We start from the raw sequence: 144,179 nt of genomic DNA on the forward strand, positions 1-144,179 counted from the left end.
TGTAACCTCATATGCTTGGATTTTACGACAGAAAAGAAGTTAAGTGTTTACGAACTGAAGTGGAAAATTGGTGTGTGTTCAGTTTAATTTTTATTGTACTATATTACCATGTGGTGGTTTGAGAATAAAAAAATTAAATACTTCAATCAAAGTCAAAATAGTCCACTCTGTTCTGCAGAGAGTGATTGATTCTTGGTGAACCTCTTCAGGTGGGCCAACAGCCATTCCAGTCAGCCTTCAGAGGTCAAGAAAGGAGAACCTAGGTTTCTTTTCTTTTTAGTATGACAATATTTGGATGAGAAAGAAGAGACCAAGGGATGATTGTTCTGTCCCAAACTGTTTGAGTTTTACATGTCAGTGCCAGGCATGTGAACTGTCATAGGAAAGAAAACTGGTTTTGAGCCTGCACCTGTGAGAGGCAGTCTTTCACCGTATTTGGACGTGTGCTACCCCATCACAGGCTCCACTGCTGAAGATCCAGCTGCTCCTTAGTAAGATGCATCCCATCTAGCTCAGCCTTTCACCACTTCATAAGTCCTTTTGAGCCTTATGAGCGTTAAAGCAGGTCTCATACTGATAACAAAGGTTAAGGCAATCATCTCTTTCCTTTTGAAGATAAGGACTTGAAAACTGCCTTTACAGTGTCCCTCTTCAGTGCCACACAAAGGTTTCTTCAGCATGCGATTTTTCTTGGTTTAAACAGCATTTATCAAATGGAAACACATGTATACAGTAGGTAAGTAAATGTTTGCTGCAGTTTGAAGAGCTTGCTTCCCTTTTGTTTTGATGCTGGTATTCCTCAACAGAAGTACTTTTAAAATATACGTAGGAATAGAAACATGATAAAGGAGCTTAATCATTTCAGCTCCCATTGAACCACAAAACAAATGAATTCTTAATCATACTGCTTTATGCTTACTCATAGTCCCTACTGAGAAAATGAGTGAACAGCCTGTATTTGGACAGTGCTGTTGTATTACTAATTACTGTTTATGTGTATTGAGATTGTAAATTCCCTTTAGGAATAGCTTTTTAAAAATGAGGAAAATCGAAGTAAATCTTCAAGGAGAGTGAACTTGATCCCAACTGACTTTGGCACATTAACTTAAACTTTGCAAACCACCTGTGTTTGACAAAAGTTTGGGTTTTTTTAATGTGATGTGTAACTGTTCAAGAGTGTTTCCCACAATTTGCGGGAACACTTCTGATACTATGCTTTTGTTCTTCTCTGACTTTTCCCTTTAGCACGTTGTTCTCTTCTTTTCTCTCCCTCCGAACCACGAGTTATTTTTAAAACTTCACCAGCAGCACCAAGCTCCAGTTAAAATATAAGGAGTAAACCAAGTAAATAACAAAGATAAATAATTTTGTATGTATTAAATATGAGGGACTGGATCCTCAGATCTCATTTTTCAACAGATTAAGCTCCACTGAAATGAACTACAGTGTTTTAAATTATTAGCATATGTATGATTTAACAATGAGTCTTAATCATCTTTTCATTATTCGCCTCAAGTAATGGTTGAATGCTACTTTGTAAATGCCGCAAAGTTAGCAGTGTCTACTGCTTTTTGGACCCTTTGTCTCTAATCCACCTTGCTCCAAACCTTGGTCTTCCTTGCAAGCTCTGGAAAATCCTATCTTGTACAGTTAGAAAGAAAATCAAGAGTAATTTGAAGGAAGATGGATTATACTAATTTTGCCCCAACAGGTAAAGAGTCAGCCTAATCTATTTAAGATGGTAGAATTTTTTCCAGCATGCCAATTTTAGTACATTTTTATGTACTAAAATCAAAGGAGCCCTAACACTGCTTAAGGACTGCAGGAAATTAGTATTCCTTTAGCAGAATTTATTTCTGCATTGTGTTAAGGTGAAAAATGGAAAGGGCTATAAAATTTTTTCTGGTACAATTTAGAAGTCAGCCAATAGTCACATCTACTTAATACCACTTTTGAGCTCCTTAGTCAGTTTTAATTTAGTCAAAGGTATAATTTGGTTAGCATTTGCTTGAGGTGGGGGTATCTGACTGAACGCAGCTGAGTTGCACAGGACTATACAGCTTTCTCCACTTATATCAAACTACATAGCTGTCTACTCTTATGTTACTCTGATTATGAAGTATGATAAAGCTGGAGACTGAACCTGAATAACAACCAATACAGTGAACAAAATCCTGTTCTGTAAATGTAGCCACATTCACAGAAAAAAAAAAAAACAAACACAAAACCAGAAGACAATTTAACAGTTTTTTGAAATTATCATTCAGAAATTTGATTTAAACTACATCAGTGAAATAACTCTTCTCCCATTATAATCTCAGAATCCATGGGAAAAAGGTAGTTCCATGTTATTGCCGTACTGGTAAAGATAGATAAATGTAGATAAAACTTACATGAAAACCAATAAAGTAACTTGCCTTTTTTGTTGCCTTGTACATACACGCATACAAAATCTACAAACTGTACTCTTAATTTATTTGCCAAGGTGCATTGGGTAACAGCAGAGTGAGTCAGGCAGGACAAACTTTAGGAATCCATTTTTAACAGGAAAGTCTAATGTAGTAGTGCATATTGCTCTAGATACATATTGTCAGCTTAGTGAAAAAGACAAAGGAAACTTTGTGTTCCTGTGGAAAGGAACACAAAGTATTTCAGAATCTCACCATGCACATTTGAGATGTATCTATTTTGGATCATTTATATTCTGAGGTAGCCTCTGATTGTTTCTGTTCCTTGATTTTCTACTGTCTGTAGTTCCTAGTGATTTGAATCTTAAGTCAAATGAATCTTCAAGCCACTATTCTGTACTGCCTGAAAAATTAAGGCAAATGTTACTTAGATTGTGAAAGAGCCATTTATTTCTTCCTGACGTGATAGCACCAGCCTTTACAATGGCAATGCTCTTCCATGTTTCCCATGCGGCTCCCTCTGCTGCTCCTTTGTGTTTTAGGGAATTCAGTGTTATAGAACTTGCAACAAACAGAAACCTGTGAAAGTGTTTTGTGGTGTGTGGGTTTTGGTTTTTTTTTAAACAATGAGGGTTGTCAAACACTAGAATAGGTCACCTGAATATGTTTATGGAGTCTTCATCCAAAAACTTGAGTAGACATGGCTTTGAGCAACCTGCACTACGTGACCTTGCTCTCTCAGCAGGTGATGGGACAAGATGATCTGCAGAGGTGCTTTCCAGCCCCAGCCATCCCCTGATTCTGTGGGTGAATTGGGTAATTATAGGTCACCCATCCTGCATGCTAGCTCTAGCCAAAATAATCTGAATACTGATAGAGGATTCCAGAAAGCGTTAAAAGATGAGAATATAATTGGTGCCAGTGTAGCTTTCTGCCAGCAATCGAGTTGCAGAGACATAGAATACATTTTAATGGAAAGGCGTCACTACAAAAAAGAATTAGTTGGAGACCCCTACCCATGGCCCTGAGAAAATTAAAACAAATTTTCTTGTATTAAATGAACTAAGCTTTTATACCTCACAAGTATTAATAGAAAGGCTTTCTTCAGTAAAGCAGAAGAAAATTTTAGGAAGCTGTGACAGGTTGATATCTGGTTCTTGGAGTATAACCACATCTATAACAATGCAGTCTCTTCCACTGGGAGTGTAGTGTTGAGGCTGACTAGCTGTTTCTGCACTCCCACAGAAACCTCTGTTCACTATTGGCAAATTTTGTTTTATTGAGCAGGGAGGCCCAGCATTTCCCAAGCTGGCCTGTTGTTCTGACTTGCTGCCAGCTTCTTATTTCCCTAACTTATCTCAGGGCACCAGAAGTTGTCTCACCCTGCTCCTTACATTGCTAACCAATCCTACTGCTGTCCCTTGCACTGTGACATCACACAGTACTTTTTTTTTTTTTTCTTCAGCTTACAGAAAGTAACATAAAGAACTAAACTGACCAATTCAATTATAAGAAAATTACCTGACTTCCTTACTCAAAATGTACAAAACTTAAGTAGCTTCTCATTTTGTCATACCCCTCGAATACTTTCACACCATGCCTCCTTTCCTACTCCTCGTTTTAACCCTTGCTACTCAGAGGAAGGAAGAACCACATAGTTGGGTTGTTACCTGTAGTCAGTCTTTAAGAGCAATAAAGAAGATGAAAGTGTCTGTCCTAATGTACATACTGGGTAAGCAGAAGATTGATATTAATTTGTCTTTCCCTGCAAGATTTTAATGCCAATCTTCTTTTCCTCCTGCTTGTTATACTACCAGCACTGTCTGGTTTTAAGATAAACATTGAGATGGGATAAGGAAGAGAGATGAGAACATGTTCCGTGTAGAATAACTTACACTTAGGCTGAAGAAAGTAATAAGATCATGTCCAGACAGTTTCCTAAAGACATGAGACCAGACTCATACAGCTTAAAGTTCATTATATCTAGAGTGTCTTATTGGATTTTATAATAATTTAAGACAATAATCAATCTATAGTTGATACTGTGAGAAATTTTATTTTTATTACAGTTTCTCAATTTTAAAGTACAGCAACATCAAAATAAAATAAACTGCTACACAGAAATATTTTGAAATGGTTTTAACTTGAAAATAGGTTAAAATCTATATTGGAACAAACAACTCTAAAACTCTATGTTATAGTACTCCTGTGAACACCATCTGGTTAGGAGTAGATTGTACTAAATACCGTAAACATACTGTCACAAATCAAAATTAGAAAATAAAGAGAAATGTGATACCAAAATAACATATATTGATGCACACATAGAAGTAAGTAGAAAATAAAGCTACTGATATTCTTTGCAATTCAGAAAAATATTCTTTTCAATTCAGGAAAAGATATAATCATTAATAGCTCAGCAAGGATTTGTGTTCTTCGTGTACTGTAGTGCAAAATTAAACCTAGAATTATATTGCAGAAAGAATAAGCTGAAAACTTGCGACTGGACAAGGGGTAATGGTTTTTAAACTAAAAAAGTGTAGATTTAGTCTAGATACAAGGAAGAAATTTTTTACAAGGAGAGTGGTGAAACACTGGAATAGGCTGCCCAGAGAGGTGGTAGAAGCACCACCCCGGGAAACATTCACGAGTTTGAATGGGGCTCTGACCAGCCTGCTCTAGCTAAAGATGTCCCTGCTCATTGCAGGGGGGGTGGACTAGATGACCTTTAAAAGGTCCCTTCCAACCCAAATTATTCTGTGATTCTATGAATTAAAGTAGGAAATTTTTGTATAAAAGAGGAGTGCTTCGTTCAGGTTATTTTTTATATCCATAACACACTACCCTTGTCTCAGAAACAATTTGGTTAGAGAAAATGTAAAGGTTGGGAAAAACAAATAACTTGCATATAAAGAGACTGAAAAGCCTATGATAATTTACCTTAGAAAGGAGATAATTAATAAGAATGATATTAAAGTAAATAAAATAGTGAAAACTCTATCCAGGAGTTTGTTTTACAAAACCAGAAATGAGTTTAACTAAAGGTATTCAACTTAAAATTAAGACAAGTACACAATTTTATTCATATTACTGTGTTTCGGTCGCAGAACACCTCGGCACCTATATTTGAGGAGATTCAGAGAGACAGCGTTTTCTACTGAAACCAAAACTATCAATTCCTATTATAACTAATCAGAGGAAAGGTTATTAAAGCTCCTGCTTCAGAGCTGAAGGGTGTCCATGGAAAATAGAAACCTGGATGTGATCTGAGTGTTGGATTACTCTACATTTGCGTAGCCATGGGCTTTAACATTTTATCCAAATCTTCTAGTTATGGTCACTGCTAGAAACAGGATACAGGATTTCTGCATCTCTTGCCTTGTTCCACATGCCATTTCCTAGGTTCCTCTATGACTCTGTGAGCCAATTTGGCTAAGTGACGAAAAAGAGAAAGAGGGGAGGTGCCTTGTAGCAATCATTATCAATTTACAGATAGAGTGCTGGTGCCTACATTCTCTGAGAAGATAGAACAATTAGCCCAGGAAGAGCATCTTGTTAGTGTGGCTAGTGTTTTTTGGGACCTGAATCCCAGCATCAAGTTTTCCTGGTGAGTGTCGCCCAGGCAATGCACAGCTGCGTAGTCAGCATATAGCCAAGACAAGAGCACACTAATGATAACTTAGAGCATCAGCCACCACCCACGTTCTCCCAAAACCCCTTGCATGTACACACCATGCCTCCATCTCTTTCTGACTTTTGATGCTCTGCTTTATTTACATGGTCTCCACACTTATTTTTTTTTTTCCCCACTCTGATGGAGTCTAACAGAGTTGTCTTAAATCTGCAGGATTTCTGCCCAGGTAAGTGAACCAATTCACAGGAAAAGGCAGCTTTGCACATTCAAAACCTTTGTTCACCCTCAGAATAAACTTATCAGAGAAAATCTTCCAAGATCTTTTTGGGGAAAAAAGAGGAGATTTCATCTATGACTTTGAGTATTGTAATAAGGATGAAAAAGTTTCATTTTTGAAAAATGTTAACTCAGACAGGAACTCTTAAAATCCATACACAAAACTTTTCTTAATGGTAATCATAATGGCCATTATAATGAGTCATAAAGCAAAACATATACATTGAGCAAAGGAAAATTTTTCTCATTTCTAGTGACATTTATATAAAATGTTATATTATCTTCCTAATCTATAGTAAGTACTGCTCTACAATTTCATGAGACATTCAGCTGTGTCTTCCTAAAACTCTTTTTAAGACTGTTTTGTAGCTTTAAGAATTTTGCTTCTGGGTCAACTCTACCCTAGCATATTACACTGTCATGGAAACTACAACTAGAGATCCTAGTGCACATCTCCTGTGCATTTTCTTTGGGGGGGGGGGGGGGGGGAGGGTTGGAGAATCTAAAATTTTATTAAACATTAACAGTACCACTGTTTCAATATCTTTCATGGAAATGTAATTAACTTCTGGGACAATACAAATAAATATTATCGTAATTTTCCCGGAAGGAAGCAAGCTACTTCACCTCTGAACCTTTTTCCCCCTGTTTTAGTTCCTAGCAAATCTCAAGAATACCACATCTTGTGATCTTCCATTTACTCCCTAAAGTAAATTTTTGAAGTTGGCCTCAGGGCTGTTTCTATACATGCTTACAGAGTGGCTTTAAGTAGTAAAAATAGTTAAATGTGATGTTGGGAGTTCTTTTCCTCAATATTACTATGCAAAAGTGCTCATGTCTGAACATAGTCAGATCCACCTTGGTTGGATTCAGCAGGAAAACTTTCTTCCTGGAAATGACGGACAATATGGGAGAAAACAAACAATTCTCCCCATTTCCAAACACCCTGGATAGACTACCTGTATTTCTTCTGTGTCTGCTGTGAACACAACCTGGCAATTGACCTTTCAGACTGAATGGGTGTCACCACAGTTCCTGTGATTCTTTCAGTTTAAAAATTCTTTAAGTTCTCTGAAATTAAAAGGAAACTTTTTAACTGTAAAACATAGAACAATGTGTGTTCCAAAGTACCACATAGTACAAAGATTACCTTTCTATTCTTTTTATCCTGGTTAGTTACAGACTTGTATAATGGAGTTGTTATGTAAACTTGTCAAAGATCTATACTTTGTGCTTAAGAGAAATATTGGTATTTAAATATTCCTTTGTATAAAAAATAAGGCTTCAATCAAAATAAACAATAAAAGGTCTATAATGTTGTTTTTACCAAAATAAGTAAAGGTTTTACCATTCAGTTCTGTGGGACTAGGCTTTCATCCAACTACTACGAATCCACATATCCTGGAACCCAAAAGAAATATTTGCCTAAATCCCTGTATACAGAATTTCACTTAAGCAATATTTATTTTATAAACTCAGTTAATTCTTTTTTTTGGACTGCATTTATATCTAACTAGCAGTGTACAGGAGGTCTGCAATTCAATCACAAAACAGGTTTCTCATCTATCACATTGATTAAAAAGCCCATGTCTACATGACTGGTACCCATTTATGGAAACTCAAGCATCCTTCTGTGATGCAGTTTAATAGGGAGATTGTATCACTGCCTGTCTTGCTGAAGTCATATTAGATGTTGTCTATCCTCTTCCTGCTTCTCCAATCTCTGTAACACATAAAGAATTTCTTATAGGAAATAAATATTCTATTAAACTAAAATTTTTAGTGTGAAGTAATGGCTTGTAGCAGGAAAGATAGTCAGCATCTTCATATCAGCCAGACTACAGATCAAGATTGTTAAATAGGAATTTATCTTGTGATGAAGCAGAAAGAAAATGTACATAATTTTCAAACCCCATAAACAAGTAATTTCAGCCAAGCTTTTTGATTCAGACATGTAGTGATTTTTAGTTTCTGTCAGAGAATTGTGTGTAGCTGGATTAATTATTTCAGCATTGTAATATTCAGATTGGTTATCTAATGTCTGAAATTCCTATTTAATAATAAAAGCTAATATTTAGGTTTGATTTAAAATTGTGTAATTCTATCTTAATAGGTCTTGTTAATGTCAATCTTAACATATACTTTGCCTGGTAAGAACAAGCAAATGATGATTTCATCGTATATCCAAATATTACATCATATACAAAATAGTCTGAATAAGAACAATTAAATATTAAAAAATAATATGTTTTAGGATTCTTTCCCTGTAATTTCTCAGAGGGAATAACTGATAAAATACTTTTTCTCACAAATAATTGTTCATTTTAAAGTGTATAGTCTTAAACGTGTATAGCATGTTAGAAAAACTGTGAAAATAGGACTCTAAACAGAAGTAAATGCAAAACAAAAATCAAAATACTATAGGAAAAAAAAAATTCCTGTGATTAGCATGTGCAGGTTTTAAATTGTCAACATCATCTGTCAGTCAGCTACCTGTCTATAACATCTGTACCTATCTTGGTGCTGACCCTGCTGTCACTGAAATTGACTTTGGTTTGGTCTTAACATTTTAAAAAGTTGCCAGTCATGGTCTTTACAGTCCAAACTCAAGCTTAGTCCTCAACATTCTGGAGAAAATGAACTGTATATGACAAAGCAAACAAAAAAAGTGTAGGTTTGGGGTTTTTTAGTTGTTTTATTCATAAACACAAAGAATAACAAAATAACTCAGTTGTTGGCCTTGCCAATTATTTTTATTTTTTCTTTGGCTTTATCTTGGGAAGGAGATGTAAACATCAATATAGTCAGGTACGAACTGTTGAACTATGTTATGATATAGAAAAGCCTGACTATGTTGAGCATATATGTTAGATTTTGTAGTGTATTTACACAGCACGTATATCTTTCCAAGATCCTTTTTCTTTCATTTCTAAAGATCTAGATTCCTAATACTGTAACTTAGTTCAATAAAGATACGTTAACTTACATAGCTAAAACCTTTATCACTATGTATTCCCTTTAGGCCATGTCATGAACTGAGTAACATTTAATCATTTTTGGAACAGTGAAATGCAAAATCGTTGTACCAAATACTGCAGAGAAACTGTGTTTGAAAACAATTAATCACCTGTTGACCCACAGAGTAACAAAACGATGTTTTTGTTACTAGAAGCAATTTCTTATATGGTAGTGTGTTAAAATCTCTAAATTGTAGACTGTAGGAAAAGGAACTTTATGAATTTCCTTACTAATTCCCTTCCCAGTCATTCTGTTGCAGGAATGATCTGCCAAGGCCATCTTCCAACACTGCCAGTCCAAGGATATGCATATAGCCTACATCGCTACCTGCAAGCTGGAAGACTCAAAGGACCAGCAACACCCACAGCTCTGTGTAAAGTGGAGATTAATAGGTCTATTTCGTATATCAGCAGTACCATCTAATAACAAACTACATTCTCATATGTATAGTGGGTAAGTCTTACATATTTAGAGGAGTGACAAATAAATGAGTACCACCAATGAATTCAGTGTTGGAGGCTGCCCCTCTCCTATCTCTCAGTGTTTTCATGCAGATGCTACCACTGCTTAGCAATATAACCCTCCAAGCTTTAACCTTCTCAGGGACTGAGATTACTTCAATTAAGGTCCTCTCAAAATGCAACTTCTCTCCTCATCTTCTCCCTCTTTGTGTCTTGGACACTTGCTTCTACCTCAGCTCTGGGTAGCAGTCACCCTGTGTAGTCTTGATCTTCTGCATGATGGGAATTAACACATTTGCTGAAGCTATAAAGCATTTCATGGGTCTTGCGGTGAGCTCTTTTCGAACCACATTCTTTCCTCGTACAGATAACATACAGTCTTGGAGCTACCACATTTTAATTGCAGTTTCCTTGTTAGTATATTGGTGAGTGAGAGACTAAAATGATGATTTTTTTTTTTTTTTTAATAGAAACAATGTCTCATTACTAAAGTATTGAAAAGGTTCATGCTATAATATTACTGCCTTCTCTCAGGGATAGTACTTTGCTACATAATGTATAAAGAAGTAATGGAAAGCCATGAGAGAGTCTCACTGACTCACTGACACCATGGGTTTTATGAGATTATCTCTGCTGTTGACTTGTCCACATAGCCCTTTTTGGGCTGTGGGGCCTACGTACAGGTTGTGTGCATAAAGGCACCAAACAAGACCAGAAAGCGAGCACCAGTCTGGCCTGGGTTAGTCTATGCAGTTCTGTGTAGTTAGCATTATCACTAGACATTTGTAGTGGATGTCAAAAAGCTCTTTCCAGATCAGTCCTGCTATAAAGGAAAATTCTCAGCTGTTTAAATCTTGCGTTTACTAAACAGCGCAGACATAGCAGCACAGAGCTCTTTATTGTTTGATTTATTAATGCAGGAAATAGCTATATCCCAGCTCCTGTGGTGGAGTTTCTGGTTGATGCATTTGACCATACTACGTATGATGGGCTGCAGGACCTCATGAGTTCTTTTGGAAGGTATTGACTTAGTTACAACTGGGATTTCAGCTTAGATTTTACAAATTTGTCAATACTTAGTCTCAAATTATTGAAAAAAAAGAAACTTCTCTCACCTAGAAATTCTTTCTATCACATGGAAAAAAAAATATTTTTTTAAAATTTTTAAATGCAATATGAAGTTGCTTTGAAATCTTCCTATAAGCCTAGGGAGAATTCATACACGATTCTTTTAAAATTAAAGAGTAAATACATGCAGCTACTTAGAAGACTTTTATTCCCATTAAAAGCCTGTATTTAATGCAGAAAAAAATATCTGGAAAAAAACAAACAAACAAACAAAAGTAAAATCCATGTCTGTTACAAATTTCCACAGGGGAAGGTTATAAAGTGTATCTGGTACATTCGCTTGTATAGTAACGATTAGCCAAAGACAAGAAAAAGTGGAGCATGTCCTGAACTTTATTTCCTTCTCCTTACCACTAAATAGTTTATCTTCTGCCACGGGATTATTTTGTAGATAGATTTTCCCTGTAAATAGTCCATTAATGCCTAGTATTTTAGATGGAATTAATGTTTCTCTCCTTACTACAGAATAATCTCTATCTGGAAGTGATAGGCAAAAGCAGATATGCTTATATTTGTCACGTATATGACATTACTTGCAAAGATTAACACAGGCACAAGTATGTTGCTGCTTTGTTTGTTTTTTTTTGGCCCAAAATTAAATATACTCAATCTAGACTTTAATGATGAGAAAATTACATTCTTATTGTTGGAAAATGCAGCTGAGGGTAAAATTAATCAGGGATATACAGAATGATACCATTAGCTTTGTAATGAAGTTCTAGCAAAAAACACATAAAACCAGCAATTGTAGTAAAGTATAGTAAATTTTCTATTGAATATGTGAAACTATAAACAGAATTATTTAATGAAATATTTTAGGGTTTGGTTCCTTTACTGAACATGAAATTTTCTTATACTCATTCAAAAAGTCTTAACATTTTAATAGTCATATGGTATACTCTTTTCTGTTTTCTGTTTGTTTGTTTTTTTTTTTTTTTTTCCCACCACCAGAACAGTACTAAGGTATACTCTGCCATTATGATATGAGTGAGTGTAATCTCAAACAGGAAAACTATCATAATCTTTTAATAGAAGATTCAGTTTAACATCTGCCCAGATACATATCAGTCTACTAAAAATTTAGAGGAAATTTGTTAATCCTGCAGACAATTTCTTTCCCTTGGATGCTGGTTATTTATTTCTGTGCTGTATTAAAAAAAAACTAAAATTGTTGGCAAGTAGAACTTGCTTGTTTTATTCAACATTATGTGTGTGCTGAAGCACGTCTACTTTCTTAGCTCCCTCGGTTGTCACAAATTCTATCTCATTCATGTAGTCCCAGAGCTTCAGTATGGGAAATCAATGTTAAACAGATACACTTTACACAATGGACTTATCAGTGCCAAGATTTACTAGGTCTTTTTCTACTTTTGAAATGAAGTCTAGAATTCTGTAGATAGCCTTTTTGTACAGGAGATGATGTTTAATAAATGAAACAAATTCTATTCTTAAAGCAGCCCCACAGAGAATTAGCAAAAGGTACGTATCAGTTTAACTTGTTAGAAGTCGATATCATTTATGTTTAGTAAAATCTTTTCCATTGACCACAGAGGAAGACACCAACACTCTTGAAGGACAGAGACTCATGACAGCTGAAAACACAGAATACCGAACTGTACTTTGCCCATTTGGTTACCTGGCATGGTTATGAAACTAATGTACAAGGCATGTACGTGTGAACATCAAGCATCCCTGTCATAGTTAAACTACATGATTTATATAGGCCAAACTCCTCCCTCCTCCTTGCAAATATGCAAGCTCCTGCTTTCCAGGAGCAGGACTGCTCTGAAACTAACATAAAAAATAAATGAAAAGTGAAGCCAGGATTATGTAAATGAGTTCATGTGAAATGTCAGCAAGTACATAACATTGTCCATACCCACCTAATTTTCCTTCATTCTGGGAATCTGCTCTGGTGAGACCCCACCCGAAGGACTGCGTCCAGCTCTGGAGTCCTCAGTACAAGAAAGACATGGACCTGTTGGAGCAAGTCCAGAGGAGGACCATGAATATGATCAGAGAGCTGGAATACCTCTCTTATGACAAAAAGCTGAGAGACTTGGGATTGTTCAACATAGAAAAGAGAAGGCTTAGGAGAGACCTTATTGCAGCATTTCAGTACTTAAAGGGGTCTTATAGAAACGGAGACAGAATTTCCAGTAGGGTCTATTGTGATAGGAAAAGGGATAATGGTTTTAAACTAAAAGAGGGAAGATTCACTAGGTATAAGGACGAAATTTTTTATTTGAAGAATGGAACAGGTTTTCCAGAGAGGTGGTCGGTGCCCCATCCCTGGAAACGTTCAAGGTCAGGTTGGATGGGGCTATGAGCGATCTAATCTTGTTGAAGATCATGAAGAATCATAGAGTGGTTTGGGTTGGAAGGGACCTTAAAGACCATCTAGTTCCAACCACCTTGTCGTGGGCTGGGACGCCTTCCACCCACTCAAGCATGTCCGTGTCTTTCTAAAGCTGGGGGCCCCAAAGCTGAATGCAGTTCTCCAAGAGGGATCTCCAAGAGCAGACAAGAGGGGGAGAGTCACCTCTCTTGACCTGTTGGCCATACTTCTCTTGATGCAGCCCAGGATGCAATTGGCTTTCTGGGCTGCAAGTGCACCCTGCTGGCTCATACTCAGTTTTTCATCCACCAGCACCCCCAAATCCTTCTCCACAGGGCTGCTCTCAATCCACTCATCGTCCAGCCTGTATTTGTGCTTGGGATTGCCCCGACCCAGCTGCAGGACCTTGCACTCGTCTTGTTGAACTTCATGAGGTTTGCACAGGCCCACCTCTCCAGCCTGTCAAGGTCCCTCTGGGTGGCCTCCCTTTCCTCCAGTGTGTTGATCGCACCACACTGCTTGGTGTCATCGGCAAACTTGCTGAGGGTGCACTCCATCCCACTGTCCATGTTGCCAACAAAGATTTTAACCAGCCCTGGTCCCAATACTGACCCCTGAGGAGCGGCATTCATCACTGGTCTCCACTCAGACACCAAGTCGTTGAACGCAACTCTTTGAGTGTGATGATCCACCCAATTCCTTATCCACCAAGTGGTCCATCTGTCAAAGCCATGTCTCTCCAATTTAGAGACAAGGATGTGCAGGAGTGCCAAATGCTTTGCACAAGTCCAGGTAGATGAGGTTAGTTGCTCTTCCCTTATCCACCAACACTGTAATCCCATCGTAGAGGACACCAAATTTGCCGGGCACAATTTGCCCTTAGTGAAGACATGCTGGCTGTCACTAATCACCTCCTTATTTTCCATGTACCCTAGCACAGTTTCCAGGAGGCTCTGCTCCATGATCTTGCCGAGCAGAGGTGGGACAGACTGGTATGCACTTCCCTGGGTCTTCCTTCTTTCCCTTTTTAAAAATGGGGGTTATATTTCCTCTTTTTCAGTCAGCAGGAACTTTTCCAGACTGCCACGACTTTTCAACTAGGATGGATAGCGGCTTGGCCACTTCATCCGTCAGTTCCCTCAGGACCTGCAGATACATCTCATCAAGTCCCATGGACTTGTGCACATTCAGCTTCCTTCGATGGTCTAGAGCCTGGCCTTCTCCTACAGTGGGTGGTTCTTCCTTCTCCCAGTCCCTGACTTTGCCATCTGCAGCTTGGGTGGTGTGGCTGGAGCACTTGCTGGTGAAGACTGAGGAGAAAAAATTTGTTGAGTCACAGAATTGCAGAGTGGTTGGAGTTGGAAGGGACTTCTGGAGATCATCCAGTCCAACTTCCCTGCTAAAGCAAGTTCACCTAGAGCAGGTCTCACATAACCTCTTCCAGGTGGGTTTTTAATATCTCCAGGGCCATACCCTCCCTGCAGACTCCACAGACTCCACAGCCTCCCTGGGCAGCCTGTTCCAGTGCTCTGTCACCCTTAATGTAAAGAGGTTTTTCCTTATGTTGATGTGGAACTTCTGTGCTCCAGTTTGTGCCTCTTGCCCCTTAACCTGTTGCTGGCCCCCATCCTCTTCAAATCTGCCCTTTAGATGTTTATAAGCGTTGATAAGGTTCCCTCTTAGTCTTCTCTTGTCCAGGCTAAAGAGCCCCAGGTCTCTCAGCCTTTCTTCATAGGAGAGGTGCTCCAGCCCCCTCATCATCTTAGTAGCCCTCCGTTGGACTCTCTCCAGTAGTTCCCTGTCCCTCTTGAACTGGGGGGCCCAGAACTTGATACAGTACTCCAGATGTGGCCTCACCAGGGCAGAGTAGAGGAGTAGAAGAACCTTCCTTGACCTGACGACCACACTCTTCTTAATGCAACCCAGGATACCATTGGTGTTCTTGGTGACAAGGACACATTGCTGGCTTGCGGTCAACTTGTTTTCTACCACAACTCCCAGGTCCTTCTCCACAGATCTGCTCTCCAGCAGATCAACCCCCAGCCTGTACTGGCGCATGGGGTTATTCCTCCCCAAGTGGAGGACCCGATACTTGCACTTATTGAACCTCATTAGGTTCCTCTTCACCCAACTTTCCAGCCTGTCCAGGTCTCACTGAATGGCAGCACAGCCTTCTGGTGTATCAGCCACTCCTCCCAGTTTAGTATCGTCAGCAAACTGCTGAGGGTGCACTCTGTCCATTCATCCTGGTTGTTGATGAATATGTTGAACAAGACCAGACCCAGCACTGACCCCTGGGGAACACCACTAGTCACAGGCCTCCAACTAGACTCAGCACCACTGATCACAACTCTCTGAGATCTGTCCTTCAGCCAGCTCTCAATCCACCTCATTGTCCATTCCTTTATCCCACACTTCCTAAGCTTACCTATGAGGATGTTGTGGGAGACAGTGTCAAAAGCTTTGCTAAAGTTGAGGTAGACAACAACCACTGCTTTCCCCTTGTCCACCCAGCCAGTCATGCCATCATAGAAGGCTATCAGGTCGGTCAGGCATGATTTCGCCTTGGTGAAACCATGCTGACTACCCCTGATAATCCTCTTTTCCTCCATCTGTGTAGAGATAAGAGGCAGAAGGAGCTGTTCTATCACCTTTCCAGGGATGGAGTTGAGGCTAACTGGCCTGTAGTTACCTGGATTGTCCTTCTTTCCCTTTTTGAAGACTGGAGCGACATTGGCTTTTCGAAGACTGGAGTGACACTCCCTCAGTCTTCTCTATGTCTCTGGTAACCAGGTCTCCCATTTCCTTTTGGAGAGGACTAGTCTTCCTTTTGTCACTGTCATGGTTTGAGTCCATCCAGCTGGCAACACCATGCAGCTGCTCACTCAACCGTACCCTGTCCCCTGAGGGATGGGGAGGAGAAAATACAACATAAATGCTTGAGGATTGAGACAATGGACAAGGAGGGCTCACTCACCAGTTATGGTCATGGGCAAAAGACAGACTCATCATGGGGATAACAACATCAACTTAATACAAATAACCACCACTATCAAGGAAAATGAGAGATACAATCAGGTCTTAACACACTTTCCCCCCAACCCCTCCAGTTTTCTTAGGCTCAGCTCTGCTACCTCTTCCCCCCCAGTAATGCAGGGGACAGAGAATGAATGTTACAGGTGTCTCTGCTGCTCCTTCGTCCTCAGGGAGAGAGGCCCTCGCAGCCCTCCCCTGCCCCACCGCGGGGTCCCTCTCCCGGCAGACATTCCTCCTCCCGCTGCCCCAACGCGAGTCCTTCCCGCGGGGCCGCAGGTCCCCAGAATCCCCCAGCGCGGGTCCCTCCCGGGGCTGCCTCCCTCCAACCAACGGGCGGCTCCAGTGCTGGTTGCCTCAGGGCCATGGTCTGCTTTGGGACTGGTCCCCTGCTCTGGCCTGGGGTCCTCTGCAGGCTGCAAGGAAACATCTGGGCCACCTCTGATTTCCGTGCTTTTCAGGGGGTCAGCCCACAATCTCAATATGGGCTGCAGGGGAATCTCTGCTCTGGCACAGCTCCCCCTCTCCTTCCTCACTGACCTGGGTGTCTGCAGGGCTGTTTCTCTTACATCTGCCTTCTCTCTTCTGCTAACCAATAGAGACAGACAAACAAAAAACTAAATCAACAGGTTCTTTCACTCAGATCACAGAGGAGCCATTAGTCTGACCTTGGCCAGAGGCGGGTCTGAAATTGGAGCTGGGGAGCTTCTCGAAGCCTCTTACAGAAGCCACTTTTGTGCCCCCCTCCCGCGCTACCAAAACTCCTACCAAAACCCTGCCAGACACCAAACCACCACAGTCACCAATGTACCTATACAAGTTTTTCTTCTTGGCCTTGACATTCCTGGACAGATATAAGTCTAAGAGGGCTTTGGCTTCCCTAACCTGATCCCTGGCTGCTTGGACAATTTCTCTGTATTCCTCCCAGGCTGTCTGTCCTTGCTCCCACCCTCTGTAGGCTTCCTTTTTGTGTTTGAGTTTGTCCAGGAGCTCCTTGTTCCTCCATGAAGGCCTCTTGGAGTTTCTGCCTGACTTCCTCTTTGTTGGGATGCATCGCTCCTGAGCTTGGAGGAGGTGATCCTTGAATATTAATCATCTCTCTTAGGCCTCTCTTCCCTCCAGGGCTGCATCCCATAGTACTCTACCAAAAGTTCCCTGAAAAGGTCTAAGTCTGCTCTCCTGAAGTTTAGAATAGTGAGCTTGCTGTGCACCCTCCTTGCTGACCTAAGGATCTTGAACTCCACCATTTCATGGTCACTGCAGCCAAGGCTGCCCTTAGCTTCACACTCCCTACTATCCCCTCCTTGTTGGTGAGAACAAGGTCCAGCATAGCACCCCTCCTCGTTGGCTCCTTTATCACTTGGAGAAGGAAGTTATCATCAATGCATTCCCAGAACATCCTGGATTGCTTATGCCCTGCTGTGTTTTCCCTCCAGTAGAGATCAGGTTTGTTGAAGTCCTTCATGAGGATTGGGGGTTGTGAATGTGAGGCTGCTCCTATCCTAGAAGGCTTCATCCTCTCTGTCTTCCTGGTCGAGTAGCCTGTAGCAGACCCTTACTATAACGTCTTCTATCCCTGCCCTCTTTTTAATCCTGACCCATAAACTCTTGGTTGACTAAGGGTCTAAGATGTCCCTGCTCGTTGCAGGGCAGGTTCGACTACATGACCTTTAAAGATCCCTTCCAACCCAAACTATTCTATGATTCTATGACTCTTGCAAATCCCCCCACCCTTCCCCAAAAATGAAAACCAATATCAAAACCTGTTATAAGCCAAAGAAAGTAAGTCTGTGGAAAGCAATAATGAGAATCTATTAAACTTCCTTTTTCCTTGAATCTTAGACATTTTATCCTGTATTTAATATTTATTTTATTTCTAGGATAAGGAAAAATAAAATCTTTATAGGGAAAGGCCATAAAATTTATGGATGAATAAACATTACTAGAAAGACACTGGAAGTAAACTGAGAGCTTAGTATACCAATAGAGGGACTAATAAACAAACAAAAAAATTGCATCTTCCAACGTAAGATTAAAGTAAGAATTGCCAAGTGGCAGATTGAGTTAAATCATGGAAGAAAGTTAACAGAAAAAATAAAAATATTTTATTTGAATAAAAAGCAGCGACTGTAATACATCAGTTGGAGTCAATAAAGATAGAAATATGGCTGAAAACGAATATTAGTAGTTTATCTCAGTTTTTTAATAAGGAGATTCATGATGTTACAGAACACAGGCAGGAAGGGACTGGAAGAGGTCCCCTACCTAATCCAAAATAAGATCAGCAACAAATACATCTGGGTGATTGTTGACATGTAATCGTCCAGCCTTTTATAAGAAAAAAACCAAGCAAACAGAAAAGTCTCCATGATGGCAGAGATTCCATGACCTTTTAATAAAACTCTTTAACAACTCCTACAACAACACTGCTTTTTTTGATGTGTTTTTAGCCAATTATTTCATCCCTTATCTCCAGTACATGGGAGAACAATTTATTTACATTTTTGACCTCTTGCTACACGAAGTGTTCATAACAGTCATATATTTTAGATCTATGAAGGCTTTTATCATGTATCCTTCCAGTTTTTCTTTTGCTGGCTTATCTTCCCAATTCTTTTTTTCTTTTATTAAAGTTCATCCTAGCATCTCCTTGCAATTCTCAGCGAAGTGCTCTTTGAAATGATGCACATCATTCTTGCTGAGAATGCTTAAAATTGAACCCATAAGTCGGGCTGCACATGCTTCCAGCATTCTCTAGATATTTGCAAGAGCTCTATTGCAATTCACATTCTGGGCCTCAAAGGTAGTGCATATGCCCTTTACACATGGCTCGTCAACATGCCTCTCTTTCCCCCCTCTCTATTTTGAGAAAATCATGCCTTTCTTTCCTAATATTCCTGACACATGCATTTTAGCCTGATAAGCAATAGTTTTGATTCCCTTATCCCCATTGTGTTACTGTTCTATACAGAAGTGCAGGAAGGATAGAGATTGAGAATGAGGCCATTACTATATTTGAGGGAAAGCTTGAAATGAAAAGAGCTAAAAATGGTTCAAATCCTTGGCTCTGGCTAATCTTTACAGAATTTTGAAAAAAAAGGAATGCCTGAAGCAGAGATTCTGTAACAAGAACTGACTGTAAAGGATAGCATCTTACTAGTGGAGACTAGATGTGTATGGTCCAGAAAGAAAAAAGAACAGCTTAGGCAACAGAGATCCATAAATCTGACATCAAACATGCATAGTTAAACAAACAAATTCTGGTGGATGATGTTAGACCTAGAGGTGAACTGGAAATAGGAAAAAAGGCAAAAAGACTAATTATAGCTGCTTAAAATAACAATACCATTTGGGCTGAAAGTGTCCTGCCAGTTGCAACTTTATTAATATGGTGGAACAGTATGACCACATGTAAATTTTTTAAAGCACATAATTTTAAAAAAAAAAAAAAAGCACAGTTAATTTTATAAATATTACTCAAAAAAAAATAGAAAAATTAACTCAGATGAAAATTGAACTCAGTGTACATGGATACTGTATAAGTAAGGTTAAATTAGCTGCTGTCACTCTCAAAATTGAATGTAATGAGAATACATTATTAATATGCAAGCTCTTCAGAAATTTATTCAGCATTTTTGCTTTTAAATTTTTCAAAATCTTCCTTATGTATGGAGAAAATGCAATCATCTCATGAAAGTAAATGCAAAGGGAAGAAAAAATTACTATTACCCTGGTTAATTGTCTTTCTCTAACTGTGATATTTGTTAGAGGTACATATAAGCATCTTTCTGCACTGCACAAATGTTGGGTTGTTTGATTTGTGTAAGTCATTATTGCCTTCTTCATCCTCCCATGCTCTTAAGAGCAAAACTGCTTTATTCCTTTTATGGTGATTGACTTCAATTTCCTACTTGTAAACACTCAGCCAGTACAGTGAAGACTCAGTCTGTGACACTTGTCAAGTTTGCTGTCTTAGTATATTAAATACACTGTTATTTCTTTTAATTTTTAACCTTGGAGGATGTTTAAATCACAGATAGTCTCATGCAGACATAACTCTGTTTTGCAAGATCTGATCACACGCTTATCAAAGTGAAAAAGTAAGAAAATCTATTCCTAAAATAATAAAATCGATAAACTGAGAGTGTTCCACAAAAGATGGCAGGAAAAATATACTGTGAATTTTTTAGTACTTGTCAGAAAGTGCATCAAGGCTGCCAGTCATTAGAAAATTAATCATAATGGAGAAGATCTTAAACCAAGGTAAAGTTTGACAAGACTAGCACAGTCATGAGTGTGTAAGTCTCACAAAATCAGAATATTTTTAAATATGAAATGTATCCTACTTACCTATATGAGAAAAAAAAAATAGGAGGACAGAGTTGATTACAATTTCTACTAGCTAAGTATCTATACTCATACTTTTTTCTTGGACATGAAATTTACGATTTTGCTTTATAGGACTATCTGAGTGAGCTTGCAAATTCATGCTTTTCAGCCAACTATACTACTTTCTTATGAAATCCACTTCTATTCTTTGAACAACATTTCTTATTTCTACTTCAGTAACTTCTTGAAAGCCATACAGTATGACTGTTACATAGAGAAAGCTGAATAAATACAAAATAAAGACAGGGTGGCCATTTTACATAGCTTCTCAGCATCATGAGTGATGCAAGAGTAATCAGACGATTCTGTCTTCACAGGCCATAGCTTCCTTCAGCTTCTAAATGTAGTTGATGCAATAGACTAATTCAACGAGCAAGCAATTCAGATTTGCTTGAAATGAAGAACAATCTATTTAAAATTTACTTTGATTCAAACAAACGACTCCACAAATTTATCTGGAGAAGGCCACGGTATGCATGTTTTCTTAATTTGCAGATGACACCGAAGTGGGGGAACAGTCAGTATGCTGGAGGGCAGGGCTGTCATCCAGAGGATAGAAGAGTAGGCCCGCATGACCTCATGAAATTCAACACAGAAAAATACTGTGTCAGGGAGAGAACTCCTATAACAGCACAGACTGGGGATGTGTGGGCCAAAGAGTAGGTCTGCCTTGGGGTGGTGGCAGGCAGTGCATTGAATTTATGCTCATGGTGTGCTCTGGCAGCAATGGTGCCCAACAGCTCCTGGGCGTGTGGATAGGGGCCTACCTCACTGATCAAGGAAAGAGATTATCTCCCTCTATGTAGCAGCCATTGGACTATGTGTAGATACTGCAGCCAATTTTGGGCCTCTAACAGAGGAAAGACAAGGACAAACTGGAGCTACCTCAGCAGAGGGCCCCCAAGGTAGCTGGGGCTGGAGCACTTGTCCTTCCAGACTGATTATCTTCTAGTCCTATGAGGAGACATAGGGGGGAAAAATAGAAGTTCAAGGAGAGCTTTGAGGTATAAATTGATTGAAAGGAGTAACATCAAATAATTATTCTGGTCTTGTAGCCCTCCCCAGACATCTGCTATAAGCCAGTATCTGACATAGCTCTTATGTTAGGTTATTACTGTTTACAGAAGCGGTAAACATATATAAGCTGACACACTTTATAAAGCCTTCTCGTCATACAAATTAAAAAACATGGAGAAAATATAAAATAAAATTATATTTAGGAATTAAATCTTTCATTAAAAATAATACACTCTCTCTGTTTATCCCTTGCTTTCTTTTCTGGTTATTTGACTGTCAGAAGATAATCTGTTGCATGTTTAAGTCTACTTCTGTAGGATTTCACCTCATTGTTCCACCTTTCCTGTGAATTAAGGTGAATGTTAATTTAGTTTGCAGTCACTGTCAGATTGTGATCCGTAGCACAACCTAACTGCATAATAATCCACATTTCCTGTTCTCTTTTGTTTATCATCTGGGAAAAAAACTAAGCAAACTCAAAAACCATGCAAGATCTGCCTACCAAATCTTAATTTGCTGACATGTCCTTTTAACCTTTGTGGTGGTCCAGACCTCCCCCCTCCTTGGGCTGCACTGTGATGTCAGCATCAGCCATTGTGTTCTTGCTTAATTACAAAATGCAGTGGGCTGGGGCAACCTGGTACTTTCTGATGTTGCCTAAGGAAGCAATGAGTTGAAGCAAATCGTACCCTCCCATCCTGGGTATGAGCACAGTGAGCTGGAGTGATTAGGCACTCCCTAACTGCACCTGGAACTCCTGCTGCCTGAGAAAGGTACCCACAGCTCCTCCTGCCTGGATCATCATCTGCTTTGAAGAGTGCCAAGATTGCCTGACAAGAATAACGTCTACAATGAAATAGTGCTGACTGAAGTCAATCATCTTGTGACCCTATAAATACAAACGATTAGTGAGGCCCCTTGGAACTCTCTGTGATTGCATCAAGTGGTGTTTCAGTGTCTCCCCCCTCGCTGGGATGCCTCTCAGAACAGAATCTTGACCATCTGCTGGTAAGGCCAATGAAGGGAAAGACCGTCCACTTGTAAAAACTGATGAAGGGAAATGTGAGTAATTCACTATAATTAGATTTTGTAAAATCTTAAAGATCATTTGGAACTGAAAATTTACTGTAACCTGCAGAAAAGGAAACATCTCAGTCATAGGATAACCTCTACATCTCTGTGTGTGTGATTTGATTACAGAACTTTGTTGAATCTGTAACTAAAGCACTGCATTGATTGTAACAGATTATCATTTATTAATTGATTAAAACAGATTATTGATTATTAATTGATTATGTATTGCTAGAAAAACACACGGCTTGATCTTATGATTTATTGTGACAATGCTAGTGAATTTTAAATTGCTGCTGCCTTATATAGGATCCATACTGCCATGTTAAAACAATACCACTGAAACTACTGTACCCAGTTCTCTTAGACATAAACCGTTGGCCAAGTCTGGGACTAAGACTGGATCTAGCCACACCTAGACTCCTCTCTGAGAAGGAGTTTAGAGAGCAAGGGGGACCATTCTGAACCTTGTCACTCAACAGGAAGGCTTCCCTTACCCTTTTCATTCCCAATGTCTGTAAAATCATTCCAGCCCAACTCTGAGTTGTTTTTCTTTTATTTATTTCTCCCATGTAGCAATTAATAGAGTGAACCCTGCCATCAAACTTTAAGTAGTGCTTTTACAAATTCATATTAAAAATCATCTTTTCTCTAATATCTTTGACTGTGATTCTTTAAGCAGCCTAAAACACTCTCATCCACAACAGTGCTTCGTGCATGTTTTCTCCCACTGACTGATCTGAAATGGTTGTTCATTGTTCTGAAGACTTATTTGGCAGATTTTAAACTTCAGTGTAGGATTCATATTTGTCCCTTCTGGATAAGGAAACAATAAATCTTATATATATAGTCCTTGAGAGTTTCAATCTAGTTTCCATTGTTTCTTAAAGGTGACCTTTTTCGAATTGCAAATGCTTATTACAGGCCTATTTTTATCATTTCCTTTAATCTGAAAAGAACGTTCTTGAGATTTCTCCAGCCAAGATTATTTTTCACAGCCGGATCTTCCATAATGTCTTCACCACCTACCAGAAACAACACTAAAATGTAATTTCCTTTGCTTATTTTAAAGTATCATAGAAAGAGAAAAAAAGAAAAGAAAAGAAAAAAAGAGATAACTATCTTATCTGAAAATATCTGGACGATGGAACTAGGAATAGTGATGCCTGATTTTTTTTATTTTTTTTTTTTTCCCCTGAGGTTTGCTTCTAATTAGCTTAAAGGAATGCATTAATGTGACCAAAATACCCTGCATATTAGTTTAAGAAAAATTTGACAGAGAACTTAATAAATTCAGTGGCTAAGTTTTTAAGGATGTTATTTAACTTCAGCTCCAGTGTTGATTGAGTTATCATAAAGTAGACTCTAATATTTAGAGAGCCAAATTGCCCTCTATGTCCCATTGACTAACCTGACAAAGGTGAAATGCAGTTTATCATAAGCACCTGGTGGAGTACCCTTCCTGGTTTTTGTCTTCTATTTCAGCGGTCTTTAGGACTGGGGAATTATTTGTCAGCCTTTTTTAGATGTTTCAGATACGTTAGGGCATCTCATACAGCCCTAAATGCATGTACTTAGGAAAATACATTCCATCTCTGATCTTTACTGAGGATAATGGGAGAAACTAACCCACACATTGATACTTTATTCAAAGATGTAAAATAAATAGAATATAGGTTGAAATAAGCTAGGATTTTACCAAAAATAAAAGAAAACGTGTCTTCAGTAACACAGAAGATTTTCTGTTGGAATACAGAAGACCTGATCTATCTGGTATTCAGGTACAGTAGGTGATCTTGTAAGCTAGCAATTTTGTAGATAAACTGGGAAAGACAGAAAAGTAATAAAAAATGAAAGCATTTTGTCCTGAGAGGAAAGTTCTTCCCTTTTGAGGAGGTTCAAAAAGATTTTCTGATATTTTATTTTTAGGGCAAATATTATTTACTACTTTCTTCACTGACCTTGAGAAAAACTCAAAGTTTGTTCTAATAAGACCACCTATCATAATTTTGCTATTAATTTTTTCCCTCATTCTATCACACATAATAAGAGGACAATTACATCTTTTTATACATAAGATCATGAATACATGGGTCTACAGAGGGGATTTTGGATATTATGTGGGAGCTCTTCAAATGGAAACTAATGCCAGATGAGTGCAAGCTATCTCAGAGTGACCAAGCCATCACTGTGTGCTGATCACAGCTTATGCTATCCCTGGAAAAGTAATTCATTAGAAAATGAACACTACTGGTGTCATTGTAAAAGGTAGTCGAAAATCTTTATTTTATAGCTTTACATTGACCTTCATTTGAGAAAGATACATGCAAATTTGAAGTAGTACTGAAGGAGACTTAAAATGATGCAGAAAACAAGGAAACAAGGAACATTTTTACAGAAAGGACAGAACATAACCTTGTAGAAATGACACCTTTTTTTTATCCCAGAAGCTGGGCATTTGCTATCCTGGGTTAATTAGTAGCTGACACAGCTATAAAGATACAACTAATTCTTTGCTATAAAGAAAAGATATATCTTGAAAGATTTCAGTTTGTTTAGCCTAGCAAACGTGAACTGAAAAAGGACGATTCCTGTATTTGACTAAATATTTAACAACAATGAAAGAAAACAGTCATTTAAGCAAACGGGTATTACTGATGCAAGAATAAATGAAATAAGCTTGTCAGGAATACATTTAATTTGGAAATTGAAAGGATTTCTGACCAACAGGATCATAAAATTCTAAATATCCTCCTTATGGTGTCGTGTAGGTGGTGGGGAGGGAGAAAGGCAAAACCACTTACGGCGTTTTAGGATAAGTTCTCATGAGTTTTGAAAACCAAAATATTGAAATCAATCGGCTGGTGGCTGCAGAGGGTAATCTAGAAAATCTTTCCTAATTTTTTTTTTTTTAATTCCTCAGTGACTTAGTAATTACATCTGATAAATTCAGATAAAGGGGTGAGTGTGTGGTTTTTTTCTTCCCTAAACTTGTGTTTAATGAAGTATCGTAAATTTGAATTATCGTTTACATAAACTCAATTTGTCTTTGCTTACTACAAAGAAAAAAAAAAAGCTGCAGAATCTCTGGAGTCAGGTAACTGCATAACTTTATTAAACAAATGTAATTGTCCAAAGTAACCTTATTAAAAAAACCCCTTTTTTCCTGTAAGGCAATTTCACATAATGCCATTCCACAGTAATGAATCCTTTTTTTCACCGACTGTTACAATGATATACAGCTTTTGAAACAGAAAATTGAGGTGCACATGGATAAATGTTTGTCAATTAAAACAATGGATTAAATCCTTTATAATACAGTAGTAAGGTTGAGGGGATTGTATGTGTCTTTACTTAAAATATTCTTTCCTATGTTCTGGGACTATGGATCCTAAACTACCTTGTTAAGCAAAAATGTCAGGATGCTGTCTGGAGGTAAAAACACTTGTACAGATAAAACAATGTCTTAACATTTATCTTCACAATAATCATGTCTTATCAATGTAGTTACCTTAGATTATGTTCTTTTAGTCTATATGAAGACCTATTTCCAGAGAAAAGTATTGATTTTTATTTTTATATACTTTGTGTGAAAGATGAAATCCTTATGGCTAAGACATCAAGGTGCTTGAAGGACCAGCCACAAGCTTAGCTTTCCAAGTCAGCATTCTTTCAGTTTCCATGTATTTATTCAGAAAGTCATAAATCAGCAAAGACCATATTTTTGCTAGTAATAAGACAAACCATTGATTAAATGCCCTAATGCATGAACTTCCTAGAGCAAAAGATATTTATTTTTTTTATTTTAACAACTGTGTTACACTGATAAATTCTCTCTAACTTTAACATATGTTGGGAAAAACTCATTCCCTAACTATTGTACCAATATAGTATGAAATCGCATGAACCTTCTTGACAACACAAAATTGTTTTAACTTTCTTAAGATATATGTATAATTTACATTGTAGACTGCATAGTCACCATTAAGCAAGCATGACTAAAGGACCCCAGGTCATTACAAGGATGAGGACAGCCCCTATCCTGAAGCTAGGGATCTTTGTCTCTTGGAATCTTAAAGCCATCCACGAAGACTAAAAGACACCCTTGGACAAGTGAGATAATGCCGGCATCCTAGCTTCTCCAACACCTCTGTGAAATCCTTCCATTATCTGGCATCATGAGTAAGTAACTGAACAAGACCAGCTTCAGAGGTGTCTAGATTCAGAAAGAAGTAGATGGATGATGATGTCACAGAATTATAGTTGCTTTTCAAAACAGTAGTATTTGTGTGTTAAGTAGTGATTGGTCAAATTGTGTTGCACCTGAATGCTTGAAAGGCATAAGAACCATGTATAAAACTGCATTTGGTGTGCCCCAATTTGAATGGGACACCTCATGAGCACAAATAACGAATTACTCTTGTAATTCTGTACTTTGTGTCCTAGCTTCTCTCCTCGGTCTGCAGGGGACAGTTGTGAAAGAAACCTCTTGGGACTTTGAAGTGGTCTTCTCCAGGCAGTTTATGAATTTTGTGTTTTGGTGAATAGAAGAAATGAAGGAATAATCCAGGCATGAGGGACCAAACCCACAAGACTTCTTATGCTTGCATGAGTGATCATACCATTAGGATCCCTTCTGATCTTTTTAGGTCCTATTTTGCACATAATTTCTGTGGTTTCAGGAGAGAGAATGAGGAAGAAGAGAAAACCAGAAGGAATCAGTCCCAATTCCAAATTGAAGTTGCAACATGCTTCTGAGATATAGAAGATAAATATTGATATAGAAAATCAAATTACCTTTAGGTTGCAAAGGCTTATAAATATAAGTTCATCACTTCCTGGGCAAGTATTGTAGTTATTATTACCAGTTTTAATTGGTTTTGTAATTATACAAGATATTGGCAATGCCATCTCCTTAAAACACCATCGCAAAAGGAGAAAGTCTCTCATTTTCATATACATCACTAAACACCTAATCCCAGGAAAGGGTCCAAATAAAAGCTCAAAATTCCCTTGCAAGAGGTTGCAAATATATTGCACACCACATCCTTTAGTGTCTCCTGTTGAACTACTTGGATGTCCTAGCCTTCAAACTGACTCACATGAATTGAATATAGATGCCTACTTGACTCACTTCTAGGGAAACGGAGAATATACATATTTAAATCAATTTTTTGAATTATTGTTTTCAAGTCAGGTACCTGAATATTACAGTAAACAAGTTCCCTTATGGATATGGTCCAAAGAGCTGGCCTGAACACAGTTTCATTACCTGAAGTCCCAACATAAACTAGTTTATGTTGAACATTAGCTATGACATTATTTCAAAAGTAATGACAAAAATTCCAACTTTAAAGAATAGAGATTAATATTAAATACCACAATCTGGAAAAGCTGAAAGCTCGAAGAAGCAGTGGACTGTAAACTCAGAAGGCGTGGGGATAAAGTCATCTGCAGCTGAAACATGTGATGGGTTTTAATGTGAGAACATGAGGAGTGAGGCCAGGTAGGGAGTAGGAACAAGAAAAAACATGAAAAAAATCCTGCAACAAATTGTTATGAGGAATGAAAAAACCACAATTTTGACAATCGTGTCCTTGGAGAAAGTGGGTACAACCAGACACATTCCTCCCATACTTGTGATAACCTGACAGTAGTTAGTGGATAGTCTTAAATCAAGTTTCAATATTTAGTACATTATATAATATTTAGAAGCCCAAATCACATTCTGTTTGATTTACTGGTTTGAATGGCCCAGATTAAAAATTGCTGTGTAGCTGTATGCAAGTTGGATCTAAGATCTGTAGGGGTTTACCGGAAAAAAAACACATTTTGCATGATTACTTTCTAAATGAAACTAAATCAAGACAAAAACAACCAACTTAACAAAACAAAACAAAAAGAGAGAGAGAAAACCTTGCAGGGTCTCATAAAACTGTTTCAGAGTATTAAGAACACCTTGCTAAATGAAATTTCCGTTCATAAGCAGCATGTTCATTTTTCATACCTCAGTATTTAATTACCCTGTGATAATGGTGCAAACAATGGGAGAGAATAACAGTACTTTCTGCAAGACAAAGACAGCATTCATCATTAAAAGTAAAATGTCCCTTCTGCACAGGAAAATGCTTTTTATTTAACACACAGATTTAATTAAAACACCACTAGCAATTTTTAACATTGATCATAAATGGATGTAACCGTTGGTTAAGAGAACATGGAATGACTCATTAAAATGAGCAAGACGCACCTGCAAATATGTTAATTTAAGTTTTTTGACTTATCACCCTTTTCCTGTTGCTTCTTTAATTTTTAGCAGTGCTGTGCACGATATTTTATCTGCTTTGCCACCGGCACTTACTCAAAGCAGGAATGGAATCCAAACAGCCTCATCTTCCTATTGCTGGCACTAACAACATGTGTTTACCTAACATAATTTCTTCAAAAATAACAATAATATTACATTTATTTTATATTCAGAGCTTGCCTGCTTTCCTGGTTCTTCAGTTGAAAGTTTATTTTTCATTCTGCATCTTTAATTTTATAGCCAGTAATTTTCATGTCTGCAAATACTCTTTGTCTTCAGCATGTTTGGTTGATCAATGTTACGATATTGTACGATTTACTTCTTTTTTATTGCATGTATTGTATCCCTTAGAACATCTCACCTTACCTCTATGGTTATGGCATCCTCCTGTTTGCAGCATTTTGCTATTTAAAATACACTGGCTGTTGTCTGGTACTGTGTCTGAAAACTTTCCTTACTTTGGAACACATTGTAAGACCAACTTTATACTACCAATAAAATTTGTTTATTTTTCTTTTAATTACAATATATGCTTTTCTCTCTGAACAGATTTGTTGAATATAATTAAAATAAAGAGCAATCCAACTCCAAGCAACTGAAAGCTCATTTATATTTTACTGTTATTTGCTGTTTCTTTGAAGGGAGTGGGGGAAGGAAAAAAGAAGCAGGGCAACTAGCAGAGGGGAGTGAGAGGAATAACTGACTAAGATATAAAAGACAATGAAGACAATTAAGTTGTTAACAACAAATCACACACCTATCAACCTACTAGGTCTATTTCTTCAGTACTTACTACTCAAATACAAAAAACCAGAACAAAACAACCAAACAAACAAAAAACCCCAACAGAGTGGTTTTATCAAACCTGACTTCAAAAATAACAAAAGCTACTGAATCAAAGAATGTGATATTAAAATATCTTCCACAAAACGTTTAAACCAGAGGTCTAGTGTCTTTGACAGGATCAGAAAGCGTTGGCAGAGGGAGCAGATACAATGGAACAAGAGGCAAAGGATGTTCTGGGAAGAGGGTCTGAAAAGGACTGGGGTATCCTCCTGTGAGAGTGGTGGTGGCCCAGCAAACGAGAAGAGGATGGTGCCTGCCAAGGTGTGGACAGGCAGCTGGTCTCAGAGAACAGCTGGAAAAGGGTGTGTGAACCAGCTTTCTCTCAAGGCAGGCAGTAATTTGTGGTTCAGGAAACGGATATGATTTCTCCAATCAGTTTGACTGAACTGCCCCAGTTCAAACTGCTCTGCCCAGGTAACCTTGCTTCATGCAGTGTATTCTTTATGGCGATGACAGACAGGGAAATTGCTGCTTTAGTGAGGTTCTTCATTTAGTGTAAGGAGACATGGACTGCTTGATGTCCCTTAGCGGCACAGAGTTGAAATACAAAAGATATAGATAACACAGGGGAAAAAGCTAAACTACTTCATTAACTTAATAAGAATTTGTCCCTTCAGTGAAAATAATACAGCTTTCTTGTCAAACCTCTGAATGAGTTTGAGGAAGGGTATATAGTAACCAGGCACTTTTTCACTGATCATGGCAAATGTCTGTAAAATTTCAGTTTATTTTCTGTTTACAAGACAATGGGCCACAGATGTACAGGTGTTGGTATCTCCCCAGGGACATGGTTAAGGACATACAGAATTGCTATGAGGAGGTACTACAATTAAAGAACAAAATTTAGTTCCAGACACATAGTTTCCCAGATTGTAAGGCCTCCAGCATAATACAACATGTTAGACTGTTCTAATTAAATAGTGCTTAAACTAGGACCTATCTTATATATTTAAAAAATAGACAAACCACCCTTCATTTGAGGGGAAAAAACATCCAGTAAAGCTATCGCTATATTTTGTATTTAGTTCCAGTGGTTAATTACTTTGATAATAAAAAATTGCCTATGAATGTTAAATCTAGTCAAATTTGGTCTTACGGTAAATCCTAGTGCATTATACTATATCTTTAACTACTAAAACAATTATCCTTCATTGTCCTTTTTTTTTTTTTTTTTTTTACAGGCAATTATAGATTATAGTTATCCTTTGCCTTTCTCCTGGCTCATGTTGCCTGTGTATAATAGTGTTTCTGACTAGGAAAGTAAAAGATAAAACTCTAGAGAAACTGTAAAGCCTAAAGAAAAGAGGACTCAGTTTTATGGGGAAAAAGTACTTTAACTGCAGGATTGGATAAGAAATCTTAGAAAGTTGCAGGCCTGAATGTGATTGACACTGGAGACTGTTCTGAGTAGGCAAAATAACCTGGTATTTCTACCTAGTTTTATAAAGATCTTATTTAGATGAAATAAGAATAGATCATTTTAATCAGAAGGTATTGGAGAAAAGCTGGTTAATGAAGAAGAGCTCATGAAGAATTATTAATGAAATTAGGGCAAGCAATAGAATATAATAACCTGGATTCATAGTACAGCAGCTCATACGCTGAATTTATTGGAGAGCTCAGCCCCATGCAGCCACTCGCTCACTCCCCCCTGGTGGGATGGGTGAGAGAATCGGAAGGCTGAAAGTTAGAAAACTCATGGGTTGAGATAAATATCATTTAATAGGTGAAGCAAGAGCTGCATTTGTGAGCAAAGCAAAACCAGTAATTCATTCACCACTTCCTATCAGCAGGCAGGAGTTCAGCCATCTCCAGGACAGCAGGGCTCCATCATGCGCAATGATTACTTGGGAAGACAAACGCCATCACATTGAATGTCCCCCCCTTCCTCCTTCTTCCCCTAGGTTTTATTGCTGAACATGACATCATATGGCATGGGATATCCTTTTGGTCAGCTGGGGTCAGCTGTCCCAGCTGTGTCCCCTCCCAGTTCTTTGTGGACCCCCAGCCTGCTCACTGGTGGGGTGGGGTGAGAGGCAGAAAAGACCTTGACTCTGTGTAAGCCCTGCTCAGCAGTGAGTGAAACATTCCCATGTTATCCACAACGTTTCTGGCCAAAAACCCAAAACACCCCACCATACGACGTGCTATGAAGAAAACGAACGCTTTCCCAGCCAAAACCAGTACATGTTTGTAGAGAATCACAGAACCACAGGATAACTGAGGCTGGCAGGGGCTTCAGCACATCTCTTGTCCAGCACCTTGTCCAAAGCAGGGCTAGCTCTTGGGATCAGATCAAGCTGCTCAGGACTTGGTCCAGTCAGGGCTTGAAACCCTCCAAGGAAGAGATGGAACAGCCTCGTTGGAAAACCTGATCTACTGCCTCACAAACAAAAGTTTCTCCTTATACCCAGCCTGAACCTTTCTTGCTGCAACATGTTATGCCTGTTGACTCTGACACTCCCAGAAACACAGCTCTATCCCCTTGATGACCCCTCATAGGTGCTGGAGATCTGTTAGATGTCCCAAAGCTGCCCCTTCTCCAAGCTGACTTAGTCCAGCTGACCCAGGTGCTCCTCACAGGACAAATGCTCCAGCCCTCTCTGCCTTGAGGTCTGCCCTCTGAGCTACAGATTCCCTGTATGTCTTTGCTGTGTTGGGGGGCCCAAAACTGCAGGCAGTATCTAGACTTGCTGAGTGAGGAGTGCTGAACTTCTTTTAATGCAGCCTGGGATACTGTTGGCCACCTTCTCTGCCAAAGCACCCTGCTGGCTCATGCTCAGCCTGCCACATTCTAGGATCCCCATGCCCTTTTCAGTAGATCTGTGCCCGAGCTTGTCAGTCATGTATATGTATCATGTACTGCTATAATTTATAAGTATATAAATTGGTTATTCTGAGATAAAAGTGTGCTAAAGAATAACTTTTTTGGATTATTTCCCAAGGTGACATTGCATCTTGTCAGCTTTCATCTTGTTTCTGGTGCAGTTATTTTGAGCTTGGAGCCTGCCCTTGTGAGAACTAACCTGTAGTGCTTTTAACAGAGAGCTATAATTCACCATTTGTTCAGTTCTATTCAAAAGAAGTCTGTATAATAGCCTTGGTAATAAAATCAAAATTAAAGGCAAAGCAGATTTCAGTAAACACACAGAAACTGGTGAGGTAGTCATGAATCTGTATTGATCTAAGCCAAAATCCTTACAACATTTTCTTTCCTAGAGAATTTTTTCTTCCTGACTTATTGGTACTTTTAAGTGCATTTGAAAACTAAGAATTGTGAGTAGGGATGTTTTAATACACATTGTTTGTATTTATTGAAGTTTTTTTTTAGTTATTTAGCAGTTGTATTACATGACCAAATGTGTTTGCTTTTGGATTACAAGGTTTAGGTAGTTTCCGCTTGGACAGTACTTCAGCTATTCATGATCTACTTTTCTTGTTACATTGCTCACTGAGAATTGAGTTTGTTTTCTTTTCTTATGCTGGCTAAGGAAGTAAGTTTTTACCTTCACATCATTTCTGAGACAGGATTCCACATTTGTAGTGGAACAGAGTTGTGGTTTTCTTGATTTTTTTTTGTACAATTGAACATATGTTTCCCTATGCTATCCTCTAGCTTCCTCTATTGTGTCTTCCCAGACTATATCATTCAGTTGTTATCACTCTGTGATTTGTAAAAGCCTTGCAGTGGAAACATTTGTCACTTTGTTGATTGTCATATCAATGCCAACAACTACAACAGCCAAGGCTTTAAACCACTGAGATACAAGGAAATATATTTACCAGATACTTGAAGTACAGCAGTAGAACACAAAGCTTTTGGAAAGCACAGGGCTTTCAAAGCAATGCATGTTAAACAGCTGCATTACTGTAAATCACAAACTGCATCACCAATTCTTTCAAGCTCATAGTAAACAGGAACAGTTGTTTGAACTATAGGAAAAGGACTATACATTTTAAGCTTATATATCTTAAGCTCAAATATTGTATTTTCACCAAATCAATCTGTTGATAAAATCTGTTTTAACATGATTTATCTAAAATATTTGAAAGTTAAAAAACATTATGGTATTCTGCAGGGTGCAGCAAGTTGCCTGAGGCAACTTCACTGAAACATGCCCTCCTGTCACTCCAAAAATTTACAAATGCCAGAAGTTAACCCACAGGAGAGTCATCTGATTCGCAGTGTCCCATACAGTACGGTGAAACTGAGATAGTGGTCATGTAGGATGCTTCTCCCTCACAGTCACTTACGAAATGTTCATAATAAAGCGAACTCAAGAGTGAGAGACAGTGTATTCTGCCGCAAATGCTACTGGTTTTGAGACACTCGGCACATTTCAAGTTACTTTCACTACCAATCTCTGCTATAATGTGATCCTTACATGATGCTTGTACCACTCATATAGCTTGTTAAGGTGCTATTGGCAATCTAGGCACTCTTGTCGGACGACACTAGCGTTTCTTAGTGGATAGACAAGACCCATTACATCTGTAGTCTTAGCATCCTTCCTTTCTTAATTTCTTTAATCTTACAAACATCTCCTCATCATAGAATAATTTATCTGATTACGGTATTCAGAGGATGAGTTTTACTCATCAGCTTCATTCCTCTGTAACAGAATGGTTAAGCTTCCACTTTAATTTATGACTGGTATCCAGATTTTAGATGCTCAAACTAAAGTGCAGAGTCTATGAATAAAAATTATCTGATAGCTGTACAAGTGGTACTTGTTAAAACCTTGTCCCAGTTTTCATGTTAGTGTTGATACTGACAGTTTGACTAACGTCCTCCATTTGACAGTTCATCAGCATTTGCTGCTATTTTACACCAGGGACTTTAAAAGCCCACTGTAAAGACATTGAAAGTATGTAGCACCCTTCTATCAGCCATTGGTCACAGCAATAGATGTGGAATTTCAAGTAATGATATGCCTGGGTATATTAACATATTTGTTGACAACTCTCCTCACAGAAGGGAAAAGGAAGCATTACTCCTGAGTGTCTTGATTAAGTACTTGACTTCCTTTTTCACATTGAAGAGGCAGTGGCATATTAAAATTTATGGTTTTCTTCCCCTTAAGCATCAGAAAATGAGACCCCTTGGTGCAGAAGTACTATCACCATGTGAAAAGAAGTTTACTACCCTCCTAGCTCTTTAATCCTAACAGTTGCTCAAATAATCTGAACCAGACACAAGGATTACTGCAGGGAATAAGGGAGCTCTAATGAATAATTGTGCACAGTGATGCCATCAACAAAGTAAGCTTTGCAATTTTCCACAGAAGCTTATGTTCCCTAAGCACCAGTGGTCTCCTAGAGAACAATAGCAATCCATCACACCAACAGGTCTACAAGTGCAGCTTTGGATTTTCTCTCTCACAGTCACTTTGAATTTATGTCCCTGCTCCTGTGATGCTACAACAGCTCCAAAACCACACAGTATAAAACTCTTGCATGGAAGAAATGTAGCTGACTTGGATTACCCAGCATATGCTCAGAGTTTATGCAGGATGCTTATAGGTAACCACCAAAGAAAGAAAGAGTATGAAAGGAGAAGACATGAGTGTGAAACATACTGGGGTAGGCTGTGGCATGACAGAAGGAAGAATGCAGTGTCACAGTGCTGCCGTGCACAACCAGTGGCATTTCTAAAGAAGGGAAGCACCCTGGGTCATTATGGGATGTTTAGGTTAAGGGATGAAGGCAAGAACAGGAGAGATCAAGGTGGTTTGGGGAGGAACAAGTGTGTAAAAACAGAGGGAAAGGAGATAAAAGTGGCTGGTGGGGTGTGAGCAAGGGCAGCTCAGTCTACATACCTGGCCATGTCTGTGCCAGCGCCAGCCAGTGCAGCCTCTCCTGTCTCCTCATTAAACTCCACTTTGGGTGGTTTTCCTGGGTGAAATGATGCCATCTGCTCAGGTGTGGGAGGGCTGAGTGCCCACTCTGCCATGGGGCTGGGGCTGTGGGACAGGGGCCAGTGCCAGAGACACCCAGGGCGTGCAGGGTGTGGGTGTACATGACAGGGTGCACTTTTGTGCGTGTCTGTGTGTAACGGGGGGCTGTGCCAGCAGCTGGAGTGGGACAGCAGCTGGGGAAGCTTGGCTGCACAGGTGCCAGTGACTTGGGATACCAGTGTCAGCTACTGCGTATACTGTCTTATGTCCAGCTACTGGAGAGACCCATACTGTATATGTGTATATGCGTGCATTTATTTTCCACTAACAGACCGTCATCCTGATCAGCCAGCGAGGGGAACAGGAAGAGACCGTTGGTGTGTTCGTGTCTGTGTGGTTGTGCCTGCCTGTGTTTCTCTGTGTGGCTGGCCATGCATCTATGTGTACGTGCTGCATAGTGCACGCACGTGTACCTGCTGGCAATACACGCTCAGCCCCACTGCTGGTGGGATCCAGGGACATGGAGCTACAGCATCCTTGCCTCAATACCTGATTTGGCAACTTGTAACAAGACTAGTTTGAGAATGTTTTTGAGGCACTAAATTCACCATTAACCAACAGGAAAAGCAGGCAGTTCACAGTGTTTTAGAGCAGATGATTACTGAAAATTGAGCCAAGTCACCCCTACATGTGTTACTGACATGGTTAAGAAGCCTGATCTAAATACGGTTTTTAGATCTCATAGTTGGGTGGTTTTCACCCCTGCATACAAACATATTTTCTTCTCCATTCATGTGGCTGAACGTGCTAGCAAAATTGTATCTCTCCTTTGTGTATTGAGTACACATTTCACTTGTTTACTCAGGGGATTTCTGAATATTTCTTCCATTTCATTGTCAAATGAAACAATCTCACAATTGTTAGCCCTTCCCACAATTGTTAGCCCTTGTCCTCATGGGGGACTTCAACTTGCTGGACATCTGTTGGAAATACAACACAGCAGAACAGAAATAGTCTATGAGGTTCCTGGAGTGTGTGGAAGAAAACTTCCACACACAGCTGGTAAGGGAGCCTACCAGGGAAGTGCCTTGCTTCATCTGCTGTTTGCAAACAGAGAAGAACTGGTGGGAGATGTGGTGGTCGGAGGCCTTCTTGGACTTAGCGACCATGAAATGATAGAATACTTGATTCTTGGTGAAGTAAAGAGGGAGGTCAGCAAAACCACAACCATGGACTTGCCGAGGGCTGACTTTGGCCTATTCAGGACACTGGTCGAGAGAGTCTCTTGGGAGACAGTCCTGAAGGGCAAAAGGGTCCAGGAAGGCTGGACATTCTTCAAGAAGGAAGTCTTAACGGCGCAGGAGCAGGCTGTCCCTGTGTGCCATAAGACGAACTGGTGGGGAAGACGACCAGCCTGGCTGAACAGGGAACTTTTGCTAGAACTCAGAGGAAAAAAGATTTTACCACTTTTGGAAGAAGGGGCAACAGAAGAAGAGTACAGGGATCTTGTTAGATCATGCAGAGGGAAAATTAGAAAGGCAGAAGCCCAGCTAGAACTCAATCTAGCCACTGTCATGAGAGACAGTAAAAAATGTTTTTACAAATACATTAACAACAAAAAGAGAGCCAAGAAGAATCTCCATCCTCTATTGGATGCAGGGAGTAACATTGTCACCAAGGATGAGGAAAAGCCTGAGGTACTTAATGCCTCCTTTGCCTCAGTCTTTAATACTTAGACAAGTTATTGTCAAGGTAATCCGCCCTCTGAGCTAGAAGACAGGGACGGAGAGCAGAATAAACCCCCCATAATCCAGGAGGAAGCTGTTAATGGCCTGCTATGCCACCTGGACACTCACAAGTTTATGGGGCCAGATGGGATCCACCTGAGAGTACTGAGGGAGCTGGCGGAGGAGCTGGCCAAACCACTCTGCATCATTTATCAGAAGTCTTGGTCAACAGGGGAGGTCCCAGATGAGCAGAGGCTTGCCAATGTGACGCCCATCTACAAGAAGGGCTAGAAGGAGGACCCAGGGAGCTAGAGACCTGTCAGCTTGACCTTGCTACTGGCAAGATTATGGAGTGGTTCATCTTGAGGGCGCTCGTGTGGCATGTGCAGGACAACCAGGGACTCAGACCCAGCCAGCATGGTTTCATGAAAGGCAGATCCTGCTTAACCAACCTGATCTCCTTCTATGACCAGGTGACCCACCTAGTTGATGGGGGGAAGGCTGTGGATGTCATCTACCTGGACTTTAGTAAAGCCTTTGACACAGGCTCCCACAGCATTATCCTAGGAAAGCTGGTGGCTCATGGCCTAGACAGGTGCGCTCTGCACTGGGTTAAAAACTGGCTGGGCGGCTGAGCACAAAGAGTGCTGGTGAATGGAGTTCAATCCAGCTGGCGGCTGGTCACAAACAGTGTCCCCCAGGGCTCAGTATTGGGGCCAGTCTTGTTTAATATCTTTATCAACGACCTGGATGAGGGGATGGAGTGCTCCCTCAGTAAGTTTGCAGATGACACCAAATTGGGTGGGAGTGTTGATCTGTTTGAGGATAGGAAGGCTCTGCAGATGGACCTGGACAGCCTGGATCAATGGGCTGACGCCAATTGTGTGAGGTTTAACAAGGCCAAGTGCTGGGTCCTACACTTGGGTCACAACAACCCCATGCAGCGCTACAGGCTTGGAGTGAGTGTGGCTGGAAAGCTGTCCGGTGGAAAAGGAGTGCTGGTTGACAGCTGGCTAAACACAAGCCAGCAGTGTGCCTAGGTGGCCAAGAAGGCAAACAGCATCCTGGCCTGTATCAGAAATAGTGTGGCCAGCAGGACTAGGGAAGTGACCGTCCCCTTTTACTCGGCGTTGATGAGGCTGCTCCTCAAATACTGTGTGTGATTTTGGGCCCCTCACTACAAGAAAAACATTGAGGTGCTGGAGCATGTCCAGAGAAGGGCAACGAAGCTGGTGAAGGGTCTAGAGTGGCTGAGAGAATTGGGGTCGTTTAGTCTGGAGAAAAGGAGACTGAGGGGAGACCTTATTGCTCTCTACAGCTACTTGAAAGGAGGTTGTAGTGAGGTAGGTGTTAGTCTCTTCACCCAGGTAACAAGTGATAGGATGAGAGGAAATGGCCTCAAGTTGCGCCAAGGGATTGGACATTAGGAAAAAATTCTTTACTGAAAGAGTGATCAAGCATTGCAACAGGCTGCCCAGGGAAGTGGTGGAGTCACCATCCCTGGAGGTGTTTAAAAAACATGTAGATGTGGCACTTCGGGACATGGTTTGGTGGGTGTGATGGTGTTGGGTTGACAGTTGGACTTGATGATCTTAGAGGTCTTTTCCAACCTTAATGAATCTATGATTCTAAGCACGATTGAATTTGCCAAATTTCCTGAGTTTTAGCCATAGAAGTAAAGGAGGACAAGCTAGAGAAGTTGAAAAATCTACTAGGGTCACCAAATAAACCAGGCCTCAAGTGTTATTCAGCAAAAGTGCAGCTGGTAGTGAAGGGATTTTTTTCGTATATCACCTTGCAAAGGTGGCCAGAACAACAATCCTGTAAAAGATAAGTGTTCTGGTCATTTAATGTTAAAAAATAATGTACTGGTGGTTATGGTGGTTTGATGTCTGGTGGGGTTTTGTTAGAGGGGGAGAGGGCTATAGAGGTGGCTCCTGTAAAAGGTTTCTAGAAGACCCTGTCTCCAATTTCAGACCCACCTCTGGCCCAGGCCAGGCCAATTAGTACCTCTGAGAATAACTATTTAAGAGGGGAAAATCCTGTTGGGTGAGTTCTTTGGTTTTGAGTATTTGTTAGTGGAGGAGAGGAGGGGGATGTAAGAGAAACAGCCATGCAGAAACCCAGGTCAGCAAGAAAGAAGGAGAGGGGTAGGTGTGCCAGTGCAGAGATTCCCCTGTGGCCCATGTTGGGATGGCAGGCTGACTGCCTGCAGCCCATGGAGATCAGAGGTGGCCCAGATATTTCCCTGCAGCCCGTGGAACACCCCAGAACAGGGGACTGGGCCCAAAGCAGACCATGGCTCCAAGGCAGCCTGCGCTGGAGCAGCCCATCGCTGGGAGGGCAGCAGCACCAGGAGGGGCTCATGCTGGGGCAGTTCATGGGGAGCTGTGGCCCCGCGGGAAGGACTCATGTAGGAGCAGCTGTTGGAGGACTGTCTGCCATGAGAGGGGCCCCATGCTGGAGGAGGGGAGAGCTGCGAGGGCCCCTCTCCCTGAGGAGGAAGGAGCAGTGGACACACCTTGTGTTGCACTGACTGTAACCCCCATTCCTTCCCCCCTGCACTGCTGGGGGTGAAGAGGTAGCAGAGCTGAGCCCGGGAAGACCGGAGGGGTGGGGTGGCGAGGAAGGTGTGTTGTATTTAAGACCTGGTTGTTTCTCTCATTATCCTTGATGGTGGTGGTTGTTTGTAGTAAATGTGTGTTGTTATCCCCAAGTTGAGTCTGTCTTTTGCCCATGACCATAACTGGTGAGTGAGCCCTCCCTGTCCTGTGTCTTGACCCTCAACCCTTTTTGGTTGTATTCTCTCCTCCCCATCCCTCAGGGGACAGGGTAGGGGTGAGCAAGCAGCTGTGTGGTGTTTTGTTGCCAGCTGGGTGGGCTCAAACCATGACAGTGGTGGAATGAGAGTTGTTTCACCATGCTTTCATGGAGAAAGAACTCTCATTCAACCACCGGTACATCATTTTTGTATGTTGATAGGTACTACTGAGAATTCATTCCCAGTGGCACTGCCTCAGTGGAACCTCTGTATTGGTTACAGGAAAAGCAGATTAAATGGCTAGGGAAGGAAAGGCACATAAATGCTTTAAATGACTTCAGCTGCAGGTACAGCCTAGGACAGGTGTGGAAGTTCAGACTTGAAATTAAGGCTTTATTCTTAATGACCACTGTGGAAAGTAAGTTTTCTCAGTGCGGGAAGAATACTTACTAATGATCGTCAGATGTTCTGCATTTCTGACTGGTCCAAACCAGACTGTGTAGCATAACACCCACACGACCATGCAGTTTTTGTCTGAGAAGTAGATGATGGAGAAGAATGAACCGGTACTTAAAATCACTATCTCAAACACAGATGTGCCTGCAAACTAACGTTTTATAATGTCTCTAGTTATTGAATTCAAGAAAAGACATACTGGATTTGTCAGCCACACAATTTCATCCACACATCTGGAAGCACTTGAAGCATGGGTTACTCAGCTGTCCCACACTCAACTCACCGTAGAATTGCTTTCCATCGTGTGCACTTGAATGTTTTCATAACAGTTGAATGCTTACTTTGTTTTCAGACTGTGCTTGGAAATACAGTTCACTCACTGAATTTTTGTCAACACTGGATGCTCGTGAGCACACTTCTGATGAGTCACTTCTATAAATTTATTCCTTTGTTGCAGTATATTTGTGACCTTACAAAACTGAAGAAACATTCCATGGGGAAAGAGTTAAAAGATCCTGGTGCTGTATTCTACTTAAAATAGATGACAGATCAGCTGACAAAACAAGGGCTTGGGAAAAATTTAAATAAAAATTTTAAATCTACAGAAGAGGCTGTATTGTTAGACAGTCTCATAAAGGAACCACATGAAAATGAAACACCTAATTTAAAGACTGGGGAAAAGACAAAATAATTAAAACAACTCCTTCTGTGTTTGAAGATGACAGGCAAGGAAAATAAAAAGGCCTGGTAAAGATGCTCCTTAAGAAAATACAAACAATGTTTGAGTTACTGCTGTTTGAAGGAAGTCAGATTCCTATATAGATAGTATCAACTCAGTTTAGAGAGGAAATGCAGTGTTATACTGATGACACCTTCACTGGAGGGCATCTAGGAAAAGACTTTTCAAAAGTTTTCTGTCTTGGGCTTCTGGCTTGAAAAGTATATGTGCAAAGGTATGCCTGAATGATTCTCCAAGCAAACCTTCAAGTTTAAAGAAAATGTCCTCCCCTCATTCTCAGAGATATGAAGAATCAGAAAATGCTTTCAAATTTATTTTGTGGGTCCATAGGTAGAAAACCCTAAAGTAAATTAATTTTAACTTGTAATTGTAGGTTTCCTCCCTCAGTCTGAAGCAAGGTAGAAACATTTCTTTTGCAGCATACTGTGAGCAAGCCACAGCTGCAGTTGTTGTAGGAAGGGCTTTTTTCTCTCTAGATAGTCCCAGCTAAGATTGAATCTGAGAGCTGTTCTGAGAATATTCAAAGATGTTAAGAGTTCAACAACAAAAAATTACATTTCTTATGAACTCAGCCATCAGGCATAGTAGAACAAATGAAACAGATGATTAAAAGAATACTGAGGAAGTTACCAGGTGACAAAGGAATAATTGCAATTTGATAATGCCCTTAATTCCAACAGTTCTTCAAACCACCCTAGCTACTAACAGAAACTCCCTTTGAGGCAACTATAGGCTCAAGTATACACATGCCAGAACACCTGATGTAGAATACCAGTGCTCTCAGACACAGGGGGTAAATCATTATGCAAACTTTATGTAAATTTCTATATCAGGTACATTTGTAAATAGACACTAAATTACAGAAATCCAAGACTAGAGCACAAGTTTGTTTTGACAAATTTCAGAGACAGAATACCTAGAAGGGTGGAGATCTGGGAATGCAATTAGCCTATGCAAATCCTGAACACAGGCTGTGTCACAAATGCAATGGGCTGTAACCAAACTACAGGCAAGGTCAACTCTTTTGCAAATTAAAGTTACTGGAGAGAAGAAAGCAATAGATAAACTTTACCATTCAAGTCAGCTGAAATTGTGCAAGCAAGGAAATTTTTCAGAACTGGGCAGACCCATCTCTGGTGTATTCATGCAAAAATGGAAATGGGAAGAAAGGTTAATTTTTGCCTCTTTCTTCTCAGTGATTATTAGAGAGCTGGTTTTGTCTCCATAGAGGTTCTTGCAAAGATAGAAACTAAATTTTAGAATTACTGCAATGACCACCATAACAAGAAAAAGAACAAAGTCTTTAATTCATAATGATACTTCTTTCGGGAGTGCACTTTTTAATTAAATTTGTAGCATTAAAGGCTTAAGTCGCAGTTTAAAAGTGATTTAATGTAAGAAACCCATGTTGACCTCAAGAGATGAGCTCAGAACAAAAGAAGGCCAAACCCTCAATCCAGAGAAACCAAAGTATTCCAGAGAACGGACTTTAAAATAACTACTGAAAATATTAGTCATAGATTACTAGGAATTATTCAGTGATGTAGCTGTTTGAAAAAAAATTATAGAAGTAGTATAACTTTGTAAACTTAACAGAATGAAAAGAGTCTGAAGACTGAAATTCTCTCAGTTTTTAAGATGTTAAGAAATACTAATAAGTGGCTGGCCTCTTAGGGTTAAGTGTCTTCAAGATTCAGTTGCTGAGTTGGAAGGGTGTGAAGGCTTTATTGTCCCTGCAGCTGGGAACTTCAGTCTGAGTTCAGTGCCAGAACACTTTTATGGGGAGAGCTCATCTCTTACTGTGCAATTGATAACAAAAATCTGAATTAATTGGTATACTACAAGTGGATGTACTTTATTTATTTCTGGGCAGCCCACACTTAACTCTTACACTAATTTACAGATTTTATTGTTACCTAAGCCACTCTGATCTTGTTCTGTGGTCAGCATTCACTATCTTTTCTTCTGCTGTTTTTTGCCTATAACCTGATCCTTGATTCCTCTTCTATGTTCTATTTAGTTTGAATCATAAGCAGAAAGAAAAGTTATCCTGAAGAATACAAATTAGAAGTTCCATGAACTGAATATATATGTGGAACTGAGACATTAATCATGTTCATCTGGAAGAAGACTATCTGTAGTACTCTCTGTGATTGAAGGAATTACAGAGCCAACTACAAAAACAGTTTGAAATGTTATGGTATCTTCTTCAAAGAGACACTTGAACCTGTAAATATAATTTTCTGGATGACTAGAGGAGTGTCTCCTGGAACAGCACAATTTGCATTTGACTGACAGTGCCTACCTATGGTCTTCAGGAAGATAAGGGCAGGAGAAAACAGAAGAATCTCTGCCATCATCACTTGTAACGTGCCCCACGAAAATAACTGCACTAATTCAGTAGGAAAAGAAATATGTAATGGAAAAAATGTTTGCTGGTTACTAGTTTTCATAACATTTTAAAGGCTGAGCTCTGTCTCACGTCACTTACAGGTTTCAACTTGTTTCCTACAAACCTAACAAAGAGAAAAAGACCATATTAAAATGGAAAAATGCTAGCTTAAATGGAAAGAGCTTAGCTCTTCCGGAAAGAGAAAAAGAAAAGGGTAAATTAGCTTAAAAACCAGTTAATTAACTGGAATAACAGACAAGAAATCCTGCAGAGTTGAAAACCTGAAATGTGGTACAAAAGCGTTTATTTTGACTGGACAAAACTAAACCATAAGCACAAAATGTTGGCATTAGACTTCAGCTTAATGTCGTGGCTTGAGCCCACCCAGCTGGCAACAAAGCACCCCGCAGCCACTAGCTCACCCCTACCCCGTCCCCTGAGGGATGGGGAGAAAAACATACAACCAAAAGGCTCGAGGGTCAAGACACAGGACAGGGAGGGCTCACTCAGCAGTTATAGTCACAGGCAAAACACAGACTCAACTTGAGTAATACAACATCAACTTAATGAACAACCACCACCATCAGGGATAACGAGAGTCACAATCAGGTCTTAAAACCCGCACACTTCTCCCTCCCCGCGGTCTTCCCGGGCTCAGCTCTGCTCCCTCTTCCCCCCGAGCATCGCAGGGGGCAGGGAATGGGGGTCACAGTCCGGCTGGCACAAGGTGTCTCCGCTGCTCCTTCCCCCTCAGGGAGAGGGACCCTCGCAGCCCTCCCCTGCCCCACCGCGGGGTCCCTCTCCCGGCAGACATTCCTCCTCCCGCTGCCCCAACGCGAGTCCTTCCCGCGGGGCCGCAGCTCCCCAGAACCCCCCAGCGCGGGTCCCTCCCGGCGCTGCCGCCCTCCCACCCACGGGCGGCTCCAGCGCGGCCGCAGTCGCGGCTGCTCCGGGCCCGGTCCCTGCCCCTCCGGCCCGGGGCCCTCCGCGGGCTGCAGGGCGACCTCTGGGCCGCCGCTGGGCTCCGGGGGCTGCAGGGGCTCAGCCGCCCCCCCACCGCGGGCCGCGGGGGAACCTCTGCTCCGGCACAGCTGCCCCTCTCCTGCCTCACTGACCGGGTGTCCGCAGGGCTGTCTCTCTCCCATCCCCCTCCTCTCCTCCATTCACCAACAGAGAGTCACAAAGAACTTGCCCAACAGGTTTTTATCCTCTTAAATAGTTATTCCCAGAGGTGCTGCTTGGCTTGGCCTGGGCCAAAGGAGCGTTTGAATTTTGAGCTGGGGAGCTTCTAGAAGCCTCTTACAGGAGCCACCTCTGTAGCCCCCTCCTCTGCTACCAAAACCCTGTCAGACACTAAACCACGACACTTAACTATGAAGGTGTTAATAAAATTATAATGAGTAATAATATAGTATTGTGCGAGCAATTGGCACCCTAACCATTCAATGAGTTAATATGAAATCCAGTATTCTAAGCTAAAAGACTGACAAAGAATAGCTGTTTGTAACAGTCTCCCAAGGTGACGTTGACTCCTGGTTGATGCACTCCTTGTTTCCAACAGGTGATCTGATCACTTTTGTAGCGATCACTTTTCTCTATTATATAATCTTGATTCTTTTAGCAGAAGAATGAAGTACCGTGGCTCATGGTTTGACTTTCTGAAAACACATTTTAACTTTGATAACTTTGCCTTTGAATGTTTAGAGAGATGAACCTAACAACAAACAAACTGAGAAAAGAAATCTTTGAACTTTACTAAATGGGAAAACTACATGGTTTTGTCTCCATGAGACGTATTCTCCAACCTTCTAAGTAGTCTCTTCTCTCTTTTTGGATTCTGTCTGGGTGACAGTAATTTTCCTAAAAGCATTGAAATTCAACAAGGACTTAGACTTTTATTCACAGGGACACCAGGATGAAGTCAGCAGTAAGTAACCTCCATTTTTCCCCTGTAGTTATCCATCATGCAGCCCAAAGCCCTGTTCAGTCACTGCTTCCCAGATGATCTCCAAGCTCTAAGCACACTGTAGTCCCTGTCTGAAGATAGATGATCTTTTTTATGTGTATTAGAGAAAATATTATTTGCTTGTAACCCTCTTACTAAGTGAGCTGTGTTCTTCCTTGAGAGGAATGTTTGACCCACTATACTCATTTGAAATCTACCTTCTGCAAACTGAGTTGCATTTAAGCGTGATGCCAACAAGCAGTAGGAAACTGATGACACACTTTGTTTCCCGGTGCAGCTGCATATAAGTTCAGTAAAAGTCAGCAAGCCTTGAACAAAAAGGATGAGACATTCTTTATTTAAGCAAACCCTGCTTCGTATTTACTTGGCTTTTTGGTCTTTGTAAACTCCTGAGCCTCAAGAATAATGCTGTAAACCTGTGTGCACTTTAGTTATTATTACTACTCAAGGACTGTAGGAATGTTCCTCATACTGCCTTTAGCTTTCCCAGTGTTACAAAAATGGTTGTCAGTCAGCTCTCGATCAAAGATAATTGAAGAAAAAAAAATCTCAAAGTTTAAAAATGTTTAATTTCAGATATAACTGCACATTTTTCAGATGAGAGAGAAGCCTTTGACTGCAAAATAATTTGTTTATTTAGTTAAGCTACCAACATCATGCGAGTACATTTGATGAGATATAACCACAGCAGTTCTCTGTCTCGGGTCTGTGTATTTTAGCAGTCCGTGCACATCTCTTTCTGCCTGACAGTCTAGCAATGTCTGCTTAGATGAAGTAGGTGCTCACTGTTCCTTGTTTCTTTCTTTTTTTTTTTTTTTTTTTTTTGGCAGAAAGCTGCTTCTTGAAACCTCTATGTTCTTGTGTGGTTTTTTTGTTGTTTTCATTTTGAGTTATTTCGTTGTTTTGTTTTGTTTTTCTTTATAGTTCTTAAGGCCTGGAAACATGTTTTGTCAATTGACAATAAAACTAAATAAATAGGTTTCTTCCTTTGATGTGGTACAAAAAGGACTAACCCAAGCTCAATATATTGGAGTGACATCTTTGTTCTTGGGTAGCATCGGAGTGAAGTGTGTTTCTTTGTTACACAAGTAATCATCTAGATAAGGTGAATTTCAAACAATACTGTTCCCCATTCCAACTTCACTTGAAACAAAATCCTGTTACTTTTCTTATTGTAGTGGTCAAAAGGAGCATTATGTATATGCAATGATATAAAAGAACCGTGGAAGGAATCAAAACCCATTATTTTTCACAAAATCAAAAAGCAGAGGAAACTCAGAAATAACAGATGCCAGAAAGCAACTTGTCTGTGCAGCCAGCCTGCATTCAGCTTGCTTTATTGCATCCCTGTCTTATTTGCACAGTCACATTTACAACGGATCTGCCTCATGCAGAGCCTGGGAAGTGTAACGCTCACTAATAAGCAGCTGCTCACATTCCTGTTTCTTCCCGATTGTTCCATGTGCTTTCTCAAGTCTTAGTTACTGATTACCATTAAAACCTGTATAAAATCAGCCCTTGGCCCTTTGCTTAAGGCCTTTTTCTTATAGTACCCAGAGCTAGTATATTTAATTGTTTCACAGAATGAGTTTTAATGATATAAAATGATAGAACAATATACAATTTGTTCTGTATTCAAACCATTAATTAATTCTAATTACTTTTGTTTGCACACTAACTTTTTGCCTTAGTAAAACTGGCTGTCTAAGCTGATATAGGGTACATGTCAAATATTGATGACAGGTTCCTTTTAACATGCTCTACAGTATCTTGACTGGTCTTCAGATGCTATTTCAGAGTGGGAGTAAGTCTCACACAGGTCCTGTGTCCTGTCTACTGGCCCACTGTGGATTTCCTGGGTACTCTATAGCACCTGAGGTGTCATACACACCAATATTTTAGCAAATGGTGTCAATCACCTAGTCGATATATTCACTTCAGTCTTAAAACTATTCAGTGTGCCACAATGTTGAAACTGGCACGAACATCTTCCTTCCAGAAATAACTATTTTTGTACCAAGCCTATATAATACACTAGAGAAGCTCTATCAATGAATTAAATTCACTGCTGGACTTGCGCAGACATGTCGTGTCATCATGTGATGCAATTGTTGGAAATCTCCGTATGCTTTTTTGCCCCATAGATGATTCCTTCTGTTCCTTCCAGTCTATGTGGGTGCAACTTCAGTATATTCTCCATGTAATGGGTTTGTGTGGCAAGGTTTTGGTAGCTGGCAGGGGGGTCACAGGGGTGGCTTCTGTGAGAAGCTGCTGGAAGTTTCCCCTATGTCCGATACAACCAATGCCAGCTGGCTCCAAGATGGACTCACCACTGGCTAAGGCCAAGCCAATCAGCGATGGTGGTAGCACCTCTGTGATAACATATTTAAGAAAGGGAAAAAGTTATTGTGCAGTAGTATTTGCAGCAGAGAGGGAAGTAAGAATATGTGAGAGAAACATTTCTGCAGACACCAAGGTCAGTGAAGAAGGAAGGGGAAGAGGTGCTCTAGGTACTGGAGCAGAGTCCTCTGTAGCCAGTGGTGAAGACTGTGGTGAGGCAGGCTGTCCCCCTGCAGCCCATGAGTGGTGGAACAGAAATCTGCCTACACCCTGTGGAGGACCCCATGTTGGAGTAGGTGGATACCTGAAGGAAGCTGTGAACCCGTGGGAAGGCTGGCAGGACCTGTGGCCCATGGAGAAAGGGAAGCCCACACTGGAGCAGGTTTGCTGCTAGTGACCCCGTGAGGGGGGCTCACGCTGGAGAAGTCAGTTCCTGAAGGACTGCACACCATGAAGGAGACCCACGCTGGAGCAGTTGTTGAAGAACTGCAGCCTGCAGGAAGGACTCATGCTGGAGAAGTCATGGAGGACTGTCTCTCGTGAGAGGGACCCCCCACTGGAGCAGGGGAAACGTGTGAGGAGTTCTCTCCTTGAAGAGGAAGGAGCATCAGAAACAACATTGTGATGAACTGACCGCAACTCCCATTCCCTGTCCCACTGTGCCACTCAGGGAGGAGGGAGAGAAATTGTGAATAAAGCTAAGCCCGGGAAAGAAGGGAGGGGTGAGGGGAAGGTGTTTTAAGATTTGGTTTTATTTCTCATTACTCCTCTCTGATTTTATTGGTAAATAATTACATTTTTTCATGTGTTGAGACTATTTTGCCCATGACTGTAAACACTGCGTGATCTCCCTGTTCTTATCTTGATCCATGAGCCTATTATATTTTTATCTCCCCTGTCCAATTGAGGAGAGGGAGTGAAAGAGTGGCTTTGGTGGGCACCTGGCATCCATCCAGGGTCAAACCACCACACCATTCATCCAACCTTGTTATCATCATGTGATCAGTGTTGCTTTCCATTTCTCACACTTTCTTATCTCAGTCCGTGGCTCTTTACAGCTCCTACGCTAGTTTCCTGTAACTGATACATCATTCCTAATGCAACCTCTGTCTCTGCTGTCATTCCCATTTTTTCAGTGCTCTCCCCACTTCAATCCATTTTCTCTCTCCTGGTGTTCCACCTGACCTTACCTGGAAATATCTTTTTTCCTCACTACCTTCTAGTCTTAGACTAATTTCTAGATTCCTCTTTAATCTCTCCATCTTTCTTCAGATTTCCACAAATCTTTTATTAAACCCTGTCCTCAGTTATTGACAGTTCTACAGTCATCTTTTCTCTTTGTTCTTCATAATCTCGAACTCTATCCTCTTTCAAGTTACCTTTGCTTTTATCTGCCCCTATTCACAGTGTTTTCATTCAGTATCTCCTAATCTCTTCCCCGTACATGTGTTCTTTCCTCAAGAAACTTATGATCAACCTGCCTCCATTCAGCTATGTGTTCTTTGTCCAACTGCTCTTAGCATTTCAGCAACCTCTTATATTTTCATGTGGAGTACTTTCTCCACTTCTCTGTTGTTTTATTTGGTTTCTGACCTGCATTTTGTCATCTTGTTATTCATATCAATAGCCTCTTCTTCCTCATATGCTGACAGAATGATGGCTGTTGTGAAAACATGGTAGAAACATTTAGTTGTTTTGCCTGCTGTTGGATTCCAGATCTTTAAGACCAGAGCACAAAAAACGTGCTTAGACAAAAGGTGAAACCTACTCAGTGTGAATGAACTCTCAAATGTATGAGTAAGATTAAGCAAACCCTTATTAAGCCCAGGAAATTTCATTTTTCAAGACTTTGTATATTAGCCAGATTTGTGTAGATTTCCATAGATTTACACTAACATAAATTAACTCCCCTAGCAAAAGTCAAGCTCTTTTTCTGAAGACGAGGATCTTGAGGACAGGAGTTTCTTGCATAATATAGTTGCTGTGCAGCATAATTTGAGAACTAATAAGATTCCAGATTTGTATAAAAGCAATTTGACCGGACTAACTCTGACTATTTTATATAAAGCTAAACATGTAAATGTTTCTACACCTGAGAAGTTATGCAATACGGTAAGCCTGATGCAGGATGCAGATATCTAACACCATTCAGAATACAGAAGAATCTTTCAGACTGTCCTTAAACACTGTGGCCTGACACTGTTTCAGTTATGACTTACTTCACATGTTACAGACGCAATGGAAAATTTAAACTTGGTCACAGTTAAGATGGCAGAATATCAAGGAGAATTCTTAGTCAATGGAAAGAATTGTAGTGATCAAAATTTTATTTGTATGCCCTTATCTGAAGTTCATTGACTTTGTTAGAGTCTATTGACTTCCTTCCCCTTTAAAAGGCGTTTAAGTGCCTCTTTCTGAGAGATTACTACAGGATATTGAGTTCCCTCATGGCAAACTGTTCTATCTTTCCTTGAACAGAGCATTGTTCTGTTTGATATACATTTCAACTGAAAATGAAATTCTCAAACACCTAAAATAAAGCATCATTATTTTAAAGTAAAAGCATTATTCAGATTAATTCATTAATGCATAAGCTAAATTTGTGCACAGGCCTTTTGAAAGAACTTGGTCAATGTTAATATCTGCCAATTTCATCTAGGTAAATAATTTCTGAATTCCAGCTTTTCACCTGGGAGCTTTTTAATGGTTGTCATATTACACATGAGAGCTCATTTCAAGATGAATCGATTACATTTCTATTTAACTATTATATTCAAGACTGTATAGACATGGTCTAGCTAGCTGAAATAAAATTGTATGCATAGGGCTACATGCAAATTCTATATAAGCATTCTGCATAAATGGTTTTGTTGTATGTTGACAAGCAGAAGACAAACATAGTTGAGCTAATAGGGTCAGTTGCCTTCTGACCTTAAGATAAAGCTGAGTTAAGAGGCCCTGGTTACTGCCACTCCTCATCGTCTATATCCTTCATGTCAACAAGAGATACATATAGTCAAAGAGGTCCTACACCACTGGATATGAGGTATTAATTTTGTGATTCTGTGATAGACTAAAAGCCAAATCCACCATGAAAAAACAACTGAAACAATACAAAAAGTCTCATAATCTATAAATATGGACATTTAATAATCATAGAAAACATTTTGTCAATGAAATTCAAAACACCTATTTCATCTGACTTCTTTTTATTTTTATCTTTTCACTCTCAGTAGGCAAGTCAATGAAGAGGTAATATTAATGACAGGGTAGGTAGCATGCACTACAATGAAAAATTTTTCAGGTTGATTAAATACCTGAGAGATAATACCGAGACATTAAGTAATAACAAATCTCATTCTTCTTATTATATGATTGTAATTTTCTTATTGTATGGTACACAATAGAATGATAATATTTTAAAGTACTGTAGTTCTCAAGAACCGTTTATATATAAAACCAACTCAGCTCTTCAGCCTTGATTGAAAGTCATCCTTCAACACAGAAGCAGAAGATTCTTGAAACTAAATACACACACTTGAATGCTTTCTTTACGTTGTGTAACATAAAGGCAAAACTGACATTTACATAATTATGATCTCATTTTGGCAGAAATGGATGGCCTATTGGGTATTGCACTGTATGGATTTTTTTCTGAACCGGTGTTGTCATTCTCATGATGTTGAAAGACTGAAGTTGCTATAGCCTTTCAAAAAAAACATGCAGGGGGCCATGTGTGAGAGGCACATGAAATAAGGGTAATATGTGAATCAGAAAGGCTTGTGTTGGGTGAGGCACAAAGGAATGAATGTCTAACAGCCGGCACATTTGAGATCAATTCCTCCAAAATGCAGGTCTGACCTATTGTCCTGCAGGGTGAGATTTCAGCAAGAAGTGAACACATTCTGTCTGGAAGTTCCAGCGTGCGCTCAAACAGCACTACTGCTGACATACGGACATAGTGTCCTGGCTGAGAAAGTATTTTCTGCTATTTGGCATACCAAGCTGGGTTCACCACTTTAGGTATAATACTCAGCTGATGAGCCATGCTGCATCTGGTTCTTGAAAAAGTTTGTCACACGTAACTTCCTGTAGAAATGACCACTTCTATATGACAATAGTATAAGACTATTTTAAATGAGCAAAAATAATGTTAAAAAAGTTTATTTGCCATCAGCTAGACACAAAGTGAATGATTCTGAACTAGCATGGTGTAACACTTGGTGTGCTTAGAAACTGGAAAAATAAGAAAATTCAGCAGCATCTGGGTAAATTAGCTTACAATTTCAAGCTGATCAGTCTTAAACATGAACTACCTTAATGCGGAGGCTTAAATTTTCAGTGTTAACCTTGCATGGGTTTTCTTTTTTATTATAGATAAAAGACCACAACTTCCAAGGTTGCTATATAACCCTGACAGACTTTTTTACCTTTTTACCCCAGAGTCTTGACATAGTCTAGTTATATCAGCCTTTAGTATTTAAATTAAAATTTGAAAAGCAGCTAGGTTGCAAGCACGAGTAAATAAACTTTGCAGAATTTAAAAAATGTTACTCATACAGTGTTAACCTACCTAAACAAAAGTGTAAAAAAACCTAAGAGCCTGAAAATTTGCGTGTGTATTCAGAAATGTTTCTTCTCTAAGGAATTAATGATAAATTTTGCTAGGTCACTTTTAAACTCGTTCTTCACAACTACCACCAGATTCTACCTATGCACATACAGAGGAACGCATTCACTGAGCCTGATCATGTTAGACCGTATGAGCACTTCTGATAACTGTACTGTCACTGATGTGCTTTTGAAGGTTTCTAAGTCCACACACACATTACAACCATAAAATTGCAGTCCTGGGTTTTGGTCCATCTGGTAGTAACTTGGCAATTTGCATGCATTTCCATGTAGCACAAAGGAGTTCACTGAACAATAGTTAATTTTCTCAACTACAACTTGTGGAAAGCCTAGGTTTGGCAGTTTCATTTCCTGACTTTCTGACAGTTATATGTCTGTGTTCCCATGTTTAAGAGCAACAACGGCATTACACAGGTAAAGATGAATAGGAAAAGCTGAAGATAAAAAACTAAGAAATATAGAAAGATGCAAATAAAATGACGTTCTGTGAAGAATTTAGTTCTACTGGGAGCCCATTTGTGATGCAGTGATTTTATCCACTTACTAGAGTTCAAAAGAGATTCTGTCAGGAACAGCTTTTTTGTGATTCTGTTACAGGCTTGTTCTGTGGCCATGGTGAATCTTCTTGGCCTTACTGAAACAATCCCCTCATCAGTACAGTGGGGATAATATATCTATCTAGAAGAAAAAGCCTGAACATCTGTTAATTTGTTGCACAATGCACACAGATAAGAAATTATATCTGGATGCTAAATATTACCCACACCATGTTTAATTTCCATTTGAATGCAAGAGTGAACATCTAAGTGCTATACTTGGAAGTACACTATTCTTTCCTTCCTCATTTAAGTCAAATATTATAGTGAAGGTAAAAGTTCACTCTCAAAGTAGTGTATCAGTTTTGCACACAGGGAAAGCAAGAAGTCTGACCTCCTCAGCTGTGGCCCGATTGTGTTAGAAAATTAATATCAGGTGTGCTCTGGAACCAAAGGGCTGAGAATCACATGTAATTAACTGCTTGCATCTGGGTTATGGGTGGCTGGGATAACCGAAACAAGGCTCAACCGGGTGCACCACACCAGGATATGTGTTGTATCACATCACGGCCATGAAACATAAAGTACCATGAGAATATTCAAACCATAAAATGTTCCATATAGTGTCTGAGAGCTGTAACTGGTACAGGTACTGACTGCCACGCATTAATAAAGAAATTTCAGTGTGTGCCTAGTACCTGGGCAAGGTAATTAAGCACTTGAGAGGCATTCTACAAAAGGCAAATGTTGGTAACCTGTATGAGAAGCGTCTGTGTGCAGATTTTTAAAGCAAGCGCTATTTTACAGGATAAAGATGATCATGGAGAATATAGGCAAGGACACAAAAAAACTTTACTGATGTGCATATATCGTATAAAAACACCACAAAAAATCAGGAAGTAAGCAGATTGACATATCACATGATGATTAGCGTACTTGCTCACCAACTCACATGAATGGAGCAAGTCACTGTTTAGGTGCTCTCCGGTAGCAGAGGAGAAATTTGGTACTTGGTTTTCTTGGTCCTCTTTCCTTAAAGTGTATGTCTGGATAACAACTATCCTGTTTACTTGTCTGTTCTCCTTAACTTCCGCATGGCCAATGCATGACAAAGAAGACAATGAGATCATATTAATTTCAGGTTACTCTGTCCTGGTTTTGAATCAAAGCTTTTCACATCAATAGCAGTTTCAATTTAATATGAATAATATAAGAAATTGATGTAGCAAAATTCAGCCTGAGATCTTGGAGTGAGGGAAGCTGATATTTATCCACAAGATCTTTAAGTGGGTTGATTTCACCCATCACACTCATTCTTACATAGATTTTTTTCCTTTACATTTTCACACCTACATACTCATAAGCATCAAGATGTGCATGTCCAAGTGGTCTGGGCAGGATCACTTACGTGCATTAAAAAAGGTTCTCTTGGGTTTTTCTTGATTGACAAGAGCGAACTAGTTTTTTGACAGAAGCTTATATACTCTTTAAAAGTCAATGAGTCTTATGAGGTGGTCTTTTGCCTCAGTATGTTACTTACTCCAGACCCCTGCAAACCTTAGGCAAGGTTGTTATTCAGAGGGTTTGTTGTTTAGTTTTTTTTTTTGTTTTGTTTGGTTGGGTTTTTTTTTGGTGAATATAAGTCTGGAATATACAAATACATGGCTATATCTTGCTTTCCTGGTAGGCTAACAGGAAAGCATAAGACAAACAATGTGCTGTAGCCTTGCTTTCATCTTACTGCTGTTTAGGGTGCATGAGTTTTTGCTGAAGAATCCTTTGTGGTGTGGTCTATTCAAAAAGCAGTCATTCTGATCTTCATGAAAAAAAAAAAAACAAACCACATTTTGCTTAATTTTACTGCTTCTGATGGAATTGCTTAGAACAGCACTGCATTAGAGTAGCTGCTGCCTGTGGAAGTTTAAGTAGATCTATGGCAAGGCTTTGGCAGTGTTACAGCTGGTTCTGGCATTGTATGTAGATTGGATATCAAGGGGATTATATTAATGTCTTTTTGTTTTTTTCAGCTGAGTTAATTAGACTCTCATATTAGTGATTATTATTTATAATAACAGCTGGATTCTGTTAATAATAACAGCTTAATAAATGGAAAATGTTCTAAGAAATACTGATTGTGACTTGTGTCTTCCCCAGTTTATCCCCAAGGAAAATAGAATTTTGTGGACAGTTGAAAATGACTGTGTCTTGAAATGCCCCAAGTGACCAAATTCTCTAATTAGCTCTTGAATTTATAGTAGTCCTGAAATCTGGTTGCAGTCTGTGCTACAGAGCAGCTAGTGGCTAATGGGAGAAGAAAGTTCTGGAAAGAGCAGCCAGCAGCTCATTCCTCTTCTAACTTTCTTTTGCAAAAATTGACTTTGTGCTATTTTTTTATCAAATATCTTTATCTAGCAAACTTTGAATGTAAACCCATGACTTATATACAAATTGAAACCACCAAGGCTGGACCAGTTCTGTACAAGATCACCAGGAATTGTCTGGAAAGGCCTTGGAATAAGCCCTGGAAAATACTGGAGACAAACTGACACAAAATTTAAACTGTAATGAATTAAAAGGTGAGAATATAATTATTGATAGTCGACATGGTTTACTGGAATATAAATCTTGTCAAGCAAATCTGATTTCACTGTCAGTCTTGATAAGATTATAGGTTTGGTAAATAGACCTGCAATTACATAAAGTATTTGACTTAATACCGTCTGACGTTCTAATGAAAGGACTGAATCACACAACAGGTAGATCATGAGTTGCCTAATGCACAGGAGAGTTATTACTGATTTTTTTATATGGTGTTCCACGGATATCTGTATTGGGCCTGGTTCTGTTCAACATTTTCGTTGATGGCTTGGTAATAAATCACTACTGCTAAAATGCACTGGAAGGAAGGTGCACAACCACACCTGCAGAATGATTGAAAATGTACAACTGACTGAACTTAAAACAATGTCTCAGAGCAAAGTAGTAGCAAAAATTACTAATTGTACTAGTAAATGTGTAACCAGTAGCAGTGGAATAGTAAATGCAGCTGTGGGACATTAGTTTAGATTTGTGTGATTAGTATTGTCATTTCATAAGACAAAGCTATAAACATTTTTTGGGGGGAAGGCTAATCTTTTAGTTGAACATGTGATACCTTTGGAAAAAACCCAACAACCTAACAATAATGACGCTGAAACACAATATTCAGTTTTGCTGTCTTTAAAATGGCGTTGAACAGCTGGGCCAAGAAAAGCCACAGACACAGCTTCTGCATTAATGTTTAGTTTGCATTAGGAGACCAGTCTTAAAGTAAACATCTTGGGACCATCTCAGAGTGTATGGACAGGGCTGTGTGTGGATGTAGGGGAAGATGTGCACTGGGAGTGCAGCAAGTGTGCTAGAAGCTGACGGGCACACATCCAGCTTAGAGCTCTCTCAGAATAAAACTCCCCCAAATACTTGTAGAGTGGATTTTGAACCTTAAGCAACAGTTTGTCTACAAATCTAATCCTGTAGTCTGTCGTAATCTTAATGTAGCCATAGTTAGAAATTACTCAGGGACTTCTTTCCCTTTTATCAGATGTCATTTCCTCCCCCAAAACCCAAAACACACTGAAAAGCCTTGCTCCAAAATGGTCTATTCATCCAAATTTCAAACCTTTTATTTTCATATGAAAGGAAAAAAAAAATCCATTGTCACAAGGCAGGAGCATCATTAATTGTGATTAGTTGCTGGACTGAAATGTGGAATGTTAAATTTTCTGCCTGTATAAATGAGAACCTCTTTTGGAAGGTACAGTTTAGAGTTGTGCTTTAGCCATTTATAAATTATTTGACTCAGTATTGGTAAAACTGGTAAACTGGTATATATATAATTCCAAAGTTTCTGAATAAATGGGTGTTTTTCTTGTAAAAAAATAATTGCTATTGGAGTTGTTTTTGTGGAGATAAACCACTATTTAAGGCTAAGGAGCTTCAAGGTTACACTTTTTACTGGATATTGCGGACCTGCAATATAACATTTTAACCACCAAAATTATTTTAAACTTCCATGAATGTTTAGTGAAACCTGTTTGAAATTATTTACTTAACCGAAAGCCAGAGCTTGCATTTTTTTTTTTTTTTTCTTCTTTAATCTCTTGCCGTTAGACTGCTATAAAAAAGTATTGTTTCAAAGGGATTCAGTAGGTTTGTTTCAGTTTTTCTTTGGTAGTATCTCTCATCACATTTCTATATAAGCTTAAAGGATGCTAAAGCAGGGGAAAAAACCCCACCTATTCTAAAGCTATTTAATGTTCTGGACAGCAAGTGGTGCTGCTGCACATAGAATAAAGAATGGTTAAAAAACAAAGAAAGAAGAAAATCCATATTGAGAAATTACTGTCCTCTGTCTCAGGCAGAATGCATATGTGAAACATAGTTATAGTGATATATATCTAGAATACTACTAGAATAACAGTATGTAAACTCCTTATGTATCGAGCAAGTATTAAGGAAACTCTGACTGGAAACACAATAAGAAATTAACTATTTTGTCTGAGTTCCTTGAAAATTTTAAGATAAACACAACCAACCCATTAATTTTTAGTGTTTCTTGAGTTAACTCATGATGTATGCACAACATTAAGCAGCAACTAGATCTTAATTAAAATAACCAGCTTAGTTTCATTTGGCAGAAAACCTGCTTCAGTGGTGAAAAATTAATAATAATAATAAATATTTTAAAATTTAGCTAGACTTTAGTAGTAATAGTTCAAAACACTACTTGTACTTGGCTACTTTAAATATTGTGAGTTTTTTGCTGGTACTTACATAAATGATTGACTAAGATCTGAAACTTCTTTGTCTTCTCTTTTATTGTACACTAACTTCTTACGGTCATAGAACATTGGATCAAGAATTAAATATGTATGTATATATATATATATATACTGAGTTACCCAGGGAAACTGCATCAGTGGCAACAAAAACATTTGCATACAAAAATATGTCCTATTAATCATCAATGATATCTTGGTATTTTGCTACTCCATACATTTACATAGTAAGGTATCAAGTTTCCACCTGCAAGAGTTGTTATTTGTCTGTTATTTGGTATAAATACAGCTAAAAAGAAACACCACCTTTTTTTTGGTTATACTACCTGGCCAAATAATGAACTGCATGATGTCATTCCCAACTGCCTAAAAATAGCATTTCTGCACATTCACATGGGTTTTGGTCTGTGTTATTTCCACACAATAAGTTTTGAGGTTTTTCACTTAACTTTTTTTAGATCTACCAAATCATGACAAATTATCTGGGGAATGGAACATGAAGCATAGACAAAAGCTGTGCCCCTTACATTTCAGTATGCTCTTCAAATCCATGTTGTCTGCAGTGTAAGGCCATCATAATGAATTTTTTAGCTCTGAAAGTTTGTACAGATGGAGTCTTTTCAAAAACAATGAAGAAATGTGAATAGGATTTCAATTTTTTATGGAGACTTGATTTAGAGCCGTCAGGCACTGAAGTTCAAATGGAAAACAAAACAGTGAAATTTCAGGGGAGATTACATGCTAAAAATGGGAGAATCTTCCTGTTTTCTTTTCCCTTGGACTGGGCACTGCTTATCAGAGCAGCAGCTAGCAGAAGCTGTGTGGTACCAGTTTTCAGGCCAGAGATCATAACCCTTATGTCACTGAAACTTAGAAATAGAAATGGAAAAAAGATTATGGTCTTTGAACCATGCCCAGAAAAGTGTAACACTGAACCTGTAAGAGCAGAAGAGAGTAGGAATCACTTCTGCAAAGCCTGATAATTGGCCTCTAGATCTGCTCCGCTGCACTATTTTTTTGCATAACAAAACAGTTTCTTAGCTGGAAGTTGTGCATTTTCCTTGTGTGGTATAGAGCACATTCAGAAGAAGCTGTCCTTATTGAGTACTCCCTAAACTTCAGCTTTTGGGACATTCTCCTAGGCTGCACTCACATATTCTGACTGACTGTCCACATGAAATGACTCTCCTGCTTTATCGTTCCACCAGAGTCTGAAAAAGGGATGTAGGCCTAACTGCTCTGCAGTTACTGCTTTCCTTCCACTTTTCCTGATTTTTCCCCTTAGAATTGCTTTCATGACAGTATACCAGTCTAGCAGGTCAAGAGGCCAAAGTGAATCCTCCTTAGGTTCTTTATCTGTTAGTTGTTCATTCAATAATAACACAAATCCCTCACTTTTCCTGGTTATAACCCTCTTGGGTTAGAGTAAGAGGGGTGGATTAAAAGAATTGAATACATAAAAACCAGAAAGTATCAGATTTGCAAGAAAAAATTACAAACTGTATAGAATTGCTGCGCTATAGGTAGATTTGGCTTATTGTTAATGTTCTTTCATTTCTAGATGATTTTCTATATTACATTTTTAGAGAAGAAGGATGAAATATCCCACTTTGTCAAGATGCAAGGTTTTGAACAGAAAATATCTCCCAGGCATGTTTAGGTATGTTGGTTGAATGAGCAGATAATCAAATGGAAGAAACATCTCATAACCAAAATATAAACAGAAATGACCAAAGTTGACTGCTGAGTCTTTTAATGAATAAATTACAGTCAAAGTGAATTTTTTACTGAGAAAGCAATCCCTAATCAGTTTTCACAATACTAGCTTGTGCCTCATTTTGTTTGCTGAATTCTGCTTGTCTTCCTTTTGAATTTGGAATATGAACTCTGCTAAGAAATAAATAATGAAATTGGTAATGCATAGTGGGAACATCTCCTGTTCAGTATTTATTTGTATTGAATTGTTGTCACAATGTGGCTATGGTTTTTCCAAGTACTTTTTTTGGAGTAAGAAAAACAATTATTCTAGGTAAATAATGTTAGTGGTTATTTCCCTGTCTTTCTAATACATTACCAACATTTTGCAAGATACAATATCTCACAAAACTCTGTCTTGAGGCAGGAAGTGCCTCATTCAAAGTTATTTTGACCATCGATGGCTAAGGTATACCCTACCTATAATTTACCACAGGAAACCCCAAGGATTAACAATGGCTCAGGATAGTTTTGGTCAAAATGTTGGCAGCCTCTGCTTTTTCTCCAACCCACTCCCAAAGTGCCAGAAGGAACAAATCCCCCTGGAATGAAATAGAAGGAAACTTACGCATGACTCCTTCACTTGCTTCCTTCAGATAGGTTAATCATTTCTCTGTCCAGCATAAAACCAGAAAACAGTTTCACTCTCAGGGGGAAACTCCTTTCAACTTACGTACTAAGGAGTAGGAAACTTTAATGCAGAAGGTGAGAGGAAGCAGCACAAAGGCCCCTGAGCAGCACAGTGAAAGCTTTCAGGTGAACACCATGTTTCATATAACTGCCCAACAGATGCTCCAATAACTCAGACTGTGGCACCTCTGAGAATCATAAACAGTTTATCTTTTCCCCTTTTGAAAGGATTATAGGACTCATCACCCAGACTTCGGTCAAAGAACCTCATTATTTTCTCTTCATCTCCTTTCCTCTGCTGCCCTTCTTACCCGAAGATATATGGATACATATATGTTTTGGCTATTCTTGATTCTAGCCTAAGGATCAGGCTGTGTAAATATACCTAACCTTTCTTAAATGATGTTTGGAAGAGACAGAGTATTGAATAAAGGCATAATTGTCATTGCAAGATCAACAAACAGTCATAGTGATAGATTGCAGTAGTTTACAGGATAAGGAGAAAGCTAAAATGCAATTTAAATCAAATTCTTTAATCTCACCCAACAAAGGAAAAAGAGAAGAGTGAGAGAAAGCATTAATATTACCCTAACATGGGAGTAAGAAAAAATGGGTTGAAAAGGGGAATGTTCTAGGGAGACTAACAGAAACTGAGCCAGACTTCCACATGAAGAAGGGTAAAATAATGTATTTAATTGTTGTTTTAGCTTATTGAAAGACTGCTATCCATAACCATACTGTCTATCTGTTGTGAAGATATCTGTCCTACTCGTTCATAGGATTACCATTTCTCAAATCTCTCCACTCTTAGTTTTTTGAGTGATGTGGATTTTAACAACATAGGAATTGCAAGCCGAATGATGCTGTCTCCTCAGAAAATTCTGAGTTGTGAGTGGCTAATGTGCTCTGATCTAAGATAGCCACAAGTTACATCTCCTAAAGTAGTTTGTTTTAGTAATCACGTATGACTTGACCACAGGTGCACTATGCACTATAGCTAAATTCCAAAAGAACTGAAGATGAATGAGGGCACTTCATCACCTAAACTGAGCACCTGCACCATACAGGCTATGGAATTTCACTTTAAAGTTTAGGAATCAGATTCATTATTGCTGGTGCAGTTACTGTGGACCGTATGATTTGCTCTGGTGATCTGAAGGAGTGGAGAAGTGAGCGAACCTTTTGATAAAGTATTCTGTGGTAAAGGTACCTCCACTGTTCACCATTAACATCTTCATTTCGAAATTCAAAGAGAGTCACTCTTTGATGATAGATGGAAATAATAGCATTTATTATTGTTCTTGTTTTTTTGCTTGCTTGTTTGTTTTTACCCTTTGGCTCCCAAACAGATCTCTGAGAAGATGCTGAGGACTCTAAGGGCCAGTCTGACAGCTGAAGGACAAGCCTCTTTAATAAATGGTGAAGAAGTGTTATTAGAACCACTATTATTTTTGTCTGACCTTATTTTGAATTGTGCCTCATTTTTCTTTTGAGTCTTTACATGTCATAGGGCTTTACATAATTACAGGTATTACTCATATTACATTTTTGTATTGCGGTAGGACCTTGATGTTTCAGCTACCACATGACCCAGTATGGTAGGTGCTGTACAAAGATATTGTGTCATAAATATTAGCATCTACATTAAAGATCCCTGAAATGACTGCTTTGACAAAAAAAATATTATTTCAGAAATATGGCTTTAATGAGTTATTTTAAATTATTCTTTATAATTGAGACACTTCAGTAGGACACAGCTTTCTAAACAATGTATTGTAATGAAAGAAGTTCTTATAAGGTCACCTCTTATGTGAAGTCAGTCCTAAATACCAAAGACTTTGAAAAATGTTGTAGATGCACAATCCTGCATAACAAACTCCAGCTCTGTCTTGTTTTATATACCTGTCTAAAGCAATTACTTGGTGTAAAAGGTCATCAGCAAAAGAAGTCTTTACTTGTGATTTTTGTCAGGTTTGTTTTAGTTTTTATGTATAAACATGAGAGTTGAGAGGGAAAACCATATTTCACCTCTACAGCTTTCAGATTCGATCTGATTTATAAAACTTAAGGTGGATTCATTTTCCCTTTGCAACTGCAATTAATCTTGAACAACAATCATATAAATACAGAAAATACTTAAGGTCTTAATTCCAGATGCCATACATCCTGAGAAGTAGAGATTATTCTAATAAGGCTCTTCAGTTTTATGCATATGTATATGTTCATATGCAATATAGTATTTGTGCACAAGCTCAAAGAATTTTATAAAAGGTAAAATTTCTTTCAGTTTACATTGTGAGCCCTTATTTGTACAGTGTATTTCCCTGAACTAGAAATACTTTAAAAGTAATCAAGTGGGAGTCCCAGGTTCAACTTTTTTATTAGACAGGGCTTGCAGTGTTTGGGTAGCAGGGGAGCTGCAGGGTGCCCAGTGCAGGAGGACAGCATAAGCCGTCCTTTGTCACTCGCAGCCAAGTCCAGCCAGCTTTGACACTGATTCAAATGCCCCAGCACATGCCAAAGCTCCAGCCCATCATGGGAGCACCCACAGCACAGCCCCAAGACCAGACAGCACATAGCTGGAACCACATTGCTACATTAACTCACCCAACTTTTCTCCTGGACCGCATAGTCTTCTCAGTGAGACGGGGAAATCATGCAGTTCATAAAATTACAATATGTCCATGATTAAAATGTTTTGGAATCTGGATCCATTCAGTCTCTGCTCTACCAATTTGTTCTTTCATTACAACAGCTTCAGATGCTGAGCCTTGATTCAGTGATCTCAATATAGGTAGCTGATGCTGTTTAAGATATTTCATAGTAACCTGTGGGCTATCGGCTGCTGCTTCAGTAGCTATGACAGGTGTCTTGACAGCCTGCACAAGATGGCTCTGCTTCTCTCAATACACCAGGTTCTGATATCTTTGGGGTCTAGGTACAAACAAGCTGTCAAACCTTCTGCTGCAATCACTGAAAACTGAATCAAGCCAGCCAGCAGAGTCTAGAGAGCTCTTCAATTTACCCTGTAGTAGATGCAGAGTGCTTGATCCAGTTTCCCAATACAAGCTACTGGCACGTTTTGTGATACAACAGGACACAGATGCTCATAGGGCTGGCAGATGCTACAGAGAGTACAAGAAACCTGTAACCAACTAGTCCAACAAGAAGAAGCCGGGCAGTATATGGTACGTAAGAGGAGTCTGTTCAGGAAACTGCATCAAATCCCTACAATTTGTTTTTCTGAATCCATCTTTAGGTATGTTGACTATCTTCACTAGATCTCTATTGATCGTAATGGGAGGATGTAGATCTTTCTTGTAAGCAAGCATCTATGTAAACACCTGCATTTAGGTGTTTGAATCTAGAATAAGATGCTAAGTATGAGAATGTCTCTGATACTTTTAAGTAATTTACTGTATTTTTATATATCATATGAATTAACAAACACATCAAGAGTAGGTTCGTGGCTGATTATACCTTTTTAAAATTTCATAAAATGTATTAAGATTTCAATAAAAATTAAATTCATACAGGTAACATTGTGTTTAATCCCAGATTTAGCAAATCGTTACAAATAAATATTATTCATGTCAGTATCTTAGTATAGTTCCAAAGCCGTAACTTCACTGCAAAGACACATGTAACATGTAAACAGACAATTTTTGTTTAGAATCACTTCTATATCTTTGCAGATATATCACTTTGACTATATCTGCTCTGATTTCTATACTGTTATTATGTTTTCTATTTCTTACATAAAGTTAAAAAACCCACCCTAAAATAATCCGGTATTTACAAGCCTGTCCATGACTGTTTAATTGACCAGAGGATGCTCTGTGTTCTGGGCCTAAGGCTGCAGTGTGTCTGGAAGGGGTCAAGCCTTTAGTAACTTGGAAGCTTGGAATTATCCAATTTTTGCTGCTAGTATCATAACTGTTTAACCTTATGCATCTGAATGAGCTGAGGTTGATTCTGATTATGCCTCTCAAAATTTGACACTGAGATGTCTCTTGTGGAAAAGCAAATGGTTATAGATGAAAGCTTTTTGTACATGTAGATCAGCAAAGATCATGACGGTGCTGGGCTTCCCTACTAGCACAACCTGGCATTCAGGTCCTTCTAGTCCCCTTAAATTTCTGGAGATCCTGAGCATCCCATCTTGCTTCAGGATACCCTGATAATCATTACCTTGAACTTAACAGCATATCCAAATATTTGGACTAAATTTTTGTCTAAATATTTTTTACTCTAAAACCTACTTGATTGATACTTGTCCAGAACTTGATACAGCTTTCTGGGTACTAGTATGGTAGAATTCATTAAAAAACCGCATACAAATGATAAAACAAGTGTGTCTTGCTTACATACACACACACAATGCAGAAATAACTTTAGCACCACCATTAACAGCAGTAGTAAAGAGAAGATATGGGAATTTTGAAATGCACATACATATGTTCACTCCATAGATGTGTATAAAGTCAAGTTTTCTAACTGATATCTTTCCTCATTCCCAAAAAGACAGAGTAAAAGGAGGTGACAGACCTCTCTGTATACCTCATCTCTTGGTTTCCTACCCTGCCACAGTCACCTGCATGATTTGTGCCTGTGGTGCACTATCATAACTTTTTTCCGAGTCTCTGAAATAATAAAAAAAAGATGCAGTTCTTTGCAGCTGTTGACAAGTGTGCCTGCCTTTCCAGCTCCCGTGCTTTTTTATTTTCCTACCCTTACAACATAAGCTCATGTCAGACAATTGGCCTGACACAAGGCTATTGGGGAGGGGACAAAGTGGGGAGGAGAAGAAGCTGCACAGCACCTCAGGCACATCAAGGCTGCCCTTGAATAGGATACAGACAAGTTTGGTCTATACCCACAACATTCGTAAATATCATCTCAAGAGATCTGAACATCATGGTGTACAGAGAAGCTAATTTATATTTTTTTCTTCCTTGGAGGGCTGTATCTGTGGGTAAATGTTGCGTAAGGCAGACTAGTTTTACAGATGACTGTATTCAGAGAACAGCACTGATAACACTTCTATAAACTCTCTGAAGCATTTCTATAACAGCTTTACTTTGTAATATGTGGAATCTTTTCTACAGAATATGCAGATCTGCAGTACGAAGATTTTATTGCTGTAGGTTTGTTATGAACTGCAGAACTTGCAGCTTCACTATTCGTCCCAAATTTACTGACCTCTCTGTTTACTCAGCCTAGGAAGTGTTTGGGGTTGAAAGATGATTTAAAAACTAATGCTATGAATTTTACTTGGTCATAAATTACAAAGAGCAGGTAAAGCGAAAGAGTTACTGAAGATTGGCCTTTTGCAGGGGTCTGACCAGTGCAGAACTGCCTTATGACGGATAGCTTGGAATAAACAGCTCAGTTCTGTTTTTTCAAAGAAGAAACAAACAAACAACAACAAAAAAGAAAGGCAGGTTGTTCAGCAGAGATGGAAGAGAAAGTCATTTTTATGATGTATTCCATGCATCTAGCAACCATATATAAATGCCTCCATATACGTACTTTTTAGAAAGTAGGGTGAATATTTCTCTCCTACTTCCAGTCATATCGGTTTAATATGCATTTTTCATATGTGCAGTTGTAGGAGGCACGGAGTTTTCAGATATGGCGTACTATTATAAGTGATCCATGCCCTTCTGGGCAGCAGCTGGAGGCTGGCAAGGTAGTGCAGGGCACTGAAAATGGCATGAAATACAGTTGAGGTAACTGAGTTGAAATATGTATCTATCTCCGTTGACAATAATTTGAGGTTAGACAGCTAGTTCACATGTATGTGCTTTTGTGTTTTTACGTTAAAGCACAGGTTAGGATTCTTAATCTAGATTTGAGATTCTACCAAAACTGCAGATGGAATCCTGGGGTGGGAATGTCAATTTACTTTGATTCATGCTAATTTCCCTATACTGTTAAAGTTTCTCAAGATTAGTGTCCTGGGTTACAGTGTAAAATGTGCCAAAAGAAAAAAAAAAATATTCTATTACCATCTTCAGGAGCTGTTGAGACCAGGTGGGGCGGTGCTCCCTGCCTCCCCCCTCTGGACTATCTCCTGTTACTGGGCACAACAATGCCTTATCGCCTGACCCATCGGTAACTCGCTCCTGGGCTATCTCCTGTTAATGGCCCATCAAGGAACTGCCTCACGACTCCCCATCCCATGGTGAGATGCTCCGCCCGGGGAGGGGGGGGAAGGAGCCAAGCAGTCCATGCCAAATAAAAACGGAGATTTTGAACACCCTAGCCGCCTTTCTTCCACTGGATTCCCAGAGGAGCTTTTCCCCCCACTGGAGTTCCAGAGGACAAGAGCTACCTGCCGACCACTGGACCTTCGGAGGAAGACCAGACTCTTTTACCTGATCGCTGCTTCAACAGAACTACATCCATCGCTTCAGGAGGACTGCAGCCAGCATCTTATCGGACTGCTACTGCCCCCCTAACAGGGTGTCAGGTTGTATTCCTGACTCTGTCAGTGTAAACCAGTGGGTTGTTTGTTTTTCCCTGCCTTGTGTTATATATATATATATTAGTAAGGAACTGTTATTCCTATTCCCCATATCTTTGCCTGAAGGCCCGTTAATTTCAAAATTATAATAGTTTGGAGGGAAGGGGGTTGCACTCTCCATTTCAAGGGAGGCTCCTGCCTTCCTCCACAGACACCTGTCTTTTCAAACCAAGACAATTAGTCAGGACATTTGAGCAACATCACTGCTTGGACCCAGGGGCTGCATTATATTCTGAAATTAGTAGTCTTTCTAGATGGAATGCTCAGTGCTCCTGCACCCAAGGTTAAGATTAACCACTGCATTACCACAACACTCTCATCAGCTACATTTTACTTGGGGCATTGGACAGAATATTCCTTTTTGATGTAATCTTGAAGGACATGCAGAAACAAACACCAAAGACACATGGAACTGCTTCTTGTTCTTACATATGCCAGTAACAAGAAGCATGCATCATTAAAAATGTTGACTCATTGATGTCTGACGCAAAACTGTAACAGCTTGGTCTGTATTTTAGACAGAAAAGTTACTCAAAGCTTATGCTGTACTGCATTGTAAAACTGATGTTTTAAAAGCTAATTGTGAACTTAGTAAGTCTGGAATTCCAATGCAAAAATGCTGGAAACACTCACTGAGGCTAAACTCACTAAGTTTAGAATGTTTCGTCTATATCATTGCTCCCTGTGGAGAGTGGAATAAATGCATTGTTGTTTTTACTTTGTTCCATAGGGCCTATTCCATAGGTTGGTAATAGATAGCAGTGAAGCAGAACACAGGAACTTGTGTCATTCCTCTTCTCTGCTCCTCAGTTATTCATCCTGACAAGTAACATGCCTGATAGTACAAACTTGACTGTTGTCAGTATGATGACGTGACGAAGCATAACTCCACAAAAAAAGACTAGAACTCTTATTATGGAATGTAGAATTGGACTCACACCAGTTCTTGTTGCAGGTTCTTTTCATTTTAAACATGAAACTGTATTCAAAGTGTATTCAGGGAAGTTTAATTTTAGATTTTAAATTATTAAATCTTCCACATTATTCCTGTAGGAGTAGATCTCCAATGAGCTATTCCAAACCCCATTGTATTTTTCTCACTCCACGTATAGTCCGTGTCCTATTTTATTTCATAGTGTTCAGATATTAAATACAGAATTATCTCATGGACTTCTCTGCTGTGATGTCGCTACAGAATTTCACAGCTTCATAACCATTTACTAAAGTTGCTTTCACAATGAATATGGAGATAGAATTAATGAAGAATAATGACTCAAAAATATTAGCAGTAAAGCTGTTCACTAAGTTTAAATGTCTAGTTTCTGATTTTTAGCTGATTCTTTTGGCAGTTTCCCGTCCCAAAGTACAGCCCTACTAGACGACAATTGTAGCTACTAAGCATTCAGTATGTCTGCTAATTTGATCCTCGGTTCTCAGTGGTATTCAGAACATAAGAAATATACAGTTAGTGTGCATCTGAGGAAATGTTCATTTACATGACTTGCCTGACATCACAGAGAGAGACGTGAACTGAATTCACCAGAGTGCTGTTCATCTGCATTATCTGGGCAAATATCCTTTTCCCTTCTGCAATATCCTAGCTGATACACTGCGCAAAATCCAACTTCTGCAACAGTTGAGGCAAAGATCCTAATTTACAAATGTTTTGATTTTTGTAGCAAGTACTTTGTACACTAAAAAAGAGGCACAATTGTGTAAAAATACCTTGTCACAAGGTAACTAAAGGTTGAGTCTGAGTGTATATACAAAGGATGGTAAATTAGATTGTTACCCTTTGTTACCTGTGTGGATGGATTCAAACTACAATCTGCTTCCCTCTTCACTGCTTGGATACCATCAAATGCCATGAAATAGAAAATTACAGACTGTATTGTTACATTTTGGCCAAATTACAATAAGCCACAGTGTGTCCTGTTAAATTAAAAGCGAAACGCCCACAACCACCACCTGGAATACCAGGGAGACTCCAAGGACACAAAATGAATTTTTTTTTTTCCACTCAATTTGTCTCCTTCAAATAAAATCCAACCCTATAAATCTACTATTTTCTAGTTTTCATTTGCAAAGATGTTTCATCTCACTACCTCGGGAAACCGCTATTCACTTTTCACTCTGATGTTGTCCTCTATGCTCTCTGTTTTTGCCTGACAGTCTTTATTCCTACATCAGTTCTTTGAAAGTTTTGCATAGAGTGCATTGATCTGGGATCTGAGATGCAAGCTTCCCGTGGTGGTACGTATTTTTAGGAACACACTTGGGATTAATGAATTAATGCTCTTTTAGGACTCTGTCATGGAAGCAAGGACCCACTTCATTTAAAAGAGATAAGTAGCAATATGTTTATTGATATAAAACAGTTGCCTTAACAAAGTTTGATAATAAATGTGACAGTGATCTAACAAGATTCGATGGCAAGGTACACTTGATTACTTACTGCATAGAGAACAGGGACAGAAAAAGCCATCAGGGAGACCCTCCCTTTGAGTTGCGACCCCCTTGCTTTCTGAACTCCTTCTCAGAGAGGATTCTAGGTGTGGCTAGATCCAGTCCTAGTCCCAGCATTGGTCAACGGTTTATGTCTAAAGGATTATGTATGCACAATCAATCCTTTATACCACTTAGCTAAGATTTCAGATTTTTAACATTTATTCCAAATTCATTTACTGAGTGTCTGACGTGATAAGGATTCTCTCAACCTCAAGGATTGACCTTGAGAGGTGTCCCTACTCAAAGGGAAATCCTGGCGTGCAGCCCAATGCTGTGCAGGATAGCTCAATGGGCCCTGGGGCTGTCCACTATTTATGGAGTAAGATGATTGACTTACAGTCATACTTGCATACCAGCCATATTTTGATTGGTGCATGCTCAACTGGCCCTTAGCTGTTGAGCAAGATCTATACCGCTTCTCTACTGTGTTGTTATCTCTCTTCTCACTGTCCAACTTAAACCAGATGCAGCCATCACAACCACCATTGGTGGTTATTACTTTAAGCAGAAAAGAGGCAGGCAGCTTTGTGTGGGGGTGTGGTGGTGTAGCACATGGCCACAGACTCAAAAATTTGGATTCTGTTTCTAGAACTGTCTTTTTTCTTCTTTTTCTTTTTCTTTTTTTTTTCTTTCTTTCTTTTTTTTTTTTTTTTTAACCGAGTAAAGAGGCAGTTGGCCTTATCCTCAAAACTGCTTGCAGATATCCTAACAAAAAATATAATGGCAAACTGAGGTATGTTTTTGAAATGTATCTTGGGTATAGATATTGCTAAAACTTTTGCATGTGGCATCATTTAAATGTACATATAAAGAACAGAATCGGCTCCTTTTCTAAGGTGCACTATCTCAAATTAGACAAAGTGAAAGATCAAATATCTGTATAACTTTTGACCTGAAGATATATGTGTCTGCCTGTATGTATTTAACTGAAATAAAAATACATTGACATGCGTAAGTATGTAAGCACATTAAAGAACATATCAGACTTCAAATCCATCCGGAAATGTCAGTATAGTTATGACTCATTTTATTGCTAAATGTTTACAATGATACTATTGGGGCATCTGCATTTGATTAGTCCATGATTGATGACTTCGTTGTTGTACCTCTTGTCTAGCGAAGTCCACATAGTTCTTTTTGTTTGTGTGTGCATTTTCTTTTATCCTATAATTTAGACTTAGAAGTTTGCGGGAAACAATCTGTGGACTATTATTCTACTTTTTATGAAGGAATGCATATGCATGTGTAAGTGTATTTCTCCCATTTTAAAAGAGTGAGAGAAAGACATAGACAAATGTTAACTTTTCATGAAGGAACTCAGTATATGTGTGCCTTTGTAAGACTGAGTGTTTTGAATTCCCCATGGTGTGCATTTTTCTTCTTTCTTCTCTCTTTAATTGAGAAACTGTAAGTTCTTCTTACTTAATCAAAACAAGCTTTTTTTCTAAAATTGAATAGAAATCAATTATTTGAAAGAAAGTTTCTGATATCAGCAAAAGCAAAATGAAATTACCGCCATTGTAGATTGGAGATAGCACAGACTAAGAAATAATCGGCCATTAATCCCATGTAGTTTCATTGGGAGGAGTTAACAGAAAGAACATTTATAGGTCTTAGTGTCCAAGAGTTTTTTTTTCATAGCCAGAATTTCTGTAGGCTGAAACATATATATCTAAGAACAATCAGAGTATTATGTGTTATAAGAACAAATCCAGATGCTTGTTCACCACTGATCACTGTCTTTTTGCTAAAGTTGTCTTCCGTTTTCAAGCTGGTTCCTTCCAATCTCACAGAAATGCATCCCATTAGGCCTGTCTCACAATTCCTTGCTATGGTCAGCTGTGGAAAACAGAGTTTGACTTTTACACTTTCCTGGAGCTTACATGATGTACAGCACTGGTCTTCTCATCAAAAGAACAGACCTCACTCTTTGCTGCAATCTAAAGGTAAGAAGGTCTCTTGTTTCACAAGATTTCTGTGTTTCCATTGAGCTTTTCTCACTTGTAGGCCCATGGATATCTTTTTTGATCTCTACTTTCTGAATTGCTTAGAGGGCACAGAGATAGTAAATTTGGGGTCAATTCTTCTTTAGCCAAATGAATGGTGAGATGTTTTTGCAGAGAGTACACCATGCTTGAGGGGAAGTTCCTGCTTTTGTATGTTTTTTTTCTAGGAAAATAAGTTATAGTCATGGGAAAAAACCTATTAATACCTTCCACTGAAGTTCTGCCCTGCAGGTATCTGCTGGAGACCAACAAAATCTTATATATTGCTCTATTAACTCATTTTATAGGAAGATCTGCTGTGGCACTAAGGAAAGATTTATTCTTCAAAAAGAAAGAAGAATTTTGAAATGCTGTAGTTTAACGAGATATAGACAGTGTACATTACAGTGCTCTGCTCTCTAGTATAAACAACAAATGTCCAAATATATTGGCAATTTGTGGTTACACTAGTCATAGGAAACAAAGTTATTACTTAGGTCAATAAATTAACTTGTAAAAAAGTAACAGGCTGAAAAGCAGAGGAACCAGCATTTATTCAGTGCATGGGGTATCATTATGCATTATTAAGTATTTAATATGCTTTGATGGAGCTACAAAGTCCTGTGGAATGGCAGGTTTATTTCCTATTATTGGTTTAGAGTTTCAAGTTTGAATCCGTTGACCTTTTCCACTCATATTTTTGGTGAATTTAGCAAAGGCCTATGTTTTCGAAATCACTCCTAGAATGGTCAGAAATAAATAATAATTTTGTACAGGTTTTACATTTATAAATTTTGTTTGACAAGGCTTTTTTCACTGCACTCCAAAAGGCAGTACGCTTTATAACAGTCACTGTTGAACAGGTAAGTTTTGAAGAGGTGAGGTGGTGTTTTCCTGAGATATAACAGTAACAAAACTGTGAGTAGAAGTCATCTGAAGATAATAGGACAGCTCCTTAACTCATTAAAGTAATTGCTAAAAATTTCCTAACTGTTTTTCCTTTAAAGGGAGTTATGTCTTTCTGGGCAAAAGCAGTAGAGAAATACTAAATCCTTATCTTAGCGTTATAAGCTCGCTTTGTGTGTCTCTACCTCTCTCTCACAGTTTATCTTGCTGTCTGTTATTCCCCACCCAGGTATATATCTTTTACTTATCTTTTTGAGATGCTGCAGCTGCTGTAGAAGGAAGCCCAGATCATCTACAGCAAGTAACTTGGGAGGAAAAATTAATTTTGTGTAAAAGTGCAGCTTTTGGCTTATTTGAGTGCATATAAAGACAAGAGAAAAAATAGAAAGCAGATTCTAATAGTGCGTATGGAACAGCGTGTTTCCCAACTGTTTGCTAACCCAGTCACTGCTAGCTGTTGACATTCCTACACTGCCCAATGGAGCATGATGAAGAGAAAGATATGCCATCTGTGAGCAAGTTTACTGAAGAACCCTAAGTAATAGCTCTCCATCAGCACAGAAAACTTAAGGTTTCTCTAGAATAGAGGTTATTGGCCCAAACAGAGCTTCCTGACCTGTTTTTTTAAAGAGTTGTGTTATGGGTGACAGATTTGGCCAATAACTTGCACACGTTTTCAGTTCCACTGGCAAGAGCCTCAGGTTTAGGTGATCAGTGCTTGCAAAACTTGCCTACGTGCTAATGGCTTCTACTAGAATTGCTATGCATTGCAAAAATTTCCGAGAATGAAAACATTGTATAGAACTGCATGGAGCTTTACCCTTGAATTAGGGTAATGTAAGACTCTGAAATGTTTTCTGTTTGCCTTTTCCTTTAAATAAAGAAGAAGAGGAGCTGAACTGAGAAGCCTGCTCTCAGAAATGCTGAGTGGAATGTGTACTTCCTCGTGTCTAATGGCTTCTTGGATTTCTAAGACTATTTATAATGCAATGAGTATTTTAAGAAACAAGAAGCAAGTTTGCAGTTTTAAGAAATATAATGAGTTAAGGGATTTTTTTTTTAAGGCCAATGGACTAAATATAGCATCAATGCAGTCAAGTCTTATTGGCAAGGAGTCATATCCACTTCAGTGAATGGATGAACAATTAAACTAAATTGTTTAGCCTCTGAGATTAATGAATTTTAAAGATGTGCTTAGAATTGCTTTGGAGGAAGAAGAAGAAAGAAGAAACTAGAAAGCAAAGAAATTAGAAACTTGGCAGGTTTTTGAGCCACATGAAATTCCAGTTAAACAGAAGGTTGCTGCTTTGCTCAAGAGATCATGCAAAAGTGATAAAGCATTGAGAGCAGAGTGAGAAAGCTGATTAAAAAAAAGACTGACCATGAGAACATGGTCAGCAGTATGGTAGTTACCCTTTAAGACTAACCAAAAATGAGCTGTACTTAATAGCGTGGCTGATGATTTCCTAATACATCAAATAAAAGAGTAGTGGTTTATTATAGCATTTTATAATTTCATTCTTAAGTCTATAACCCAATATGCACCCCAAATCTCCATCTTGTGTAGTAAGAAGATAGAGATGTACTGAAAGCAAAGAGAGTACATGCATCACTTACACAACAGGATGGGATTCTGAGGATGAATTTAATAATCCTTACCACTGCAAACATTATTTTCCCTCTCTAAAAGCATACACTGAAAAATTAAACACTTTCATATTATCTGAAAGAAAAGGCATCATTGACTGTTTCATCCATGAAGGATGATGGCACAGCTTTCATTTGATGGAAAAATAAAATTTTCATACCTCATCAATCTTTCACACTTCAGAAGGAAACATACTGTAGCAGCCAACCTTCACAGGTGAAGTACACCAACCAGCATGTCTGACACCAGAGTTTAAAGTCTGCGTAGCAGACAGTCTTCATAAAAACACTGGTTTACCAAGGCAGAGCAATCTTACTCACATCTTAGTAGCTCTCTATAACTTCCTAGGCATCTTTCTTTTGCAGTGTGGGACACCCCAATGTAATAATCTGATAAATCCTCAGCCTGCAAGCAGTGTAAGCTCTTGGAAACAAAAAGATTATACAAGATTTGAGAAGAAGCCTTTAAATAGTGATATTTTGGCTGTATGCAGCACACTGCTTGTAGACAAAAACTGTGCAAAAGGTCAGTAGTGCAGGTTTGGAGCAAATGATCAATATTGGGCATCAAAATTTGCCATAGATAGCCAGAGGATGCTTCTTTTGACATAAGGTGGTATATAACCAGAAACCCAAGCTACTTCTCCTTCTTTCCTAAATAGGACAGTTGAGGAGGTTTGGGGAAGAAAGAAGTGCACAAATGTATTAAAGGGTAATAGAATTCTAGGTTCCTCTTTCTGATGTGTATACACATTTAAACTGGTGATATTTATATACCTAAAACATGAATCTGTGTTTCATTGGATAGTATCACAGTCTCCACATACATATACAAACCTAAACAAAGCTACAAACATGCAGCATTCAAAATTGTGCTAAGCATAAAAAATGTAAGATTTTTCTTTTCCTCCTGTTTTAGCATTTTGAAAAATTTCCTGCCCCTTACTTATTTTCTAATTTACTGGCCTGCTATAAAAAGTCATTGAAGTTTAGCCATAGAAGTCATAGTCCACTCTGTGCTAATGAACATACAGTATTTCTGAAAATCAGCCTTTAGCTGCATTCTACAGTTGTTAATGGCTTTATTATTTAACTGTTAGTAGTTGTCATAATACTATTGGCTGTTCATTATTTTCTGTTTGATAACAGTATTAAATTTTTTACTCTGATCATTGTGTACATATCCCTGCATTTCAATCTGGCTGAGTTATACATGATACTTCATTGTATTTTCTGATTAAGTAATTTGTGCTTTCTCCACATAGAAGGGCCCAACCATTCGTCATGTATATTAAATAATAATATTACATTTTGAAAGGTATTCCCTGTTTTGAACAGACTACTGAGTTTTCTTTGTCTTCAGAGCAACTTCTATGAATCTAGATCGGTGACTACTTTTATCCTGCTTCATTTTTTATCCTTTCTTGATTATTTAAAGAGCACACTGTTTTATTTGAAATTACCAAAAATTGGATTTGTACTTGTTAAATTTGTTTAGAACCTTTGAAACTTTTTTGAACTCTTTGCTTAAGTCTTGACTGCAAGAATCCCATATTCTTAATCCTCGTTTTATGTGAGATTTAGAAAAGTTATCCTTCTGATCACTTAGCTTATAACAAGAAGCAAGGAGAGAAGATACATGAGAGAATAGATATTTCTATAGAGAGTGTATATTTATATATATAACTTTGCGAGCAGAATCAAGTCCTCTTTAGAAACAACTGCAATGCAAATTTCAAAACACTGACTTGGGATATATAAATGTAGATTCATCACCACTAGCTCAGTTGTGGCATTATTCAAGTCAGACTCCTGAGGTTCATGATGGACTTAGATTGAAAGCAGGCTGCATTTATGTTTGTGTCCACTTAGGATGCAGCCAGAATAGCCTTATGTCAGCCTACAAGATGTGCTAGGTGTTCAATCACCTACACAGTGTGAGAGGACATGTTTTCAGTACTCTAAGGAACATTGAAAATTTGGTAAGGCAAATTTTTCTTTCATATATGGGGTGTAATCTGTGGGGTGTATGGAATAAATTTATATTAGTAGTGTAAGTTAGGGTCTTGTGTCTGGACAAATTTGCTTCTTCTCCGTTTGCAATGATTTCAGCACCTCCAATATCAAAAGCGAATTAAGAATCCAGCAACAGAAAATGAGCAAGTGTTTCCCTCTGTTCCCTGTATCTGACTGCGTCAAATGGAAGTGAAAATAGAGATCATTTCAGCTGAATTAGCTGCAAATGGAAAATTGATCACTTGATTCTGAAATTCAATAAATCATAGTCGTAGTTATTTAGTCTCTATAGCTATGAAGTTACATAACAACGCATTACTAGCACCTGAATATTATGCATGTGAGAAGCTTTCTGGGTCTAAACACTAGTTCAAATGTTGCTTTACTCTTTGGAAAGAAGTTGGTAATATTTTTCCTTGTCTTTTTTTCTGAATTTGCGAGTTTGGAATATGTAATTTCTGGACTGCACACCTTCCAAAGAGAAAGGGAGGCCAGACTACCTAGGCAGTGGTGAAATATCTTGAGGTGGCTCTAGATGTTTTGAGAAAAGGGCCTGAGAAAGTATTATTTAGATATTACCTTTAAAAAAGAGATTGAGAAACAGAAGAGCATTTCTACCTTAAATGTCTTTCAAATCTAGGGCAAAAAGGTAGAGGTGTAATAGATAACTTCTGACATTAGAAAAGTTTATATATTGTCCTCCTTAGCTGGACCAAAATTGCTTTGTTGACTTCTCAGATTTTTCTTATGAAAAGGTCTGTGAAACTGTACCCTTTCATGGCTGAACAACTGGAAATATGGCTATGTAATGTAATACACTAAGATACTTTAATAATCTTTGATCTTCCCCCCACTGTTTTCAAAGCTTTTTCTTAGTTTATAGCATCTGTTTTCAAAAGTGTCTTTCACTGAAATGAATTGGGTCTTGTTCTCTCTAAAGTTAAAAAAGACTATCCAGCAGATCATTAGGTGAAAAAATGAAGACAGAATTCAAAGTCTGGTGAGTTAAATATGAAACACGAAACCCTTTGAAACCATAAGGGTCAATTCATATAAAAGAAAACACTCAAAATGTCTTGTAGTCCTTTTACAAAAAGCAAAGTCTTATGCCACTCAAATGTATCTCTAGGAAGTCATTATTTTATTCAGGTGAAATTCAAGTGTTCAAGTGAAATCAATATAAGCAGCACATTATTCATAGAATTATAGAATCATAGAATCATACAGTCATTTAGGTTTTAAAAGACCTTTAATATAATTTTTATATATATAATACATTAATATATATAATTATTAATATATTTGTCTGAAGGTCACAGTCATGGGATCACGAATTGGATAGGTAGTTTCTAATATCATTCCTTTCCAGACAAGAATTTAGAAAAGGACATGAATTAACTAAGTGGGCCTGATGCGGATTTCAGTGTAACTTCTATAATCACTGCATAGTGGAAACCTTAGATTTAAAATTTAATGCCAGAATGTGAGATGTTCAGAATTACCACAACTCGTTGATCTAATCTGGGGAAGAAGGTACTTCTAGGGAATGTGGGTGCCCTTCAAGTGGACTGACTATGTGTGTGTGAATATTTCTACTACCTAAAAATGTCTTTAAGCCAGTAAACACCTTCTATGTTCACAGTTTAAATACACCAGATAAATCTATTTTATTATTAGACCTGTGTGTACATATTTCTTTTGGCCTTTACTTATTATGAGCCTGGGCATATCTGTTGTATTTCAAATTTTAATCTGGTCCTATTTCTTTAGCTTTTTAGATGTTTGAAGATGAACATATGTAATAAACTCCTGCAACAACTATTTTTGAGGAGAATTTGCCAGAGGATTGCCCGTTCCCAATTTGGAAGCTATAAAATTGTCAGGAATTAAGAGAAATCCGTTAGTTTAATCAAAATCTGCTAGTTTTGAAGAAGAACCATTTGTTTTAAAGAAGTGTTGGATAGTAAAATACCATAAAAGTTTGTATTAAGATCATGGAAGAAATACAGATGATGAGACTAATCAAAGCTGATATAATTTGGATTGTCTCAAAGGGAGATTTTCATATTAGTCAAAGAATTTTGAATATGTGACTTATTTTAAAAAGAAATATAAATATTTTCTGAAAGTATATGAAAATTATTTTTTTTAATTTGAGTTTGCAACATAAAGAAAAAGTATTGCCTGTGGATTGAAAGTTAATATCACTGAATGGTAAAAGTATTTACAGGTATAATTATGTCTCAGTTGTCCTGCAGGTTAGTAAATCAGTATTATTATTTCACTCTGTAGAGAAGATGGCTGAAATCAGGTTAGATATTATCTACCATTTGGTCTTTAAGTTTTGTTCTGATTGTGTAACTGTATTGAACAGTCTTAGTGATCTCAGAACGGGCAAAAAGATGCAATTTTAATCTCTGAAAACTAAACCAATCTCAGAGGTTTTGTACAATATTGCACTGAAAATATTTTGGCCTTTCTCATGTGATTTAAAAGTTTTGTTTCCTATGGGAAGCCAGATTTACATAATCCGTGTAATTTGAAATCTTTTGGACTCTAGTTTAAAGGAACATTTGTGAGAGATATATTCAAAAGCTAGTTTCAGGCAAGATTTCGTGTTTTCTGCTTACTGTTTAGCCAAAATCAGCTCAGGAGGATGTGGAGTTTGTGTTTCTAAAACAAAGATGCTTGATTTCTGAGTGTAATTTTTCTCTTCTTGCTGAGTTTGTTTAATTTGGGAATCTGTTGTAGCTGACATATATTAAATGGAAACAAATATTAAGACAGATTTTTATGTCTTTACATGGAGTATGGCACATAGTGTAATTAGAAGGATTAACTGCTGTGCATTTTATACTGCATTTGTTTTCTTTTTCCACTCCATTCCTTTCTTGTTAGCAGGAAAAGCAAAATATATGCCAGCAATATTTTAAAATCATAGAAAGATCAAAGTACTACCATTAAAAGATTCAATTTCTTCGTAATTTCAAAGAGGAGTTTCATCAAAACTGTCATTTTATATTGACCATTTTTTCTTTGATATCTCTGTTCATAGTTGTTACAAAGATTTGTCTATATCTCTTTTGTTTCTTTCCTGGTTTTTACTCTTTTTTTGACAAGGAAGGTTTCAATTGTTGCTGTTCTCTAGCTTTTGTTCTCACCTTCTATTTCAGGATGAAAGAAAAAATGATTAAAGAAAACTGTTTTCCTGTGTGAAATGCACATAGAAAATGCACGATCTTGTTGAGAGCTGTTCTGCATAATCACAGGTTTTGGAGAAGTATACAAGAAACAGAAATGTAAGTAGTTATTTTGTGACAAATGAAAATATAAAGAGGAAGAAGATTTATAAAAGCTCTGGTCTACTTTTACCTTTTGTTGTTACTCAGAATTTTAATTCTCACCTGTGAAACACTACTATTTTAAAATAGACTAGAACTTAGTCTTTAAAATAGACTTCAATTATATATTTTGCAAATAACTCCTATAGATCTCACCTTCTTCACTGCCATTCTTTAGAACTGTTCCAACTACATACTTTTTCCTTAAGTGAAGCAAAACAATATTCCTTTATATTCAGTTTCTGGGCCCCATTTCTGGCTGCAGCTTTTGGGGGCTGTTAAACCACTTAGTGCTGAGCCTGGCACCTGCAGGTACCCTATACTCATCCGAGAGAGTTTAACCCACAGTTCTTTCCACTGTCGAGAGTGCCCTACCCAAAGGTGCTGAGTATATTTTAAGTAAGACTGAATAAAACATTTCCTACTGACAGTTCACAAAGAGTGTAGGTTAGACACTATTCCTATAGGCCTTTTGCAGTCAGCCACCTAGCTTTAGAGCGTATAGGAGTTTAAGAGTGTGGAAGCAGGCCAGTTGGTGCTGACTGATCTCAATGCCAGAGAACAGCCCTGAGCACATTTAATTGACTAATGTGGGCATAGAGTATGGCTCTCACTTTCTAGCTGAGATTTCTCATTATGCTACTGTCAGGTTCCCTTTCTGTATTCAGAAATATTACATCCTTGGCTATGAAACACCCTGGATTAATACAAGGAATGCACTGGGAGTAAGAGACATTTGGACAATGCTCTTAGCAACATGCTTTAACTTTTCGTCAGCCCCAAATTGGTCAGGCAGTTGAACTAGATGATCGTTGTAGGTCACTTCCAACTGAAATCTCTCCTCTCCTCTCCTCTCCTCTCCTCTCCTCTCCTCTCCTCTCCTCTCCTCTCCTCTCCTCTCCTCTCCTCTCCTCTCCTCTCCTCTCCTCTCCTCTCCTCTCCTCTCCTCTCCTCTCCTCTCCTCTCCTCTCCTCTCCTCTCCTCTCCTCTCCTCCCATCCCCTCTTCTCTTTTCTTTGAGATAGTCTTCAGCCTTGCCCCTTTTTCATGTTACCAGACAATTATTGTCACTATTTAACCATTTACCAATTTGGCTCCTATGAGTCCCATGAAGGCCACAAATCTTGTATTTTGTATGAAAAACCACGTATGGTGTTGGATGTGTCAATTACAGTGTTGGATTTAGGCACCTAATTTCTTATGAGTGCATTGCCAAGCACTCAGGATCTTTTTAATTGACTGTCAGAGTCCTTCAAAATAAATGAGTCAAAGCTTTTATATAAGAATTTGGCCATAACAACAGCTCATGCTGAATTCTGGGAAGTAGTATTTCTGGGCTATCAATAGATCTTTTTTGATTTTATTTTTCCTCTCCAAATGTTCCCCATTCTCCTTCAGTAATGTTCAATATAAGGTACATAATCAATGAGCTAAAACATGATTATAATCTTAAGAATATCTACATGTTAGGTGTAAGATATCATGTTAATATGTCAGTAACTAGATACAGTCACTGAATGTATCATTGAATTTGAACAGTTTAATTTCTCGCAGAAATCCAATACTATCTTCTATTATCCTGTTCGGCTTCTTTCCGGTTTCCATTTTCTTATTTTTTTTTTAATTTTATTTTTCTCCCCCTCTGAGCATATATATAAAATAGCACTCAATTTAGTTGTCTTAACATGTGTAGCTTTTATAGCTCTCTTTTAAATGCCAGGACGTTCATGCTCTTGTGAAGGGTACAGTGCAGGAAAATTGACTGTGAAGGTTGCAGTAACATTTCAATCATACTTTGAAGAGTGTTTAGTCATATGATCAGGTAAAAACTAATATACATTCAGAGAAGAAAACATCCCCAGAGGCTATAACAATAAAAAAAAGTAAATCTGTATAGTAAATAAAATTTCTCAGTTGTCATCCTTTGTATTTAAACAATTTGATACTCTCTGTGGAAGTAAAGTCAAAGATGTCCTCCAGATAGTGTTGTTGTTTTGGACCTGTTTTGTAGATAACAGAGATGAAATAGCTTTACTGCTAGTCAGAAAAGACACAATCCTCATGTTCCTACTTAACTTCAGAGGAACAGCATATGAGAAAAAAAGATCAGGCCAAAAGACATCTTCCTAGGATTGACCTATTTTCAAGGAATGAGTGGTTATACAGTTGGAGTTTTAGGTATTCTAGTCCTTCTAATAATTTTAACAGTAGGACAATTGCTGCTTGCTTTGATGACTGGACTACAGTATTTATAAAACTACTTTTTAGCAGGATTTTAAAGAAAAAATGCATATCAGACAATATTTGGCTGGCAAATTATGCCTGAATTTTTTTCTTTTTCTTTTAAAAACAATAATTGTTGGATACCTAGAAGAAAAAATGTCCAGAAGGTGCTGGCAGGTAGTTGACTTTGTTATTTCCAGAAAGACTTCTTAAGTAGAATGTGATACTGCCCAGGATCCACGGAATCAGTTTTAGTTGTTACATCAGACTTTGTCAGCTTATTTCATCATCACTATCTCTGTTTTCAGTGTTAACTCAGATATGGCTATGTACATTACAGTTATAGTCTTTAAATTGTGATGGGCCTTTGGGTTTAAGGTCTGGGCTATCAGTCTGTGAAAACTAAGCCTAACCTAAACATTTACCTTTTCACACCATCTGCTATGGAAGTTATTTTCCAAGTAGTTCCCCAAAGTTAGGCATGGATCTTTAAGGTTATAATGTAAGTCCAAATAGGAGAGGATGGATTACACATTAAAGCATTTTTTCTTCCCCACCTTTAAAACTTCTGTCACTCTCAAGAATTTCTCTTATCTTGCTTTTCTTTTACTGTTGTTTTGTGGTGGAAAAAACATGCATTGAAGAATTTTCCATAGTTTTCTACGAAAAATTTCTATGAATTTTCCTGAAGAAATAAGAAAAAAGTAAATGTTATTAGCAAAAGTGGAAAGAAATTTCATAGATGAAAAAGTATTTCTCCACTGTAATGCTTATCTATGTCAAGTAGTAGAAGATGGCTGCAGGCAATAGTGTTTCTTAGGCCAGTGTTTTTTTATAATGGAATAACTGGAAAATCTAAATATAGAAGTCAATTAAGTCTAAGTGTAACATGCATGTATTGCCTGATCTTGTCTCAGCCAGATGATATATTTTGGTCACAGAGGACATTTGTCAGAAGGCACTTAACAGCAGTATAGGGCCATCATGAATTGTCTTCCGCAGAGATTGACTGAAAATCTATGCCACTGGAATTAAAGCATATGGCTGATGGTTTGATTTCCCCAGTATTGTGGAAAACCTTAAAAATATCATTCTGTTCTCTAAATTCTGTCCTCCACAGCAGCATACAGCTCTGGGTACCCTGTGCATTAGATTTTCATTTTGATTAAGGGGTGAGGCATGTAGACTCTGGTGTAGCTATGAATATATAAATTTATGATTATATACAAGTTAAGCCTTTTATCAAACTTTGCAATGGTTGTCTGTGAACGGAAAGGTGAGAAGGTCTGATTTCAACCTTTTATCATACTTAAGTGTCTTTGGATTCCCCACTTCTAGGGATTAGTAACAATAATGTGCATTGACTGTTCCAGATTTTCATCTTATCTTTAGAACATGAAAAAGTAGAGATATTTATTTTTCTGAAGACATATTGTACCTTTAGAGCTTTCTTTCTAATTGATCAGCAGTTCATAACAGGATCAAAAGTAAAAGCTTAATGTCAAATTTCTGAAGAGTTATCTGACATGAACTACTAAGCCTATTGCATAAGCACTGTATTTTTTTCTATGCCATTTTTCTAATGTTGAAGTGCTTTTTCGAATCCATTAAGATTATAACAGAGAGTTTTAACCACAACAGGCACCCCTTCAGTATTCCGAAAGAATCACAACCAGGGTATATTTACCTATCTTGCTAATGCAATTGCTTCAATACTGACTATTTAAATACATGTACAGTTGATAAATATATTCTTCTAATTACAATAACTTTGATCAAATAAGCAAAATATAGAAAAATATTCTTTATTCATTTCTCTCGCCTAATATGTCAATACTTTTAAATAGTGTTCTCAATTTTGCAGGGAATTGTAGAGAAAAAAAAAGGAAAAGAAATACAGAAACATTGGAAGAAATAAAGAATAGTGTAATGATTTCTATAAATCAATCTGAGTAGCAAAGTATGTAGTCAACAAAACAAGATGGACTAAAAAACTCAATCAAATGAAAGTAAATGTTAAAAAGTCTTTCTTGATTAGTTTCTGTAGACATTGCAGCACTAGTCAGTCTTGAGAAAGAATTCAGTTACACAGTTGTGGAATAATTACTGGAAGTGACTCAGAAATTAAACTTATATTAAAGATACAGCATTGTTTACACATTAAGAAAAGATACAGAACAGAGTGCAGCGGGTATGCAAGGAATCCATTCCACAGAAGTTCCCTAGGCAACCTTGGGTGTTGGCAACATCAGGGGAGCTTGATGTGCTGACTCTGAGAGAAAACGGCACGGAGGGTGGAGCGGGCTGAAATCACTGCAGCCAGGCTCTGTGATTCACTGCCGGGATGGGAATTTGATCGTACCAGGGAACTGATAATCTGCATAGTAGCTACCCTGGGCCAGCATTGTCATTTTTTGACAAAATATTGTCCTTTGGGTGAACTTTGCTCATTATAATCTCATTATAATACCAAAACATACCTCAGTCCCAAAAGCTACCTGTGTTCAAGATGCAACCACTCCTCACTGAGCCTGTGCCCTGAATTTCCGTAGTCTATATCTTTAAAAGCAAAGCGAGAGAATTTTACACCAATTATAACAAAGGTATGTATGACTAGAGTTGCTCAAGTTCCACCTGAAAGGTAAAAAATGGCCTATGAAAGAAGGATGTTAGGGAAGATAACATTGATGACAAGTCACGGAGCATCTTAGACTTCTGGGATCAGTCGACGGTCTGAGCCTCCTTCGCCCCCTTAAGGACGCCTTTGGGTAAGACCCAAACACTTGCTTCTAAGTGCTCCCCAGGAAACTCAGAAATCTCTGTAGTGCTGCTTTTACAACTTAGTCTGCTTTATAGCTAGGTCTTGTTATTCTTATCTAAACTTGCACGTGCTTTGCAGACAGCAAATTTATCACTGGCAATCCAAAGAACTTGTGTGTCTGTTGCTGCTCTAATATACTGCACTATCATTAATCTAGCCACGTGAGCTCTTGTGAACATGACCGCAGTCTCACACGTGGCTGTGATAGTTTCGTTCCACGTCACTAGACTGGTGGTGCAGGGACTCCGTAATCATGATAGTTCAATTATCTATTTAGCCATGTGAGCTGTTAAGGTCTTCCACACTGATACTGGACACGACTGGACTCCTAGAGCCGAATTTGACATCACTCAGAATCTAAGCTCAGCTGCCCCCAGCCCCTCTGATATCTGAGGACAAGCTGGAAAACAAGCGGGTTTATTTTCTGCCAAATTCCTTTGCCCTTTAACGTGACAACAGCATTTTGATGAATTCATATAGTGGTGAAGGAGGTCCTCCATGTGTGTCAACATAACAGAAAGATTAAAAAGCACTGGGTTATGTGATGTCACGTTAGGACTGATTTAGAGTATATAAAAATAAAGGCAAGACTGAATTAAATGGAAGTAGATCAACTGAAAGCTGTGTGTCAAGCTTTAAACTTCAAAAATAGCTTGAAGTCATCAAAATCTGAGTTTCACCCTGTACAAAGTATTTGTGTATTTGTGTATAGACATGCATGCCTTTCCATTGTGTTTTGTATTTCTGGCAACATGCAGCCGTACAGACTTAAACTAATCCCTATAACCAAAGGAAAACAGCGAGGTTTTACGATAAGGACTGGTTGTAGATCCATATGTCTGTGTTTTACTTTCACACTTGCAAAAGAAAAAAAAAAAAATCTGTTTTATATTTAGCAGGAATATTTTTTTTTTTAGAAAAGACACCATAAAAACTGAGCACTGTCAATTTCAGACTTAGTAATTCTCTGATGATTGCTTCAACAGCATTTTGCTTAGTACAGCCGCTGGTTTACTGGAGTAATTGAGATTAATCTGATTAATAAAGCGATTTCTTGCAGCAGGGTTTTGTTTTTTCTTCTTTTTCGTTCAGATTGAATTTGGAACAAACTAACGTAGATTTCATTGGACTACAGATTACATTTTCTTTCTAAATTAAATTGTGAAGGAAAGGATTTGATTTACTAGCTTGAAAGATGAGACATCATGTACAATTTGTATGTTCTGAAATAACAGCTTTATGGATACAAAAAATTAAAATTATAAACGTTTGAGTATCGATATGTAGAGACTATACAATGGAAGGAGATCAATAACATACCTCTATTTCAGTAAGTTGTACAAAAACTAGCTGAGAAATATGCAATCATAAACACTCAAATTAGGAAAAGTAAGCAACGTAATCACCATTAGGAAGGGGGTGAAAGATGTTGCTTTGAGTTCTGAAGGGGTAAAGTGCCAAAGAAGTAAGGCATGGCTTCTAACGAGAATGTTAAGTACCAGCAGCTGTGAATGTTTTTTGGAGACAAAGAGTTCATCAAACACACACCCTTGTCATCTCATAGCTCTGGCTTCACTTCACACGCTCCTTTTATTTCTGTTTGCCTCACTTCCAGGTTCCTTTTCTTTCCTCAGAAGTCCTTCCAAATGTCATTGGCTACTTCTGCAGAAGCTCATCCACTGATTTTTGGCTTGTGGTTTTTCTGCATTTTCTCTGCAGTGGGGATTGTATGTTGTTAAATTGATAGAATTTAAACATTGCCTGCTGTAGAAATTTTCTTATAAATGGCGGAAACTGCTGGACAAAAGTCAACCATTGCACGCAGAGTTTGAGTAGAAAAAAAGGACGGATCCAGTAGTTCTCCAAAGTTTCTGGAAAGTTCATGGTTGATACAATAATGTGCTGACATAGCAGCAGCTGGAGGAAACTTTTGTAGCTGAACTGTTCAAACGTGATTTCAGCAAATATGCATAAGATACACATGTTTGTGAACATGGCTTTTATCTGAGAACTAGAGAATTTACACTCCCATAGGCTGAACTAGTCCTTTTGTACAGGCCTATGAAATGAGTCTGACATCATGAAGGCCTACAAAGCTGGAGACTGTAATGAAGTCATAACTGTTGCCTGAGGAAATTCCACTAGAGGCATTTTTGTACCATGCTTTGACTGAAGTGGTATGTCAAATTAGCCAAAGATGAGGCCATGAAATTTCCTGATTACACGTTTTCTGATATAATTCTAATTAAACCCAGTCATTCCGAGCCAGATATATGGTATCAACAGATGACATGGATATTCAGTCAGCTGCTATATGGTGAGCTGCTGCATAGAAAAAGACAATTGAATTCTCTGGTTTGAGGGAGAAGCAGTTTTTATATTACTCAGGTTTATTCACCTAAGTATATACATAAAGTCTACCAGGTTTAAGTGATGCACTCTAGCACTGTCACCCTCAGCTATGAAGAACTCAGCATGATGATGATGCCATATTGCAGCCCATGCTTTGGGCACAAATTCTTTTTTTTTTTTTTTTTTGTTTACCGTTTCTCCTATGTAAAAGTGCATTGCAGAGTGATGCTGTCTGCAGAATATGAATTCACAAGGTTTGGTGTGTACATGAGGGAGCAACCCTGCACTTAAAAGAATGCAAAAGTGAAACAGAGACCTCCAAAAGAAACTGTGCAGAAACTCGTGGTCAAACTTCCTAATTAATATTCCCAAACTCTTATCAGGGACTGAGGAATGAAAGTGATGAGACAATAGTATATAAGAAAACAGCCCTGTAAAAATGCCTTAGGTATGCATTGCTCATGAACTGACTCCAGACCACATTTGCTACAGAAAACTCTTCAATCAAAAAATGTATGTTTAACAAAAGTTAGGAGCTCCTATGGTCTTTGTGAGTTTTGATTTTCAGTCCCATGCCCAGAGAGTGTTAACAGTGGCATGGTCTACTTGGAGGCTAGTGACTAGTCTTGTTTAACACCTTCATTAGTGATCTGGATGATGGGTTAGAGTGTACCCTCTGCAAGTGTGCAAAGGACACAAAACCAGGAGGAGTCACTGATATACCAGAGGGCTGTGCGGCCACCCAGAAGGATCTTGACAGTCTGGAGAAAGCGGCCAGCATGAATCTCATTAAGTTCAACTAGGAGAAGTGCAGAGTCCTGGAGTCCTGCACCTGGGGAGGAACAACCCCATGCACTAATGTATGTTGAGGGCAATCCAGCTGGAAGATAACTTGACAGAAAAGGCCCTGGGGATCCTCGTAGACACCAAGTTGAACATTAGCCAGCAATGTGCCCTGACTGCAAAGAACACTAATGCTATCCTGGGCTGCATTAGACAAAGCACTGCCAGCAGGCTGAGGGAGGTGATTCTTCTCCTTTCCTCTGCACTGGTGAGGCCACACCTAACCACTGCTGTGTCCAGTGCTGGGCTCCCCAGTACAACAGAGACATGGACATACTCGAGATGGTCCAGCAAATGTCCTCAAAGATGATTAAGGGACTGGAGCATCTCTTCTGTGAGGAAAGGTTGAGAGAGCTGGTACTCTTCAGCCTGGAGAAGCTAGGTAGGATGTAAAGAAGGTAGGATCTGAAGGTAGGATATAAAGAGTATGGAGCCAGACTCTTTTCAGTGGTGTCCAGTGACAGGACAAGAGGCAATGGGCACAACTTGAAACACGGGAGTTTCCCTCTGAACTCAGGAACCACTTTTTTTGTATTGTGAGGATGACCAAACACTGGCATAGGATGACCAAACACTGGCATAGGTTGTCCAGAGAGGGTATGGAGTTTCCATCCTAGGAGATATTCAATAGTCATCTGGATGTGATCCTAGGCAACTGGTTCTGGATGGCCCTGCTTGAGCAGGGAGGTTGGACAACGTGACCTCCAGAGGTGCCTTCCAACCTCAACCTTTCTGTCCTGTGGTTACTTTTACTTCTGTTTAATTATTTATTTATTTTTTAGTTTATTTTCATTATTTGCTATTGATATTTAATGCCTGATAGACATGGCTTGAATCCATGGTCTTTAAAGAAGAATACATACATCTTAGGCTTTCCCCTCTCCTCTTTCTGTTCTTCCCTCTAGAAGATGCAGAATCTCCAAAGAAAAGGAGAGAACATAACATTATCTGGGCTGCTCACAAGAAATTTTACCATTATACAAAATTTGTTAAAACCAAGTTTGATCTGTAACCAGTTCTTCAGGTTGATCTTCACACTGACAAAAGATGAAAAAAGACTGTATTAAAAAACTTTGAAAAAAACCAACACAAAACAACATTGTCCCAGTTTTGCTGGGATAGAATCATTGGCCAGCCACACAAGGCAGCTGACCTGAGTTAGCTACAGGTGTAGCCCATACCATAATGTTGTAGTCATTATAGAGGGAGAAGGTTTATTGAGGAAGGGGAGTTACTGTCTGGGGTTCTGCCTGGGTTTATGCCTCTCTCTGGTCCTCTTCTGGCTTCTCTCTGTTCTTGAGGACTGCTTTCCTGTTGTTGTGACTGCTACATATTCACTTGGCTGAGTATGAGTTTGTATACTTTTGTTGGCATTGGTGCTGTTTCATAAAATCTGTTTTCACTTCAACCCATGGGTCTGCTCTTCTTTTCCTGATTCCCTTTCCTGGCTGTTGGGTGGTTATTGGGTGACAGAGAAACGGTTATAGTTTAGCCCTGGATACAGGCTAAACATAGACAGCCATATTCTGGAACAAATTGCTAAAAGAATGAATAGATAGAAATTCTGGGACTGAGAAGTTGAAGAATAACTTAATTGTATTTCTAAACATACATGGACTCTTTCAGGAGACTAACTAGCAAGATGAAACTCATTTTTTTTCCTAGTTATTTTGCACACCTAAGCTGACAAAACTGACTAAGAAGATACAAGAATGAGAGAAATTACTGCACTACTACAAAGTTCAGTATTCACTTGCTTAAGTATGCAGTACAAGATAAAAGTCTTGTGGGTTTTTCCCCTTTTTCTTAAGTAGTGCAAATAAGGAACCAGATCTGGTTTTATTTGTGTGTCTCACATCTGTAGTCATGCCTTTTAGATGATACTCAAGATGGTCCTAGAAGTAACACTTGCTCAGGAAAGTATGGATTTTCAGGATGTAAGTCTGTGCTTATGCCCTGAAACAGTGAAACAAGATAAATACTGTTAATTTACAGCAGAGATGTTAAAGTTTTTTCACGTTTTATACCAACACTAGCTACGAACATAATAAATATTTAAGACTGCTGTACAGACTAGTGAGTGCATCTGCAAAAAACAAAATAGAGAAATAAAAGCCACACAATTCCATCAAAAACTAACCATGATTCTAGGCATCAATCAAAGTCTTACTGAAGTGCTTTAAAACACATGGAACAGTGAGTTCTGATTCCCCATTATAAAGCATCCTTTTTTGAAAATCTCCAAGCATTTTAGGAAGGCTTTTAGTCCAGCAGTCAGTTACCAAAAAGACAATATGCTAGAACACAGAGTACTTAAAATCATCTTTGTAGAAGGTGAAGGCTGTATAATGGATTTTTGAAGGTGAAATCAGTACATGTAGTTATAAGCCTATAGAAAAGCAAAAGACATGCATTTTGCATGAGTTTTAGGTTTTACTTTTTTGCCCAGCATCGAACTGGAGAAAGCTGAGGCATATGGATGGGAAATTCATATTCACATAAGGAAGTGCCATGAGGGATGATTGATTCTCATGAGGACATGTGTGATGGACCTACTTTTATGCAAGGAAAAGGAGAACAGGAAAACAGTCATTCCAGTTCACGGAATCTTCCATTGTTTTCCCCTGAGCCCCTTACCAGAGAGTGCTAGCTATATCTGTGAGACTGAATCAATCCTGTATTCCAGATTTAAAGCAACTTACTTCTTTCAGCTCTGTCTACACACATTGACATGATTATTCTCACACCATTGTGTGCCCTTCTTGTATTTCTCAGCACTTGGGTAATTAGCTACATTTCCTAGATTGTTCTGAGGTTCACTGTCATATGTCTTTGGCAGAGAAGCTGCCAAGGGCTGTTTCTTTAGTCCAGCATTTTTACAACTGGAAGAAGAGGGTGTCTTTTTTCCACCTTTCCTATTCTTGTCTTAATTATTCCTTTTGTGGGAAAGAGATAAGGTTAGGAGGGTCGAGGAGAAGGGCATGCTTTGCAGGAATGGAACACTTTATTTGTGGTTGGTTGGCAAATTGCCTCTCGTTTTGGAAGACTGTTATAAAGCACATTAGCTTGGAGAATACTATATGAGACAGTTCAAGCCTATTCTGCTGTCAATAGCTAAACCACAAGGGCTGCAGTAAGAATCACATCCTGAACAGAGAGGTTCCAGAGAGAATGGTGGTAGGACAAGGGTCTTTGGAGTTAGCCATTGATGTGAGCAGCCAGAACGGCAACCTAGTGAGAAGGGGAAAATTACTGAATGTAATTTAAGCAGAAGATGTCTGTTCAAATACTGACAGAGTTTCTTGGATGGCAGGGTTGACTGGGTTATATCAGATGTCTGTCGACCACATTAAGGTTACGACTAAGGTCTGGGACATGACTTACAGGCAGTGTACTACTCTCCTCTTACACATGGATGACAAATTAGGTTTATATGTTATTTTACTTGTATTATTTTAACACATGTAACACATTACATGTGTTATTTCAAGCTACATAGAGGGTAGGTAGATTTTATCAAAAGGTGTGTTTAAACCCAGTTTTTGATTTCTTTCTCTTACCCTGACCTTCCTATACTGAGAGTAAGTATGGGGAATAAGAAGCTTTGTAAAAGAGGATTGTAATTATAATTCTTATTAACACATGATAAAACCCATTCCTGTCCAAAAGATGTGTACCAGCATAAGAGATTGCCAGAGTTGGGGTTTGAGTACATTATAAGCCTAAAGCCTTGGCCATCAGGTCAAAGAATACATGCTGAATTCATCATCTTAGATTTTAATGTGGAGAAAAAAGATTGTAGTCTTCAAAAATGCGAATAAAAACTTGAAGACACTGTGGGGTCAATGGAGCTGTTTCTATAGAGTTCACGGAATATTTTACTATCATGTGCTGCAGAAAACCACTGTCAAGATTGTGAAGTCTATATTTCTACTGTTACTGATAAAAAGGACATATCTGAACAGAACACAAACATACATTAACAATAGGCAACAGATAACTGTTTCAAACAAAAAATACACATCTTACGTTTCAATTTAAAATCTTATGATGTATACATAGGGTCTGGATAACAAGGAATGAAAATTCAGAGTATTACATTTCTGCTAAGAAAACTCATCTAAATTCATACACAAAGAAATATTAGATCAATTTAAAATTTATACTGGCATTGGTACTTAAAGTAAAACCTGGCATTGACCATGGAAATTAAGTTTCTTTGTCATCACATTGAACATCAACACAGATGCAATAAAAACCTAACCAGCAGTTCTTAATAATGGATCTGATAAACCAAGCAAAGAAAACACTTTCAGAACTGTAGCCTCTTGTTGGCTTGCTGTTTTAACTTCTCAAACAACTGAACTGCGAATGTAATTTTCTCATTACACACTTGAAGGAAAAATCCCAATCAATTTCTTAAAGTGAACAGTTGCCTGCACAAACATTGCATTTCAAAGTATTCTTCTTTGGACTTAACAACAAATTAGCCCTTATTAATTGCTTCACAATTCAGTTTTCAAAGCCTTTGAGCAAGATGTTTGGTTACTGTGATTATTCTGGCATTAATATTCAGTGTAACGCAACAGCTGCCATGTTTATATTATTTATTTCAGCGCATTAGATTAATATACTGATTTAATCCACAGACAATTTAAAAGGGAAACTAAAGTCAGTACTGCAAATGTTATCCCTAAGTAGTATTTAATATTCTGGGCAGATGATACCCATTCCATAGTTTTCATGAATGTGAAGTTCAATTATAATTAACTCCCTCACTGAAACAGATAGTCGTTATTCCTCTATACTTCCATATTATTATTATGTAGAACTTGCAAAATAATGGCTTTACCAGAGAAAGTTGTGTGATTTTTTCTCCTAAAAAAAAAAGAAAATATAACAAGGCAGAGTAAATGCAGAGTAAATCTTTTTGCTGCAAAATACAATCATGAACATGATTATAGAATAGCGGGTACTGTTGCGTAGTGCCTGAGATGCTTTAGTTCCTTAGCCTTAGCTATGCTAAGGTCATGATATTCACAGCTCTCTAACCATTTGCCTATGCTGCTGTAGAGCTGCTGTACTGGAGCCTCTGTGGTTTTATTTTACCTTTTGTTCCCATGCTGTTGTTGTCATGCTGTTCTCATGGGCTTGCACCTGCCAACCCCTATAGTGTTGGTACAGTGGGTTCTCATGGGAAACGGCTGCCACTGGCATGACAATCACTTCTTTCTACACACCGATTCTTTCCTCTGGTTTTGCAGATTTTAGGTATTTGGGGGTTTTTATCCAGTTTTCTCTAATACAGAGAAAACCAAACAGTGCATGATAAAATAAACAATAGTCCTTTAAATGCTTGCCCAACATTATCCAGTAATACATGTGCACAGAAAGGTAACAATCAATATGCAATGCTTGCACCTGATTGGTATGCACCAGCCTGTGCTAACAGCATCATGAACAAGAACAAATAACAGGGAGTTGGAGAGGGACATGACAAAAAGTATATAGTGCTAAGAGCTAAAGGCAAGGCGAACAAATCATCATCACCATTGTTGTCACGTTCCTCCTCATCACCACCTCTTGCACTGGAGGACAGGGTCCTAGGTGAGCATCCTCCTCTGACAGGGGGTTCCAGACCCTAACCCATGACACTGCTCTTCCAGGCCAGCCATTGGTGAGAGCCTGCATTTTACCTTGCCCATTTTTTTTCCCCTTTTGCTCTCTCACTTTACCTTTATGTTCTTCCCCAAAAGTAACTTTCGCTATTAGAGTTGTTATATTCTACCAGCTGTTGCTTCCACTAATAAATCTGTACATGTGAACCTGCCTCAACTGTTTTGCACAAGTGCTGTGCTCAAGAAAGTTTGGCTGAATTTGGTAAAATCGTATGGCGGAATCCAATTTAGACCCTGAATCAACTACAGAAAACTGTTCTGTGGAGAGTGTTAAACCTTGCTGTGTTCTTGCTTCTTAGCATCTCTTTGACTTTGTATTCCTGCTTTCTAGCCTTCTCCTTGGAAATATTTGATGTGCCTTTGACATTACATCTCTGAAAAATCAGTCTTCAAATAAAAAAGAAACTTCATAAACAGGGAGAAGAGAGGAAAAAAATACAAGAAATATCAAAACCAGTTAGTAAACAAAGCTCTGAAAAAAAATAATATTAGATTTATTTAAAGCATGTGACCTGTGGCTACTAAAATCTTAGATTGTTCTTATGACAAATTGATTTTGAAATCAGTGGGCTGCTCAAGGAGAGAAAATAGCACTACGAAATCTGCCTCCGAATGACTTTCATTTAAAACTTTCATTGTCATACTGACTTTGACAAAACCTCTTGGTGACCATTTCTTTGAACAATAATAAATTTAGTCTTGAATTAAGGACTACAGTAGTAGAACATGTCTCCCATAAGACACAACAGAATGATAAGTTTCCTTTTGATAGTACTTAAAAGCATCTAAACCAATGAAATTTTAGTTTCACCTAAAAATAATATGTTGATAAAGCAAATATTACTATTTGTATGTTCTGAGCCAAAAGTTTTCTGTTTTACTGACTTTTTAAGGTTGTTATTAGGCCTGGTCAAAACCCAACGTTATTTCCAAATGGGAAAAAAAAAATAGTGCTACTTAGTTTTGGTTGCAAGCACAATCAATCAAAGATAATGTGAAGACAGCCTTCATGTTATCATATGAGGGATTGTTTGGAGAAAGCTTTCAACCCTTGTTCACAGCTGGGATATTTGGTCTGGTGCCATTTCGCCCTGTTCACGTCCTTGCCCTCTGTGCACTGCAGGGATATGGTATAACAGAGAAGATCCTGGCCTACTGTTTCTAACAGTGCAATCACGTGACCAAGCACTGGCACAGGTTGCCCAGAGGAGTCTCCATCCTTGGACATATTCAAAAAACTCTCTGGACACAGTCTTGGGCTACTGGCTCTAAGTGGCCCTGCTTTAACAGGGAGGTTGGACAACATGACCTCCAGGGATCCCTTCCAACTTCGACCTTTCTGAGATCCTGTGACAAAGTAGTAGAATCCCTAACAACTTCTGGATAAAATTAAAGAATCAATGTGGGTCAAAAGCTCTTTTAAATACACAGTTTGAATGTGGCCACCTTTTTTTGGAAGATAAGATAATTTAATATTGGTGCGAACCATTCCCAGCCACCCAGCCTCATTGCCTCACTGGTGCTTTAGCTCGCTAGCATAGATGTAAAATTAAACTTTGTCTTATTTTAGCTGAGAAACACTGTACTATCCTGTGAATCAAAATATACAGGAGGGGGACAAGGAAAGGAAGAGAAGCTTCTCTATAGTAATCTTTCTTCCATGAATTAATTTTTGCATAGAAATACAAATTTAGGGTTTGCAGCATTAGGCAGTACTTGTCTAATTCTACACCCACAGCCCACGAAGACAATCTATATGCTTGTCAATTTCTGCAATGAATATACACCAGAGAGATTACTGCTCATTTCTAGCCACCTTTTACTCCCAGACTGATGAGTCTTGGTAGCAGCTTCTGGCACTGGTACTGGACTTGCACATTTAGCAAATGCTTAATGTAATACACTGATGCAAGCACTTGTTATAGATTCCAGTAAGAGAGATACTCAGGCTCTGTCAGATATTGATTAAAATACCATTTATTGGACATAACAGGAGAAGGAAAAAGAGGATAGCAGAGATACTCTTACATCACTTCAAATGGTGGGAACCCCGAGTTTTATAGCATTGGACAACACCCTAGTAGTCAGGGCATGGCACGCTGCATGGATCCTCTCTGTGCTGAGGTTTACCAGCATTGTCATCTTTAGAGGTTTTATAGGATTTTCTTATTGTTAATCAGCTCTAGTCATCATTTCTACTGTCAAGCATAGGAACATTTTATGTAAACATGCTGTTTAGCTTCAAGATAAGAAGATACGTGCAGGTGGCATAAAGGCCAGGGACCAAGAGGGAGCTGTGTAAGGCTTCTCTGTTACAATAAATCAATTAAGTTCATCCAGCAGTCGACTGATGTGTTCAACAAAGCACAGGCCTGCACCTGCATGTCAACAGTTCTGAGGATCATTCATTCCTTGGCATACAGGAGCGTCCTGGTTAGGACTACTATACCTTAGCTTAGCTATTACTTTCTCCTATAATGTTGTGATCACCGTTGTCAAACAGTAATCAAACACTATCAAAGTCAAAGAATATCTTCATGCCAGGAATTAGTGTCACAGAGTAACCAATATGACTATTTGCAGTGGTGTGAGGTGCACCAAAGAGTTGGATAAAGGGAAGATTGGTCTTGAAGGCTGCAGTAACTCTGAGCAATGGCTGAGGATGCTGCATTCCTAAGAGTTCTTGTCCTCCAAGACAAAGTTCAGTTCCAGCTGGCTTGTCTTGACTTCCTCCCTGTGGAAAATAAGGTGCAAGAGTTTGAGGGGCTATTGTCTTTCTGGACTGGACATTTTGGAAGTGTTCACTTGTTCATTATTTGAGGCATAGTCCTAGCTTTTTTGCATCCCAAGATGTTATCTAATCAAAGATTATTCATGAGCTGGAAGAAGGGGAACATTGCATGACAAAATCCTAGCAACTTTTGCAGGCAGACTTTCTACTTCCTACATTTTAATGTAAGAAACAAGTATATATGATTAATAATTTAAATACAGAAGTGTAACAGTGCCACAGCATTGATCTGCACATGATATGAACCACCACAGAGAGCACCTGTTGTGTAAGTGGCACAATTAAACAAAGGAATAAGTGTAAATTATCCTCCCACATCAAGAAAAGAGCTCTGGGGTTAATAAGATGGAAAAATGTATGAAATCTATCCAAATTAAAGGCATTCTATAATTAGAATCTTTCCTGCTGCATTATTCATTATAAAAGAATTAATGGGGAAGAAATGCAGATTTCTTTAGATGAAAAAAATATTTTCATTAATTTCTGTATCCATATAAATTATGACTAATGAATTAATTCATAATGTGTTACTTATCATAGCAGTCATGACATTACTCCAGTGCCAGGGCCCTGAGGGCATAACCATCCCTGACTATCCCTGCCTACAGGGTTCCCCCTTCCCTGCCTACAGTCCAAGACCCAATTTCAGACTCCTGGAGACTCCCCCAGTCCTGCCCACAGCCCAGCATCTTGAGTACAAAACATCTAGTGACTGCTCAGTACCCCAAATTCAACTGCTCTGACTTGCGTCTCTTATTTCTGCAGCACATGAAGGACTTCAGTGCTCCTAGTGTGGAAGCTGAAAGAGAATTCTTTAGCTCACATATTTAGCTTAATGAAGTCTCTGACTGCTTTTGTATCTAGGTTTTTCTGAATTACGCTGTCATCAGCTATATCATAGCATTACTGTTCAACTGGCAGACCATTGTAATGATGTTCTGCAGTGACTTTAACGTTTGCTCTTCCTTCTCAACACTGCCATTTCCACATTTCCTTCCCCCCATTTTTGTCATGGACAGTCAGGCACAGATGGTCTGCACCAGATGAGAGAAGGGGAAAGGCAGCTGGAACACTGGTTCATAATTCTCCATCTAAATTGTGTTAGCAGTATCATGGGTATTTCTGAAGCTATACTTAGTAAGTGGAAAGAGGGGTTCTGCATTTTCCTCCTAGAGTTCATGAAGTTCAGAGCAACAGCATGAACCAACCCACTGCTTAGTCAGTAATGCTTGCATAACAGCTCAGAGTCCAGTTCAGTTTGCTTTCAGAAATTTTCATGTCAATTTGTGAGTAGGCATTCTCTAATTTGGATCTTGCAATCTCCTACCACTGCAGAAATAAAATATGCAGAAGCAGCTCTGACTTTGATTAACATCTGTTAAGACTATCTAATCTGGCAAGCTTTGGGAATGTAGGAGACTCCTCCTTCCGCATCTGCTGGTCTGTCTGTGTCAGTCTCTAGTTCCTCTTTGCCTGATTCAATAGCCAGTCTATTTAGTAGCAAGGTTAAATGCGTATTACTGATAGGCAGCCTATTCTGTATGCAATATAAACATGACTGACTCGTATGAACACAGGCAGCACCAGTGGCCTCATTTTTCTGCCCTCTCTGGCTGACCAGGATGGTGGTCCAGCAGTGAGTTTCGCTAGTGCACCTCCACACTGCTCAGCTGGAATTTATGTATGCATACACATATATATGGAAAATTCCTCACATATATATGTGTGGGGATTTGTTTATTTGTTTGTTTGTTTTTATATATATGTATAATATAGATCCCTCCAGCAGCTAGGCTTAGGTGTCTGGTATGGCCAGTAGTTGTACTTGGATCCCAGTCTCCCCAGTGGCTGGCACCTGGAGAACATACGAACCCAAATGCATCAAATGCATTTCCTGATACAGACTGTCTCACCGCACACCCCCCCCACACCCCCCCCATATGAACACATGCACCTACACTTGTAGTTGGCTGGGACTCCCCTGATCCTGAACAGCAGCCTCCACCCCTATGGTCTCACCCTTAGAGACATGCTTGGAGTCTGGGTCGCCTCACCTACTCACCAGCTCTTCTGGCTTGATCTTCACAAGCAATCTCACACTTGCTTCCACACCCAACACTCACTCCAGGTGCCGTGTCATGGGCACATGCGGCTCTGACCCTTCATCCCACTCCAGCACCCAGAACTGGATTGCACTCATTCAAGTCTCTGCAGTTGCTGTCACCACAGATACACAGGGCCTCTGGATCCATGGTCTGACTCCAGTTGCTGGCACTCAAGACACCCATAAACACATATGCACACAGAGCAAAGAGTCTTTTATTGGTAAAATGGCTGAAGGTAGAGCTTAATGAGGGCACAGGACAGACTACAGCGATCCGGTGAAGGGCATGGACAGATTGTACCGACCTGCCCCTGCTTACACATGCCCAGACCCTTTTATTCCCTTATCCCTTCATTTTCCCATCATTGTTCTTCCCCTAAATCACCTAGATGCCTCCCTTTTCCCACCTTTGGTTCCTCCTGGATACATCAAAGCACAACGTCTTGTGCAAACCCAAAATTCTCTTCCACTGCATCCCATATTGTGTCCCACACATACAGTCAATAACCACCTCTTAGTCCAAAAAGATGATTCAGAGGATTACTCCCATCATCTTGGTGGGTTTCACACCTGAATAATGGATCTGACAGCCTTTGGAAAGCCCTGTGAGGAGCCTGGACAAGATGTCCCTTCTCAAGAGTCTGTAGTTTGGTCTGTAGTTGCTTTGCCTTTCATCCTGCCTCTGAGCTTCTCTGTGCTACAGAGATGGGCCCTTCATGATCTCGTGGTCCCCCTGTGATAAGCTTGAGAGCAGCCAGGATAGGTTATGAATTCAGTTATCCCAGCTGTCACTGTTTCTTTTCTGCATTCTTTGTGTGTGCAGAAGATTTTCTTATCACTTAATCTAACAATATCCTTCACAAGGGCTCTAACATTTGAATATGAAATCTTGTTTATTACACCTGATTTCATGGTATACACTGTTTATGCTATAAGCTTATTTTAAAAGTACAAGCCCCTGTTTTGTGCTTGTGGAGTACATCTGTAAAGAATGCCTCATCTGCCATGTTTTCAAATCACTTTGGGTCACCTAAGAATCAGAGAGACATTCTGCATGAATATCATATGGAACAGTTTCAATTGAGGAACTAATTGGCAATGGATCGTTAATTAAATCTTTATTTTTTAAGACTCTATTTGAGAGTATTAGCGAGGAAGCACACTTGGGAAAAACATGTTCTGGAGGATAAATCCTGCCTTCATCTTGTTTTATCGTTTGAGTTTTATGTGTTGCAGAATGAAACTCAAAGACTACAAACACTTGAGAATATTAGTGCTTTTTTCCAACACAATGGAAGGGCCTACAGGCTCTATCTTTGTGTTTGTGGAGGTTTCATTCTGAGTGCAGAATCACTGAATCACTGTGGAGTAACGCATTTTTCTATACTGTCAATAGAGAAAGACTGATAACTTGCCTAGGCTTTCTGAATTGCTCCCTGGAGTTACCTAATTTTCCTTACTGAGTGTATAGGTAGCATTACTGCCTACTAAGACAACTTTGACTTGGCCAAGTAGGATACACTTTTCTGCCTAGGAATTGTAATATCTCAGTTAAGCATCCAAAATACAGCATCTGACTCCAGTTCAAAATAAATTACAGGACTCAGACTGAGCTTACTGAGCCAGGAGAAAAAAAAAATAAATCCATTACATTACTTAGTATTTTGCAGCTGAAGTTTTACCATCATCAAACTGCAGAAATGTTCCAAAGTTGTCTGGTGAAGAAACAGTGTTGCTTTGGAAGCTTCATAAATTTCAAATGCAGTCTTTACAGTATTTAGGAAAAAAAAAAAAAAAAGTTCGAGTTTCTTCGTCAAAGATTTCTATTGATTTGAGTAGTTAATAAAACCAGAATTTATGGGAAGTTCTTCCCTGCCCGTGCCCCCCCCAAAAAAAATAAAGAAGAAAAAAAAGCTCTACGGTCTTATGCCTGTACTGAGTGAAATTTCCTCAGGTTAATGGCATTTTTTTCAAGGATTATGTAAGCGGAAGTGAATGTTACTTTATGTCATAAACTGTATCTCCATTGTTGTTAGTGTGACCATAAATACTAAATAAATGATAGTGACTTCTGAAAACATAAAGAAAAATTCCCACAAGTGTCTTAGTATCACTTGGGAAAACTATCAAGGCTAAACTGAATATATATAACATAATATAAAATATATACATGATATCCCTCCATTATCTTCTCCACTGTTCCAGAGCCTTAATAGATTTTTGGAATCCACTCCAGAGAAACCTTCATTTAATCATCCACATTAGCTAGAGTAATTACAATTTTCAGTACCTGACACTCCCAGACCTCCAAATAGAATTACCTTGAAGTGTTATTTGTACTGGGATCTTAGTATTCAGAAGATGCTGTGTAATTTCTGCCAAACTCCTGAGATTCGATAGCTGTAATGTCTTTTATCTGACTTCCATTTTCTTTCAATAAAGAAACTGAAGGAGTGTTTTCTTTGAGATGTATAAATCTATCAAAATGGATAACATTTGAGTGACAGAGCACTAGCACTAGTAAAAATCAGAGGTTAGGTGATCAAAAATCTGCCAGACATTAATCTGTCATGTACATTACTTGTTGCAAAAATGTATCTCAGGATTAATAATTATTTCTGTTTGTAAGCCTGGGACATTACATTGCAATGTTCTTTAAGTTATTGACGTTAACTCTGAGATAACACAGATGCCTTCAATATTAACAGTGATGGGAGATGGATGGGTATCTATGTTTGAAATACTGGCACTGAAACAATAATTTAATCATGATCTTTTTCACTAATGAAAACCTTACTGTTCAGTTGTTTCTAGACCGGAATATTACGATATTTAAACTGATGAGTCTTTCATGCTGTGGATATTTCCAGATGGAGTGCTGTAACAAAAAGTTTAAGAATTGCTGTGTCTTAGAGAAATACCTGGAGAATCAGGTCATTCACTACATTTAAATGGTTAAAATGAGACTGCAGGTAGGGCAGCATTGCAATCATATCTCCTCAAAATCTCCACTGCATTAGCCAGAGTAAATCACATTGCTCACTTTGCAGGTTTCTTCTATAGTGACTCAGATTCCCACTATTAACATTCGCTTTCCCCTATGCATTCTTTCCATTTTACAGCTCAATCTACATTTTATGAGGTAATTAAACATGTCTCCACAACTTTCTGGAGGCATCTAAAGGTTAGCAATAATATATCATTTAATGGCTGGCCGAAGAGTAGCAAATTGCTTATGTGATATTGTATACAAGATCCTCTTACAGATGTTCAGAAGAGACTTAGGTGACATAATTTCTTTTATTTTGTGGTTAACTTCCAAAGTATTCTGCACTTACATGAAATGTTACATGGGGATTGCAATAGGGGGTGACAGGCTGGGAAAGAAATCTGATCCTCTGTCAAGAAGGAATGCAGATTTTCAAACCAGAGATTAGGCTTGGATCTAGGCCATCCTTCCTGAGTAATGAAGTGAGTCAGGGGCATTGATGAGAATGACATTGGTAATTTGCCAGTACCAGTCTGATATAGGTTTACATAAACCTGCATGTGTGTTAAACTAGAGATCTATGAGCAATTGGTTTCAATTTTTGCAATGTTTTCAGAATTAACTTTCCATTGTCCAGTTTACCTGGAGAAGATGTGTCATGGTCAAGCAAAAAGCAAACATCAAATAAATTATGGAAGTGTCATGTGAGTTTGTAGAACATGGAAGTGTTATTTATTTACTTATCTAGCTTTATAGATATCTGGCATCACTTATTCTGAATATTGCACGGCCACAGTTTCAGTATGTTATATTTTTTAATGCCCAACATTTCTGAAAATCAACATCAAAGCACCATGAAGAAATAGAAGTTCTTAATGTAAATTTGGACAGCTTTAATTAAAATAAATATTAATATACATTCAATAGGCTTTTAAAATTAAACTCTTCAGCTTCAAAATCTTATGAGACCTTGCAGTGAAATTTATATCTTAGAGGAAGGCATTTGAAGATCAGCATGTTTTTCTCTCTGTTTATATTCCTGTGAGCATGTACCTTGCACTGAAAAAAACCTGAATACGTGAAGTAGATGTCAGATACATCTGAAACTATGAAGTTTAAGGTTCCAGTTTGAACTAAATGCACATTTGAATTAATGGTATAGTGGATTTGAATGTCTGCTTTACATTGGTTTCCACTATAACATAACATCCATGAGCAAAATTTAATGATAAGTTTTAAGCAGCTTACCATCTCAGTCTTTCTCTTTTAAGGTTCATATGATCTCTTCAAGTGAACTCTCTGTCTAGAATTTAAGATTGTGTAGGGTCATAAAAGTAGTGTAGTTGCCTGCTTTTTTAAGAATCACTTTTCTTTGGGAAAGTTCTAAAATGGAGAGGAAGAAATGTGTATTTCTGAAAAAGGAGAGGAAAATATCCACAGCTTTGTTCTTATCCTATGATACAGTGTAATGAAACATATTTCCTGTTTGATAAGCATTACGCTCCATCTTCAGTTTGCATTCGTTCATTTGCCTTCCACATACAAACTATTTCTGACAATTAGATGTTCTTATTGGTGAAAGTTTTTGTCATTTCTGAAGTAATTTCAAGAGCTGTCATAAGTTTCATTTTAATGAACAGTGACCTTCTGTATGAGCAATAGAAGGAATTTCCCATTTTCCAGCTCCATAGCTATTGAATGATTGTGGTTCTTTTCAGAGGGACTATCTCATTAATGCTTTGTATGTAATTGTCACAGCTACTGTCTTATGTAACAAGAACAAAGCTTTTCACATCATAGGAATTTAATACCCTTCAGTTTATATTAACCTTCAAGTACTTTTCTGTAAGTTTGTTTTGTTTATTGGCCAAAAATGAAATAAAGGAAAGTGAAGAAGGGAAGGCAAGGCAAGGCAAGGCAAGGCAAATATTCTGTCTTTACAAAACACTAAAATACACTGAACTTGTTTTTTGTGGGGAAAGGCAACAATCATTTACATTTGATAAAATTTATCACTTACTACAATTAAATTAAGTATATTTAGAAATCATAAGATCATACTTAAAATAAATTATACAGAATATAGAAATTAATTAATTCAATTCATTTAAATGACATTCAATGGCTTTGTTAGGAAACGTAGGAAGTGTATTGCATCTTTAGCTATATCTGTTTTTAACATAAAATCTGCACATGAATGAAGACTAATTATACAGTGGAAATTAACATCATATTATTCTAAAGAAAAATAATTCTGGCTTAGTTGAAGTAAATGAGAGCATTCCGAAAAAAAAATTAGACTCAAAATTAGTGATCACTCATCTAGGAGAAAGAGATTGAAAATTAATAAAACTCAGTTTCAACAAGATTACGTATATCAATTTAGCATAAATAAAGACTGTTTATTTATGCTAAAACAATAAACAACCCAAAAATGCTTAATTTAAAATTTGCTTTAATAACTGCAATGTTTGTTTGTGGAGAGAAACATAATTTAGTTTATTCTTTTTTTGGCACACTTTTATTTTAGATGCTGACTGGTAGTATCAAATGTTCATTCTGCTACATTTCTCTAACCTTTTACAGAGAAAGAAAGTCAGACTATGGAATTCCCAAAGCAGAACTTTTATTAGGACTCACTCCATTATTGAATGAAGAAATTTTTTTTTACTTTAATCTGTTTTCTCTTAATTTAAGTAGATGAGGGACTAGTCTCCTGCTAGTTTTCCCAAAAAATGTTACCTTAAATTTCTGCCATTTCAAGCTGTTGTTCCACGTAAACTGTTAAGCAGCTTAAGTCATTTGAAAGTCATTTGGCAAAGACTTATGTTGACCTGGAAAAATCCAAAGGACAGTCTCCAATTTTTACTCTGATATTGATGTCATCAGGCTGAGTCTATTGATATCAATGGGTTATTCAGAATTCATTCTGATGTAATTCAAATTCACAGTTGAATTTTTATTATTATTATTTCCTCAACATAGGATTGTTAATTCAATTTATATGGTTCATCTGTTTGCAAGTACTGGATTTTCATATATTTCTTGGCATTGAGCAAGACTTTATTCTACAACTAATTTTTATGATATTAATGCCACCATCTAAACAGTAAATAATACTAAAGCTCCAAAATTAAACTGTAACTGATCAGAGAAAAAACAAACAAATAAACAAAAACAACTTCCTGCAAATTATGTGATTTCCCAGGTGAAGGAGAGTGTGGAGATAGCACTCATTTTCATGGACAGGTTGAGCCTAACTAATGCCTTCTATTAATCATGAGACCTGATAACAACTGAAGTCTTAAATTGGTTTAGGCCTATCCCATCCTCAGAATTTATGAAAGGTTGCTTAAAATCTGCGTTTAGGCTTTCATTGTGACAACAAACCTGGGTACTCCCAGGGGCCAATCTGGTCTTCCTGAGAGTCTGAACTGCCACACCTGTCTTTCTCCATGAGGGGTCTACGGGTACCCACCTCTGTGAAGTCCAGGACAGCTGCTCCTTTGTTTAAAGTGTTACAGCTTGATTCATCAGATTAGGCAGCATTAATCTGGGTCCTACCATTTTTTATGCAAAAATTAGATTTACTGATTGAATTTACTTGAAATGACCCTGTTCTCTTCTATAACTAGTACAGAAATTATTTCTGAGCACATTACACAAGCAATACAGAAGTCTGGATGCAGATCACTGTACAGTTCTAAAATGCAACAACCGGGATAATTTCAGTAATTTAGCTCTATGAATGTCCATCTATTTTACTTAATTATATTCAGAGTCACATATCATGACTAGCTGTTTTTAATATGTGTCTGTCATATTCACAGATCTGTTTAGATACATGCTAATTATAAGCCAGAAAAAAAAAGCAGGAAGAACAAGACAAGGTAAGGGCTGGGGTTTTCTGAATGGAAAAATGTGTAAAACTAAAATATGTAAAACTGAAAGCCAAACCTCCATTTTAAATTTTGAGGGGGATTTTAGAAGAGTTATTATGCTTTCTGATCTTTTCAGTTTAAGGGAAGGACATAGTATGTCCTCAAGTATCTCATGTTCAGACATTCCTAGTGTATACTATTGGTCTGTATATATGAGAAAACAAAGCATAAGTCAAAAATGGACAAAAATAAATAAAAATTAAGGTAAATTATTTCCACTTCAACATAAGAAATATGTTCTTGGAAGCCACTCAACCTTGCAAACAGACTGTGTTAATGTGTTCAGAGTTAGCAAAGAACAAATGTACAGGTCATGTCAAACTACATTAAATTGTTTGTTATGAGCTAAATGAATGACAATAAAAGCTTCAGAACCTTTAACGCTCGAGCAGCTTTTAATCTGATTTCTTTTTTACTTTTCTATTTGGCAGAATGACAGCCTAGCTCATTACACTCTTCCTCGTCACCTTTGCCTTGCAATGTGAGAGTAAGCTATTTAATAAAGGTCAAACAAACTAGAAACTGTGGACATCAGGTCAGAGTGTAGATTTATTTGACAAATTCACAAAATAATTCTGCAGTGAGCTTTTCATTGGCAAAGCCAAGAAACAAACAAACAAACAAACAAACAAAAGTGGTTATTTATAAATCCTTAAAAATTCAGTAACATCTGACTTTCTTCAACAATTAGTGTTGGACTAGTTGGTTTTAGAAGACCCTGTCTTATTAGTAGTTTATTTAAATGAGTGGAAAGTGAGCTGGACAGACTGCATCTCTGGGTCTTGATTTCAGAAATGTACTTCAAGTGTATCTGTCACAAAACCTCTTTAACTGATGTTGGTGCTTCCTATAAAATTCTGAAACGGTGTTATCCTTTTTACATTATTATTCTTTGCAGATTCAGCTTTATGGGATTGTACTTTTTTTTATGTAGGAGTCTTTGTGTGTGTCACAGCTGCATACTGCCCACAGAAGGTCTCATTTAAGACCACTTAAGTTGATGGCAAATGTAGGCACAAGCAAAGTTATCTAGGGGCAGTGTTCTGCCCCACGGCACTGCTGATTTCTTCATCTCTGCCAGGCCCTGTCTTGTTACTACTGCAGGAACTGCTGGGGGACATGGCTTCACGGAAACTTCATTCTCCATTGTGGCTTCTGCTATTCCTTTGAAGATAGCCTCACAAGTTCAAATGGGCCTTCATCACTCTTGTCATCCCCTTTCCAGCCAAAGTGCTTTGTCAGACTCTGCTTTTGTTTTGTATGAAACACAAAGCCTGTGCAATGGAAAGGTGAATTTCAGTTTTGCCTGTGCTGCTGAGAAGCCTTGAGCTGGATCTGCATGGTTTCTGTTTCTTCTAAGGTGCTTGACTCTGCAGTTTCACAACTGACTTTATCTATGTTGGAGATTCACAGATTGTCTCTATGAAAGCAAGTATCACAGGCAGTTTGCAGTTATCATCACACCAAAAAAGCTTCCACATGCCAGATACTTCCAGCTTTTTTGCTATCAGTAGTGCTGTTAAATTCAGCTACTGATTAGGGAATGCACATAGTGAAACATTGGCCATAAAGCACTGTGCTAAGCTAAATATTCATTACACTCCCTGATTCCCTGCAAACATTATCTATTTTCTTAATATAATATTTGCAATTCTTATTCACTACCATGTACAAGACAACATTTCTTTCATAATAGTGATCAGCTGTGCTGTGCACTTTGAATTAGTTTAAGACCTTATTAAAACAGCCAGCATGTGCTTTACCCTAAGTTTTATATTTCTCAGTCATTTTAAGAGAAACTTCTCTAAGTACTAATACTCCTCCCAGCGACTGATATTTCAACGATTGTTGATATGCAAGGTTTCCATTGTTTAGGAACACTCATGCAGAAATAGATTCCTGAATATTTGCAAACCTTATATTTAAGCAGCAATGTCTTGCATTAACTTAAGTTCATTGGTGAAAGCTGGACTTGTGTCCATGATTGTCTCAACAGTATACTATGTCTCTTGTTAAATGCTTCACTAAATGGAGATAGGTAGCTGTACCCCTTACTAGGTGCTCCCCAAACTCCACTAGAAGAAGTAAATTCCATTCTTTGCTTCTCTTTTTATTTAAATTTTAATTTTTTTTTTTTTTTGAGGTATATATTCCTGTAGACGCCTCAACCAACCATTTTGAATGTTGCCATAATAAAGACCACTCCAGTCAGGTAAACCCTTTTAAGGACTGTCTACTCAACAAGTTTTAACCTCTATTGCTCCTATGTCTATCTGTGTAACTGAATATTAAAACTATCCTAATGTTATATAATTAGATCATCATAGTACATTCTGAAATAGTACAGTTTGTTTCAGGAGAGGTCCCTGTACAAGTACTATGCAAAGGAAATCACAAAGCATTTCATAAAGCACAGTACTTCAGCTTTTCAGCTTTGTCTATACAGAAGTATTGAACATCTCTAACTATTATAGCATGATGAGGATGCTAAGTACTAAGTTCTGTTATGTTACTGGAGTTCATGCAACTTATAAAGGAACTTAGGACCTGCATGACAATATTATTTAGACAAATAAAAAATAATGGTTTAGGCACCTAAATTTGAATTGTTAGTCTCATCTTAATTTTTACTATTCTTCTTTCATAAACTTCATGAAAAAAAAAAATCTCATCAGAAAATTTTTCAGACTTCAGTAACTTAGCAGAAGCAGTCAGTCAGTATGTACACAGCAAGAACAGTGAAAGAATATTTCATAAACTGCATATGCTGTATCATTTATTCAGTAATTTTCTACCTGACATCTTCCAGCATGTTCTGTTCTGGGAGAATGGAGTTGTGGGATTCTTTTCAGATCCCAATAAGAAAAACATGACAGCAAATAGGGGAATAAAATTATTTTAATAACAAGATAGAAATAGGAAAAGAAATAGAGATAGTGAGTAAATCTTCCATCCCTTCAGATGCTGGGAACCCCACTTTCGTGTAGCATCAGATGGAACTCAGGTGGACAAACACGGCACGCTGTGCAGAACCAATCCATGGGGAGGTTCATCTTCCTTGTGAAGTGGCTTCTCATATCTAGTGTAACAAACAAAACTATACAGCTTATTTTGACAGGTAGGAATGTTATCCCTTTCTTAATGTCCACCCGAGCAAACCTAGCTGCATATATCTAGAAACTGTATCTAGGAACAGTGTGTATCCAGGGTATTCCACCATAATCTTTTACATTGTTGTATATCTAGGGTTATACTGTGGTCACTCGTGTTAACATAATGGGTTTCTCAAGCCCTAAATACAAAAGCCAGGATGGCTGACATGGCTTGCTCTACACCTCTAACTCCTCAACCCCAGTATCTTCCATAAAGCTCCCAGTATATAACATCAGAAAACATAGGCTCTTTTCCAAACACAAATTGCGAGTCCTTATTTAAAAGTAAGGATGAGGTAGTGTCTCATATACAGTCTTTAGAACTTTTGTTAAAAGCACAGAATTGTACTCTGCAGGGATGTACTGACTTCTTTGGAAATATTCCCAGTATTATTCATGTTTATACCATTGGCCTAACTCCAGGAACTGCAAAAAAAGTCTCAGGTTATCCTAGGAAGATACTTTCATGATGAGGAAAAAAGTGAGTTTGTTAATGGTGAACAATATTTTTCACTTTTGCTTCTTCCTGATGGTCTGATAAAAGTATCACATGGCAGGGAATGGAGAGGGATTTTGGCACTAGATTTCAGAATAAAAGACGTCTGCTCTTGACCAGTGGAGCCGTCCTTTATGGCAGCTTATTTTTTTACAACATGGGGTTTTTTATTCTGGAAAGTTGTAATGTCAATGTGTAGGATCTTTCTTAGCTTATCCTGATTGTTGAATAATGTTATATGGTGGTTGAGGCTTGCAGTTCACAAAATAAGGTGTCATCCCCAGTAACTGATGATTGCCATGTCAAACAAAAAACGAAACAAGCTGCATATATTTGTTGTCATCTTCATAAAAATCCACAAAGTCGTAGAAGACGTTTTCTTGGTTCTGACAGATTGTGACCTTTCCCATTAATTGGGAGCGTACAGGCACATTTGTGTTTTTATTGGCAGGCAAAAGCCTGAAAAACTTTCTGACTTGACAGAAGAGAAGTAAGAGAAATAATGTCTACATTGTCTGTTCCTGCTCTGCCTACACATAAATTCCTTGACAATGGCAGATCCTTTTCCAGAAGGATTTTCTTAAGTACCTGTGTAGTGTTGCATACCCCTGTCCCAAAGGAAAGCATTGCAAAAAGCTTTAAAAAGGTCTACAGATGACAGTGGATAGTAGTAAACTGCACAGACTGGTCATAAAAGAAAATGAACCAACTAGAAGACAGGGGCTGCACACATCGTTTGTAATACACGATTAGCTGACTTCTGGGGCTGTACAGACTGTTCTGTCAGGAATATACTCTTGAAATTCAAGGAATTGCTTGAATTGATACATCGCCAAGAATATTATGTTTCGAAATAATGAGATCAACAATTCTTAATTCTTAAATTGTAGAATATGCTCTTTTGAGAAATGAGGAGTCTGCATCCCAGCCAAGTAGTTTAAAGAATTGCTTAAGAAGTTGGTATAGAACAGACATTCAAAACTGATGAAAGATTATGGGGATTAATGAAAGAGGGATCTGGAATATGTATTTTAAACAATACATCTATCATATATACTTTTTATGGGTGATGAATGGTCTCTAGGAATTCATAACGGTGACATAAGGAATATAAGCTCAATGACCATACCGAGAAAATGAGAATTTTACAATGATTTTTTCTTATGAAATACGATGCATAAAGTGTTGTATTAATGTGGTAAATCGCATTATGAAACTAAGCCCTAAACAATTTACTTGTAGCTTAGTGATCCTCCTTTTCATCTACATTGAAAGAAGAGTTGGGAAAGAAACTCCCAGAAAATAAGTCCAAAGTTCAAGAAGGAACACATCACAACCATAGAGTTTTTTAGAAGAATGAGAGAAAAACAATTGAAATATGAAGGTCAGAGAAGGACCTTCACAGCAACAGAAAACCTCAGGTACTGCAGAACTAAGTTTCTGGAAAACACCAGGAAAATTCCAAGTTATTAATTATCAGGTTATGATTTCCAGCTCCTTTTCCAAACACACAATGAAGTGCTTAACGGTTTGCTAGATGGAAACCTTTTTTTTTGGAGATGGAGAGAAGGAAGTAATTTCAGATTTGCTTGATGTTTACCCTGAGACACTAGGTGAAATATGACCTAGGGAACCTTTACATCTACAAAGATGACAATTCTAGATAGGTGAATGTTTGATTACAGATCAGATTCTGTGACTCAACAAGATTGAACCTTGGGAGTGTAATTACTTTGGAAGCTAGTGTTTTCAAATGCCAGGAAAAATGTGAAGCTTATTTGTACAAAAGATGGTTTAGTCCACAGTGTCTAGTGAATTCATTTTATTAAAATATTAGTACATCCATCAGTAATGTTGAGGAAACAGTGGTGCAGGGAATCATACAGTCAGTCATGTGAAGGAGAAAAAGGTGAATGGGAACAACTAACATAGATTATCATAAGTAAATCCTCCTTGACAACCTGATTGTCTTCTAGCATGCAATCACTGGATCTGTAGGAAAGAGGAATGTAGTGAATATTGTCAACTTTGTCTTTAGCAAGGCTTTCAACATAACTTCCGACAACATCTTGGTATGGGATGTTATAATCTAGATGTATATAATCTAGTTGGGATGTTATAATCTAGATGGCTGGACTACTAGATCAGTAAAAAACTGGCTGGACTATCTACCCAGCCACTGCTGGCTGAGTAATGATTAAATAAAAGTTGTGTACAAGGGAAAGACTAGCCGCCTGCCGTGGTGCAGGTTGGGGTCAGAGGGGCAAGGGAGCAGCTCTGTGGGAAAGGGCCAGGGGGTGGCAAGCAACAAGTTGAATGTGAGCCCTTGGCAGTGATGAAGGTGAACAGTATTGTGGATATCTTGGGCTCAGAAACAGGAGCACAGCCCGTAGGTGGAGGAAAGTGACTATTCCCTTTTTCTCAGCCCGCATTAGACCACATTTGAAGTATCAAGTCCAGCTTTAGGGTCTCCGGACTCAGGTTATTCAGCCACTTAGAAATGGTATTCAGCGCAACCTACAATGCCTTTGGATGAATCTACCATTGTTTTGTACCAAGTAGGATCTCAATGGCACTGTGTGCCTATGCCTAGGTAGCTAAGGTGAATCTATGATCTTCACTAGCTATAACAGGATTTTAGACTCTTAGCTGTCACATAGACACTATGTTAGATGTCTTAATCTGGAGCTGAGTCCCATTCTAGATGCCTTCTGAATAGATGGCATGCGACTGGGAATTTTAAAGGCTGAAGAAGCTGAAGAAGCTAAAGAAGGAGACAGACAAAACCCATGTTCACATTGTGGATGAAGTCATACATGGGGTGGGGGTGTATGTGTGTGTGAAAACTCCTCATAGGAAGCCTACATGAAGAGCTTAGAACACTTAAATATCAGTCTGCCTGGACTCACTGTATTAAGGAGTAAAAGTTAAAAGAGTTTGCCAGTGTGTACTGTGCCACTGACAGAAAGATTGAAATTTAATGTGAATTTGTTTAATAGATTTGTGACTATGTAGAAGAGAAGGGGGTTAGCAATACGAAACTAACACTAAACTGCAATAAAGTGAAAAGATCGATGTTATTTGAGAAAGATAGCCTGGAGAGGTAAAACAAATGAGTAAGTTAATATTAAGTTTCATCTGGTAAAATAGGTGTGATTTTTCTTTTGAGAAAATATTAAAAAATGCATCAATGCAATGGCTTCTGTGCGGGACTAATTATAAATTACTTCTAATGGGCACACTGACACAGTGTTAAAATGGACATACAACAGTTAAAAGCATCTTTTCCAATGATGATGAGTATAAATAAAAGCACATAGTCATAGGGAGATAATAGGGGGATAATTATGGTTCATATGAACATGGAATATCACTGTAATTGCATATTACATGTTGCTGAAAGATAATTTTAAATATGGATTAGATGTGCTGGAAGAATTGCCTCAGAAGTAGAAGAACGAAGACTGGATGGTCTCTGCCCAAGTTCCATGAAACTTTTGAGGATCAGTAAATATGGACATCTATTTTTCAAAAAATCCTCTAAGAAACTCAGTCTAAATATGTCTTGGGTGTTAAGTAAAGGCAAAAAAGGATCATAGTTATAATCTGACACCCGGGGCAGAGAAAAAATTATTAACATGTAGAAGTATAGGCAACTGTTAGAGAATAAAGTTTAGGAAAGAAATGTTTAATCTGAAAAACAAATGCTATTTCCAGATAGTGCTTGCCTGTATATGGAAGAGAAGGAAGACTTTTAATCCTGCACCCTACTAAACCACAAAAATACAATTCAAGTAGGAAAAAAAAAATAAAAATCCTGCTGTAGCAATAAAATGCCTTAAATACTGTAATAGGTCTTTTCTGCCTCTAACCTTACATTCCTATGATTCAATACTACTTTAGGAATAACATTTTGGTTGTATTCATATGGTAGTTACCCAGATGGAAAATTGAATGAAAATATTTCTAACTGTATAAATGTGATGGTATCAGACTGCATCTACAGTTACAATATTACTAACTGAAAAATGTCCATATTCCAATATTATTAATCTGAAAGTTGAAAAATGGTTTTTATTGCTGATACTCTTGCGGTCTGTGTTTCTGCCATTTTTCAGGTTAAAAGCTATGGTTTTCATGATATAGTCTGGTCATTTGCATGACCAAGGCTGTGGAACAAGCTCTCTGTCCCAGGTTATAAGCGTTGCTGCATTTTTAAGCACCTGAGTCTCACGAACCACCATGAACTGCAGCTAGTTAGGAATATATAAAGGATTGGCTGTTTTAAGCATCTCAGTAGTCAGTTTTGCAGTCTAGGAGTAGGGAAATTCAGACTCTTTAGTTCAATTCATAATCGATAGTCGACTGCTTCACTCTTCTCCTTTTGAAGAACAGTGAGGTTTAAGCAATACAAGAGACAGCTGTCTTTCTTTGTACTCGTCTTAAGTACGCGCTATATGTCAGTATCGGTATTCTTTCTTTTTCTGTAGGAATAGCTTCTAGAGGTTTTACACCCAATAAACCTCTTTTATGTGAAAGCTTTTTGCTGGTTCAATGGACTGAGAATATGTGATCGCTGTAAGAAGGTGTACCACCATTGTTGGTGGCAAATGTAATAACTTTTACAGTTCAACTAGTAACTTGTTACAAGAAAACTGAAGTCTTTGGTCATGATTACATCCAGAATATATGAGTCTATAATAGTTTTTCAGTGGAACCATCATGAAGAATCTAGTTGGATAAGGATTTTGCACATCCTTCTTGACTGTGCTAAAAAAAACTATTAGTTTTTTATTGACATTTTATTGCATTGTATTGTATTAACAATATATTCATATTACTTACTTTGTAGAAACCTTAAAATAAAAGCAGTTTTCTTTGGGTTTATTTTCTTTTGAAATAATCTCATTTACCAACTGCATTAGATGCAAACATCTATGGGGAGACAAAGTTGTTACAAATAAACCTAGACAGGCAATTAAGTCATATTTTCAGTTACTTCCTATCACTAACAGAGGGTATAAGACATTACAGGTAGGTCAAGTAATTTGTTGCTCAGCAGTAGCACTGCTAAGAGCAACACAGAAACTCGGCAAACAACTTTCAGCCAAGCTGAATGACATCTGGAGGAGTTTGGGAAGGTTCCACACTTGTGTCCCACAGCTCAAACATCCAATTTTTACAAAGGTTGTTGAGCAGAAGACTCTGTGTCTCAGAAACGTAAGCAGTTCCTCCTAGAGTACCTTGATTCATAGCGTCGAAGGGCAAAAGGGAGCCACAGTTTCCATCCAATCTGATCATTGGTATACTATAGGCTGTTGGGCATGCCTTATATCTTCCTAGAAACACAGCAATTCTTAAAAATGTGCAAAGTCCAATCTTTGTAAAAAGATATAACAACACAATGATCAAAATTTTCTCTAGCTTTGAATAAATAAGAATCCATCAATCAGAAGTAATTTCTTTTCTCTTCTAGATTTTCCAGGTAAAATAAACACTGTGAACATTTATGTCCATGTCAATCAGCAGAAAAGACAAAGGATTAAATACCATATCAGTTTGAAAACACTGTGTGTGAATGTCATTCCTAGACAAAAAGTCAGTTTTGTTTTGTTTTATGGTTTTCCTGAGGAAATTATGTTTCCACGCTCTAGAAAAGAGAGTTTTGTAACACAGGAGAGAAAGCTTTGGTGCTGCTGTCAACTGTGATGAAGGAGAATAAGGGTTTTCACCTTCAAAGCCAAGAGGGAGATGAATAGGTAGTGATAGCAAAGATAAATGAGAAGCCAATGCAGTCATACAAACACTCATCCTAAGAGGCTTGACAGAAGCTATTAAGATTCACCCCACAGTTCTCATTTTCACACTAGCAGGGTGAGTGAGCACCGAAGGCTCATGTAACAAGGTATTGATGCAGCCTCCAGGCATGGGCTTCACCAGCAGCACATTGTGTGTTATGGATTACCATTGTGATGGCTCTGATGTGAATTCCAATAAAATGTATCATGGAAAATAACTTGGGCAGGGGTGGGTGCATCTGCTCCCTATATTAATCCCATATATTCCCAGTCTGCTGTCAAGGATATACCACAGCAATAAATAATTGACAAATTAGGTCATTTGATGTTGCCTCTCCTCAAATTTACATTACAATCCTCTATCAATATTGTAAGAAAATTCATGGGGATATGCATTTTGGAGGACAACTCTCAGCAGTCAGTCATGCTAAATCAGCAGAAAACTTGACCCTTTGTTCTTTATAAATATTCTAGCTGGTTAGCTTGGCTTTCCCATGGTGATGAGGGTCTTAAGTAGCATTTCACTTGTTTGGGAAGACAGGAATCCAGAAAGATGAAGCAAAACTCCACAGAATAAAGTTATAACAGGGACAAGATCTCAAGCCCAGTGCCTACCTGGTCGTTCTTTTTTTTTTTTTTTTTTCCTTACTGTCAGGCTTATTTAATGAAAAAGCCACAAAGAAAGTTCAGGCTTTGATTTTATTTCATCTATCACAATAACTATACTTCTTATACTATAATTACTGTGAGATCTATTTCATCAAAAGTTTGGCACAACATTGCTTTTGCACATATGTAGGATACTTTTGGAACCTGATTAATGGTAAGACACTGCCCTTGAAGCCCCATTTGACGCTAATGCAATGACAGTTACTGAAGAAGCAGCGTGGGGTCAGTTGCAATGGAGAGATGAAATGTAAGAAGTCACACATTAGTAAGAGTTTCCCTCCAAGTGCCTCAACCAACTTGTCTCTGTGCCTTACTGATTTACTGATGTCGTTTGCTGACAACACCAAGCTGTGTGGTGCAGTGGACATGCTGGAGGGAAGGGAGGCCATCCAGGGGGACCTTGACAGGCTGGAGAGGTGGGCCCACACAAACCTCATGAAGCTCAACAAGGCCAAGTGCAAGGTCCTGCATCTGGGTTGAGGCAATCCCAAGCACAAATGCAGGCTGGGTGATGAGTAGACAGAGAGCCGCCCTGCAGAAAAGGACTTGGAGGTGCCAGTAGATGAAAAGCTGAATATGACCCAGCAATGTGTACTCGCAGACCAGAAAGCCAATCGCATCCTGGGCTGCATCAATAGCAGCGTGGCCAGCAGGTCGAGGGAGGTGATTCTGCCTCTCTGCTCTCCTGAGACCCCACCTTGAATGCTGTGTCCAGCTCTGGAGCCCCCAGCACAAGAAAGATATAGACTGGCTTGAGTGGGTCCAGAAGAGGGCCATGAAGATGATCAGGGGGCTGGAGCACCTCCCCTGTGAGGACAGGCTGAGAGAGCTGGGGTTGTTCAGCCTGGAGAAGAGCAGGCTCCAGGGAAACCTTATAGTGGCTTTCCAGTGCTTAAAGGGGGCCTGCAGGAAAGGTAGGGAGGGACTCTTGATCAGGGAGTGTGGTGATAGGACGAGGGGTAATGGTTTCAAACTGAAAGAGGAAAGATTTAGATTAGATATTAGGAAGAAATCCTTCATTGTGAGGGTGGTGAGACACTGGCACAGGTTGCCCAGAGAAGCTGTGGCTGCCCCCTCTCTGGCAGTGTTCAAGGCCAGGTTGGATGGGGCTTGGAGCAACCTGGTCTAGTGGAAGGTGTCCCTGCCCATGGCAGGGGGGTTGGACTAGATGATCTTCAAGGTCCTTTCCAACATAAACCATTCTATGATTCTATGACTTTTCAGAAAAGGTTGTTGCTGCATGATTGGACTCCTAACACTTTCTATTTGTGTTTCTCCAAAGCCTGAGTGTGAGTCCTAAGAAGTCTTCTTCCAGAAGGACAATTAACAAGATGTTACTAGGACTGGATTAAAAGAAACAGAGAACCGAGACCTAACTCTAAAGCAGTTACACCAGAAGAAAAGAAACACAGCGGGACTCCTGGAACCACAGGCACCACGGAGCAACTTGAACAGCCTTTTCTAGAATGAAGTCTATACTGCTACTCTGCCTGTGTCTTTCTCCCAGATTTTGGGGTCTGCTCCTACATGTTCATGCAAAGACACCTCAAAGTTACTCAGCTTCAAGGATATCCTCTTTGAGTTTTTCTCTGCAAATTTGTGAGGTATTTATTTATTTATTTATTTATACAAAAGCTGATGTTGTAAGCTACAGTGGTTAACAACATATCAACAGAACTTCCTACTTTCTTTGACAAAAATTGCTATGTTGATAAAAAACATTTTCAGACATCAATATATTCCAAAACCTCATTTTTTTTTCAGAAAAAAATCTTATTTCAAACATGGAATTTTTGACTAACAAATAAAGCGAAGGTATCTCAGTCATCTAATTGCCAGACACATGGACTCAAGTCCTTCTTGCCAGTGAGGTAGAGCCTCACTAAAACTAACTAGCTAAAGGTGGCAGCTCTTCATTTTGATAAGTCTCAGTGTTGCTCCAAAACTTAACAAAATAGTAGTAGTAGTAATAATAATAATAATAAATCAGTTATTTTGCAAGTACAGTTTTAGCCAGCTTGTTCAGTAGCCATAGTCTATTTACTTAGAGGGTGACTTTTTCTGCTAAATACTCTCCACTCAACCTGCCGACTCAGTGTTTTGTCCACATTACCCCAGTGCATACCAACAGCCACGTTAATGAAAATATATGGATGTCTCCTCACAGCTGAATTCAAGATAATACACATAAATATCTACTGTCAAACTAATAGAGAATTTACACATTGAAACTGTGAATAAGCTGACGAGCAGACTGTTTTTTCCTGTTTGTCCTGGGTTTTTTTCCCCACTAATCATGTTTCAGAATTATTTTTTTTTAAACATTAGGAAATTATGCAGTTGGATTTCACTTTGATTCTTTCAATTTTCAGAGTTTAAAAACGCATTCTCACATCATTCTACTGTCCGAAGGCTTTAAATTGACAAGATTTTTTGCATTGTGAGACAGTGGCATTAATATAAAGGATCAGCCCTTTTTGCAATTGGAAATAATTCATATACAGAATAAATTTAAGAGGTATAAATATCCTCTTTTTTTACAATAGTTTACAGAATTGTAAAAAAAATTCTCAAATTAAGTCAGTGAAGTTGTATTACTCTAAAAATATATTAAATGCAACAAGATTTTCACACTCAGATACTGGAACCTTGATGAGAACTAGCAGTTTCATCTTGTGACCTATTTTTGTAAGTTTAAGATACTGGTGTTTATTTCTGTATGACATGGATTATCCAACAGGACATGAACAATGCAGTAGATACACTTCTGGTCTTGCACCAATTGATACATTTCATTAGTCAATTGTAATTATTTGTAGAACCAACCAAACAAAATTAGGTGAGTTTTTAAAGCAAGCTACCAGCTGTTTCATGATTTTCACACTTCAGTCTCTTTAAAATCATACCTGCAGGATAAAAAGGCTATGAGAGTCAGATGCCTATAACCAATTTAGTTTCTTTTACAGGTACATGTAGGAACAATTATATACTGCAATTATATTTTAATAATTTAACCATTAAGAGTGATGAAGACTGATTTAAATATCTAATATAATTCAAATATTCTTGAAAATATACTTTGATTTAAAGCTCAAAGATAATGTTTTACTGCTGGAAAATGAAAGACAGAAAATTTTATTTCTTGTCCAAAAGAGGTCAGATATTGTCTTGTCTAGTATGGACTTTGTTAGATAAAAACGAAGCTCATCTTGGACTTCAATCAGTTCTCAAGAATATTGTGGTATAAACCAAGAATGGATCATTTCTCTAAGCTTCAGCTTTTACTCCCACTGTTCCCGAGCCAACATGTTTATATTTCCAGAGTACTATTCCACTGCCACATCCAGATTTGATAAACTTCTCTCCATAATGCATTCACAACAATAGCTACAGCTTGGTTGGCGTTTGGATTACTTGGCAATTCTTATCGTTTTATAAAAAAGTAAGGTGTCCACTGCACCTGAAATGTCCCACCCTCTATCCTAGAGGGAAATGTCCAATCATATCCTAGAGTTGCCCACTCAGTGGACATGGAGGGAAAATCTTACTTATTTATGGTTTTCCACACGGGTCTCTTAAAGAAAGATGCCTGGCAGCACTTTCAGTCTAAGGGTATCATCAAAAGAGCAGCCAACATTAATTTCTGCCCTCAGGAATATGCTATAGGAATAGTTCGCTTTTACTGAGCTTTTAGCTTCATTGCTGCCTACAATTCCTTACTGTTGTCAGCAGCCCTTTTTAATTACAGGTTTAAGTGCACTTCCACTTCATTTTTTGCAAAATGTCAGATATTTTCCCTTTAGTTACAACTATTTATCACTCACATTTCCTCCAACACTTCAAGAGCTGGTGAGAAAGAATCTATTAAACAACACATTAAAGTAACCTTCTGGTTCCCAGGTCTTTTCTTTCTATGGTGGGTGCTTTAGTGAAGTGGGAAATTCAGATTTCCTCACAACACAGAGGATGATAGATGCAGTCTTCTAACTTAAAACTAGTATTTGAAGTAAAATTTAGGTGAAAACTCTTTTTTTTTTTCCAATGTTAAAACATCTCATTTTTATTCATTTTCTCTTTCACCTACTTTCACACACATAACACACAGATTACAGCAAAAAGGAAAACAATCCAGTTTTTCCTTATCTATAGAGGGAGTGTAGAACTTTTTGGATAAGGGGGTTGGCACAGAAGTGTGCATGCTTCAGGGTAATGGATAAGATTCTCATACTTCTTGTAAGAAGGCTGGATGCCTTTACCTAGATAATCTGCTGATACAAAAGCACATAGATCCCAGGAAATGAGAGGAATGGGAGCAAGAGACTTTAAGTCTGTATGAAGTCTCAGAGCTGTGCATCAGAAGACAAGGCTGAGGGGAGACCTTATCGCTCTCTACAGCTACCTGAAAGGAAGTTGTAACGAGGCGGGGGTCGGTCTGTTCTCCCTAGTAACAAGTGATAGAACAAGGGGAAATGGCCTTAAACTGTAGCAGGGGAGGTTCAGGCTGGATATTAGGAAGAGTTTCTTTACCAAAAGGGTTGTCAGGCATTGGAAGAGCATGCCCAGGGAGGTGGTGGATTCACCATCCCTGGAGATGTTTAAGAGATGGGTCGATGTTGTACTTAGGGACATGGTTTAGTGGTGTTGGTAGAGCTAGGACAAAGGTTGGACTAGGTGATCTTGAAGGTCTCTTCCAACCGAAACTGTTCTGTGATTTTATGATTCTATGATCATTGGAATTAAAGATGTGATGGGGTAGCTGCATGACTGGAGAGCTGCAACAGGGGATTACAGATTCTTAAGGAAAGAATAGCAAGGAAGATGAAGAGTGGGAATGTGCTAAACAGAAACAAGAGGCTAAAATGGAATGGAATTGCTATGGAATGGGCAACAGTCCTTTGGAGAGTTTATTTGTCAGAATGAGCTAAGAGACCTACAAAGCACGGGGAAGGGAGGTCATGCATGGTGGGCATCTGCTACAGACAGCCCAAGCAAGAAGAGGAAGTAAACAAAGCCTTTTTAAAGGAATTGGGAAAAGCCTGAAAATTACAGTCTTTCGTTCTCATAGAGGACTTTAGCAACCATGACTGTTGGAGGGGCAAGGTAGCATGGCACAAAACCCCCAGATTTCTGAAATGTTGTTCTGTTTTGAAGCAGATAATGCATGAACAGGTTAAAGGACGAGCTCTTCCTGACCTGGCACCCAGAAAGAATGGAGAACTTGTTGAGAACGTGATAGTCAATGACAGCTGGGTCCAAAGCAGATGACGGAGAGGATATTAAGATACAATGAAAAGTGAGGAAAACAACTAACAGATCAAAACCCTCAACTTTCAGAAGACTCCGGCTTTTTCAAGAAACTTGTGATCCAGTGCATCAGAGCTCTAAGTGCTCCAAGAGGCTTTGCCTGCCCATGCTCAGGACAGCTCTGTGACAGCCCAGCTGAGGGTCATGAGATCACACAGCTTGGAAAGAGCTGAGGCAGAAAGAGCTGGGAGATAGCCCATGAGCTCATGCCTCCCACTTTCCTTTGGAGCTGTACTTAAGCTTAGGTCCTGTCCTTTCCTTGTTCCCTAAGATACGTTGCAGGTATCAATTTTCCCACCAGGTACCTCACTGATCCTTGCCCTGACCTTCTTACTTTACTCCTTAGCTGGATCTCAGACCGCCCTATCAATGTGGCCTTGCCAGCTCATTTCTGGTCTCTGGACCTGACTCTTCACTTTGCTCATCTTGATAATCGCTGGGTAATGGCAGCGTCCTGTCCTTGTCCTGGCTCCACTGGAGTACTGTGGGAGGGTGTCCTGTCAGTGCAGCACTGCCCTGTCACCATGGTGGGTGTCTGCACCTCCCAGCTCATCCTCCTGTGTCATGCAGCTCCTGGCTTGCTCCTTGACAGCTGAGGTAACTGGCTCCACGGGTGAGAGGAGAGCAGTGGATTTTTGTTTACTCTGACTTTAACAAGGCTTTTGATGTGATCTACCCATAACATCCTTGTGAAGTTAGAGAGATGTGGACTAGTTGAGTGGAAAACTGACTGGATCATGAGGCTGAAAATGTAAACAGTGAAAAGTCCAGCCAGCCACTTGTTACAACAGTTCCTCAAGTGACAATAAAGACTGATACTGTTTAAAAGCATCATCAGTGATCAGGGTGACAGACCAGAAAGCACCCTCCGCAAGCTGGCAAAAAAACACATGAGGATATGCTGAGGACAAGACTGACATTCATAGATACTTTGATGGGCTCAGCAAAGGAAAATTTAAAGTTCTGCACCTGAGACAACAAAAACTGTGCTTCAGTATAAGCTAGGGACTGCCTGGATAAGAAAACAGCTCTGTAAAAAAAGAACCTGGGGTTCCCAGGTGACAGCATGTTGAAAATGAGTCAACAGTGATGAGGGCTAACTGCATATCAGTCTGTATATTTGGCTTCAAGGGTGAAGCCAGAATATTGAGGAAAATTATTAACCCCCCTTCTCAGCACTGGTAAGGATCATTGGGCTCTTCCAGTTTTGAGTCCACAGTACAAAAGAGATTTTGACAGAATGGAGATAGTCTGGTGGAGGGCTGCTAAGCTGGCTGGAGGACTGAAGCATATGACATACATAGGCTAAGGAAGTATGATTTGTCTAGGCTGGAGAGAGCCCTAGGGGAGTTTAACTGCAGTTTCTCGCCACACTCCAAGGGGTTTATATAGAAGAGTCTGAGAAATGTGCTTTCTCGACAAAAGAACAAGAGATGAGATCCAGTAACAAAAAAGGAAATTCATATTGGACATGCAGAAGAGAACCATTCTTCCTAGTCAGGGTGGTTAAACACTGGAACTGGTTGCCCAGAGAAGATGTTAAACACTTGGAGATTTTCAGAACTGAACTGAACAGGGTCCTAACTGAACTTCGAAGTTAAGTCCTGTTTTGAACAGGACCTTGGACTAGATGACTTTCAGACATCCCCTCCAACCCACATTTTTCTTTGATCATATGATCAAGGTCAAATTGTCTTAACTGTAAGTACTTTTCCATCACTCATTAGGGAAGACAGTATTTCTGAGAGCTAATGAGCTTGTTGCCATGTAGACCTCTTCAAATAAGGGAACTAGGTGTTTGGGTGAATGCTATAAGTGTCTGACAGAATCAATCTAAGACTGTAGAAAGGAGACATATTTTTACATTTAATTTTGTAGATATGCAACTCAGTAGCTGAATTCATTGGGTTCGATTGACCAGGAAGCCTCTGTTGTTTGCCTGAACATCAGTGAGTGATAAAACAGAATTCTGTAAGCACTTTCTGTACTGGAAAAACATGCCTGATTGCTTACATGCAGACAAGTAGCTATTTTGAGAAATTTATCAGGAACAGACAAGGTATAGATACAATTTAGATATGTACACACCAGTTTTTTACAGTTAAAGCCTCAGCAAGTAATCCCTTTAATTTAAAGGCAGATCCTGAATCTTCTTTGTATGTAAGGGACAAGCATTTTTATAAAGACGTAAGTGACTACTAACAAACATATTTAATTAGTAAAACTCAAGGAATTCAGCAAGGTTAGTGCCAGCATTGTGCACTCATGAAGAATCAGCAAAAGGTTATTTTTTTTTTTTAATTATTTCTGTCTTATTTTATTGTTGGTTACTTTTTCTTCCTTGCTTTATACAGCAAATATGTAAATAGCAGCAAAAATTGCCGACAGATATAGTCTGAAGTCAAATGACATTTCTTTCAATATATTTATTCATCATCATCCACTTAACACAGCCAAACTGTGATAGGCGGTCCCAGAACTGGTTCACACCCTAGTAAGCAGCAAAAGCATGATGAATGAGATTTAAAGCCATGAAATAAACAGGTGCCAAAATCAAAATAAGCAGAAGAAAAAAACGTAAATCCAACAAGCAAATAGCAAAACTATGTATCTCAGTTCCATCATCCTGCAGCAATAATCAATGTGATAGATGAGAAATGTTTCAAAGATAACACAGTGACAGTTTCTCAGTGGCAGCTTTGAAGGAAAATTTAGAATTAAGAATGGCTTTGTGATTATAAATTGCAGCAATAATCTTAATGAGCTGATCACTTCGGAAGGAACATGGCAAGAAATCAAACAATATGTTGCATGGTTTTATGAGCCCTTAACTATGGAAAATTAACTTACGTTTCTTAACATTGTAATGGCAATGGTATGAAGTGGCAAGCACGCTGAATCAAAAAGCTACAGCATGCAGAGTTAATACATGTAAAGGCATTATCTCTCACATTTTTTCAAAACATTTAATTAATTATTCAAATATATTCAGCTGTGTAATTTCTCGTCATCATTCAGATTGCCTATGGCATTTACTGATTCCCAAGGAAATCAGTAGGAAAGGCATTAATTTTGCACTGTGGTTTTCCAGTGAGGCTCTGGATTATGTACGTGCAAGATGACAAGACTAGCTTTTAATAACATAACTGCACATTGGAAGATGCAAAACATTTTAAGTGCAAGAAAAATATCTAGTAGACATGAGAGACAGTTGCTTACAGCCTCACATACTGATAATGCTCAATTTAATGTTTTTGTGGAGCTGATTATTTTCTTCTGTCGATGAAGGAGGGAACAAAGGAAGAATCCAAGAAGGAACAAAGAAAAGTGCACATTATACATACTTAGCAATAGTTAGAGTATTGAATTCAATTTAACTTAAAAAATTATCAGCACACTAGTAACTACAGCCATAGCTAGACTGTCTTGTTCTGAAGTCTTTGAGATGCTGTTCATTTACTCTTCATATCTTGGTTCCACAGAATACATACAGCATCATGAATCTGCCCCAGTTAAAATGCCAAAGGAAAAAAGGGTAGCTTCAGGCACTCTGTATGACCCAATAGCTGAGGATTTTCTACTCAGAATAGATTGAGTCCGCCAGCACTAAAGTGTGTTGGGAAGACAGTACAGTGGAAGATCTAACTTCTCCATCTTTCACCCATGACATAACTCTTCACTAGCTGTATAACTAAGGCTGGATATTTAGCCTGATATGCTCAAAAATCTTCATAAGGGCAAAAGGAACACACTTTAAATGCAAAGACAAGAATTTAATATTAGTATAATTGAAATCTCAGAAGTCAAGTCAAAGAATGATTATTACTCCACATTTAAATAACCTAAATAAGAGAATACTATTAAAGAAATGAAAGATCAATAATAATAATGATGCAGTTAAGTTGGTTACAGATACATTCTTAGTATCTACCCTTTTTTCTGGTGTTATGCTCCCTTTTCTGGTGTCCTTTTCAACCCTAAGGCTAACAGTGACTGTCTTCCCCAGCAAGCATAGCGATGGTTGGAAAAGGTTGCAAGTTTTCTAGGTCTTTCACCATTTCTTCTCCCTCCTCTCCTTTCTTCCTTTTTGGGGAGGATTCACCAGGGTCTATTTGTATTGTTTTCTAAAGTGCTTTTAAACCTTGTTCTTTCTTCATTGATTTGCAATTTCACGCTACGTTTACTAGACATGTGTTCTTTTTTTTTCTTTTTTGGACTCCTAAAACTATTTTTGTGCAGCTCCTGGTCTTATTTCTATAACTGACCATCGATGAGCTGTTGATAAACTTGAGGTCTTTAGTTTCATCTTATGCTTTATTTCTTATGTTTTCATTGCTGTACTTCTGTACACCACAGCCTTGTGCCCTGACTTCTCAAGGTCTCTCCTGTCAAATAGGCATATGTTTCTGAATCATTATGTTGCAGTCATAAAGATGTAATTTACTCAGAATAGCTACTTGACTGCTGTCTGTGTAAAAACTATGGTTGTATCATAAAAAGACGGTGGAGGGAAAGGTAAAAAGTGAAAATCCGTGACTCTTATAGCATCCTAGTCATTAAGAAAAAACAACCAACCAGCTAAAAACCAACAGAAAGCAGAACTCCAGGCAGATCAAGAAAAGTTTAGACAAAGAAGCTTCAGTCCTGAGGCCTTGCAGACTCACTTGTGTCCTGGTAGTAGCAATGACAACGTATCACTGAATTACAAAGGCACTAACATCAATGAGACCTGTTGTCTGAAACGCCCTCCTGTTCTCTTCTGCATGCTACATGACCCACTTTCCCTGACCCTTTTACTTTCCATTCAAAATCCAGTTCCCAGCAAGATTTATATAATTTAGCTGACTTTTTTTGTTGCAAGCAGATTTCTTGGATCACGTTCATTCTACTCTCAAGTGAACTGGTCAACATAGGCAGAAGGTATATCTACTTGAATATTAAGCAACTTTCACACTAGAAATTCCTCTTTGTGTTAACACCACTAACTGCCTCCCATTCCTCAATACCACCTTCTTACTATTTTTTTCTGTAGTAGATTTTTTGAACTTTTTGTGCTTTGTTTATCTTTTAATAGTTTGACAACCTGCCTCCTGATACCCTGCCCCTTAACCAATATCGGCAGCATAGACAGACGGCTGACATGCTGCTCTTGACCAGTATTGGCAGCATAGACAGACTGCCAACACCCTGCCCCCTTACCAACCTCAACAGCTCAGGCAAGGTGCCGCCCACATTATTATCCATGTAAGGTATGATCCTCCCAAATCACGCTGCCATTGCTGGAGCCAAGGGGTGCCGTGACTCTTACCAGCATCCAAAAGGCATTTATATGACTGGTTGTTGCTGACATATGCCCCAGACACCAAGTATCCCCGGCTGTCCGTTGGAGCTGTGGCATTGTGTGGTGGTTTGGCCCTGGCCAGATGCCAGGTACCCACCAAAGCCACTCTATCACTCTCACCCCCTCAGCTGGACAGGGGAGAGAAAATATAACAATGGGCAAGTGGGTCAGATAAAGACAGTTTAATAAAGCAAAAGCCACGCGCGGAAGCAAAAGCAAACCAAAAGATCTTATTTTCTACTTCCCATCAGCAGGAGATGTCCAGCCATTTCCTAGGAAGTAGGGCTCCGGTACGCGTAGCGGTTGCTCTGGACGACAAACACAAAATGAATGTCCCCCCCTTCTTCCTGTTTTCCCCAGCTTATATTGCTGAGCAGACGTCATGTGGTATGGAATATCCCTTTGGACAGTCTGGGTCAGCTGTCCTGGCTATATCCCCTCCCAAGTTTTTACCCACCTCCAGCCTACTGAGGAAATGTTGGGGAAGCAGCCTTGGTGCTGTGTGAGCCCTATTCAGTAGTCAAAACACTGGTGTGTTATCTAGCTACCACTGCACAGCACGGTGAGGGCTGCATCTCAGGCAGACCTATTACACATTGCTTGCGATGCTGTGTTTGCTCTCAGTGGTTGGGGGAGTTGCAGTATGGGCATGCTGTTGCTCATCTTTCCTACTGCCTTAATAAAGCTTTGTTTTATAACTTGTTGTCAGACTCCATTGCTGTTCAGACTGCATAACTACCTCTGAATTAATAATGATTATTTGATTAGGCTGTTAGGATTTCAGTTACACTAATGGCAATGACTACATGTTTCCTTTTTGCCCATAAGGACACGTTGAACATAACAGACTACAGAACCCATGTCTTCCTTAAGCTCTGAAGGGGTCTTATCATGGCATTGGTACTTAAAAATGATAGTGGCATCACCATGGCTGTTGTCATATCCTAATAATACTCACGTGCTGAAATTTCAGGGTGCATCTGAGTTGGTACATTCCAGGTTGATACACATGACTCTGAGGGTGGGGCAGAATAAGAAGGACATAGAACAGATCCTTCTCTGGTGTGTTTCCTCTTCACCTCCTACATCATATCAGACTTGTGAAAACTCGGATCAGAGATACCAGCTTTGCCTTTGCTGAGAAAAAGGAACTTGTGTTCCAAAGCACAGTTTTGAGTATAAAATATTAAAGCACATGTTGATAGAGGCTGGACTTTGCAATGATCGAGCTTCTTAACCTTAAATTCTTGTGTTTGTGGCTATACAGAACATGACAACCTAAGGGAGTGCTTGCTTACCAGTTGAATTATTCCTAGTTTTGCAGGTTTGTTTCCCCATCTAATAGAAAAATGTAGTGAAAATGAATACTGAGTGGCAGTGTTGAGTGTGAACAGAACATAAAGTAGTGGCATTCTTGGGCTAATTTGATATGAAAGTCTTATTATAACAGTAACCTTCTATCATGTCTTATTAGTCTTGCACCACGTTGAGTTAGCTGGTATTCTTTAATATGATTTGAAAGTCACTAATGGGATGAGACTCCTTTTACCATCAGAAATACCAATGTAATACGATGGTGATATGACATGATGTAAAATTGCTAATAATAAACTTTACAGCCCCTTTTCCTAACTGAAGACATTTTTGGTAACTTCGTTACTTTTCCAAGATCATACTTGTATGTTTTGCAGTGGCAAGAAGAGAAATTATTCCCAGGGAGACAGAACTGTTTGTCCCCTTCTGACTACCTCTGAAACCTATTTCATGTCTTCAGTGCTTTTCTACTTTTTTTTTTTCTTAAATATTGTTTTAAGAGGAAGGGTATGAGAAAAAAAAAAAATTAAACTATCTTGTGAAAGATATATGACTACTCATTCTTGGCAAAATAAATACAATTTAATCATATATTAAAAAAAGGTCTTAAAGATAACTACTCTTACATAGACTGTACTTATCAAATGGCATCTTTAAACCTCACATGAAGCCTGAATTTTTTTACTGAACAATTCTTTAAGATATGATTTTGTTAAACTATTTAATTCCAGAACAAAATTTTATTGGGGTGGGGAACAAACACTGAAAAAAAAATAAAAAAGCCCCAAGTGGCTGACCACAAAGACATAATTCTTTGCAGCATAATTTTAGCTATAATTGTATAATTTCTTACCATTTTAATACGATTATTTTATTTTTATTTTCATACCCAACTGCAAAAAGATATCATGAAAGAGAACTGCCTGATGAGTTCTAATATACCTACATAATTAAAAAAAAGTTTGATTAAAAATTTGATTAAAGGTTTTCCTTAACTTTGAGCATTTAATTTTACACCCTAATTAGAGTTTCTGTAAATAAGACCATTTTTTGTCTGTATAATCTATAATTACTGACAAATTTTCTGTCAGTGTGAAAAGCTCTTATGGGATGTATATATATCTCAGTAACCCTGCATAAAGAAGTGAATACTTTTCTTTTTATTTCCATTATTTTCAATTCCAGAAATTATTATTAACTTTTATAGTATAATACTTACAATATTAGATTTGTATAGGTTTTACTTGAAGAAATTGTCAAGCAGACGTACTGGTTAATCAGCACCTTACCCATGTGATTTAAGACTGCATTTGAACTTTCAAAACCTGTTTTTAATTTTCTTAAATTAAAACTAATTTCATGAATGTGATCACTTATTTGATTCACAGGCACTGTGAGCCAATCAGAGAATTCACAATGACATAACTGATTTGGTTATGACCTAAATTAAGTCATTATCAAACACCATCCACTTCCAAGCAGCTAGACAAGGATAAAAAGAAGATATTTTAATTTCAAAAAAAGCAGGGAAACAAGAAAAATTGATAGAAATATTACAATGAAACAGGTTAAATAATCCACAAGATACAGTCTCACGCCTTGACATTGTTTAAATATTTGCATTATTTTTACTTTTGTTTGTGTCAGTAAGATTATGCATAGCAGCATAATTCCCTGAAGCAAACATAGACCCATAAATTGAAAATATAACTAAAAAGCTGAATGAAGTAACCAAAGCTCAGGCAATTCAAGGACTCCTGCTGTTGCCTGATGCCAAATACTTGGTATGTGAAACCTCAGGAGATTTAAGAACGAGATTGTTCTGAGCCACCTGGTATTGGATCTAGCCCAGGTTTATGCAGAGTAAGCAACTAAATAAGTTTGTGTAGGTTTAAGTGTAAGGTATGGGGTCAGCACTACAGCTATGGGCCATCAAGTTTATTTGACCCATGGAAGAGCACTGGAAAGTTGATATATGGGACTGCTGTTGCTGAGGAGCAAGGGGTTGGGCTATTCTATATAAAGCAATGACTAAAGAAGGAAACAGAGAGAAGAGCAATGAGACTACTTCTGGAAGGGAAGACAAGGCAAGGCAAGGCAAGGCAAAGCAAGGCAAAAGAGGAGGAAGGTAGAGCAGAGAAAGAGAAGAAAAGAGAAAAGCAGAGAAAGAAAAGAAGAAAAGTAGCAGTATCCACTTTAAAAAACTTGAAAAAACAGAGTGCTTTCAAGTTGCTTTTGGCTAGAAGTACCTAAAATAACAGCTAGACATCTAGTCCCTCAGACACAAAGTCCTTCTGTAATTCTAACCCATAAGTGGTTTTCAAAATCCCACTAGGCACTTACCTTCATCTTTAGCTGCCTACCTACCTTTAACACAGCACTCTAAGCCTCCTTTAATTGCTCCTCTGAGTTTCCTACCTCACAACCATGCTGACTGAATAAATGTATGGAGGATTTAAAGCAGTCTGATATCTTGGTAATGAGGAAAGAAGGAGCATAGAAATATCACAAATGGGCAGACTAAAGAAAGCATTCTTATCTGCTTCAATGAAGCTTCCTGCTTTAGACCACCAGCAGCTTTAATCCCTCAGTCCTGTCAGAAAGACCAATAGCCCTTTTGATCTTCTAGTGTGTTCTTGAGTGCAGTTACTACCTAATTAATACTGATGGAGGACAGTTTAATTTGGAACAGAAGGTTTTGTGTGAATGATATAGCCCAAAGGAATTAGTTGTCCAGGATTTATCTTATTTAGCTTCTAAATGTTTCCTGAAGGGTTTAATTATACTGTATTACTATATAAAATATACCAAAATATATTTTCCCACTGAAAAGACAGTTTTGGTATGAATTATAACAGAAAAAAAAAAAAAATAAAAAAAGGAAATGGACTTTCAGCACACTCTGACCAGCTTTAACACTGACAAATGCTGTAGAATTAGAACACAAAGCCAGCAGGTCACAAAAGGCTTAAAAAGTATGGTCTAGCTCAAATAAAATTTGACATATCTTAAAAGCCAGCCACAGGAACAAGCAAATTTTAGAGCCTAAAGGATCCATTGTTCGTAATGTTAGGTATCTAAATATCAGGTAGTCACACAAGGCACCCTTTGCTATCTATAGTAAGAAATGGGCATTCTTAAACAGTATTTTATCAGACCTATTTTGCTGATTTACATAAAAATAAGATAAACTGTACCCTGGAAGTTCTCATTCTCACTATTATTTATTAGGGAGTCTAAGTGAAATGTTTAAACTGTCAGAAATGAAATCAACTACTCTTTCCAGGCTTGAGCTCCTACACTTAATCCCCACCAGAATCTTGAGCTTGTGGTAAACACTGAGGTATTCTAGGTTGTGCACAGAGTGTGTCTCTAGCTGAGTCTGAAAACCAAAACTGGTGCAAAGATGACTCCAAGTCTTTCCCAAAGAAAAGTAGAGAAGATAGAGTGAGGGTTTCCAGGGAAGTGTTTTCACCCACTCTGAAATCTCCTCCTGAAGAAAGTCGTGGTACTGAGTTGGTGGGCAGACTGCTGTCCTTCTCAGAATAAAAAACCTAGCTGAAGAGAGAGAAGATACAAGGACCCAAGCCTCATTCACCCTGAGAAGATCCAAAAACCTCTTTCCTACCCTCTAAGAGTCTTTCCAAGGCATCCATCTCCAGAATAATCTGTGTGAGGGTCCAGGAGGAGGGTGGGTACCTTGTGTCCTTCAGAGTGACCTGGGGTCACTCTGCAGTAAAGAATATGAGAGTAAGAGTTCCAGATGGAGAACAAGCAGAGAGGAATAAGACTACAGCTCAATGGATTTCCCCCATTTTGAATTTATTTGCTTTCTCAATCACCTCAATGCATGGACAGTCCAAGGAGAAGAGATTGGCACCCAGAACTCCTGTTAGCTTTGTGTTCTAGCCTGTGAGCTACAAAAACACAGCTTCTCCTTGTAGGTCCATAGATACTTCTTTCAATGGTAAAAAAAAATCATTCAGTCTCAGTAATAAATAATTTCCTTTCCCTTTTCTCTTTCATCATGTCCTCTTTTTCCTTTTTGGTTTTTCCTTTCTTCTTTTTTATGGTGATTTTTCCTCAATAATTCTGCTAAACAGTAAAATACAGAGTTTGAAATACAATTATAGAAGTAATGTACATTTATAGCAAGACATATATCTGTTTCAAATAAGATCTTTTCCAAGGCATGTTTAAAGAAAGCGTTCTGCTCTCTTTTTGACTGCAATACATACGGTTTTTGGCTACAGAAACTCCTGCGGTAAGGAAGTCAGCTTTCATCTTTAGAAAAGGCTTATGCAACATTCTAAGACTACAAAGTAAATGAAGAAAAGTTTCACACAGTATTCCAAGGTTAGTACTAAGATATAAGATCTTGTTGCTATGTTTGATATTGGCTAGAAAACCCTGTTATTTTTCACCTACTGCCCTACCACTAACATATCACCAAGCCATCCAAGTAAAACCTCAAGGAAAAAGAAAGTACAATATTACCTTATTTTTAATTCACTATATTGATGCCATGAATATGACGCTTCCTTTGTAACTGGGAGGAATTTTACAAGTGAAAGAATATGTTTTTGGGCAGAAAATGAAGACATGCCTTTGCAATTTTCCCCACCTCTGCAGTAGATCTAGATTGCCTCCAGTGAAAATATAGTGAATCTGATTTACAAATACAGTTTTCTAAAAGTGCTTCTTAATCATCCTTACGCAGATGTGAATCTTACCAGGGTATAGGACAAAGCACTTTAACCCTTTTGGTGAACACTCAACTTTAAGAAAAATATTTCTTAAAGGGTGAGTACTTTTCTCAGAACAAAATACTTAGAAAATATTTAACTTCTCTATATTATTTAAATCTCCTGTATTACCTTGGAGAAAGTACTTATATTTTTATCTTTTGTTGATGACACACCCATTATTTTCATTCTTTCTTTCTCTCTCTCCTATATGCCTTTCCTTCACTCTGTTTTTTAAAGCCTTCTGTTTCCAAAAGACTAAGAATAAAGATTTGCTCTTAAAACCAAGAAATGTATCTGGAAAGCCTGTGGGCTTGATTTTGGCCACAATCTGAAGAATTACTTAATAAAATAAAACCCCAAATGTTTGAAAAATGGTGATAATTGCTCATGATCAAAGGTTCTGGAAGTATCGTTACAGATGAAGCACATCCTTTAATGAAAAACTTTACCAGGTTAAACTGAAGCAACTAAAACTAAACTAAATCAATTACTTCAAACTAGTAAACGAAACATTGATTCTGTATGTGTGCATATAAATGTATATTTATATATAAAGCTCACAATAATACTTTCTTTATATCTGAAGTTTATTTATAATTAATTTTCCAGATCACGGGAAACAATGTAAATATATACATGTTATAAACGTAGCACCTCTATATCTTGCACAGTGATCAGCTCTATCTAGCAAAGCTGAGATTTAGTAACTTGTACTTAGTTTTGTAAAGCATGTGAGGAAATTCATAACTGAAATGTACAAACAGACAAAGGAAGCAGCATTTGAAAACAGACTATACAGTCTGTCATGGGATTAAGCAAGTGATAAATCTGCAGCTGCTGGGAACTTCACTATAATTTTCAGACAAAAAGAGGTAAGTCCTTAAACATGATTATTTCTGTGAGAATGCATTACTTTTAAAGTAATATACATCTGTTCAAGCTGTGTACTTCCAACAGGTGACATATGCGATGACCCCAAGAAAGTACTTCTACCCTGTCTTATTTAGTCCTGTAAGTGCCTCACACTGTAGCACCTTTTAAATTATTTTTCTGTGGCTTCTTTTTTATTTAAAAATCTTCAGAAGTTCTTTGTTTCTTCTTGATGTGACATGAGATTTAAAAAAAAAAAAGTCAGATGTTTCACTTCCTGCAACAATCACCTCCAGGCACACTTACTCTTTTCTATTCTTAATGTTTGTTCAATACCATTATTAATCTATTTAATGCCTAGTGTGGCTGCAGTAGATCTCATGAAATATATTGTTCACAGACTGCTAGAGCCTTCCAGTATGTGGAGCACATCCAGTGCCTATAGAAATTAAATACAACACCCAGCTCTCATTTCCTATCTATCATCTGGCGTACTGAGTTCAGCTCTGGGGCCTTCAGCATAAGAGTAACTGTGGCAGTTTGACCCTGGCTGGATGCCAGGTGCCCACCGAAGCCACTCTTTCACTCTCCACCTCCTCAAATGGACAGGGGAGAGAAAAATATAAAAACAGGCTTGTGGGGTTGAGATAAGGACAGGGAGATCACTACTGTCACGAGAAAAACAGACTCAACTTGGGAAAAATGTAATTTATTACCCATTAACTGAGAGAGGACTAATAAGAGATAAAACCAAATCTCAAAACACCTTCTCCCCATCCCTCCCTTCTTTCCCGGGCTAACTTTATTCCCAATTTCTCTCCCTCCTCCCCTCGAGCAGCGCAGGGGTACAGGGAATGGAGGTTGGGGTCAGTTCATCACACTATTGTTTCTGCCGCTCCTTCCTCCTCAGGGGGAGGACTCCTCACAAGCTTCCCCTGCTCTGATGTGGGGTCACTTCTCGCAGGAGACAGTCCTTCATGACTTCTCCAGTGAGAGTCTTCCCACAGGCTACAGTTCTTCATGAACTGCTCCAGCGTGGGTCTCCTTCATGGTGTTCAGTCCTTCAGGAACCGACTGCTCCAGTGTGGGCCCCTCCCACGAGGTCTCTGGCAGCAAACCTGCTCCAGCGTGGGCTTCTCTCTCTCCATGGGCCACAGGTGCTGCCAGGAGCCTGCTCCGGTGCAGCCTTCCCACAGAGTCACAGCTTCCTTCAGGTATCCACCTACTCGGCGTGGGGGCCCTCCACGGGGTGTAGGCAGTCATCTGCTCCACCGCCCATGGGCTGCAGGGGGACAGCCTGCCTCACCATGGTCTTCACCACAGGCCGCAGGAGAATCGCTGCTCCGGCGCCTGGAGCATCTCCTCCCCCTCCTTCTTCACTGACCTTGGTGTCTGCAGGATGTTTCTCCCACACATTCTCACTCTTTCTGGCTGCAATTACTGCTGCGCAATAACTTTTTTCCCTCTCTTAAACACCTTATCCCAGAAGCCCTACCACCATCGCTGATTGGCTCGGCCTTGGCCAGCAGTGGGCCCATCTTAAAGCCGGCTGGCATTGGCTGTATTGGACACAGGGGAAACTTCTAGCAGCTTCTTACAGAAGCCACCCCTGTAACCCCCCCGCTGCCAAAACTTTGCCACGCAAACATTACAGTTACATAGACCTGTTGGAGCGCGTCCAGAGGAGGGCCATGAACATGATCAGGGGGCTGGAGCACCTCCCCTATTAAGGACAGCTCATGGCAGGGGATTTGGAATGAGATGTTCTTTAAGGTCCCTTCCAGACCAAACCATTTTATGATTCTATGATAAGATCACACTTGTGTCCTGATAAATATTTTGTTCCAGCCTGAAGGAATAGTAATGTTCTACTGCCCTTTAATAAGGTTAGACTTGCTGCATTTTGTTTTTCCATGTGTGCTCCACTGAGGTCTTGCTGTGAGTTTACACATAATCATTTTGAAGAGTTATGCTTTGTTGTGTGACAGGAATGGAAAACTTGCATGAAGGTAATTGGAAAACAAGGCATTAACTCTGTATAAATGAAATCTGAACACTGTTTAATTAATAATCTATTTTTTTTATTCTTTATCTTTGTGTTCCCCTATTTTAGGGATACTTAAAGCAAAAAATTAAGAAAAATTGAGGTGTTAATACAAACCATTCTATAAATTCAGAACCGTCATATTTAGAAAGCAGGAAAATAGAAAAAATTTTTGAAAATTTTTTTTCTGTTTTGGATCGGATGAGATTCTGTTCATTTGGGGAATATCATGGAAACATCAAAAATCAGCTAGCACAGGCTTGAGACCTCAGGTTTTTATTAAACATGTGACAATATCCATAGCTCTTTTTCTGTTTTCTATTGTTATCTCTACAGGTAGTATTCAACAGAAAGTAGAAATGTTCTCTAAATAAGAATTCTTAGCGTTCATAAAGCACTGTTTCCTCAACTTTTGTTAAAAGGGTTTGAATTTCAAGGATTATTGAGTTTTATGGGCATGGAAAATGACGTTTCAAAAGCCTTCTCTGATCAGATCCTTCCCTGCTTATACACACAGAGTACAGGACTAGGAGAAGGTGGCCTATGTCCTAAATACGCAGGTTTAATGAGAAGGGTTCAAACATTCATTCCTCATGAAGAGGTAGGCCTGTTCCCATATATAAACTATTTACCTCTTTTTTGATACTGACCTTTTCCTGTGCAGCTTTCTGATTCTTCTGAAAAAAAAAGAAACACAACACAGATTACTGTCATGTTCAAAATACATGAAAACACATAACATTACAAGGAAACTGTGAAAAAGACTTTTCTCTTTTTTTTTTTTTTTTATGTGTGTGTTTTTGTTCCCAAAGAGCCCTCTGGTTGAGAGCCAGAAAACTAAACTTTTTCAAATAATGACTTGCACAATAGGCACTGAGGGAGCTACTTTCAAATGGATTTGCTGCCCTAGTGAGTTATGTGTGTCAGTGCATATTTCATTTTTGATTTTTCTTTGGGACTTGTTCACACATACATGTACAAGTACTTGGCATCAGTTAGTTTGGGTGATGTTACCCCTCTCCTGACAGGAAGGAATGACAGACATACACCGTAACTGGTACAAGCTCATCGATAAAGATTTGCAAAAGCAGAAATGAGACACAGGAGAGGGCCAGCAACATGTGCCTTAAGGCAGGGTATTCATGGTAAAAAATACACAATTTTTTTTCCAGTGGATGAGACCAGGACGGTTTTGACAAATGCACAAGGTATATTTTTAGATTCCAGTTGTCCAATAGCAGTGCGGATTATTGAAAGAATGCTGATGAAATGTATAAACAGATCCCTCGTGTATTCCTGTGGAGATGTCAATCTGTATTACAGACAGTATGAGAGAGAATGAGCCCTTCTGGCAGCCATAAGACATTGTCAATATATTTGAAATACTCTGTTTTAGGGATTATTTTTTAAAGCAATGCAATGGCTTTCTAAAATTATCCGAGTACTGAGGACAAAAGAAACAGAATCATTTGCATTCACATAGTGATGCCTTTCCTTATGCAGGCACCATTTATGTCTGGCAATAAAGCATTACAGGGTGACTACTGTGATTTTTTTTTCCCCAGAAACTTAAATTCAAAATTGTAGATAGAGCACTGCTGGGGATTATCAGTGGGATGGATGTGTCTGGCATGAATGTTATTCTTGGTTTGGCTTCATTAAACAAGCCATTACCAGGAAAGACAAGTTGTATACTTTTATTGCCTTCCACTGTTTCCTCTTTCAAATCAATAAGACTGTTTTTTAACTTTGCTTATAGCACTGATTCTAACTCCATTTCATGACTATTGGAAATAGTTCATTAGCTTTTAAAATGACAAGGAGGAAAAGTGCTCTTGAGCTGCAGAAGTGGACTCTCATTGTTTTACAACTGTGAATATCCTTAATTCTATGTCATGATTCATAAGTAAAGGCAGGTAAATTAAAAGAAAAAAGTAATTCTATTATATAGCTTTGTTCAAAGCCCTCAGAATAAAAAACAGAACAAAACAAACAAAAAACCCCCTAAACCAGCAAACCGTGAGTAGGTTCTAGACAGTGACAAGATTATTGTAAACAGTGGTCTCTACATTAAATTTTCAGGTATCTTTTCCTAGTGATTTCTTATCATATTAATAATTATTATGCCACAGGTCACTATCAAGAAATCATCATGTGGATGATTTCCCATTTTCCTTAGTACTTAAACTGGTGGTTTTCAAAGATGTCCTTAACGAGTAGCTGAAGAGGAACCACGTCTCTCCTCTCCTGATGCACTAACACCATCTTGAAGAATTTATTCTCCCACCATGCGACAGGAGAGAGAACATGCTGTCCCTCTACCTCCTGCCACAGCAGGCATCTCTGATTTCCTAACTGATGACATCAGTAGTACATTTAGCAGGATTTAGTTAATGGGTGACTAATGTGAAGTACTGTTCAGTAATTTTTCTTCAAATCATGTCCTGTAATTGGTTTATGATAAAATAAGGTTTTTTTTTTTTCTGTAGCTCAGCTGTAGTTAACTAAAAGTGTTTCTTAGATCTTGGTAACAATTCTTCTTTAATAAAATCTTATTTAAACTGAGTCCTTTTTTTGTTTTTAATTTTAAGACTTCCTTCTCACACCATCAAGCAATTGGAAATAAAAAATATTTCACAAAAACACTAGAAAATTCCCACAATTTAAACAAACCCACCTTTTTTTTCCTGACCACATGACAAATATTCTTACCTTTTTCCAAGTCTAAAATATCTCAATTAGAACATCATGTGCAGAACAATACAATAAAATATCATTTTGACACTACAGGAATGGCATAAAAAATTCATACGAGGTTTATTTAGGCAAGATGTTTAAAATACTTTCTTTTACCTCAGTTTGACAGCAAGTTCTACTTTAACACTGCATGAATAGTAAAACATCTCAATAAAACGTGAATGGGTGTTTCCAAACTTCTTCCTTGTGCTGAAGATTAAGTGTTGTCGCTACATTGTTTAAGCTGGCAGGCAGTAGATGGTTCGTTTGTCACATTCCTTGGGTTTGATAGTCTTTGCCATTATTTTAAAGATGCATTTGCCATATCACAGTGGGGTGACTGTGAAACTGGTACTCCTAGTGTTTCACAGGTTTCCTTATGCACAGGTTTATCAGAATTCAGTCATTTACAACCAAAAATTATTATGCCCTATCTATTTTATTTTAACAGTGTAGGTGTCATTTTTATAATAACTAAAAATTATATTAAAACTAAAAGAGTCCTTATCTTTTAAGGATAGGTAAGGGACTTTTGCTGTAGGTAATAATAAGCACCAGGAATCTCAGCTATTCTGATTCATTCATTTTGTCCACTGCACATTGACATGTCACTGTAGGAACATCAGGAATGTTAGCACTGACTTCTCACTGGAGAAAGACACATTGGCTATCAGAGATTTTTTCTATAGTCTTGCATTTTCTGCCTTTGCATATTTTATGACATTGTCGCAATTTACTATTTTCACATTTTGTCTTAAATGTACAAACTTTTAACTTCAGATTTCCCTTTCATATTTGTTATACTTTTTTTTTTGTGCAGTCGCTTAGCCATTAGAGCAAACATATGAAAGATAGCAGTTGGGGTATTTTTGTTACTTGAAGCAGCTCACTTCATTATGTAACTTCTGCAGTCTCTCCAGTGTTAAAGTCAGCTAAAACAGAAAGGGAATGTCTCACCTCGCCATCTAAGAACTGGATTTTAACTGAAGAACTGTTAAGAGTGTGCTAGGCAAATAAAGATCTGTATACAAACTTGCAGCACCTGTAACTACTTTGTAGTTATGCAATATATGTTGATTAGCATTGTAGAAGCCAATGTTTTCTGTTTTTTTCATATCTCTATCTTCATCTTTCCAGGAAACATTTAAATTATATATGAAAGCTTAGCGATTGTTGCAAAAAGACAAACACATCCTTCTGTCATGGGAAAGTTGATGGCATATCAAGAAAAAAGATACATTCTGTGTTAAAGCAGTATTTAAACAGACCCAGTGGGAAACCACAGGTTTTACACACTGATAAAACATACATATATATTCGTTTAATTATGTCTTACATTAGACCACGCAGAACATACGCATGCACATACCCATTTATCATGTTCAAAATAGCATCAAAAACTTCTAAAAACTCTACTGATCCTTATGGTATTTATTGACTTTTGTTTAGTGTGTTCTCAAGGTTTAGATGCAAGAGGGAAGTCCCCCTGAAGAAGACACTCCTCTCAGATAAGCATTCTTAACATAATTTTACCCTTGAACATGAGAGGTCAGGAGGCCAAGTGATCCCTAAGTTTCATTATTTTCTGTTTAGTTGAATGAATCATTCCATCCAAATCAAACTATCTCCTTTATATTACAGTGCAACGAAGAGGAGATCTGTACATTAATGAATAGTTAGGATCATCAGAAACAACACGGAAATGGTTTTGAGTGTAAAAAAGCCACCACAGAGGCATTTCAGTTGAATGCAATGCCGATGAATGTCTGGTGAAGAATGAAGGTCTATTTCCTTCAGTATTATGAGTTTATGCCAAGGTTTACTTAACAAGAGCTTTGAAATGACAGTCTCCTTTTGCATACCTTTTTCAAGTGAAGAAATGAATTCTGTCAAGTACCTTGTTTACATTTGCCCACTTTATATCATGCCATCTGACAAAGATGCTATATTTAACACAATTCAGAGGGAGTTTCCTTGGTCTTTGACAACCAGTGTCCAGTGAAATGCCATTGAGAAAGACAGACAATAGGAACTTGGAGAGCTTGATCTAGGCAATAATTCAGTGAAGAGGAATGGAATGCATGCACTGGACATCATGGAGCAGAAACATTTTATTACGATGTTCAGCTTTTCCAGTTGTTAGCCCACAGGCTTCACTGTAACTTGTATGTGTCCATCATTTTACCAAGGATCATACATGCTGGTATCACAAAGTCATACAACCACAAGAACTCCCATTTTGATAATAGTTAATGGAATATGTTATTTCGGAAGATATTCAGCTAAATACTAGCGCGCTAAGCAAAATTTTAAGACATATCCGCTGCCACATCCCAGAAGCAGTAAGAGAAGACACAGATATGTCTGACTTGGTCAAGAAGGGAGAGAACATACAGATTTCCCCAGACTGGTAAGAACAGATTTGCTGTAATACCAAAAAAAGTCTATAGCCAGGTCAGCCTGATGCTGTTGCTCAGAAGCTAGGCTTTGTAGCCTGGTTCCAGGCCTATGTTAGCGTAGGTTACATTATTTCCAGAACACAAGTTAGTCTTTCTGTCTAGACACACCTGTCTTTGACAGCACACACTTTTGATTCTGACCAGTATTAGCTCAAGGATCTCTGTGCTGCATTGCTCTAAACAGACAGGGTTACATGCACAGCATCTTCAAAACACCATCTGAAACCTGACTTACTAAATACAGCACACACAAGGCAGTGGCTGCCTGAAAGTGTTTGTGGCCTAAAAGGCAGAGCTTTCTCCCTCAGTCCTACAGCACAGTGCAGATGTGCTCCACTGTATCTCCCTGGCTGGAAGTAGTAGTGTCTTGTGTGCTATCTTCTGCCTTCATTCATGTGTTCACACTAAGGTGGATCTTAACGTAGCTAGTTGATAGAGGGTTTGAAGATACACTTAAACCTCTTAAGAAGTGCGAACAAATGACATACATACACACACACAATTTTTTTTTTTCATACTGAGCATGACATTAGGAAAGCAACAAATTTTGCTGCTGAGACATCATTTTGATTATTTGGGCAATAACGACTACCGCCAGCCACCTAAGAAATTGGTAGTCAAGAATCTCCATGGATAACAATAATTATTACATCACAAAGTGTATCTCTTACTAAGGATTTACAACCTAGCTTGTGAATCAGTCAAACCTTAATCTTATATAATGTTTCAACCCACAGAAAGAAATACAGCAAACAAAACCCCAACTAACCAAAAAAAAACCCCTCAAAACAAACAAATAAGAACACTCTCCAAAGCTCTCCCTCCATGCATTGTTCAAATGCAGCATCATGAACAGTTTCCAAATGTCATGTAATGCAGATTTTTCTGTGGTAATTTGTGATGCCAACTTATGAAAGCAGTCTTGTATCACAGTCGAATAACACATTACATTCATTTAAAAATGTATTGAAAGTGATCTCTCGCCTGATTCATTTATCATTTCCGGAAACAGAAATTTTTTATTAATTTTTTTAAGGAAAAAGAGGCAAACCAAAGAGCCCAGGTAACAGCCTCACGTCCTAGCTGTTTTCAGTCAATGAAAAATGGGTCTCATTCAAGGTGTGAACTCGTGGTTCTTGAATTAATTTAATTTGGTTTCATTGCAGCATCTGAGTAGTCAGTTTTGTGGTCAATTACTTTGATGAGACTTGAGTAGCCGGTTCACCAGGCTCCTCAAGTAGGCAGACAAAAGTCAAAACAGAATTTCTAGTAGATGACAATCAAGAGATTACTCATATTTGAGTAGCATGACTGGCCAGATCACAAATATAAAGAGTATTAGACTTCTCTCTTATAAGGACAATGTTTTTGGCAACATTTAGGTTTTGAAATTGCAATCCTTTTTGTATAATTAAGAAAAGCCATAATGACTGTAGGTAATGAAAGGGATTAAAGAGGCGTATTTTTCCTAGCATATACAGCAATATAATTTAGTTATGATTTAAGCAACAGAGATTTGATGTAAATATTATTGTTAGTGTTATTATATTTTAATTATTCTTGTTATTACAATGTGTATTTGCATTTCAGGAATGCGAAAGAGTTCTATTCATGGGACTGACTGTGCTAGGTACCTTCCTAATACAACCAGAAATGATAGTAACTGCTCCAGGGAGCTTTAAACCCAGGTATAAAACCAGAAGAACAGAAAGAGAGGAAAAATAATGCATAATGTGTCACAGCTTGATGGATAATATTTTCTGTAGGGTGTCAATTTAATTGTTTTCAAATATAAATACGATGGACTGCATGAGTGAAGGAAGGAAGATGTTGGACAAGAAATCTGCCAAAGAGGTGAAAGAAGATAGGAGTCTGGGTTTACTGAGGGAAAAGTTAATCTCTCAGCAATGAATGAAAGGTGATAGAGCAGGAGCAGGCTATGAAGCTGAGAACACATAAGCAATGGTTGATCTGAGAGATAAAGAAAGGCAAAAAATGATAAGCCAAGAGGAAGACCTGCCAAACAATATTGTGAATGGAAATGAAAGGGACAAGGCTGCATTTTTCAGAATGGGAACAGTAAAGTTGCATTGAGTAAGATACGGCAAGACGGTTCAAATTCTAGTGAACTTTCTGGGGATCTGATCTGTTAACGAAGCCCTAAGTGATTAGATCTGAACGGCATTTTAAGCTTCAGGGAGTACTCACACCATCTAACTTCAGTAATATTTAGGAATTTTTAACAAATTTTTAAAACCTTCTTTGAGGAACAGTTTAGGTCTGCAAGCAGGTGTTCATGTGTTTTTTACAGTCTGGATCTGCTGCCATACGTTATTCAAAAGTTTAATAGTAAGCCTAGTTGCTGACTCAAGTGCTGTAGCAGTGCCCTGGAGATAGGCTCCTCTCTGTTGTTCAGGGAACCAAAGTTTCTGGCTTGAGGAAGATAGGTGACAATAGCTGGGTCTATTTGATTCCATCCATGCGGTCACTGATGTATGTTAAAAACATGAGACTCAAAAAAATAATTTGACTAGTTAAAAAAAGAGGGAAGAATTTTTTCGGCTAATACAAAAACGTTCTAACTACCAGAACCCAGACCAACAAACTCACTAATGGAAAACTGCTCCTTCTGATTTCTTAGAACCAGGTAGTAGTCAGAGGCCTGTGAAAGAGCCCATCGCATGCTTTATTTCAGCATAAATAATTCAGAAAGTCAATATGAGTAAAGTTACGCTTGGAACATTGAGTTTTCCTGGGAAATTTAATTATTTGGCCCCCATCTGTGTCCATATGCTTCTTCATGTTATTGTGGAAATGCAACTTGCAAAAGAACAAAAAGCCCTAAATTGTAATTTTTTGGTAGTTTGGCAAGAAAATGGTGCTCTTGTGCAAATGCAGTGGTCTTCCTGCCAGAGTGCTCAGAGTTCTGGCATTTGTACATCAATCACACAAACTGCTGAGTTACTGAGAGCTTCACAAAGCAATGATCTATTATCACTGATAAATTGTCATCTGTTCATTAACATTAAATTTCCACTAGAGGGTGGAACCCAAAACGTTGTCAGGAGGCTATAGAAAGTTCTGTGACTACACTGATGCTTTCTTAACATATTATTATTGGAATAAAATGGTAAAATATATAAAAAACATTGAGAGTTTACAGCGTGCTTATATTTGTATTTTCATAGGACTGCATCATTTAAATCCAGTACATGCTGAATAGGACAGCTGACTCTAATGCTAAAGAAATGTAAAATAATATAAACTAAATAAAATGTAAGGTAAGAATTTTGAAGATTTCTTTTTGAGTGGAGATGTAAGCCTGCTTGATTGAAAAGTCATCAATTTTACATCCAGTAAAGCAATTTTCTGTAGGAAATCAGTTCTATCTCGGCTAAGAGATTAAAAAATGACACTATAAAATGGAAGGGTTTTGCTCAATGTCACAGCTGTAGTGTTTGCTCATGATTTGAGTTTCAATGATATTTTAGCATTTATTATCATACTTAGGTTCACATACAGCAGGCTTCCAGTTCCAGAACTTTGCTTTTTTCCGATGTATAAGGCTGCATTCAATCAGAAATTTTAAGTTTGAAAGAGAATAGCAATGATTCTGCTTGCTAGTGTAAACAGATAAAGAAACAATCTATTTAATCAGATCATATGAGTTAAATATGGAATTGCAAGCAACATCTTAAAAAAAAAAAAAAAGAAAAAAACTTTTTGAGAATTTACAAAAGCAGACAACTATGTTAACCCTGGACGCTGCCATTTTTTGATAATACCAACAAGAGATACTGTTTCATGGGATTATTGCTAGACAGAAAGCTGTGATTTATTTAGTGCTCAAAAACACGTTGAGTGCTTCACAAACACATTTATTTTTTAAAAAAGGATACTAATCTGCACTTGAAGAACTACCTGATGCTGTACTACCTAAGAGAAGAATCAAAAATCTGCACTATCCAGAGCTGTAAGATGAAAATGGAGAATCAATACTG

Source organism: Leptosomus discolor, chromosome 1, assembly GCF_034619465.1.
Source record: "Leptosomus discolor isolate bLepDis1 chromosome 1, bLepDis1.hap2, whole genome shotgun sequence".
NCBI classification, from domain to species: Eukaryota; Metazoa; Chordata; class Aves; order Leptosomiformes; family Leptosomidae; genus Leptosomus; species Leptosomus discolor.